Raw genomic sequence first — 136,041 nt, forward strand, 5'->3', positions numbered from 1 at the left:
TATAATGTCCGCTATATCATGTAACTTGAAAAATATTCTCTCAATGAATAATGAATGGAAGTTAGGAGATACTTTACATTCTTTTTCTCTTAGTAAGATTTTGAAATGTGGTGTGTACTTTTACTTAGAGCAGCATGTCTCAGTTCTGACTGGGCGCCTTTCATGTGCTCAGTAGCCACATGTCCAGTGGTTTCATATTGGACAGCACAGCTACATCATGGGTTTTGTTAAAAGACAATGCTTTAGTCAAATTCACATCTAGTTCAGAACACCTTTAAAGACCCAACAGAAGAGACCGTGTTGGATGTCTAATATATTATGTTTAAGTATATCTCAAACAGCTTATTTTGCTTCCTGTTTGGTTTTATGTCAAATAACTCAATTAGCCAATGTTCAGGGGCCATATATGTGTATTTACCTGTAGAATAAAAATATGTGATGTGTAGGTTCATACCTTTCATCTTATCTCAGGTGACATATGCTGGGTAGAATTTTACTTTTGGGTAGATTTCTTTTTTCCTTATCCTCCTGAAACAAGGATGGTTTAATTTGGTAATCTGTTTGAAAAGTACATTTGTAAGAGATTTCTTCTGTTTCAGTAAGATACAGGAGACATGTTCTACTTTGATATCTTTTTTTTTTTTTTAAGATTTATTTATTGATTTGAAAGGCAGAGGTGCAGAGAGAGAGAGAGAGGGAGGGAGAGAGGTCTTCGATCCGCTGGTTCACTCCCTAATTGGTTGCAACAGCCAGAGCTACACTAATTCGAAGCCAGGGGCCAGGAGCTTCTTCTGGGTGTCCCATGCGGGTGCAGGGGCCCAAGGACTTGGGCCATTTCTACTGCTTTCCCAGGCCACAGCAGAGAGCTGGATTGGAAGTGGAGCAGCCGGGTCTCGAACTAGCGCCCATATGGGATGTTGGCACTTCAGGCTAGGGCGTTAATCCACTGTGCCACAGCACTGGCTCCACTACTTTGATATCTTAAAATTAGTGTGGATCAGGTAGACCTTGAAAAAGCTTTTAGGAAGTAATTTTCCTGTTTCATGTTATATAGTTGCCTTTCATTTTATGCAGGTAGTCTCTAATTGTAGTTTTTGAAAGTTGTATTTTTAGGTTACCTACAGTAACTTTTCAGAATTGTGGAAAAAATATAATCAAAACATGTATATGCTGCTGCTCCAGAATACAGTCAAAGTGATGTTATAAATGTTTACTCCCTTATAGAACAGATAACTTTATGGGATAGTTTAAGAAGGTCTACTCAGAAAGTTTGTTTGCAAATTTTTGTTTTATACTGTACCTGTAGTGAGCACATGACATTGAACACGTGACAGCAGACTCTCCTACATGTGGCTATCATGGTAATCATTTTCATGAAAACAAGAAGATGTAGAAATTTTAGTTTCTTTATTTATCTTTCTACTGCATCTTCCAAATTCAGGCTTTAGTGCTAATTGTTGGTTACTACAATGACTTTCTAACTGGTCTGTTGCCTTTTAGTATTTATTACCTAGTATTTTCCACACAGTATAGTAAAAACAAAACTTTCTGATGAAAGTATCATTATCCTGAAAAATGCCTTTGCTCACAAGGTAAAGGGCAAGTCCTAATTTTGTCTGGTTCATGCTTACCATAGTATCCAATATTTGATTTGCTCCATTTAAAAAATATGTTAATTGCCCATTTCTTACAATGCCACATTATTTTTGCTTTCTTCACCTCAGATGTCTTTTTATTTCCCCACTAGTTTCTTTTACCTAGATGCTACCTATCCTGTGATTTGTGCAATTACTCTGCCCAAAGGGAACATGAGCCACCTTCTACTCCATAGTAATTTATGGCTACAATTCATACTGCATTTATTTTTCATAGCTTTTTATTCATCTCTTCAGTAAGAATGTAAACTTCTAAAGGGAAAGGATCATATATTTTATGATTTTGTGATTTGTAAAGCACTTCACTGTAAGCCTCACAAGGTGATGAAGTATTATTGAAATAAAACTCCAGGTTATATCCCAATACCATTTTATTTATTTATTGTAATAATAAATTTAGAAAGATGTTTATTTTCATCTACTTGAAAAGCAGAGCAATGAGGTGGGGGAGGAGAGAGATTGAGAGATTGATTCCATCTACTGGTTTACTCCCCAAATATCTGAAACTGCCAGGATTGGGCCAGGCCAAAGTGAGGAGTGTAAAACTCCATTTATGTCTCCTACGTGGGTGGCAGGGACCCAAGCAATTGGAAAAATCATCTGTTTCCTCCTGGGATGCAGGAGCAGGAAGCTGGATTGGAAGTAGAGTGGCCAGAACTTGGAGATAACAGTCGGATAGGGGATGCAGCATCCCAAGCAGTGAATTAACACTTTGTGCCTCAATGCCCACCTTATGATACCATTTTAAAGATTCAGAGACAGTTTTTAAAAAGGAGAATTCATCCTTTCTTATTTTATGCAATTTACTTATGCTTGTGTAGCATTTTTTTCATAGGGTTTTCTTGAAGATGAAGTGATAATGTGTATTGGAAATTTGTATGAGTATTTGTGATAGTACATGTATCTATTGTGTTGAATGTATAAATTTCTTAGACTAATGTGATATACATAATACGTTTTAAATGTTCTTTGACTGAACAATAAACAAGATTGATTTAGTGTTAACTGAATGTTTACCTTAGTAAGTCTCTTTGCTATTCACCAAGAAAGAAAATATAGTTGTCAGTCATAAAAGTAATAAATTACCCTTGTGGAATGTGGCAGTTTTAAATATGAATAAGTTTAAAAGTTTGATTGACTTTCCAGAGTGATCCTTAGTTTTTCTTATTTAATTCACGTTAGTTGACAGAAAGAGGTTCTGGGAGGAATGATTTTTTAGAATCAGAGGCTTAAACCATGTGGTATAGTCCCTGTTAGTTTGCACTGATTATGGTATGTGTTTAAAAGCTCCAATGTTGGTTACACAAACCAGTAATAGATACTGAATTTGGGAGAGAAGACAGTGGTTGTGATTTCTGAATCTTTGTTATGCATAATAAAATACTATGTTTAATTTAGATAATGCTCTTTGAACAACTAATACATTTATGAGGCTAACTTCCTGTGCTGCCCTGTATACTTCTTTAGGAAGTATAGGTACCTTTTACTGTATACATAGGCCATAAAATTTAGAAAAACTTCAGCCTTTTCTTTAATCTTAATTAAAAAATTGATTCTTTAGTTTTATTTTTACTTTATAGACAAAATTCTGAAAGCCTGTTTATTCTCATAGAAATGGGTAGAGCCCATGGTAGACAATGATTGTTATGCTGTATTAAAAATACAGCTTATTAATAGTGATGCTTTAGTGGATTAATACTAATTTGCCATTTTCACAGTAACTTCAGGATATGAAAAGTTGATAACATTTTAATTTTATTTAAATACTCCCAGGAGTGTCTGTTAGAGGAGTAGCATTTGTTGGAAAGTCATATAATTTAAACAGTCTGTTGATCACAATACTTTTGTTAGCTTTAATACCTTTTAATAGAGTAACTTCTCTTCATCTTTAGTGGAAAATGGGGATTATTTTTCTAACTTTCTTTTTAAAGCAAAAGTATATGAAATTATTTAGTAGTGTCTCTTACCCACAGGAGGTATGTTCTAAGATACCCAGTGTATGCCTGGGTATACACAGATAGTACTCAGACAAATATATATGTTGTGTTTTCTTTTCCTGTATTTACACAATATTTAATGCCTTTTCCATCTTCACTAAGTACTTATCACACACTATGGCCCTAACTTTGGCAGTTTGGGGTGTAACAGCAAAACCAGCATGGATTTTTTTTTCCTTTTTCAAAGTTACATGGATAAGTGATTTAATCTTACAATACATATGTCTTAGAAACTTCAGCATACAATTTTTTCTCTTCCCTTAAGTTGAAAACTGTTACCTTTTCACCTAAGAAACACTGTGCAGCCTCTTTGGGCCTATCTAAATTGCCAGCATCATTCCCTTGCACTTTGGGGCCACTATTAGTAAAAATAGGGTTACTGGAACACAGTATTTGCTACGTAGTGGCATTTGATTGGATAAACTAGAAGACTAGTAAGTGTCTCACAGGTGAGTAGCATATCTAGTGTGACTACAGTAGACAGAGTAATGTGTCATTACCAGCAAGGTGGAGTAGGCTGGTGTGAGATTTCATAATGCCACTTAGAATGGAACACAGTGTAAAAGTTATGAACTGCTTATATCTGTAATTGTCCATTTAATATTTTTGGACCTCAGTTAATGTAATTGAAACTGGAAAGTGAAACCATGGAAAAGGGGAACTGCAAAGTTGTTCCTGGATATATGTGGGGGATTGGTTCTAGGATTAGATGCGGAAGTTCTTCTGTAAAACAGTATAATATTTGTATGTAACTTACACAATCCTTCTCTATACATTGAATCACCTTTGGGTTACTTAGGACATCTAATATAATGTAAATTCTGGGTAAATAGAGATATTGTTTTGTTTGAGAAATAATGACATGGGGAAGAAAAGTCTGTATATGTCCAGTATAGATGTAATGCATTCCCCACGCTCCTCAAACCCCAATATACAGTTAGTTGAATTCACAGATGTCAAACCTGTGGATGTGGAGGGTGACTGATATTTTTCTTTTACCTCTTTATGTAGACATTAAGAGCAGGCACCATCATGGCCACAGTGTAACGTGGTAGAGTGGCGAATGGTGGTCTTACAATTCAAAGATTTATATTTAAGCCCTGGGTCTCCCCATAGACTGTGGCACTTATTTTACCTGATTTTCAGTTTCCTGATTTGTAGGATGAGGATACAACCTTCATCCAGGAATATTATACAGAATAAATGAGGAAATATATACTGTATTTCATCAGTGTGATCTTATAGCAAGATCACATGCTGTTGACATTAATCTTGATATATTTTTCGGAAGAAATAAATGGGTCTTAAGAGAATGACTGTTTTACTCAGAAGCACCTCCTAAATTAGAACACTTTCCTCCTTATGTTTTCTGTTTTTCTTTTTTCGCTTTTACTTTTAAGAGTTTTCACAAACCCTGGTCCATGCTTTTGAATTCCTATGAAGTCTGAACTAGTTAGCATCTGCCACCTCCTGATATAGTTACCACTTCCTCCAATTCTCCTTTCCCAGTACACACTTGCTTACTGTGTTTCTTTGGTGATTATCTGGCCTTCATTCCATTTTTGTAGAGTTCTAGATCAGTTCTGGCTTAGGAATAGCAATGTCTGAATTTCTTTGAACTTAAAGCAGGGTGGTACATTAGAGTCAGTAATAGTGTTTATTTTTTCCCCAGGGAAGACAGACAGTTTTCAGATAAAAAAAAAAAATTGATAAAACCTCACCTGGACTTGCTTTGTGTTTCATCATGTGGCAGTTACAGGCTTTAAAAGTGACTGCTGCCTGCATACCCAGGTTAAAAATAAGTTTTCAGTATAAAGTCTGAGTTTGGAAGTGACTCACCATAAATGGAACTACTTCAAAATGCATGGCCTTAAGTACTATTTGAATTTTTATAGGTTTAAAGTTTTGCTGACTGGAAGAAAAATAAAAGGCTAGGTGCCAGTTTTTACTGGGTCAAGACTTATTTTTAAAGTATCAACAGTTCCTCAGTTTTTTGATACTTAAAAAGTCCTAAAGATACTGCTGCACAAAGTTTTAGTAGGCTTTATTCTGGCAGGGAAATTTCAGGGTCTTTATGCTGTGTTTGGGTAGGGGGGCAGAGTATTTGGTGAATTTGCCAATAGAAACTGTCAGAAGCTAGACTACCCTATGAACACCCACACATACACACCCATACATACTCTAGGAGTATATATGATTTATTTATTTACTTATTTATTTCTTGAAAGGCAGGATGACAGAGAAACTTAGCTCTGCTAATTTCCTCCCCAAATGCCCTCAACAGCCAGGACTTGGCCAGGCTGAAGCCAGTAGGCAGGAACTCCATTTGGGTCTTCTTCATGGATGGCAGGGACTCAGCTACGTGAGCCATCATCTGCAGCTTCATAGGCTCATTAGTAGGGAGCTGAATTGGAAGCAGAGTAGCTAGGACTCAAACTAACACTTTGCCACAGCATGTTTTTAGTGAAGGAGTCTAGCAGGGTCGGCAAAGTCTTACAATTGTATTTGTGTCTGTGGCCAGCACTGTGGCATAGCCAACAAAGCAGCCGCCTGCAATGCCAGCATCCCATGTGGGCACTGATTTGAGCTCTGATCCAGCTCTCTGCTATGGCCTGGGAAAGCAGTGGAAGATGGCCCAAGTCCTTGGGCCCTTGCACCAGTGTGGGAGACCTGGAAGAAGCTCCTGGCTCCTGGCCTTGGATTGGCACAACCCTGGCAGTTGTGGCCATCTAGGGAGTGAACCAGCCGATGGAAGACTTCCCTCTCTCCCTCCCTCCCTCCCTCCCTCCCTCCCTCCCTCCCTCTCTCTCTCTCTGCTTCTGCCTCTCTGTAACTCTGCCTTTCAAATAAATAAATAAATCTTAAAAAATTTACTTTTGTGTTTTAGCATAGTTCTAGGCACACAAGACATGAACAGTGATTTATAAACAGACTATTAATCTTGTGTGGAAAGGTCAGGAGGCTGACTAACCAAAGCAATTGGTCTGACAATATGGAGGCTTTATGGATAGTGCTTGTGGAGTGCAGAAACATGACCTGGATTTGAATTGCAGATCTGCCTCTCACCTCAGTTCAACTTTTCTGAGCTTGTCTGTAAAACTGGATAATATCTACTTTATAGGTAGTGATTAAGGGAGATAACATACGATTTAGCATGGTTGTCAATAACTGCTATTTACTTGCTTCTAGTTAATAAAAATTAATAAGTGGGAATAACTCCTAAAGGGTTGTTTTAAAACTTACAGAAGTCTATTTGACACTACTTAAAATCCTAAAGATTTTACTCACATTGGAGTTAAGACAGTGTTTACAGGTGAATGGATTGAAGTTAGCAAGGGCTGAGGCACTGTGGTGTGGTAGATGATCCAGGAGGGAATACCTAACTCTGCCGTCACTTCTGATTATTGACTTTTTTAAAAAGATCTATTTATTTATTTGAAAGAGTGACAGAGAGAGAGAAGGAGAGGCAGAGAGGGAGAAGAGAGATCTTCCATCCGCTGGTTCACTCCCCAGTTGGCCACAATGGCCGGAGTTGTGCCGATCAGGAGCCAGGAGCTCCCTCCTGGTCTCCCACGCAGGTGCAGGGGTCCAAGGACTCGGGCCATCTACTGCTTTCCCAGGCCATAGCAGAGAGCTGGATTGGAAGTGGAGCAGCCGGGTCTTGAACTGGTGCCCATATGGGATGCCAGCATTTCAGGCCAAGGCATTAACTCTCTGTGCCATAGCGCTGGCCCCCAAAATGACCATTTTATTCCTATACATATTTTGGTATTCTGTATCAACTGCCAAAAATCAGAGAAAACATATGGTATTTGTCTTTCTAAAACGGGCCTTTTTTAAAAAAAAACTTTCATTTAATAAATATAAATTTCCAAAGTTTAGCTTTTGGATTACAGTGGCTTCCCCTCCCCCCCAATAACTTCCCTCCCACCCACAACCCTCCCATCTCCCGCTCCCTCTCCCATCCCATTCACATCAAGATGCATTTTCAATTCTCTTTATATACAGAAGATCAGTTTAGCATATATTAAATAAAGATTTCAACAGTTTGCACCCACACAGAAACACAAAGTGTAAAGTACTGTTTGAGTACTAGTTATAGCATTAATTGACATTGGACAACACATTAAGGACAGAGATCCTACATAGGGAGTAAGTGCACATTGACTCCTGTTGTTGATTTAACAATTGACATTCTTGGTTATGGTGTCAGTATTCACCCTAGGCTCTAGTCATGAGTTGCCAAGGCTATGGAAGCCTTTTGAGTTCGCCAACTCCGATCTTATTTAGACAAGGTCATAGCCAAAGTGGAAGTTCTCTCCTCCCTTCAGAGAAAGGTACCTTTGATTTCCCTTTCTTTCCACTGGGATCTCACAGAGATCTTTCATTTATTTATTTTTTTATTTTATTTTATTTTATTTTTTTGCCAGAGTGTCTTGGCTTTCCATGCCTAAAATACTCTCATGGGCTTTTTAGCCAGATCCGAATGCCTTAAGGGTTGATTCTGAGGCCAGAGTGCTGTATAGGACATCTGCCATTCTGTGAGTCTGCTGTGTATCCTGCTTCCCATGTTGTATCGTTCTCTCCTTTTTAATTCTATCAGTTAAAGACTGGCTTTTAATTCCTTCGTCTGCTGTCCCTCCTGCTTCATTTCCTATGTAGAGACTGACCCAAAGAAGAAACAAGGAAGAGCAGGAGGCAATGAGACTTGAACTTGAAATCAGCCTATAGTTAGCCTTGGATGATCCCCCATCATTTCTGAACAAAAGTCCTTTGTTAAATCGATCCAATGATTGCTTTATGAAGTTTTACCAACAAATAATATTTTTAACAACAAAATAATTTTACTGCTTTGTTTGCTATTAGAGAATATGGTGGGAAGAGTTTGCATAAAATCTCTACTTTTCTCAGTGACTTTAAACAAATTATTTTCTAGAACTGTACTTCATCAGAACAATTTTCCAAAAATGACAGTGAATGGAGCTATGGGTAATTAAATAGTTAATATATATTATAGGTATTGTATTAAATACAAAATTAAGTTTATTGTATAGTAAGGTTATTACCTTTTCCTTCTGGTCTCATTCTGTCTACAGGAAGTAATTTGGTTGACAAAGGACTTAATAAATTTATAAGAATTTTCAAAGTTTCTAAGACTTCTCTGCGGAGGCACTTTGGTTTGTTAGGGTGTCATACTGAGAACTTGAAGAGCTTTAGTTTTGGGTCATTATAGTTATGGCTTTGGCACTAATTAACATGTTGGCTTTGAGTTAAAAATCAAAACCCCTTGACTCAAAACCAGCACTTGGACTCCTCACGTTAGTCATCGACTTCCTCCTTTCTCCTCCGATCTGGGATTACTTCAGGGATGAAAGGAACATCTCCAGTGAATGGATCACGTCCCCCAGCTGCTTTCCAGAGTATGTGCACATACAGAGGGAACATAATTATCTTATTTAATTTTGCTTTCTTAATTCCCTGTTTATTTTCTCTTGGGACCTCTTTTCCTCTCTCTACCTCCCATTGTCCTCTTGACTTCATTTTTCTTTTTTCCTTCCTGTGGATGAGCACTTAATGTCCTGCAGAACATTTTTAGGCATATAATGGTTTGGAGCTGATTTTGCAATTTTAGTTATTTTAAAGCTCTGTATTTGAACTGCCTTTGCTTTGGTCATATTCTTTTTAAATTCCCAATTAATTGCATCCACAGTGTTTGTAACATTCCTGTGAGAAGCATGACTTACATTGAAATATCTTGAAGTTCTGTTGTATGACAGTCCTGGAGGCTTACAGCCTGAAAAAGGGATAGACAGCCAAGTTCTGTTCACCTTCATTGTAGTTTGCAGGAAACAATGTGAACACTTGAAAAAAAATTCTGTGTATTAAAATTAAAATGGAAGACTACTAAAACGATAAAGGGTTTATTTCACTCATCAGGAGGTTTGGAGTGTGGGTGACTAATTGCCATAACAAAGTTCCCAAGGACCCACTTAGGTTTTCTGTCTTTCAACTATATCATCTTGAATGTCTGTGTGATGTCACTCTTCATGGCTGCAAACTAGCCGTTTTCCCATGTTGTTTTCTTTTGTTTTTTAAAATGAGGAAAATAGTTCCTAGTCACCTGCTCTGACAATAATTGTACTCGCGTACTCAAGTCTAAGCCTGTTATTCCCGGAGGAAACATTGCTTGTCATAAATGGCTTTTCCTGTTCAGTGTTCACCACCTGAGCCTGCCATGAAGCAAGAAAGGGGACAGTGTGTTTTTGGGGAGGCACCATAGCAAGTGAGGAACGCAGTTTTGTTAGCTTCTGTAATGTCTCTTGTGAGATCACAGAATCTGGTCATGTTGAATGCCTGTTGTGTTCTGTTAATTCTTCTAGGCCCTGGGAACAGATACTGAACAAGAGAAAAAATGAAAAGCATTGTTGCCCCTATTTTATAAACAATTGAGATAAGCATTTCGGTTTCATGGTGTCTTTCTAATAAGTGCTAAATAAAAGTTGAAGCTAAGAAGGGCGTGTGGAAGTTCAGAGGTGGAGTGCGTGAAATTCTAGATTATGTCCAGAACAGACTGCACCTAGAGGATGATTTGGTTGAAAGACTGAATCAGCATGGCAACAGGTGATAACAGCTGTCTTGGGAAAAGTGTTCCAGTCAGAGGCATTATGGCTAGATGGAATGGATGAGGAAGAGTCACTGGAGATGAGATCAGAGGGGGAAACCACTAGGAGACTAGACGTGATAGAATATACCATTTCCCCAGAACTGCTTTGCCCTGTTAAAATGACCAAAGGGGCTTTTGAAGCAGAAATCAGGCTATAAAGTAGAAACTAGGAGGCTGTTTTAATAATCTAGAAGAGAAGAGGATAACTTGAATAGGGTAAGAAGTAGGTGGACACTGGGTAGCTTGTAGTTGACACTGCAGCACATCATTAAATGGAAATCTCAGCCAAGAGAAGGAAATGATCAATGCATCTTTTTTTTTTAAGATTTTATTTATTGGGACCAGCGCCGTGGCTCACTTAGTTAATTCTTTGCCTGCAGCACCGACATCCCATATGGGCGCCAAGTTCTAGTCCCGGTTGCTCCTCTTCCAGTCCAGCTCTCTGCTGTGGCCCAGGAGGGCAGTGGAGGATGGCCCAAGTGCTTGGGCCTTGCACCCGCATGGGAGACCAGGAGGAAGCACCTGGCTCCTGGCTTCGGATCGGCGTAACACTGGCCGTAGCAGCCATTTGGGGGATGAACCAATGGAAGGAAGACTTTTCTCTCTGTCTCTCTCTCTCTCACTGTCTATGATTGTACCTGTCAAGTAAAAAAAAAAAAAAAAAAAAAAAAAAAAAAAATTATTTATTTGAGAGGTAGAGTTACAAACAGTGAGGGAAAGACAGAGAGAAAGGTCTTCCGTCCATTGGTTCACTCCCCAAATGGCCGCAATGGCTGGAGCTGCGCTGATTTGAAGCCAGGAGCCAGGAGCTTCTTCCAGGTCTCCCACGTGGGTTCAGTGCCCCAAGGTCTTGGGCCATCTTCTTTCCCAGTCCATAGCAGAGAGTTGGATTGGAAGAGGAGCAGCCAGGACTAGAACCGGTGCCCGTATGGGATGCTGGCGCCAAAGGAGAGGATTAACCTACTGCACCATGGTGCCAGCCCCGGTACAGTGCATCTTAGGTGAGTTTCTCTGGATGAGAGACTGAATTTGCTGACAAATTGGATGTAGGATGAGAAGAGAAACATCTCAGATGGCAGCCAGATGTTTAGTCTGTGCAATTGGAAGAACAGGGTTCAGCTTTTAACATAGAGTATTCCAAGAAACATCTAAACACTGAACAAATACTTAGTGCTCACTTTGCTTAAAAAATGAATACTAAATATATTTATTCTTCAAATCAATGCATTATTGAAGCCCCAAACTTCATAAAAATATACATTAGAAAGAAGAAATACACCATAAGGACCAGTGGTGTGGATTTAGTTCTCAGTCTGTTACCTCTATGTGTGGTGAATGATCCTTCTAAAGGAGGTGTGTTATGAACAAATAGGTCATCTTTCCCGACCTGGCTTCCTCCATATTGTACAACTTATAACTGATACTCAAGCAGATCATTAAACAGAAACCTCAGCCAAGAGAAAGAATTGGTACAGTGTATCTGTGTCAGGGACCACGCAGCATGTGGCCTCTTAGTGGAAAACTACTGAGGCAGGGATAGACAGCCCAGGCCGGAGAGTACTGATAACGCAACCTTGTGTGACCTTGTGCCTTAAGACCTTGTAACCTTTCCCCCACTTGCACAAGCATTGCAGCTACAAGATAAGTCCCCCTCTTTCCCCCGCCCGAAGTCCTGCCCTCCTAAACGCCCCTCCTTCACCCGCCTGACACCCTGCCTTTATGATATGTAAGTGTGTGGTTGAAAAATAAAATGTGCAGCTTGATCAGGACCCTTTTCTTGCTGCCATCTTTGTGTCTCCTGTCCCTTCATTTCTCCCTCTAGGTGCTTGGCCCTAGTTGACGTCCCGTCATATTTGAGGTGAGTTTATCTTCATGAGGGACTTCTTATTTTCTGTTGAGGAGGAATTAGCCCAAGATGTACTTGTTTGTATTTAACCTAGGATGCAGCACATAACTAAGATTTTCAGTCTATGGGTATTACATAAAATGATGACAGTCACTTTTCCAAGTACTTTCTATGTGCTAGGTACTCGGGGAATATTTATAGAAAATGTGATTTAGAACATCATTAACATTTCTAACTTACTTGAAAACTTCAAAAATAATAAACTCTATACAGTGGTTATTGCTTAGTAATATATGCCCTACCTATAATGCAAAGTTTTTGAGAATATTTAAGTGTAATTATTTTTTCAGATAGAAGTAGTATGCAGTAAATATAAAGAAATATTTAATTGGCAGAGAAACGTTGCCGTTGGAGGTAGAGCAGGCATTTCTCATCATACTTTTGGCTGTTGATGGTGAATATGACTTACCAACTAGGGAGAAAAGACTGTTTAGATTTGCAGGGGAAAATGCACTTTGTTTAGAACCTAAAATGTATTGAAGTGCTCCAATTCCCCTATCTCCTACACTAAGTAATTTCTTCAAAATGACCATCTCCCATGAGACAGTTCGGAAATTTCTGTAAGTAAGTAAGCAAGCAAGTATTTTGTTGGCTTTGAGACCAGATAATAGATATCAGTTAGACTCATTCTTTGACTGACTAAAATATATTTTTCTGCCTTCTTTCTTCTTTCCTTCCTTGCTTCCCTTTCTTTCTCTTAATTTTTGTTTCTTAGACACACACACACACACACAGAGCGCGCACTCTTACCCGCTGGATCACTGCTCAGATGCCTGCAACATCCAGGACCTGGCTGAACTACCGCCAGGAGCTAGGAATTCAGTTCAGGTCTCCCACATCCATAATAGGAATCTGGTTACTTGAGCTATCACTGCTGCCTCCAGGGTCTGCCTTATCTTGAAGCTGAAGTCTGGAGCTGGAGCCATATATGAACCCAGGTGCTCCAGTATGGGGCATGGCATCTTTCTCAGTGTTCAACCACTACCCCAATGCCCACCTTGGGATTTAATTTCTTCCTGTCCTCCTCAACCTTTGATTTTTAAAAAGTTCTTTTAAAAAAATTATAGCTATTTTAATGAATGTGTAGTGGTATTTGGTTATTTTATTTGCACTTCTATAATGGTTAGTGATGATAGGCCTCCTTTTGTGAGTTTATTAAACATTTGTCGCCTTTGGTGCAGCACCTTTAAATCTTTAGCCTATTTGTAAAATATGTATTAGTTTATCTTTTTAATTTTTTAAAAAAGGTTGTTTATTTCAAGAGTCACAGTTAGAGAGAGAAAGATCTTCCATTCATTGGTTACTCTGCAGATGGCCACAACGTTCAGCACAGGGCCAACCTGAAGCCAGGAGCCAGGAGCTTCTTTCAGGTCTCCCATGTGGTTAGCCGGGGCCCATGTACTTAGGCCATATTCTGCTGCTTTCCCAGGCCATTAGCAGGGAGCTGGATCAGAGAGTGGAGCAGCTGAGACTTGAACTGGTGCTGGTGCCCATATGGGATGACAGTGTTGCAGGTAGCGATTTTATCTGCTATGCTACAATGCCAGCCCACCCCTTTGTAAAAATTTTTTGTTGATTTGAGAGAGAGAAATCATGTGCATTCTCTACTTCCTTGTTTACTCCATAAATGCCCACAGTAGCTGAGACTGGGCTGGGCCAGAGCCAGGACCCAAGATCACAATCCAGTTCTCCCAAGTGCTGGCAGCATCCCAGTTACTTAAGCCAGCATTACCTCCTAAGGCCTCAATTGGTAGAAAGCTTGGATAAAAGGGCTTCAGGCAGGAATGGAACTTTGGCACTCCGAAGTGGCCTACAGGCATCCTAACAACTAGGCTAAATGTCTTCTGTTATCTGTTGTTGAGCTTAATGTTATACCGTTTCTTCATGATACATATGATTTATAAGTAATTTCTGCCATTTTGGGTCTTTTATCTAACTGATGTGATTTCAGGAATTTGTTTAGGTTTTTCAGTGTTTTCTCTTATGAATTGTGCTTTTGTTGTCATATTTAAGGAATCTTTTCATACCTTAAGTTCACAGTATTCTTCTTTTTCTGGAACTTTTGTTGTTTTAGTTCTTATAATTCAGACTATGATCCGTCTTGAGTTTTTTTTGTTTTGTTTTTGTTTTTGTTTTTGCATTGTATATCTTATTGCGACAGCACCATTTATTAAAAAGTGTTCTTTTTCTGTCAAATTGCTGTGGATTGTTAGTTGAAAATCAAATCAACATGAAAGTCAAAGTTATGGCTGGTGCCGCGGCTCACTAGGCTAATCCTCCGCCTTGTGGCGCCAGCACACCGGGTTCTAGTCCCTGTCGGGGTGCCAGATTCTGTCCCGGTTGCCCCTCTTCCAGGCCAGCTCTCTGCTGTGGCCAGGCAGTGCAGTGGAGGATGGCCCAAATGCTTGGGCCCTGCACCCCATGGGAGACCAGGAGAAGTACCTGGCTCCTGCCATCGGATCAGCGCGGTGCGCCGGCCACAGCACGCCGGCTGCGGCGGCCATTGGAGGGTGAACCAACGGCAAAGCAAGACCTTTCTCTCTCACTGTCCACTCTGCCTGTCAAAAAAAAAAAAAAGTCAAAGTTATTCTGTACTCTAGTCTGCCATTATCTATATGTCGTGTCTGTACACCAGTACCCGACGCTGTTTTGGTTACTATGCAGCTTTATAGTAAGTTTTTTTTTTTTTTTTTTAAATTTTTTTTTTAAATTTTTTTTTTTTTTTTTTTTTTTTTTTTGACAGGCAGAGTGGACAGTGAGAGAGAGAGACAGAGAGAAAGGTCTTCCTTTTTGCCGTTGGTTCACCCTCCAATGGCCGCCGCGGCCGGCGCGCTGCGGCCGGCGCACCGCGCTGATCCGATGGCAGGAGCCAGGAGCCAGGTGCTTTTCCTGGTCTCCCATGGGGTGCAGGGCCCAAGCACCTGGGCCATCCTCCACTGCACTCCCTGGCCACAGCAGAGGGCTGGCCTGGAAGAGGGGCAACCGGGACAGAATCCGGAGCCCCGACGGGGACTAGAACCCGGTGTGCCGGCGCCGCTAGGCGGAGGATTAGCCTAGTGAGCCGCGGCGCCGGCCTATAGTAAGTTTTGAAATTAGGTAGTTTAAGTCCTGTAACTTCAATTGTCTTTTTCAAAATTTTCCCGGATAGTGTCAATCACTTATACTTTCATATATATTTTAAAACCAGTTTTATTAAAACTCATGATAGAGTTGGGTAGATCATCATGGGTACAAATTGACATCTTAATGACATTGAATCTTCCTATCAATTGAATCTTTGTTCCAGTAAATAAAGAACTAGGAGTATATTTAGATCTTCCTTAATTTTTCTCAACAATGTTTTGTGGTTTTGAGTTTTACACTTTCGTTAAATTTACTAAGGTTTTTTTTTAAAATTCTTTTTACTAGTGAATGGAATCCTTTTTTAAAAAAATTGTTCACTACTAATGTGTTTGAAATGCAATTGATTTTGGTGTTTGGATCTTCTTATACCTTTCTAAACTGTCTTATTTTAGGTTTTTTTTTTTTTCTTTTTTTGTGGATCCCTAAGGGTTATCAGTACACAAGTTCATGTTACCTGTATATAAGGACAATTTTATCTTTTCCATTCCATATATGTTTATATTTCTCTTGTTAAACTGAGTAGACCTCAGATAACATTGGCTTTTTCCCTATCTTAGAGAGCTGAGTTGTCTTTCACTATTTTAGTTGTACACATTTATTTCAGAAGGCGAGAGTTATTTCAACATGGAATGTCAAAAATGTAATGTTGAATGTATACATAATATATAATGTTTTAAATGCAATATGCAGTTAATAGAATAAAAAGCAGAACCCACATGGTTATTTCAGTAGATGCAGAAAACAAAAGCCTACAAATTGATGATTAGAACAAATACATAAACTAAAAACTAGGCATATAGAGAGAATAAAAATTTATAACAAATATAATAATTAATAGTGAAAGACTGAAAGAGTTCACTCTTGGTGTGCATGTACTCTGAGGACAATGCATGAGTGTCTGCTGTCATGAATTCTATTTAATACTGAGCCACAAAGTACCATATTTTTTTCTATTCATTGTGATATATATACAACTTATTTTGGAGCATGTGGAAAATAGTAGGGAGAAAAATCCAAACTCCTTTCACAATCTAGAATTGTCACTATCATGATTGTAGTAGCCTCACTTTTAGTATTTTGTGTGTAGTAACATTTGTATTACAAAAACTAACTGGAGATCACATTTTATGCTCGTTATTCTGACCTCATATTTTTTAACATGTTCTTCCTTGTGCTTTTACTACCCACTGCAGTTATTTCTCTATTCCTGGACCAGGCAAATGCTTTTGCTTCATGGCCCTTGCATATGCTACTCCTTATATTGGAAATTCTCTTTATTTTCTTCCTGTGGCCAGGGCTTTCAGGTTGTTTAGCTTAAATGTCATTTCCTCAAAGCAGCTTATCCTCATCACGTTATGTGAAGTAACTTCCTCCCTACTTCCTGCTTTGTTTGAACTCACAAATAATTGTATTGATTTTGTTTTCTTGTTTTTGTCTTTTTTTTTCCATGAAGGCTATGTGTGTCTTGTTCACATTTGAATTCCAACACCTAACTTAGTGCTTAGACTTCTAATTTGCTGACAGTTTGTTCAATTAGAATAGGATATCATTCTCATGGCATCCTATTCTGATGATTTTACCCTATCATTACTCTTTGGGCATATATACTTTGATAATTTTTAAATTTCCACAATATAATTATTATAGTTGTTTAAATATACTCATATTCATATCTCTTCAGTCATGAATCAAAGCACATCTGGCACATTTAATTTCTTTGAGTTGGCATTTATTACCCATTTATTAATACAAGAAAATGTGTAACTACCAATCTGTAAGAATAGGTTTTTTTACATTTGCTTTAGTTAATTTTTATTATTTAAATACTGTTTCTACTTATCTTTCATGAGATCATATACTTAGCTTGAAAGAAGTGTAATCAATAGGGGACTAACTATTAAAATAAAGCATTCTAGAATGTGGCAAAATATTAAGACAAAAATTGTGGTGTGGAATATTTTTAACTTATTACATGGAAAACATAGACTCAAGAACCTCACAATACTGGTTCCAGATGTTTTTCACTACCTGAATTGAGAACACTGTGGATGAAAAGTCAATATTTATGTTCTGGGAAACTTTCAAGGCCCCTTCTTTTTTTAAGTGGAAAATATCTGAATTTGAATTCCAGTTCCACATAGCTTTGTGATTTGGGGTAATGTGAACTTAGTTCCTGGATCTGTAAAATGGACACAATAGTAGTCATCTCATAAGGTTCGCCGAGTATTATGTTTGATATGTAGTTACTCAGTCAACCAAGTTGTAATAATCTGTTCCATCTCTGTCCTATGAGTGTTGATGAGAGTAGTAGCGAGAATCCCTTGTGCCTCAAGGCCTTCTCAACAGAAAATGACCAGCTCATCAATAAGATACTAGTAAGACTAGCTCATCTAAAAGATGTTCACTTTTTCTCTTGCCAGGAGTTTGTTTTTTGTTCATAGAATATATCTGTTTGGGGACTGTTTCTTGTCTGTGTCCTTGTTCCAAAATGATTTTACTTGAAAGGTAGTATTTTAAACCTCCATTAAGTTAGATCCTTTGACATCAATTTATAGGTCACTATTTATGATATTCACCATTCAAAAATACAGTTACTTTCTTGTTTCAACTTTAAAGAAAGAAATATAACTGAAAATTAAAACAGTTCAGTTATATGCAAAAATTTCATTGGTTTAGTCAAAAATGACAAGGGGCAATATGGGCTTAACAGTTATAGTTTCTGAGGTTGGAAAATGGGATTTAGAAAATTACCAAGTTCCTCGGCAAATTCTAATAGGAGTACTAATACAATTGCAAATCTGGTTGTTTTAAAGCAGATATTAATCATTTCCTTCTAGTATAGGTAATCAGAAAAGTTATTCCCTTGCCCCACATGTCCCTCTTATATTGCTGATAGAATTTATAGGCAAAGCTTGATTTGAGTCCAAGGTCTGTAATTTGAGGCCTGTCACTTAGCCAGCCCTGCTTAGTGTCTGTTTCTCCTCTGTAAAATGGGAGAATGCCTTCTGCTCATTTCACTGAGTAATGAAGATCAAATAAGGTCATGTCCGTGAAAGTGCTTTATAAACTGGTAAAGCATGTAGCTTACATAATGCTTGTTCCCATTCATCTGTCAGATCTGCCTCTTTCTGTTTGTTAGGTCGCTGGTGAGGGTAGCATGACAGCCAGAACTACCTCTGTAATGTGTACTGCCTCTTAGGATTAAGTATTTGTTTTATACTTGCTCTAGGGAGTGGATAGTTTTACATTTTGCTGTTTTCATCCTCTAATTTATTTTGTCTGTTAGTAAAGTAGTAATATATTCATTGTAGAGAGACTAAAAAATAGAAATCAACAACAAACTTAGCTGTCTAAATGCAAAAAATGTGTTTTTGTATAATTTTAAAACAAAAATTTAATTATGTTGAACATGTCTCTTGTTTTTATTTGACATTTAATACATCATTCCATATAGCTTAATTTTGTTAGATAATATTTTAATGGCCATAATATATCATAATTTATTTAATTAGTTTTAATTATTTTATTTTGACATTGAATGATATTTATAAATTTTTCTGTTAGCAATAATATGAATATCCTTATGGTCAAATATTTGTATAAATCCTTCATAGGTTATTTATTTATTTATTTTTGAGTAGGAGAAATCTTGGGCAACTATGACATCAAATAACATTGATGGGCATTTGACTTTTTTTTTTACAACTTCATTGAATTTCAGTTGATAAGTAATAAACTGCACATATTTAAGATGTATACTTTGATATATTTTGACATATATGTACATCTGTGAAACTATTACTGCATTTAAGCCAACATCCAGGGCTAGCTGTTAAACCTAGCAGTTAAGATGCCCACATTGTGTATCAGGGTACCTGGGTTCAAACCCTGCTCCGATTCCGGACTCCAGCTTCCTGCTGCTGCAGATACTGGGAAGCAGTGGTAATGGCTGAAGTAATTGAGGTCCTGTCATCCATGCAGAAGACTTGAATTGAGTTTCCAGCTTGAGGCTTTAGCCCAGCTCAGTCCTTACCATTGCAGGCGTTTGGGTAGTGGGCCAAGAGATGAGATCTCTCTGTCTCTCTCTCCATCTCTTTTTCAGCCTCTCAGACAATTAACTAAAAGATAACATCTATATATAGTCCTTCCCTTTTAAATTCTCCATCCCCAGCTACCCCACTGATTTGTTTTCTTTCACTATTGATTAATTTTCATTTTCTAGAATTTTATGCAGATGGAATCTACAACTGAGAATGTTTGTAAGAGAGAAATTATAGCTTTTATTTTTCCTTCCTTTTTTTGTTTATTGGAAATATACCTTCAGGAAAATTTAGACTTTGGTTGTAAATTGATTGAATTAATCTGACAGAACACTATTAAGATGAAAAAATTTACAAAGGTTATTAAGTACATCCTAGCAACCCTAAGCCTTTTTTGTAGTTTACTTTGTTGAAGCATCTACTTTTTATCAGTTAAGTAATTGTATTATCTGGAACACAAAAATCTGTTGCTTTCCTTTAACAAAACAGTATTCATAAAAGCTTTGTATTTCCCTGTCAAATGACTTAACTTTTGCATTAAACTTGAACAAGAAAAGATTCTTGAATACATTTACCGAACTTAGAAAAGGTATTCTAGAATCTGGCTTGGAATAGTTGCCAAACTATCTTTTTCCTTTTCTTAAGATGCATACTTGACTAACGCAGGACTGGGGAATCTGAAGACTCCAGATGACATCAGAGCTACTTTTCAACAGCCTTCTCAGTTTCCTTTCACAGAAAGCAGAGGCTTAAACCTTGGAGTGACGGTGAGAATATTTTTTTTATTTCTTCAGGCTTAATCATTGTGATTTTGATATATTTCTGAAAGTTCTATGTTATAGAATTATAAATTCTTATATAATTATAAATTATAATCATCAAATGTGTATTATGTGCTTTTATCAATGCAGATTATTTCATTGGACTATTGGTTAAAAAATAAGATACAGTCCTACTTTAAGGAACTTACAGGGAAAGGATAAATGTAGATAAATAAATGTAGTCAAACAGTAAAAGATTAAAATTTCCTTAAGAAAAACACAGCAGATATTCTTAAGAGTTAAATGTGTAGATTACTTCTGGTTGAAGAGATTGGGAAGCTTAAAAGAAGAGATTATATTTGTGTTGGTGGTACTTACTTTTACCAGAAATCAGAGAAATTGGATAGTTAATACAAAATGTGAAGTAGCAATCATTTCAGATAAAAATTAATTATATAGTATCTTGAGGAAATGTGGAAGGATGTTTGGTTGTTATGAGTTTGTTATGGTATAGGTCAGTGATTACTTCTGGAATTATGTGAAATGGTTACTCTTCCAAGGCAAAGACTATATTAGCATTTCTGAGAAGTGATACAATAATTGGTTCAAATCAACACCACTAGGTGCGCAGTGCAAGGAGAGAGCAGAGTGAGTGGTTAATTCTACTTGGATTAACACTCCTGTTTTCTAGTCTTTCTGCAACCTAAGTGAATTTGTCACGTCATGTTTGTCATGCTTGTTTCTGAGCAGAAGCAATCCAGGTGAACTAGGTAAAGGCACAGGTAACTGCAAAAAGGCACAGTGAATGGTTATTCTTCTCATAATTAACTGTGATTAATACCTCTTTCAGGTATTTACCTGAAAACTCTGATCAGAAGAGAGAGCAGGTGGAGCATCCTGAAATTCTGGGTGTTCTAATTCACTAGGATGTTTCAAAACGGGCTTGGGAACTCAGCCAAATTTGCACTTTACCTGCAGGCATAATATGGTTGTCACAGTGATAATACCTAATCCTTTTTCTGCACTATTTTGGTTATGTTAAGAAAACTTAGCGATGGGGTTATTTTAATCATTCCACTTAACTGCTTTGGCTTTTCTTGTAATTTCACCAAGAAAAATCTCTAAAACATTACTTGTCAAAAACAATTGTATAAAATTGTTGTTAATTCTTTGGTTGCTCTGCATTTTTTTTTTTACAACTATTCACATATTTTTACCTCTAAGTTAGAATTGTAAATACACTAGACTTTTATTTAGAAATACTAAAATTTCTTTTATTCAGCTGTAATTATGTGTTAAGAAATGATTGATAATCTTATATTTGCTTTCATGGGGTCGGTGTTTGGGACCCAGCAGATTAAGTTACTTCTTGCGATGCCACATTGCATAGTGTAGTGCCGGTTCAAGTCCCTGCACCTATGTTTCTGTTTCTGATCTGGCTTCCTGCTAATGCTTCTTTGGAAGCTGCAGATAATGGGCCCATATTACCCACTTGGAAGACCTGGATGGAATTCTTTTTCCAGCTCTGACAGGGGTGTTTAGGAAGTAAAGAAGTGGATGGAAGATTATTCTCCGTGTGTGTGTTTCTCTTTGTTTCTTTTTTCTCTCTCTCTTGCTCTTATTCTCTGGTCCTCTTTCAAATGATGAAAATAAATAAACTTTTTTTTTAAGTTCATGGAAAATTTAAGCAATAAGTTGATTTTTTAAAATCTTTTATATTTGGAAAAATATAGTTGATATTGAACCCTGTTTATCAACTTTTAATTTTTTTTAAAGATTCATTCATTTATCTGAAAGGCAGAGCTACAGAGAGGCAGAGGCAGAGAAAGAGAGGTCTTCCATCTGCTGGCTTACTCCCCAGATGGCTGCAACAGCCAAAGCTATGCCAATCTGAAGCCAGGAGCCAAGAGCCTCCTCTGGATCCCCAACATGGGTGCAGGGGCTCAAGAATTTGGACCATTCTCCACTGCTTTCCCAGGCCACAGCAGAGAGCTGGGTGGGAAGTGGAGCAGCTGGGACTCGAACCTGCACCCATATGGGATGCCGGCACTGCAGTGGAGATGTGCACTGGCCCCCTAAAGTTTTATAAAAAAGAACATTATAACCAGGCATACTCCTGTTAACACTTCTGCCCCTCGCCCCGTGATATAGTTTGTTGTTCTTAATTTTTCAGCATCCTTGTTCTACTGAGTAATCAGAATGGTAAGCAACAATCACTCATGGCATATGAGTAAATATGTAAATGAGTTATTCTTAGACATGATCAAAGATTTTTCTTTCAGATTAACAAAAGTTATTTAGAAGGTACAGTGAAAAACTTTGAAAACATAACACTGTATTATTAGTGGAGATTTTCTAAATTCTTTACATATATTCAAAAACGATTTAAGATTTTAAAAGGGATTATGCCAAGTTTCTGTTGTCTAAGGTCGTTCTTCCTTTGAAATGAGGAGCTCGTGATCAGTTAGTTGGAATATGTTGGGTCAAAGTATATGAATTTTTTTTCAGTACCCTTCCATTAGCCAGTGGATTATGTCTCCAAGAGGGAGATCTCTGGTATGTATCTCAGGAGACTACTAGTTGACAGTTGGAGATTCTCGACTAACATGCTTTACTGTAGTTTGTTACACATCCATATTCTAAAAAGTCTTGTTATACTTTTAAGTACAGTAATGTCCTTTTGAATGAAAGTCCAAAGAAAGTATTGGAAAAATGAATTTGATTAATTATACTTTGAAACCACATAAAACATGAAGTGTTTATTTATAAAGCTTTTTAGTGTTTCAGACCAGATTTCCCTTGCTTACTTGTTAGCTTCCCCTTTTGAAAGAAATGGAAGTCATTGTAGGTATTAACTAACAAATTCATATTTTATTTTATTTTATTTTATTTGACTCCATATACTCTGCATGTTTGCTCATATCAGTGTGTAACATTTATTAGCTAATTTTGACGAAACTGATGATACAAAAGCAATGAATAACTTGGATAGAATTAGGTAAATTAACTGTAAACCAATTTAGCTTAAGCCTCCGAATATATCAACTTTTTCACTAAATGGAATTTTTATTGTTGTATGTCATAACTTTTGTCTGTGGAATGTTCTTTACTGTACTGTTTTTTTTATCCCAGTTTGATTGAATTGTTATGATTTCAACAGATGTCTTGAAATTCACTGGAAAATTTTGTTAAAATTTTTGTGTTCAACAAACAAATATCTATAAAGATACGAAAATGGACAATAAAGAAGGCTAATTTTTGTAAAGTAGGCATTAGTAATGCCTTCCCCAAACTTTATAAAACTCTCCTGAAAAGTACATTGGTCCCCTGTTAAAGCACAGATAGTATTAAACCGTATATAGTACTGTTTTGTTAAGTACATGCATTCTATGAAAAAGTTTAATTTAGACATATCTAAGTAATTGACAATAATAATAAAACCGGACAGTTATCATAGTATGTTATAATAAAAGGTATGTGAATATGGTGTTTCTCTCTGCAATCTTACTGTATAATTGTGCTAACATGGGTTAACCACAGATGATTAAAACCGTGGAAAGTGAAACCATGGTTAAGAAAAACTACTGTAATGTATGTTGTGTTTAAAATAAAAACACTTTGTAAACAGTGCTTAAAATTATAAGTTTTTAGTGGAACAGTGGTACTACTAGTGAAACCAAGGTCATCTTAGTTGGAATTAGTTGCCATATATCAACTTGGCTTTGTGATGGGGATATCCCTGACTGGGAAACTTGGCTATGAAAATCTGGATGCTTGGGTCAAAATTGTTAGTTTTCAACATCGCTTCCATTCTATCCATTTTTTTAAATTTTTAAAAATTTTACTTAAGTTATACAAGTTTCATGTATTTCATACGTAGAGATTTAAGAACATAGTGACACTTCCACTCCTACCCTCCCTCCTGCACATGCTCCAACCTTTCCTCCTCTTCCCTCTCACATTCCCACTCCTAATTTTTACAAAGATCTATTTTCAGTTTCCTTTATGATTGTATAGTTAACCCTGCGCTAAGTAAAAGAGTTCAACAAGTGGTATGAAGAAAAAAAAAAACACTGTTCCTCAACAGACGAGACAGGGCTTTAAACAATCATTGAATCTCAAAATGTCTATTTCATTCCAATTCATTACATTTTAGATACTCTATTACTTAAATCAGGGAAAACATACAGTATCTGTCTTTTTGTGACTGGTTTATTTCACTAAGTATAATGGTTTCCAGTTGTGTCCATCTTGTTGCACAGAGCAGGATTTTTTTTTTAACAGCTGAGTAGTACTTTGTAGTGTATATATACCTTAATTTCTTTTCCAGTAAACAGTTGGTGGACAGCTGGGTTGATTCCATATCTTAGCTGTTGTGAATTGTGCTGCATTGAACAAGAGGGTATAGATAAATCTTTTATATGCTAATTTCTTTTGGTTTGGGTAAATTCCCAGGAGTTGGATGGCTAGATCATATGGTAGGTATATATTCAGATTTCTGAAGTATCTCCATACTGTCTTCCACATTGGCTGCTCCAGTTTACATTTCCACCAATAGTGGTCCAGAGTACCTTTTCCCCCACATCCTCTCTAGCATTTGTTGTTTGTTGATTTCTGTATGAGAGCCATTCTAACTGGAGTGAGGTGAAACCTCATTGTGGTTTTCATTTGCATTTACCTGATAGCTAGTGATCCTGAGCATTTTTTTGTGTCTCTTGGTCATTTGAATTTCCTCTCTTGAAAAATGCCTGTTCAAGTTCTTTACCCATTTCTTAACTGTATTGATTGTTTTGTTGTTGTTGAATTTCTTGACCTCTTTATAGATTGTGGATGTTAACCCTCTGTCAGTTGTGTAGTTTGTAGATATATCTCCCGTTCTGTCAGTTGCCTCTTCACTTTGCTGAGTGTTTATTTTGCAGTGAAGAAGCTTCTCAGCTTGATGTAATTCCATTTGTCAATTTTGGCTTTGATTACCTCTGCTTCTGGGTCTTTTCCAAGAAGTTTTTGCCTGTGCTGATGTCTTTCAGAGTTTCCTGAATGTTCTCTAGTAAATTAATTATATCCAGTTATAGATTTAGGTCTTTGATCCATTTTGAATGGATTTTTCTATAAGGTTTAAGGTATGAGTCTAGATTCATACTTCTGCATGTGGAGATCTGTTTTTCCCAGCACCATTTGTTAAAGACACTGTCCTTGCTCCAGGGATTGATTTAGCGCCTTTGTCAAAGATAAGTTGGTTGTAGGTGCATGGATTTATTTCTGGAGTTTCTATTCTGTTCCATTGGTCTACAAGTATGTTTTTGTGCCAGTTCCATGCTATCCACTCTTTTTTTTTTTTTTTTTTTTGACAGGCAGAGTGGATAGTGAGAGAGAGAGAGACAGAGAGAAAGGTCTTCCTTTGCCGTTGGTTCACCCTCCAATGGCCGCCGCAGCCAGCGCACTGCACCACGCTGATCCGATGGCAGGAGCCAGGAGCCAGATGCTTTTCCTGGTCTCCCATGGGGTGCAGGGCCCAAGTACTTGGTCCATCCTCCACTGCCTTCCCGGGCCACAGCAGAGAGCTGGCCTGGAAGAGGGGCAACTGGCACAGAATCCGGTGCCCTGACCGGGACTAGAACCCGGTGTGCCGGCGCCGCAAGGGGGAGGATTAGCCTGGTGAGCCGCGGCGCCGGCCGCTATCCACTCTTAATTCCTGTTCTCACAGCCAGTCATGGCAGCCCTGTCATTTCTTATCTAGAGCTCTTGTACTGTTGAGCCTGTTCTAGTGATGTCCTTATTCCATTCTATCACAGCTGGTAGGTTTTCCTACAGCTCTAATTTATTTGTGTTACTTCTCTGATCAAAAGTAATTTAGTGTTTCTAATAGCATAATGACACTACGAAACCAATGGCCTTCCTTAATTAACCCTAACGTAGAATGCTAAACATTAATATAAATAACATTTCTTCTGAATTTGATCTCTTTTAAAGTGTTGACTCGCCTTAAGTCTCTTACTTAATACATTAATTGATATAACTAACATAATTTAGGGAGGAAAATCCCTACTAAGTCTCCAAATCAACTCAGGTTTTTTTCCTATTCCATGGAAGGTTTCAAATTAAGTGATTAAAATAATTTTAAAATGTGTTGATCCAACCGTCAACTCACTTTCTCTTCTTACATAGACCTAGGTCTTTTTCATTGGAAGTAACTGGTGAACTCGATATTCTCCTTGAATGCCTGCTACATTTGCCCTTCAACCATGTGGCTTGCAGTTTGTAAATTTGAAATTGGTGGGATTTTAACAGTAGAGTTTACTATGCATTTTATTTAGATAACTAAAATTTCCCCATTCTGGCTTAGAGATACACAAATTTATTTTCAAACCCCATTTATTTCCTTTTTTGTATTTTACTTATAAAAAGGTTGTTACAATCTGTGCAGGCTTCTAGCTTGAAGCTTTATCTCCTGCTGTTGCCACCTCTCTTCCTCCTCCTCCTGCCATATTGCAACTTGTCCTCCAAGCTAATGCTTCTCAAACTATCTGCAATGAAGGACCAATTTTTGTTTGCATGTTTTCATATCACTTTCTTTTTGTAATTTTTATTGTTTTTAAAAAGCTTCTTTGTACAACAGATTGGAAATTAGGAAAAAAACCCACACAGAATAGTAAGTTCAAACTTTCATCATTAAATTCAGTGGACATCAGATGAGTCTGTCACATTCTATGAAAGTTTCTAATTACTGTCGGTAAAGTTTCTAGAAGTGTGGCTGCTGTATTTTCTTGCTTGGGCTAATACACCACCCTGTAGCTTTTTTTCCAACTGGCAAAGCCTTGTTTATTCCTAGACTTGATTCTCATGCCTCCTCTGTAGGATTGCCTTTATTAAGAACAGTGCCCAGTGTAACTGGGCTCACAGGCAAAACATGCAGATTAGAAAGCCCCTTTTTCTTAATCTCATAAGAACTTTCCCTATTTTGACCAAAGATTTTGAAAACTTTCCTTAGAAGGGAAAAGTTGTAGTCTGGCATTCAGAAAAATTGCCAAGTTCAAAATGAGACCAAATTAGAGTAAATTCAAAAGTAGGAAATAATGCAGAATTTCAAAGTTGGTATTTTAAATAAACCACCAGTTTGGTGTATCAATATATTAACTTCATGTCCTCTTAAACACAGCTTTGGATCTTATTTTGAAAGTGACCAATATATAAAAATGGCCAATAAAGTTATACACAGGTCTTGTCTTTAGTAATGAAATTTAGTTTTCTCTGAAATGGTTTAGTTTGTCAAGGAACAGTTGGATTGACCACCAACATTTGGTGGCAAGGAGGAGAGAGACCACCTGTGTACTTTTGGCCAAATTTAATTGTGGATTATGAGTGGAGAACATTGTGAATCACTTTCTGCCTCAGGTGACCTGCATTCTCTGTCTTGTGGGGGATAGTGGAACCCCACGGTGGTTGTTTTCAATCATGATCATGGACCGTGGTATCAATTGCTGCATGGTTCTGAGAAAAATAAATTTATGAAGTAAAAATGAGAAAGGAAGGAAGGAAAAAAGGAACAGTCCTCTGACTTGTCATCTAGTCTTTTCCCCCAAAATCTTTCTTTCAATACTTTTTCCACCTAGTTCGTGCCTTTTTGCTAGGATCTATAATGTTGATTCTGTGATTTCCTTACAGCCTTGTGAACCTGGTAAGGGCTATTTTATCACTTAGTTATACTGATAGTTCAGTTTTTACCATAAAACAACTTAAAACGAACATTTGTGAATTTGCTACTTCTTGAATGGTAAATTCAGAATAATAGTGACTATGCAAAGATGGGACATAGTTCATATCCTCCTCACTCTAATAAAATAATTCTCCTCATTCCCCACCTGTGTCTTGGATGTATTTCTACACAAAGAACACTGTTTATCTGGCATAGTTGTAGTGGAAATCCTTGAAATTATGAAGTAGACATTTTAGTTGGCGACAACTAGAATAGCACTTCATGACTATTTAGTGGATCAGCAGCAGTTCTCAATTTTCTTGTTCTCAGGACCCTTTATATTCTGAAATTACTGAGAACCCAAGAAAGTTTTTATTTAAAAGAATCATATCAACCATATTATAAATTTAAACTGAGGAAAGAATTTTAAGCATAAGAATGCACAGGGATGTATTCCATTCTCATCAAAACAGTGACAGATACAGAGGATACATCACAAAGTTTAGAGGGAGTGGATAAGTATTTTGTTGTAAAACACTTTGAAATCCATTAGTTTTTTTTGTTTTTCATAATATACATTTCCATGAACTTTCTGAAGACCCCTTATATTTGTAGATTTCAAATTGTTTTTCCACCAAAATAAACTTTACCTTTTTACATTCCATTTCCCATGAACTTTTTGAAGTGCCCCCCACACAGCCTCTAGACAACCTCCCCTGATTAGCCATGAAAGAAAGATAACAAAAAAGCGGATGATAATTCAGTATTCTGAGAGAAGTCTCAACCTCATGGACCTCCTAACTAGGTCATAGGAACCCGCTGGCTCTCTGGACCACACTGTGAAAACTGCTGCTTAAAGGAATTAACTTGTTTAAAGACCACAAAATATTCTGTACTTCTATTTCAACAATGTTGTAATCTAGATTTTGTTTGTAGATTATGTTTTTAAAAAAAATTTATGAAGCTTATCATGTTACCCACCCTTCTATTAATGTCTAGACATAGAATGTGCTGGAACTTTACCATTGTTGTCTTGGCAGCTGTGAGACAGAGAGATGCTTACTCGAGGAGAAGTCATTTTATTTGTGGATACGCAGTAAGGTCGTTCTTAGTTGTGCCCTGTCAGTAACCCTGGCTTTCAAGTCATAGCCCTTTTTACAATGTGTGAACCTCCAAATGTTGCTCCAGTGATGATTCTCCCTGCTCTGGGTTTTAGAGGTTTAGTCATTTTCTCAGAATAAAGTGGGCATCTTCCTTGAGGGGAGTGAATTAGCTTCCCTTTGAGTTTTCCTTCTTCTCTCCTTTGTGTGACCTTCCCCTCTACTTGCCTCAACCTGATCCCTGATGCTGGCGCTCCTTTTCTGAGAGTACAGTCTGCTCTCTGGCAGATATTTTCTTGGCCCTAGTGACTTCTGTTCTTTTTCACTCCCTACCCTCATACTTTGGCTGATACTCTGTTAAATTCTTTCTGAGGTCTTAGCAGGACAGTCAGTCTCCAGGGTATTTGACGACTCTTCAAATTACACAGCACTAGGTCTTCCCTGAGAGTTCTGGGAATGTATAGTGTACCTTTCAGCTGGATGGGAATACCAAGATGGATGCTAGTTCAGTCTCTTGATTCACTAACAGCTGAATATTCTTTTACCTCGTTTTATTGTGTGATGATGTCATGGGGTTAGCTGGAATTAGTATCATCATGAGTGATAATCTAGAAGCACAAAGCCAGTAGAATGCTGAGGAGTTTTTATTTTTTAATTCTGTGTCCTAAACACCGTAGGCACTCAATAAATGTTTACTGAGTTAATTTTTTTCTCATTAGTGTTAGATGAAACTCTTAGCTCCAGCAACCACTCCATGATTTAAACCAGAAGTCTCTCCCTTATAGCCAGGAGAAATAAGCCATCACACTGCTCTGCAAGAGTGTATGCTATTGTCTTGAGAAGTACAAGCTTTACCTAATAACTTAATGAAGATTGATATTCAAAATGTATAAAATTCAGATTTCAAACAGGCTCCCATTCTGTCTCTCTTCCATACCTTTATAGGAGTTACTGATATTCTTGAAACTTTGTATATTTCAACAGTGTTTTACAAACCTAGGCTGGAGACACAAGAATTGTTCTGATTTAATGGTTACTATTCAATAACACACACCTTTATAGAACTTTAAGTATTTATGCTTCACAAATTGCTTTCTGAATATTCAAACCAACCTTCTTGGGTTCAGCGATGTCTTTTTCTTCAATTTTTCTTGCCCCCACCCTCTCTTGACCATGATTTTTTGTGTGTGTGTAACTGGACTACACGGTCTTGTCTTTTCTAAGCCATCAACAACTCCACAGCTTCTGTTTTTGTTTTCTAGTATGCTTCTAATCATACTATTGCCTACAAACCTTCCACTTCCACTGCCCACCAGATAAAGGCCATCTCCTTGGCATGACCTTGATTCCAAGTCCTTGGTCCCACTTGCATTTCCAGCCTAATCTCTGTCACTTTGGGACTATCTCCCTTCCTGTATCACAGTCAGTTCTTCCCTGCCTTGGAGTGCTATTTTGGTAGCCCAGATTGGCTGCCACTCCCTTGTGCCTGGAGAATCCGTACTGATTCCTTTAACTACTGCTGACCACCACCTACACATACACACGTGAAGTAGAAACAATAGTTACAGCCAACTCTGTGTTCCTAGAGCACTTCCTGCATATTTCAGTCATAGCACTTAATGCAATATGTACTTTTACTCCTTTCCCCCTGGTGACTAAAGAAGAAATTCACATCTGCTGTATACACTCTTGTTTTTATCCATTCACTAGGCATTTAACTTTTTTCTTGTCTTTTTCAAGAAAGCAGATCCTGAATTCAGGTGCGTAAAAGTGTGGCTGTTGTTGCTCAGTATTTATCTTGAATTTATTTGATCTTTTTATAAAAGACTAATTTGCAGCCTATTGTACCTTAATTATCTCCATACTTCACATTAATACTCAAATTTAGAATCAGTCATTACATACCTGATATCTGATAATGACAAACCATCATTTAGATGCAGACATTGATTTTAGGACATTGCATTTTAAGTATTATAGCTGTTCATTGTTTGCTGAGAACTAGGACTGTTTTGTCTTTTTGTTGTTGTTCTAGAATAGTGATTTTAAAACTTGTCTACAGTAGCTACTAAATTAATTTTGAGGCCATTGCTAGGAAAGTATCTTAACCTATTTTTCTTGCTGTAACAAAATACTTAAGATCTACTAACTAATAAAGAAGGGAAATTCATTTATCTTATGGTTCTGGAGTCTGGGAGGTTCCAGAGCGTGGTGCCAGCATCTGCTAGACGTCTGATGAGGACCTTCTTGCTGCATCATAGCATGGCAGACAGAAGAAGTACGCCAGCTCAGACTGTCTTCCTTTTTTATAAGCCCCACCTTCATGACTTCAGCTAATCTTAGTTACCTCCAAAGGGCCTCATCTGCAAACACCACTGTCATATGAATTTGGGGATTAAGTTTCCAGTTGCATGAATTTCAAAACCATAGCAACTCTCCACAAGCATTAATACTTTCTCATAGTCCTTGTATTGGAAATGTTAAAACCCAATCATAAAATGTCATGCTAATTTCTTAAAACATTACTTTATCTTATTTTGGTTATGTTTATTTTCCACTTGTCTAATGATTTTCCCCCTTCTCTTAACAGCCTGTTCCCTCATGTTAGGAAGGAGGAATGTAGTAAACACGTGGTATAACTTACCTATGTCAGTTTCAGTAGGCTATATGCAATGTCCATGAAGTGACTTAATCAGCTCATAGCTTATTTTTTTTTAAATAAGATTTTTTGAGATTAATGTTACGGAAATATATCCCTAGTGTAGCATGTCACTACTACAAGTCTAAAAGATACAAGTAGAGGTTAAAATTTGCATTTACTACACTAAAATATGGTCGTGAAATAATAATTCTTTAATAAGCACATGGAAGGGTTGTTTACTTTTGAGAACTAATAGCTGCCCCATCCTTTGTGATCACTTGTTTACATAATTTGTTATGAAAGAATGCTTCGAGGTGAACCATCTCTCCAGAATGCTTGTGATTTGTGCTGTTTCGCTTGGGAAGGGTTAATAGAAGAAAACATCCTGTCAAAGACCTTGTTTTTAATTTTGCTTCTCACACTGGCACAGATCCTGCTAAGAGCAGCCCAGATTAGTTCAGAAAACCTTTGAAGAGATTTAAGATGTCCTTCAGCCAGTTTGAAGGTTTTTGTCTTGCAAATCCAGTACAAGGGCGCCTGCAGGCATCTCGACCCTTGCTGTGCTGCTGATGCAGCTCAAGGTCACACTAACCCGCCCTGTGACATTCAACAACAAAAAAAAATTATGCGGTGAAACTGCTTCAGCATTCAGCCAACCAACAACTTCCTTCGTGAGGAACTCAGGAAGAAGTCTTTTTCCCCCCTCTTTTTCTTTTTTTGGGGGCTCTGTGAATTTTTGCTGTAGGAAATAATCCCGGATTTCTGGTGTGTGTGATGACAAGGTCATTTCTTAATTAGAACACATGTAAAGAACAAAGCTAAATGGCTTCAAAACAGCTTTGTAGTTGATGGAGAGGATTTAAATTATTTAAAGAGATAGTCACCCATGTATGATGGAAGCTGAATTTTAAAGGCATTAACTCTTTCATTCCTGTCTGCTTCTGCTTCTTTGGAATTCCTTGTCTGACTTTAGAGAGTCGATTGACTTATTATTTGCTTATTATTTGCTTATTTTTGCAAAAGGGTAAAAAACATAATTTATAAATAAAATTTTGGCTAAACTTTTAAGGAAGTTTTCGTCCATGTCATTTATTTCTTGGAAATTTTATCAAATAGCTTAAGTTAGGAACCAGAGATTCCCTGTACACTTTTCCTTCTGGCAACTATGATTTATTTATAATGTGTGGGAGAGGGGTGAGTATAGTGCTTTTTTATGGCCTTGCCTTCTCTTTCTCATTCTTACCCATTTATGCTGTAGAGGTCTGGTGAAGTGATTTACCCCTGCATCTTTAGAAACTACAGCACATACTCAGGTTTCTCAACTTGCAAAATATTAGTATAGAAGACGTGTTTTTTTTCTAAGGAAAAAATTATTTTGAAATAGTCTTTTAAGAGAGTTGTTTCTGAACTTACATGACATCCTAAGGCACGGTGAAACCATGTCCTTAAACACATGATGGCCATCCTGGATTTGCTCTCCTTTGAGGGACTTGTTTCCCAGTGTAATTCCTCCCTCGTTGCCTGGAGCGACAAGTACCAGGTACATCAGTTGGATGGAGACCAAGTGAGTTGGCTTGCTCTCTATTCTGGAGCCTTAATGCACATCACCTTTGCAGGATTGAAGCAGAATAATCTAAAAGAGTGATTTTGTGGTTGACGTTTACATATTTATGTTATATATCGCAGTTATTTCTTTATACACAAAAATCACATCATGTGACTTCAGTATTATGATATTAGCAAAAGAGTTTTCTTAGATTTCGCAAGCAGTTGCTTTTTCAAATAGAGTTTTCCTTGTAAAAGGTGACTGAGATAGAATTAGGGCAGGTACTTTACAAAATGGATAGTATTTTAAATGTGATTATCAAAAGTGAGATTTTGGATTTTGCTTGTCACACTTAAAACATTGAAGTTTGAGGGTATAATATGTATAATATACAGATTTTGTAAGAAGAATTTAGAATTAACTAGATTTACTGTTCTGAAGGATTTTCTTCCTGTCAAAAAGCAATTTCTTTGGGTCCATGAAAGAAAGAGTATGTATACATTAAGATAGATATCTTTAGGAATGAGTATTTTAAAACATTTCAGCTTTGCAGAAAGAAAGTGTTGGAGGGGAAATCTCTATGCAAGGAAGTAGTTGGTGTGATTCAGTGCATCCTGCCCTTGCCTGGAGTCTAGTATGCCCTCAATGTTATGTATGACCCCAGCTCACCTGCTAGTAATTTCTAATTTACTGTCCTAATTCATCGATTTGTTATCACTAATTGTTCTTCATTTACTTCTGTGTAGTTTCCAGTACCTAAAGGGTTGAAAGGTTGCTGTAATTGGCACCCGCAGCTGCTCTTTCTTTTGACAGGGGATAATTTTGCAGCCTATGCTTTGTGTGACAGCTGCCTAATTGGGCATTCTCCCCTTGTAGCAAGCCTGCCTCCTCCAGCCTCCCTGCTGACAAATGGTGGTGGATTATAGATGAGGACACGCTGACCCATTCGACCTTGCTGAGACAGCGGGGAGGGGCCTCCTGCTACTTGAGGGAAGCTTTAGGTCATTTAGAGGACAAGGTCATGAGCCAGGTGGAGAAATGACATGATATCACATGACAGTAGCCTGATGACATGGTCAGTGTGTCAAGGACAAATGCATCAGTATTGATTAAACATTATTGCAATACTTCATTGAATCGCTAGTATTTCTTAATTATTCCTACTGATTTTTTAAAGAAGAGAGTACATAATAAAACCTGTATTTTCACTGTGCTAAGGCAATGATTTACATGAAAGCAGAGCTGATTTAGAAAGTCTCCTAAGAAGTTTCTTGAATTATTTAGATTATTTTGTTATAATTATTATGTAGTTTGCACTCCTTTGACTATTAACACGTACCAAGAGTTGTTTGAAAATTAAGGCACGTGACTTAAGATGAGGTAATGTGTGATATTAAAAATATTTAACAACTTCTGGTATCACCCTACTCGTTGATTGGCATACTTTTTCATATTTTGAGTAAAGGAAAAATAAACCAACTGAAAATACCTGAATGAAAGGAACCTCAGAATTCTAGATTTATGAGATCAAAAGTATAACATTGCACTGCTGTAATTATAAAGTGTTAAAGTGCTTTTTAAAACATTTTTGAGACCTGCGACTGTTTTTAAGTAGATGGGATTATACTTAATGTAAACACTTAAAGGTAAATGGAAATCTCATGAACAAATTTTCATATTATTTCTGCATGCTTTTCTTGAAGAACAAGACTTGAGCTATTCTGATAGATTTTTAAGTGTGAAATCTTAAGAATCTGTTGAGTTTATTAACCCTATGTGATTACTAAAAAGTGAGTTCATGTAAACTACACTGGATAGTACAATTTAGAAAAAAGATCTTGCTTTAAAAGCGTTGAACAGTTCAGTGCAGAGAATACTGATCATAATTCTCGTTTCTGGAAAAACAATTGTTATTGGATGCTATTGGATTTAAGACCTCGGTTCAACAGGAGGTAATTTTATACCGCTGAGATAAAGAAAAAAATCCACAAGGAGTGGTAAACTGTGATGAATTATTTCACTGGAGTAGACATGTCTGTATTTTCATGGCACCTGCGTGTGTGTGAGTATGTTTAATTTTGACTGAGCTGTGCATGTGTTTAGCTGCTCTCAAACCCTGACTCAGGCTTGGTGGAGGTTTAATCCTGTGCCCTTGTACACGTATACTTGATTAGTAGTTGTGGTTATCTCAGCAGAAGATATACCGCCCTCCTCCTTGTATTGGTCGGGACCTGGGCATTGGGGAGTCAAAGCAAAGGAGAAAGAAAAGAGATTTTTACATTAGTATTCTATGAAAGCCTTACTGTCTGCAGAACAAATTGATTGCTCCGGTGTACCTGTGCTTGGCACCACTGCTGTGAAAGAAAGGTAGGGCTGTAATCTGTTTTATTGTATTACATATTGTGACACTCCAGGAATATTTAACATGTACTCTTTCTATGGTTCATGCTGTAAGTCCTAACTAAAGAAAGGGGAAATAAATGAATGAAAAGTATGCAAGAGCAATGGGCTACAGCTTTGTTTACTTCAGTCCAGGAGAGTTCATTCAAATAAGACAATTTTGCTGAAAGCGTCACTGGGAACATAACCTGATTGATAACGAAACCCTACAAAGTGCTCTGAGGCACTAATCGGCTTCACTGCTTGAAGTGTTTCGGACAGAGATGAAATTCAAGCTAATATTTTACAATTTTAACCACAGAATGAGAGACGCATGCGGTGTTATGGACATAATTAGTTTGGGAAATTACATTATTTTTCATTACATCATATTATTAAAGGTCTTATGTGGCATGGAGGATAGGAAGAAGATTTTCATTCAAAAAAGATACGAACTGTATCATCTTAAACTATGTTAAGGAAATTAAGAAATGTGTTATTTACTTTAGTCTTTCACTAGTTTGATTTGTATAAACCTTGTACTGTTTGATTTCTCTTGTAGGAAAAGAAATTGCAGTGTTTATTGTCAATATTTTTTTTCTTAAATTCTGTGAATGTTTTGCAGATAGATACTTGAAGTATACGGTTTGGGAATTGCTTAGTATGGACTGAGTGTTTTCATATTTTACAAAATGTGAAATCTCTGTGATTAGAGTTTGAACCTTGCCATTTTCAAGCATTCTTGAAATGTGGGTGTAGCTGCACTTTTAAAGTTGTATGTAAATCTGTACTGTAAGGGGAAAGAAGAGTCCCTCTTGTCCAAGCTTATTGCCACATGTGACCTGGCAGGTGCCCTTTGCCACCGCTGTTCCCATCCTGATCCCTCAATTATAATCACAGCACTTGATTAAAAAAAAAATAGGAAGCAGAACAGCTCATTCAAATACAGTGATGGAATTAAAGTTCTGTTCCATTGTTTGCTTCCATATTCTTGAAATATATTACTTTACAAAATTTTTTAGGTTACATTTCACTTCCATTAAAGTATGTGTGTATAATTTGTTGTATATACTGATTATGTATTATAAAGACGTCTTGATGCAGATTCTTGTAAGCTATGACATTGGTCTAGACTTGCTCACAGATACTTACATGGAAAATGGGCACGTGGAGAAGCATTTTTAAGCATATGTTAATTACAAATATATCAGATCCTGACATAAAACAGTGATTGAAATTATTTATTTTAGATCATGTTATCAGTAAAGGAAATGAGATGTTTGAAAGAACTTTTGAACTACATGACAAAATTAAGATTATTAAATGTTTTTGATATAATGTAGTTATCATATTTATTAGTATTGCATTTATACACATAGTTGTGTGGGAGATTTTTCTTACTGAAAAAAAAAAGGATCAGAAAACATACAGGAAAAATAAACCTTAGAACTAAGAATCAGAATGTTTTAATTTTCCAAAATGAAGAATCTTACAACTTTTTTTAGTTTTATTTTAGTTTTTAATTTTATGATTACCTTACAGTTTTTGAAAAATTTGAAATCTTTTATTCATTCAGAAGAAATACTTTGGCACACTTTTTTTTTTTTTTTAAAGATTATTTATTTGAAAGGCAGAGTTACACAGAGAGAGAAGGAGAGACAGAGAGAGAGAGAGGTCTTCCATCCGCTGGTGCATTCCCCAATTGGCCGCGATGGCCGGAGCTGTGTCGATCCAAAGCCAGGGGCCAGGAGCTTCTTCTGGGTCTCCCACGTGGGTGCAGGGGCCCAAGGACTTAGGCCATCTTCCACTGCTTTCCCAGGACATAGCAGAGAGCTAGATCGGAAATGGAATAGCCAGGACTTGAACTGGTGCCCATATAGGATGCTGGCACTGCAAGCAGTGGCTTTACTTGCTGCGCCACGGCGCTGGCCCCAGCCATAGATTTAATAGTTAACCAAATAATACAGACAAAATAACAGTGTGGGGTGAAATACCAAATAGAGAACATTGATATTTATATTTTATTTTCTTGTTCTTTTAGTTCTTTTTGGTCAAATAGCTTGTTTTTAAAAGACAGGACTGTGTTTTGTTTACCAAAGTTTCTACAGTGTAGCATTGTACCTGAGGTGTAATAGCTGCTCAATCAATATTTGTTGACTATTTAGGCAAATTATCTAGAAAATCCAAGAAAATTGTATGCTTACTTTAGTCAGATCTAGATACTTTAAATTATGGAGAAAACCAAATTTGACACGTTGTAGTGACGGGTAATTTATGCCATGAAATAGGTGACACTTCTTTAATCTCAGTTAATGAGCAGACCTTCTTCATTGTTTTGTATACTACTTTAGCTAGGCTCAGACTGGAGTTCTACAGTAATAGGAACCATAGAAATTAGTTAATATGAAAGGTTCATTTCCCTGAAAAGAATACTGGGTTTTAGACAAGTTGTTACTTAGCCACTATTGTAAAACTGTTTAGTTCCTGAGCAGGACTAAAACATAAATTGGCTCGCTTTTTAATTTTTTTTTCTTACAGGAACAACTCTGTTTAATTAATGCTTCTAAAATAATAGTTTTTATGTCAATATTAGCCAAATTTGATATTTGTAATCATAGTAAAATCTAATTTATAAGCAGTAGAGTGTAAATCACAGCAAACTGATATTGTGCATGTGTGTATTGCCTATGTGTACCTTTCTTGGATTCCTTTCTGTGAGTGTAGGCCCAGTATATGTGTTTTTTTTTTCTATCAAGGATGGGTGACTAAGTATTGGGTATCACCAAGAAAGATATAAAAAATTCAGAAAACTTTATCTATTAAATTATAGGGTCTGTATTGGGATAAATTTGTGAATAGTATCATTTTGTTGATATTTAATCCTATGGTAGTGTTTTCTGTAATAATACAGTCATTGCTAGGCCAAGAAAGTAGACAACCAATTGAAACAATGGAGACTACCAAGGGAGAATCCTAGGTAGGCCTCACCTCATTCATGGATAATTGAATGCTGAAGTGTGAAATTTGAGTAATGTTTTTAATTCATATTGCTCATGGAGAGATTAGACTTCCGGAAGTGAAGTTGGAGTTTACATGTATGTCTCAGCAGTACATGTCAGGTGGGTATCCATCTTAAAGACTGAGGAAGTCCATTCAAAAACCCAATGCCTAGTTCAACGGGCTAACACAACTAGCCCTGAGCAGAGATCTGTGACTAAATTTTATTTCCAAGGTAGAAATAAACAAGGAACAAGACACACTGTCAGAAAGCCGAATTGATCAAACATAAAAGCAGTGGGGATATGACTTGGAGACTTGGCTGTCTAACACTCCCGAGTAAGTGTGTAAGTTGTAGTGGTGGCAGGTAAGCTACTTCTAACCCTTTCCCTCTTATAAGACCAAAAAGAATTCCCTGATCTGGCTCTTTAGTTCAGCAGTTGGGTGAAGTTCACAAACAAATTACTGAACTTTGTTGTGGTATAGCGTGTGAAACTGCTGCCTTCAATGTCACTGTCTCAGACAGAGGCCTATTTGAATCCCTGCTGCTCCACTTCCAATTCAGTTCCCTGCTAAAGGCCTGGGAAGAGCAGCAGGTGGCCCAAGTGTTTGGACCACTGCCACCCATGTGGGAGACCCTGATGAAGCTCCTGGCTCTAACTGCAGCCTGGCCCAGCCTTAGCCATTGCAGCCATTTGGAGAATGAATCAGCAGATGGAAGACTCTTTTCTGTTTTTTCCACTCTCTCTATAACTCCAACTTTCAAGTAAATAAGTAAATACATTTTTTAAAAAATTACCAATCCCCTCTAAACCACACTTTCTGCATCTGCAAAATCAGGATTGTAATATCCATCAGGTTATCCATATATCCATAGGTTATCATGGGGATGAAATGAGAAGACACATGCATAGTGCCTGGAACATTTTATATATATGGTCATTATTCTTTTGAGGAGTTTGTAGGAAGCCTATTAGACTTGTTTAGGTAACCATAATGTGATATAGTAAAGCTCTTTGGTTATTTCAAGTCAGAGCTACGACTTTTCCATCTTTTATATGTAGTATGGTACTCTAAATCTTCATTCCTATTTTTTACCTATTAATTTATTCTCAGATTATAATCTGAGAAATGATCAATGACTTTAATCTGATTCTCCCAAAGTATATATTCTTTTTTTTTTTTTTTTTTTTTTTTTTTTTGACAGGCAGAGTGGACAGTGAGAGAGACAGAAAGGTCCTCCTTTTGCCGTTCACCCTCCAATGGCTGCCACGGCCAGTGTGCCGCGGCCGGCGCACCACGCTGATCTGAAGCCAGGAGCCAGGTGCTTCTCCTGGTCTCCCATGCGGGTGCAAGGCCCAAGCACTTGGGCTATCCTCCACTGCACTCCCGGGCCATAACAGAGGGCTGGCCTGGAAGAGGGGCAACCGGGACAGAATCCGGCACCCCAACTGGGACTAGAACCCGCTGTGCTGGCACCGCAAGGTGGAGGATGGAGGATTAGCCTATTGAGCCGCGGCGCTGGCCCCAAAGTATATATTCTTGATCTGTTATGTTATTGGCTTTCTTAATATATGTTTCAAAAGCTGTGCTTAATTTTCAATGACTGCCTTTCCACCTAGAAGTGTAAAATGTCTTTTTGAAGATTTGTTTATATATCTATGTATTATTTATTTAATTTGACAGGCTATGTGACATGGATAGCAGTGGAGAGAGAGAGAGACAGAAATTGGTTCACCCCTTGATTGGCTGCAAGATCAAGAGCTGGTCTAAGCTGAAACCAGGAGCCTGGAACTCCATCTATGTCTCCCACGTGGGTGGCAGGGGCCCAAGTAGTTGGACCACATCTGCTGCTTTCCCAGACACATTAACAGGGAGCTGAATGGGAAGTGGAGCAGCCAGGACTCACACCAACGCTCTGAAATGGGATGCTGGTGTTCCAAGTGGCAGCTCAACCCACTGTGCCACAACATCAGTCTCTGTAAAATGTCTTAAGTAAATCATGATTCTCACTTTAGAAATATAGTAAAAAACAGATAAGGTAAACCTTTCTCAAGATGCCACTCAGTTTCATTATTTTTTTTCTCTTTTTAATTAAAAAGTTTCTGGGCAATTGCAGATTTTTTTTTCTTTCTGAGGATCTTTATTTGGGAGACTGCGGTGATCTGTGTAAGTGTGAATGCCAGATGAATTGCAGTTGCTCCATTGTTTTCTCTGGAAGGCTGGAGAGGGAGGAATATTCAGGATGCCTTATGATTTGGTCTGAATTGAAATAAAAGTTTACTTTTTAATAGAGAGCATTTGTAATTTTAGATGAAGTAAGCTTGTTACTTGAAAATAAGGATTTTCAGTTATATTATAAACATGTTATTTAGTGTACATGGTAATTGTGTTTGTATTTTCTATTTTTTTTTCTGCATGTGAAGGTATACTGTCAGTTGTTTCCTAGTATTGTGTGTGTGTATAAGTATATAGGAGGGTATTTTAGAAACTTCATGCAAAAATGGAATTAAAAGATAAGTTCATTTTGTTGCAGAAATTTGATGTGTGTAAAGTTCTTTTTATAATATGCATTTTCCATGAGCTTTCTGAAGACCCTCTCTTAAATCATTATTCAGACAGAAGCTAGGAATATGTATGAACATGTATTTGTTCAGCAAGAATTCGCTATCTCAGATGTACCCATGGTAAGCAACATAGAAACAGTCCTTGTCCATGGACCAGTGATTACAGGGTATTGCTAGAGGACAGGTTATAAGCAAGTGTAAAAAAGCAGTGAAGCATCAGCGCTCTGGCGTCACGTGTAAAGCTGTCGCCTGCAGTGCCAGCATCACATATGGGCACTGGTTCAAGTTCTAGCTGCTCCACTTTCAATCCAGCTCTCTGATACAGCCTGGGAAAGCAGTAGAAGATGGCCCAAGTCCTTGGGCCCCTGCACCCACATGGGAGACCCAGAAGAAGCACCTGGCTCCTGGCCTCGGTTCGGAGCAGCTCTGGCCTTAGTGGCCATTTCGGGGGTGAACCAATGGAAGGAAGACCTTTCTCTCTGTCTCTCTCTCTCTCACTGTCTAACTCTGCCTGTCAAGAAAAAAAAAAAAAAAAAAAAAAAACACTAGGAGAAATTTATTTTAGAAGGTGACATATAAGCTGAGTTGAAGAGGTTGGCTATTTAGCTGGCCATGAGTTGAACCAAAGGAGCTTTTCAGAAAGAGGAGAAAACATAGAGGCCTGAGGGCAGGAAAGCACTACCTGAGTTCTAGGACTGAAGGAATTTCTTTGTAGCTAGTGCTGTGCTGTCCATTACAGTAGCCATGAGCCATCTGTATAAAATAGACGCGAACTTGGAGGTGTAAACCATCTCAAGGAATTTCATATTGAGTTCATGTTAATAGCTTGGTATTTTGATAAATTGGTTTAAATATACTGAATTATTTTTACTTTAAACTATTAAAACCATGACTACTAGAGAATTTAAAAATTATATTCATGGCTCTCTCCAGTTCTGTTGGACATCACCTGATGAGCAAGGGACTACATGACATGAGATAAGATTGGTGAGAGTCACTGGAACCAGTTAATGCTGGGGCTTCTAGACTGTAGAGAGGAAGTAAGACTTTCTTCTAAGTGCAACAAAAACTATTATGCATTTTTAGCCATGGGATTTGTCTTGTACAAAGAGCATTGGCTACAGTTTTGAGACTGTTGGATAGGGGCGAATTAGGAAACTAGTACAATAATGTACACATAGAGCTAAATCAATTAACAAAACAGTTGTCAAATAGTTATGTAAAAATATTGTCTCTGTAATTATCAGTGAGTTTCTTGAACTTATTTGATAGAAATTCTTAAGTTACAGATATAGGCTTTGGTCAAGGTTTATATGTATCACTGCTTCATCCATATTCATGGAATATTACAATTCTTACAAAATTAAATCTCTGCCATCCTCCCAGAACACTGTAATTTGTAGAACTAGTAATATTTTAAAATAATAAAATAGCTTTGAAGATTTGAAAGACTTTTTACAAAGCTGCAAGATTTCTTAATACTTCGGGGTTCCAGTAATGATTTGATGATTTGTTGGAAGCTGTTGACATGGATCTCACAGGACTATACATATATTTCTTAGGAGACTTCCATCTCAGATTTAAGAAACTTTATCATCCATTCCAACCTCTGATCCTCTGAACTGTTCTCTGCAGTAGGATTTGTTCTCTGTTTTGTAAGTGAAGAAACTGGGATTGAATAAATTAAGCAAGCTGTCCAAGTTAATACTGGTAGTCAGTGACATACTGTAGGCTAAAATTCAGATCTTTCAGGTACATATTGGAATTTCTGCTTATCTAATTGCTCCTTTTATGTACTGTCCCTCTTTTTTTCCTTTTATGTATGTATTTATATGCATATAAAATAAACTTTCCATTTGTTTTTGTTTGGTTGACACTTTACTTGTAGAACCACCCTTTAATTTGCATGAAATTAGAGTAATTACTTGGCTTTTTATTATTACTTACACAACTCTGAAATGGTACAAAGTTTTCTGGGCCAGCTGTGTTCCGAAACTATCACATGAAAAGTACAAGAAATAAACAATCCATCAGTTTAAATTACACCCATTCTAAATTGTGTGATACCTTTTGCCATGCTGTTCTGTCCCACCCACAACGTGAGTTACTCTTTTATCCATTGTATTCAGGCTGTGTATGCTACCTGCTTGATAGGTACTTTGTAGCCATCTTAGTTGTCAGATCACTGTCACAGTGTAGAGCTTGTGTTCAAGTAAACTTTATTTTACTTAATTATGTCCCCCAAAAACAAAAGTAGTGATGTTGGGAATCCCAATTTGCCAAGGAAGTTATAAAGTTCTCCCTTTAAGTGGAAAATCTGTACTTAATAATAAAAAAACATAATGTGATGAGATTGCTAAAACCTGTTATATCATTAATCTCTTACTGGTGCCTGATTTATAAGTTAAACTTCATCATAAGTATGTATGTATAGGAGAGATTATATGTAGGATTCAGTACTACCCATGCTTTCAGGCATCCACTGGGGGTCTTGAGACATACCTCCGATGGATGAGGAGGGACTACTATATTTTGTATAGTACTGAAAAAACTCAAGACATGTCAGTATGGTTTAAGTTGTTTTGCTTTGTTTTCACTTTAGAGGGAAAAATAAGACTTACCTGCTATAAAATTTGTTTTTACTTATGAGTATTTAAAGCATACTAGTCATACGCTAAATGCTTTGAATACTTTATTTCATTAAATCTTTTTTATAGCCCTGTTAAGAATGTGTTATTATCCCCAGAGTGTCAGAAAAGTTGTAAGGATCTGAACTAAGATTCAGAGGCCTGACTACCTGACTCCAGAGCTGGACCTGTTAGTTTCAGTATCTCTGTTGTGCAGTAGTCACACTTGTCAACAATATTTTTCACTGTAAAAAGCAAAGATCATTTGGAATTCTAATCAAAAGTTACAGTTTTTAAAAAATCATGTCCTTAGTGCAATTAACATTGATTCATGTCTAATCACTAACAAGGTTGATCGTTTTTTGGTAAACTTAGCAATTTTATTTGTTCTAGTTAGTTGGAAAATAAGAAAAAATATCAGGTAGTACTCAAGGATTAAAGTCTGGGAGTTTGTTTTTAATTCTTATTTTCATAAGCCAAAGGAGAAAGAAATCAATAGAATATATGACTATAGGCCGGCGCCGCAGCTCACTAGGCTAATCCTCTGCCTTCAGTGCCGGCACCCTAGGTTCTAGTCCCGGTTGCTCCTCTTCCAGTCCAGCTCTCTGCTGTGGCCCGGGAGTGCAGGGGAGGATGGCCCAAGTGCTTGGGCCCTGCACCTGCATGGGAGACCAGGAGGAAGCATCTGGCTCCTGGCTTCGGATCGGCGCAGTGCGCCGGTCATAGTGGCCATTTGAGGGGGTGAATCAACAGAAGGAAGACCTTTCTCTGTCTCTCTTTCTCACTGTCTAACTCTGCATGTCAAAAAAAAAAAATATATATATGACTATAATATGTGGTTCTACTTTAGATTTTAGATTCTATTAGGAGTCAGAAATACCAGATACTTCGTATGTGATACTACTAAATAGGAAATTAAAACATTCACGGTAAGTAATGCAGCTTACTTCAGTTCCCACATACGGTTTGTTTTAGGATAGGAAAGATGCTATGCTAGGTAGTATAAGATTTTTTTTTAATAATTTTTTTTATTTGACGGGCACTGGCCCTGGTAGTATAAAATTATACTAAACCATGGGGCCCGCACTATGTTGTAGCAGGTAAAGCTGCCATCTACAGTGCTGGCATCCCATACAGGCGCCAATTTGAGTCCCAGCTGTTCCACTTCCAATCCAGCTCTCTGCTATGGTCTGGGAAAGCAGTAGAAGATGGCCCAAGTCCTTGGGCCCCTGCATGTATGTGAGAGACCTGAAGGAAGCTCCTGATTCCAGGCTTTGGATAGGTGCAGCTGCAGATGTGGCCATCTGAGGAGTGAACCAGCGGGTGGAAGATCTCTCTCTCTCTGTCTCTCTGACTCTGCCTCTCTGTAACTCTGCCTTTCAAATAAATAATCTTTAAAAAAAAAAAGTCATGCTAAGACAATTATATGAATCATGATATATACCTAGTATAGGTATGAGTAACACAAAGGGGTAAAGTGAATCAACATTTCCTGAGGACCTCCTTTGTTACATATTGCATCTACTGTCATCTTTAATCTTTTCAACTTACCAATTAGGTAAGTTGGTTTTCTATAAATTAAATTGAGGTTTAAGCAGATTTTCCCAACACTTCATAACAAGTGAATGAGCCCCAGTGTTAACATTCTTCATGGTATCTTTTAGAAATTAAAATGGAAGGAGTTTTTGATCATAGAAATTGTTGGAAGGTATAAAAGAAGCTCTTTCAGAAATGGACTATGGAAAACCCAACTTTTATGTTTTCTTTATTTTGAATTGTTGAAATTGACATCTGGTTGCTTGGAGGGGTGTCTAGTCCTGTAAGTACCAACATAGTAAAACACTTCATGACTCCAGTATAGGAGGTTTTTTCTCAACTCCCAATTTTTTAAACTACTTGTCTCAGTTATAGTTTGTTTCTTCCAGTCATCTTTTGTCTGCAGGTTCATCACTGACAGCACAAAGGTAGTAAATACAATACAGAATACTAGGATTTCTCTTTGCAGTAGTAGAAGTAACTTGTAACTAAAAACGGATGATTTAACAGATTTTTAAGAAGATATAAACATTCGTATCTCTTCTCAGTCATAATTTTGCTGAAATTTGACTAGTATTGGCTGATGACCATTCTTTTCAAATTATGTAGTAAAAAGTAGAAATTCAAGACGAAGTCTTATTGTGCTCCAATATGTAGATTTTGATGTGTGCATATATAATAATAATGTGTGTTTTAATATAATTTTGTTCTCCACTTTGCTGGTTATACAGAACTCCACTGAACCTTTGTGATTTTGAACATGTATTCCAACTGATTCTACTTCATAATGGTTATGCTGTTAAATAATATATTCGAAAGAAAACTGTTTAGAAATTTAAGGGCTCTTTAGTATCCTGCATACTTTCTTAGCATATTGAAGGAGTGATTTTTTTTCTCCCCTTTGTGTCAGTCTTCCTGAAAATATCCCTGCAGTATATGTGCTTTGCAGAGTGGAGGGGAGACATCTTGTAGCAAACACATGTTCGCATTCGGACTTACTTAGAGAAAAATTGTAATTTTTTTGTTTTGAAAGTTTGAATCATTTTCTCTTATAAATAGATTGCAGAAGTTTATCATTTATCAACTATTTCCATCAGTGTGTTATAAAGCATACTCACTGATTGTGTTTAAATTATTTAAGTGATATCCTTGCCTTTGTGGTTTATTTCAAAAGTAAACCAATTTTCTGTAGGCTCTGTAAGATACAGAGAATAGAGAAGACAGTGTTGGTTTTCAGACAAGAGAGAAAAAGGGAGAAATTCTTTAAGGAAGAGTGACTGTTTAATCCTGGATGAGGTTTCTTGCCATCTCAGATGTAGATGAACAATTTAGTCACATCTCCATTTTGGTACATCTTTGTCACACATCCAGGCTCTAAGAATTTTGTGGGGAGAGTAAATGAAACAGTGACAACTTTGTTTCCTTACATTTCTTCTTTTCTATAGGTGAGTATATTAATTTCTTTATTCCATTCACTCTTTGAAAACCTGATATTGCTTATGCAAACACTTTTTCTTTTGATCCATGATAATAATCTCTGAAACTCAACTACAGAAAAATCTGGAGTGACACTTTTAAAGGTTTTCCTCTTTTATGGGTAAAAAGACAGATGAAATAAAACACTTTATTCCATCTGGAGAGGGAATGAGTGTACCCTTAATGCCTGAAAGAATCATTATCCTAAAAGATGGAGCAGAGAAAGAAAAGTAATTAGATCTAGGTGTACTAAGAACATTCTCAAGAAAGCCTTTAAAATAAAGGGGTATAATAACTAAACCCCGGGGAAATGCAGTATAATCTTGAAGAGGAGCTGAGCCTTCTGCTTTTAAGTGAGGCACCAAGAAACACAAAACATACCCACTTTTTGTTTCCTTAGTAACTCTCAAGGCCCCAAAGTTCTGAGAGTTGGTCCACCCTGCCGGATTTAGTCTTTTTTCTTGAACCTATCCAGGTTCTTTTAATAAGAGATGTGTTTTGTGATACACAGTCAAGAATTGAGTAAGAAGTAGTTGGAGAGCTACAGCAATGGAAACTTCTGCCTCTTCTTCTAGATTATTCCATCATGGCATCATTATTGATACTTTCTTTTTTGACAGTTGTAGGAGTATTTTGTGCTAGGTCAGTAATCTAGGACCAGGACCAATCAAAGCTTGCAAAGAATTGAAGACATGTGGAAACCCAGTAGTGTAGAGTAGTAAAAGAAAGAGGAGAAACTCATAGAATGTCTTAGTACAGCTAACTTTGTCTGATCCAGTGTATCCCTTTTTCTTTAACTGATGCAAGATAATCACTCACCTTCACTAATGAACTCTGATTGAAGGCACTGTTTGATCACTTGCCCATTTTCTGTTAAAAATGGACATAGTGCGGGCGCTCCCCAGCCTTTAATAAAAAAATTTTAAAAATAAAAAAAAATGGGCATAGTTTGCTGGGGAAGGTAGATGTTAGTTGAATCAAGATCCCTTTATCAAATATTTTGCTATCTAGCCCTCTCAGAAACAATAATCTGCTCCTAGTTTGCTAGCCAACTTCAATATAACCAGTCAACCACACTTTCTGCTACTTTTCACACTAATAATTCATTTTCTGTATCTACTTACACATACAGCTTGAATATCAGTTTCTTCTTTAAGATTTTGTCACCTCTCATCTGATTCTTGCCATTGCTCTGTGGTTTGGGCCCTTAACTTATAATTAAAATACATACCGTGTAGATCATATGTTGGGTAAAGATATTTCCTCTAAGTTTGCCTCATTCATTCTTTATAAGGGTTCTCTTGACCTTGCTCAAGGTGAGTCATCTAGGGTTTGGACAACCATAGTGCAATTGGGTATTAATTCTTACTCTTACATTGCATAAAGGTAACCCTTACTCCTTCCCACCCCTATCCTCTATTCTTAACATATGGAGTGTAGCCTTCACGTCAGTATTAGGAGCCTTATAGTTCTGAATGTCAAGAGTGTTCATGAATAGGACATGTAGAATACTTTAACATTTAAGAATTAAAAGATGAAAAAAAAAAAAAAAAGAACAAACTATCCAACAAGAAGGAAGGGAGAAGGCAAGAAGAGAGAACAGAGGACTGGAAGGAAAAAAATGTGTACATCTGACCTGGAGCAGCTCTAAGGCTAGTTCCACTAGCATTGTGATGGGAACTCACTGGATGATTGTGTATCCAATTCTGAGATATTATAAAGTATTAATAGTAAACATTTGTTGTCATCTTAGCACAATTACAATGAAAGCAAGGAAGTAGGTTGAGTGTACTCTTTCATAGTTCTTTTTCTTTATTAATAGGAAGACCAATATTTTGTTTTAGTTTCTACATGAAAACAATAATGAGTCATCTTTTATCCTAATGGTCGTAGTCTGAATTGCCCTCTTTGAATATGAGAAACTGTTCTTAATACCAGAAAATTTTAAGCTCCACCCCTACCTACACATACACACAGAATATTTATGTTCATATATATTCAGTAAATTCAGAGTGAAACTGGCTGACTAGTATATTAAAAGTAGACTTTTAATATAGAGGGAAAGTGATAAAAGACGGTTTGAACTGTAAAGTTCTTCAACATCAGTAAGTTTCACACAGCTGCGGGGATAACTTGACGAAAGGACATGTTCAGCCAGATGGCCTGTGCTGGCCTCCTTCCCATTCCTGCAAAAGATATGTTATTCACTCCCAGGGTAGCTCAGGGAAAGAGCTGATTATGGAATTAGAACAACCAATGTCCAATTAACCCCTGTTTTGGTCAGTGTTTCCTACACAGTTTGGATAATTGGCATACTTTAGTTTTGTCAAGGGAGGTAGCTGGTTAGTGCAGGCCCCTGGAAATAAGAAATCTGAAATTCTGTTATCAGCTCTGCCCCTGCAGACTCTTCAGTATGACCTTGGACATCTTATTTACCTCTTTGTGGCATTAGTTTTCCCATTGGAAAACTGGAGATACATGTTGCTCTTTGACCACACATGAAGTAAACAAAGGTTCTGTAGGAAAAGAGAAAATGATGTTGATGTTTACATAGTTTGTTAAAATCATGCATCAAAAAGTGCAGTTTGTCTTACATGCTGTCATTGAAGTGTCTTAGGAATGATATGATTCCACAGAACAGAAGCTCCCTTGGTGAAGTGCAAGTACAGGGAGACTTAAAAAAAAAAAGCAAAAAACAAAAAACAAAAAACATTTATTTGAAAGGCAGAGTTACAGAGATCTTCTGTCCTCTGGTTCACTTCCCAGATGGCCAGGACGGCCAGAGTTGGGCCAGTCTGAAGACAGGAACTACAAGCTTCTTCCAGGTCTCCCCCATGGGTGCAGGGGCCCAAGCACTTGGGCCAGCTCTCGCTGTTTTTCCCAAGCTGTTAGCAGGGAGCTGGATCAGAAGTGGAGCAGCCAGGACTCGGGGCACTGCAGGTGGCAGCTTTACCCGCTACACCACAGCTGCAGCCCGTGGGAGACTTAATAGAAGTGGCCAGCGGGCTCTTGAGGAACACAGCAAGAGGAGTGTTCTGTACCTTTGTGAGACAGGAAAGCTGTTAGAGAGCTCCTTGCCATCTCTTGTCTTTCTCATTTGGCCCTCTTCATCTCCGCTTCTCTTTAGGTACCTACTGCATTCTTTCCTCTCAGCATACTAACTTTTATATACTGATCTGTGAAATGTAAGCTTACCACAAGATGAAGTGTTTTTGGTCTGTGTCTGAATCCCAGATCCAAAGAGAGGAAATAACTGGTCCAGTTTGGTCAGATTCCAGATATTGGCCTATTCACTTGTGGTAAAGAACAGATTCTTTAGAAAAAGATCTAGGGAAAAAAGAAATGATGGACATCTTTTGTATATGAAATTACTGCTTTTAATAAACTTATTCTGCCGGCGCCGCGGCTCACTAGGCTAATCTTTCGCCTTGCGGCGCCAGCACACCAGGTTCTAGTCCCAGTCGGGGCGCCGGATCCTGTCCCAGTTGCCCCTCTTTCAGGCCAGCTCTCTGCTGTGGCCAGGGAGTGCAGTGGAGGATGGCCCAGGTCCTCGGGCCCTGTACCCCATGGGAGACCAGGAGTAGCACCTGGCTCCTGCCATCAGATCAGTGCGGCGGCCATTGGAGGGTGAACCAATGGCAAAGGAAGACCTTTCTTTCTGTCTCTCTCTCTCACTGTCCACTCTGCCTGTCAAAAAAAAAAAAAAAAAAAAAAGAATAATAGAATAGTTAACATCAAGTGCTTTGAAAATGCTAGGGATTATATTAAAGTTTTACATATATTTTTCATTTCATAGAATGGTGTTATTAAGTAGATATTATTAGTATTCCCCTATTACAGCTAAGGAAGCTGAATGGGTAAGGAAATTGACCTGCTGAATTGCAAAATTGGAAATCCAGAGGTTATGCTCTAAACCACTGTGCTTTGTGATCTTTCCAATAAAAACAAAAGATTTACAATTGCAGATTCAAGATTTTAGAGTAGAAAAAGAAATCCCAAATTCTGAAAGTGCTGTGAAAGTATTTGCTGTGCCAAATGTTTTTGAATCTATTTTTGTTACAGTCAATTTAATATAACAGGAAAGGCTGGAATTCAGGCGAACTTGATTTAATTTTGGATCAGCTACTTATTAGACAGTTAACCAATCACTCAGTGGTTCTGAGGTTTTGTGCCCTTGTTTGGTAAAAGGTGAATGAGGATAAATTATATATTAACCAACTCCATGAAGAGAATCAAAGAAAATGTGTCCTGGTATTTTTGCTTGAGGACAAGGTATGACTTAAAGCACCTATGAAAAAATGGGGCTTTTTAATGACTCCTATACTTGGTAGGAGTCAACAGTCTGGCAAAGAGCTCCCAGGATTTTAATTTTTTTTTCAGTTGGAGGGTAGTCACTGTTTATTATCATACCAGATTACAAAAATATGGTAAATACCATCATTGATCCTTTTAAGAAACCTGTTGATCTGATCCTCCCTGTTGTCAACGTTGCTGCCTTCTGAAAGATGGGTGGTCTTTTTCTTCATCCCACCTCAGGGAGAAGTTAGTATGAAAGATTGCATGAAGTTATTTGCTTCCTTGAAGGAAGTGTTTTCCAACAGTCTAGGTCTTATGAATCATATCCTGCATGCAAATGATGCCATAGTTATCAAGAGTTTGAGCAGTCGTGGTGTTATCTATTCACCTCTTTCTGATTTTGTTATAGCCACACATACAAATTAATTCATTTACTACAGATTCAGGTACATCCATACAGTGTATGGTTCTACAGTCCTCAGCCTGTTCACTAAAGCCTTACTGAGCTGAGCAAAAGTACTATTGGAAATCTGGCAAAGGCAGAAAAGCTGCCACACTTTCAGACCCTGGGACTCACGTCGTAGATGAAGAAGTTAGGAGCTTTTCTTGCCATCCTTTCCATTCGAGTTTCGCTTTGGTATATCTGCCTGTGTTCCTTATGATAGTGATTAGCTTTTTCATGACACAAGCTTCCTCCTTGCCTTTTCAAATCATCATTTTGGGAAACTGCTTTCTCAGGCACTTGGTCTTTGGCTCTGCAAAATCCCTGTGCCCTTTTTTTTTTTTTTAAGGGTTTCTTTCCCAGCAGGAACCTTCTCTTACTTTTCAGCAACTTTCATGGATCCAGCTGGAAAAGAGGCTTTTAAAAAAATTATTTGGGGAGACAGAAAGTGGAAGACAGTATGGAGATACCTCAGAAATCTAAACGTAGACCTACCAGCCATCCCACTCCTGGAAATTTATTCAAACCAAAAGAAATCAGCATATGAAAAGACTTATCTGTACCCCCATGTTCATTGCAGCACAATTCACAATAGCTAAGAGATGGAATCAACGTTGATGTCCATCAACTGATGATTGGATAAAGAAATTATGGTGTATATATACACTATGGAGTACTACTCAGCTGTAAAAAGAAAAATGAAATCCTCTCTTTTGCAACAAGATGGATGCAACTGGAAACCATTATACTTAATGAAACAAGCCAGTCCCAAAAAGACAGTTACCCTATATTTACCCTGATCCAAGATAACTAATAGAGTACCTACAATGTAATGTACGGGAGTGAAATGGACATTTTGAGATTCGATGATTATTTACAGCTCCTGTCTCTTCTGTTGGGGAACAGTTTTTTTCTTCATACTGTTTGTTGAACTCTTACTTAATGTAGGGTTAACTTTATGATCATTAAGTAAACTGAAAGTAGATCTTTGTAAAAATTAAGAGTGAGAATGGGAAAGGGAGAAGGAAGAAAGATTGGAGCATGGGCGGAGGGAAGGTAGGGTGGGAAGTGTCAATATGTACCTAAATCTGTATATATGAAATACATGAAATACATAACTTAAATAAAATTTAAAAAGAGAGTATTTGGTGCAGAGATTGACACCTCTTGGAATGCTTGAATTTCATATTAGAGTGCCTAGGTTTGAGTTGCCACCCGACTTAGATTCCAACTTCCTGTTAATGTGCATTCTAGGAGGTAGCAGGAGGTGGCTGAAATAGTTGGATCCCTGACTCCCCCTCGAGGACTCAGACCTGAGTTCTAGGCTTCAGTTTGGCCCAGCCCCAGCTGTTGTAGGCTTTTGGAGAATGAATCCTCTGTTCAAAAAATCACTCTCCACTAAAAACTTAAACACATTTACATTTTTTCAAAAAAAGGAAAACATGTGCTGTGTGCTTTTTTTTGTTAAGGTTAATTTATTCATTTGAAAGAGTTACAGAGAGGAAGGAGCTTCTTCCTAGTCTCTCAAGTGGGTGCAGGGGCCCAAGGACTTGGGCCATCCTCCACTGCTTTCCCAGGCCATAGCAGAGAGCTGGATCAGAAGTGGAGCAGCTGGCACTCAAATGGGTGCTCATATGGGAAGTTGGCACTTTAGAAGGCAGCTTTACCTGCGACGCCACAGCACTGGCCCCATGAGAACATGTGGTCTTACCTGCTGGCTTATTCCCAAAATTCTCAAAACAGCCTAGGCTAGGCCAGGCCGAAGCCAGGAGCTGAGAACTCAATCCAGGTATCCCACATGGGTGTTAAGAAGTCAACTACTTGAGCCATTCCCACTGCCTCTTGGGTCTGGTGCTAGAGCAGATGAACCTAAGTATTCCAGCGTGGGATATGGGTGTCCTAAATGGCATCTTATCAACTAGGCCAAATGCCCACCCCCAAGAAGATGTTATATTCTATTTTGGGCAGTGAAGAATTTGTAAAGAATCAAGTCTTTGCAGTACCTACCACAGACTTAAGCCCAGAACTGTCTGTCTTTGTTAGAATCTTCACAGAGCCACATTATGAATGATATAACATTTAGCTTTTACACATTTATGAATGAAAAACCTTGCCCAAAGTTCAGTAGTTGATAAATGAAAGAGCCAGAAATTGAACCCAGACCAGTTTTGTGTGATTTGATAGAATCTATCACCCAAGTGCTTTGGCATATAGTGATTATCTACTTGGATGATAACTTTTTTAAATGGGCATGAAGAAACAGTTTCACAAGTGTTGTTGACAGTTCAGGGGGAAAAAAACCCATTTATTTCTTAAAGACTTAGTTTCCGAGCCAGCACTGTGGTGTAGCAGGTAAAGCCACCGCCTGCAGTGCTGGCATCCCATATGGGCACCCATTCAAGTTCCGGCTGCTCCACTTCTGATCCAGCTCTCTGCTATGGCCTGAGAAAGCAGTTGAAGGTGGCCCAAGTCCTTGGGCCCCTGCAGCTGCATGGGAGAAGCTCCTGGCTCCTGGCTTCAAATTAGAGCCACTCCAGCTGTTATGGCTAACTGGCAGTTCACCAGCGGATAGAAGACCTCTCTTTGTGTAACTCTGACTTTCAAATAAATAAATAAATCTTAAAAAAAAGAAAGACTTAGGTTCCCATGATTAGTTATTTCTTAGAATGAGTTTGATTTGTCTGATTTTGGGGAATAAATCTTTCATCATGATATTTCCTTTTTTAAAATATTTATTTATTTGAAAGTCAGTTACACACAGAGAGAAGGAGAAGCAGAAAGAGAGAGAGGTCTTCCATCCGCTGATTCACTCTTCAGTTGGCCACAAGGGTCAAAGTTGCACCAATCCGAAGACAGGAGCCAGGAATGTCTTCTGGTTCTCCCATGCAGGATGTCTGCACTGCAGGCGGCGGCTTTACCCACTACACCACAGTGCCGCCCCCACTTCTTTCATAATACATCTCCAACCAAAAAGATGTTTTGAGTAATTTTATTTTTTAGTTTTTAATTTTTTTAAGATTTATTTATTTATTTGAAAGAGTTACATAGAGGAGAGAAAGCGATATCTTCCAAATGCTGGTTCACTCCCCAGTTGGCCACAATGGCTGGAGCTGCACCGATCCGATCCAAAGCCAGGAGCCAGGCACTTCTTCCAGGTCTCCCACGCAGGTGCAGGGGCGCAAGGACTTGGGCCATCTTCCACTGCTTTCCCAGGCCATAGCAGAGAGCTGGTTCGGAAGTGTAGCAGCTGGGTCTCGATCTGGCACCCATATGTGATGCCGGCACCCCAGACCAGGGCTTTAACCCTCTGCGCCACAGCACTAGCCCCTTGAGTAACGTTTTAATATTAAATGGGTTTTAAGTATTATCCTCTGGGGGGGGGAGATAATTTGAAAAGAAAGTGTGATAAAAATGCCTGATACTACCAGTATTTTGAAATACATGCTCATTTTTTAAAAATCATTTTGTTTGCTTGAAAGGCAGAGTTGCAGAGAGGGAGAGATAGGAGGAAAGAGAGAAAGAGAAATCTTCCATCTGCTAGTTTACCCCCCAAACTACTGCAATGGCCAGGGGTGGGCCAGGCAAAACTAGGAGCCAGAAACTCCATCTGGGTCTTCCATGTGGTTGATAGGTGCCTAATCACTCCAACCGTCTTCTGCTGCCCTCCCAGTCCCGGTGGCAGGGAACTGATTGAAAGAGGAGCAGCCAGGACTTGAACTGGCACTCACAGTGGATGACAACATTGCGGGCAGCTTAACTTGCTGTGTGCCACAATGCTGGCCTCCACATACTTGTTCTTGTTAGGTTTGCAAACCAGAATTTACTAACCTTGACTGGGGAGAGAATAATTGAAGGAAACTAAATCAATCTGATTAGTTCTTTATAAACAGATGTTAAAGATCATCTCATATAAACTTTAAAATCTTCTAAAAATATGAATGTATTTAAATGTTTAAATCTTGTGTTTTCCTACCAGAAAACTAGTTGTACATATTTTTCAAACTCATATAACTTCCTGTGTAGGATAGAGTATTATTTAATCTGTAATTTTGTATTACCTTATATTGAGGGTGGAAAGATGTCTCTAATTGGTTAGTAAGCATCATAAATAACATTATTGTTATCACTTGAAATTGTAAGGTGCCTTAAAATTATGACAGCCTGACCTCATTTTACAGACTCTGCCTCCAAGAAGTTGACTTGCTGTATGTTTTTACTGGAATGCTACACTCTGCCAGGTGCTGGGGTTAGGGTGTAAGGATAAAAAAGAAATCATTCTCACCCCTAAGAAATTTGCACTCTAGTTGGGAGCCAGGAATTAATAAACCAAAGTACAGCTTTATTCATGAGGTGATTCAAAGATCTTAGTGTTGTAGAATCACAGAAATGAAAAGCTGTCCCCACCGTGGATTTCAGGGAAGGCTGCCTCTGAGTTCCTGGTGCTTTGGCAAGGACCATGTGTGGTCGATCTATGCCTGCTGTGGACCTAGCATGCCTTAGACCTGGACAGCAGCAAAGCTGGATCTTGGAAAGCAGTTACTGAGACTGTTACGTCAAACACTTGGTTTTGTGCACAGATGGACACAAGAGAGGTCAGGGGAATGTACGCATAGCATTGCTGGAATAGAAATGAAACCATTTAAGGTTAGCAGCCTACTGATGATATGCTAGTGCGTTTATCTGCCTAATTGAAGGACATTTGAAAGTTACCTAAAGACATATTGTGCATATACTGATCTTTTTGTCCATTAATCTTCTGGAAAGGGACCCTTTCAGGCTTGTTGACACCTTCCCTTTACAGATGTCATCACCATTATGTGGGTGCATGGATTATGCTTGTGGTAGCATTTTTCTTCTGCAGACTGACTAGAACTAGAGCTTTCAATCTAGAAATCTTTGTGTTCTGGGCCAGTTCTGGGAAGTGTATATCATATAATGCTTAGTATTTCTAGAAAAATCAAATCAAAATTCTTGATTCATTCATAGCCAGTATAGCCATAGCATTTTTTCTTAAGGAGCCAATAAAGCAGAACATATTTATTAATTTATAAAGGATTTATCTAAAAAAGGTTTTACTAGTACCTTTTGTATCTAGTTATCTATTTGTTTTTTTTTCTTTTTCCTTTTTTTTTTTTTTTTTTTTTCTGACAGGCAGAGTTAGTGAGAGAGAGACAAAGAGAAAGGTCTTCCTTCCATTGGTTCACCCTCCAAATCGCCACTACTGCCGGTGATGCACCGATCCGAAGCCAGGAGCCAGGTACATCCTGCCTGGTCTCTCATGCCGGTGCAGGGCCAAGCACTATCCATTTGTTTTCAAAGAGAATGTACTAATAGATTTTGTGATCAAAGTTTAATGTATTAATGAATTAGCATCTATAATAATTTTGGTAAACCTATGATCCACTGCATAGTAAAGAACTCGCTATGATAATTTGATACATTTTTTTCTTTTTACTTTGTTATTGAAAAACTAGAAGTCTTTCTAAGGTAGTACAGCTCTGGTATTTTCATTCAAACCTGTTGATCAAAAATAATTTTACAAAACAAAGAACTAATAGAGCATTTACATGGCATACATTAAATAATTTACTAAATATATAAAGGTTAGCAAGTGATACTTGATTTAACACGGTAAACTTTTATAGTGTAAATTTGCCTCAACAGCAATATACATCCTTAAAAATGCATTGTGGATCAGAATTCTTCAGTTCAAACACTCATCATATAACTGTTTCATAAATGTAATTTAAGATAAATTCAACATCTTATTGGACAAGCTGAAACAAAAGGTGTTGGGTTTGTTATATAACTGCGTTCTTTAACAGTATTTTCCATTAAGAATCACTTTTGTTGCTATTGTTGATAACCAAAGTTTCTTCTATATGTATGATTTGGAAATTGTTATGGAAGACTGTGTACACATTATAGAACTTCTGTGATTGAGCCAGTAATTAGCAGTTAAATCTGTGTATTTTGGGAATAAGTGACCTGAGAATGTCGCAGAATATACCATAATTTCAACTTCAAGTGGAGCAAAGGCTTGGCAGTGTTTGGGAGCACGGTCCACTCATGGGCTGTAAATTACTTTCTAAGTTTTCGCATGGCAGAAAGCAGCTTTAACAAACAAAAATAAACACATGTGCAAGCATGCATACATACACATAAAAACTCACAATTCCAAAACATATGTATTCTTACTCTGTGATCCAATACAATATTTTAGCAGAACATTCTATATAATAAAAAGTATATAAAGCTTTTGTCTTCAAAGATGAAAAACATTTTCTAAAACAGAGTGTACTCTGAGTAAATGCAGAGTGTCTGCTAAGTATACTAAAAACCTTAGGAGCTTTGATCAGATGCCAGCTGTTACATCAGTTCTGTTGGTAATCTTTCTTACTGATCTGTGACCTTGACCTTGTGCTAGTGTCTGTATGTCAAATCTATTTTAGGGATGGGGAAACCATAGTTGAGTGTAATAGGATTTATGCTCCAATCTCAAAGGATGTTTATATACTATAAACACTTAATTCTAGGAGAAAATGATCCATTTTCCATTATATTTCTTATTTTGATAGAAATTGGGAAATATTATGTGTCTGAAAACTGATAGCACCAGTTACTTTGCAATTGGGAAAGGTTAGTAGAAGCTATACCCTTTGTTACTTCTAAACTTTGTTTTATGTGTACATGCTATCAAAGTAAGTTAATGATTATTTTATATTTCTTCAGAGAAACTTGTAGAAGACAATGACTAGACATTAATGCTGATGATATTGCATGTATTCCCTGTCATATAATTATTCTGGATTTTTAGAAATTGTAGCTAGAGTCAATTTTATTTAACAATATTCTAGTTTTGATATTTTCAAGGCAGTGCAGCACAGCAGCCAGGAATGTATTGCATTTTATAAAACAGAAATTGGCAATTTAGCTTTTTCTGTAGCTCCTTTGATTCTTTAGCCATTTGATTTTTAACTTAAATTCTCTAACTTCTGATTTTGATTGTGAAGTTAGTATTTTATTTTAGATACAGAGGCAGAGTAAAATGAATAATGGATTTATTGTGTCTGATCCACATATGTAAGACTTCTAAGCATAATTTAGAACAAAGAAGTCCTTTATTTTGATTTATCAACTATAGTTGTGTTTGTGTCTCTAAGACTATTATTTTAGCTTACTTTTACATTTGTGTATGTTGCTGATGATCTTAAATCTTTACTGTTATCTTCCATTTTATTCAGTATATAGCCATTTTAAGATAAGCAGAAGTTCCAGTTTGAATGTAAGTTCATATTTAGCTTTTAAATAAACATCTGTTTGAAATTCTGTGACCCTAATGAAAAAATAGCAAAGATAAATAACTTTGGGGGGATTGGGTGGATAGGGTATACAGCTATTTCAAAACCATTTCCTTCCCCTAGAATTCACTAAAAAGACTATAAAACATATTAGTCAGTGCTGTTTCCTCGACTTTATGACAGAGTACCATCTTTCTGGTTAAAATGCTTGTCATTTTTATCAACTAAAATTTGACAAATTACTTGGAATCATAGAAATAAAATTTTAGAGTTGAAGAGGCCCGCAGACACTTATGTCCTTGTGCTGAACACTTAAGTTCGACAAGCAGTAGTGTCTCCTGATGAGCCTTTTTAATAGAGAATGTGAGTGACACTGTTTTACTCCTAGGGAAGCAGCTGACAAGCAAGTTAAAGCTGATGGGCCTCGAAGTGAGGAGCAAATCTGGCCTTGGGCAAAAATATGTTAAGTCCCTCAGGTTGCAGTGGAGGACCGCCCGGGCATCTGCCTCACTCTGCAGTGTCAGTCAGCGGCCTGCCTGTCTCCCACCTCTGAAGCTTGTTTGCACCTAGAAGGAGGCCCCTTGGGACAGGGCCCAAAAACTCTCACAGTGAGGATCACAAATGTTGCGTTCAGTTGAGCAGAATGTTTTAAAATAAGTTCACTTTAGGGGGCAGGGCATACCCATTAAATTGTACAACCAATAAACATAATACTGCAAAAAATTGTTTTGTAATTCAGATCAGAGTATATATTAATTATGATTCATTTTTGCAAGAAGTTAGAAATATGGAATTTTCTAATGAGATTTTAAGCTTACTCTTTTACTATTCCCTTTCTGTTCTCTGCTGGGAAATGCCAACCCTTGAATGTTTCTTTAATTATTTTTCTTAATTTTTTTCATTAACTTTCTCTTAGTTTATGCTAGAGAACTCACTGTCTTTACATTTTGATGAATTTTCAAGGCTCTGATCTAAAACGTTGCCTGTTCTTTCTAGTTCTATGAAATTAAGCATTGAGGTTTATGTATTCTAATTTTTATTTGACTCTTGATTTGGAAAGTTCATCCATTTAGAGAAAATGTTTGGTTTTATATCCTGTTGATAAATGGTACTTGGGTTTTTGTTTCTTACTCAACTTTTTTTTTTTTTTTAAGATTCATTTATTTGAGAGGCAGAGTTATAGAGAGGCAGAGGCAGAGAGAGAAAGAGAGAGAGATCTTCCACCCACTGATTCAGTCCCAAATGGCCTCAATATCTGGGGCTTGGCCTGGCTGAAGCCAGGAGCTTCTTCCAAAGTCTCCCACATAGGTGCACGGGGACCAAGGATTTGGATCTTCTGCTGCTTTCCCAGGTGCTTAGCAGGGAGCTGAATCTGAAGTGGAGCAGCCAGCACCTGAATCAGCAGTGATACAGGATGCCAGCACTGCGGGCAGCAGGCTTTACCTGCTACGCCACAGCGCAGGCCCCATTGCTCAACTTTTGAACTTGCTTTCACAGTCTTGTCTTAGAGGGAAGCCAAGAGGCCTCTGAACTATTTACTTGGATTTTCAGGAACTGGGCCTATCAATCTAAATGCTCATGCCTTTAAATGCAAGACTCAAATTGATATTACTGGATTATACAGAAGAAATTGAGCAAGATTTCATGGAAACATTTGAAAGTCAAGAAGTATTTCTTAAACATAATTGAAATAGCATACCACATGATTTCATAGATATTTAATTACTTAAATGTGTTTTCATTGGAGAATCTGGTTGCAAGTAAGGTATGGAATTGTTCTCTTAAAAACAAATGGAAAAAGACCTTTGTTAATATTTGTTTATTCTCAGCGAGAAGGAGTCTCACATTTAAGAATTATATTAGATGTGTCTCTTTTTATCTAAGTAAAATCTTAGTACTTGGGTTTTACTATTTTGAAGTGTATAAAAAGTTAAGCAAAGTTTCCTTGTGCTTAATAAACCATTTTCAAATAGAAACGTATTGCAATGGAGACAATTTGCTTTGCAGAATCAGTGTAACATGCCTTTGTGAGTTACATTATGTAAATTATTTACAATTGTCTTTTATTTAAGTCCATGAAAATATTAACACTTCAACTCAGTATCAAATATTTTTAAAAATTAATTGCAGGCCTTTTAAAAACTGTAATTTGAAAAGCATTTTTCTAGATATTTTAAAAAATTATCTATGTGTTGACACTTCAGATCTTTCCCCAAATCTATCCATGCATATATAGTTAGGGTTTCATAAACTTCCTTCATGATTTTGTTCAATTTTCTTATTTTTGGATAATTTATCTCACTATAACAATTTTTTTCTGCTGCATGCTAGTGGAACCAGTAAACCTTTAGTTTTGTAAATTTTAAAAGATTTTCATGCTGATAAACAATTTTAAATGAATAAAAGGAAGATTAAGTTACAATTTTAACATTGTTACATAACTAGACGTGAGTTTTACTGGGGCCGGCACTGTGACGTAGTGGGTAAAGCCACCGTCTGCAGTGCCAGAATCCACTAAGGGCGCTGGTTTGAGTCCCAGCTGCTCTACTTCCAATCATACTCTCTGCTGTGGCCTGGGAAAGTGGTAGAGGATGGCCCAAGTCCTTGGGCCCCTGCACATCTGTGGGAGACCCAGAGGAAGCTCCTGGCTCCTGGCTTCTGATTGGCACAGCTGTGGCCATTGCGTCCAGTTGGGGAGTGAACCAGAGGATGGATGACCTTTCTCTCTCTATGTAACTCTGACTTTCAAATAAATAAATAAATGTTTAAAAAAAAAGTTTTGTTAAATTGTCTTGAAATACATTAACTCTTGGTATAATATCAGAGTTCTTTGGACTTACTTTTTGAGAGTTGTTTTATAGGTATATTTCTAACTAGTAGGAAGTGTAATAAATATGTTTTTATAATAAAACATTTTGATAGAATAAAACATTCCGTCTTGCTAATTCTCTGTGTGCCAGTTGGAACCTTTTATTACTTGAACCTTTTATAAATTGTCCCCTGGAGCCCTTTGTGTATTATTGTATCTTCATGATCTTATTTTTCCTTGTGTTATTAAGCATGTTGCCATTTTATTATCTTGGGAAAGAATTCATTTATTTGAAGATGTGGGTTTTTTTTAAGACTCAAATAATAAGACAAAAGGAAAATAATGAAAGTGCCTAGAAGGATGATACAGTAGAGAAATGTCTGCAGACCCCATTAAACTAGACCATCTTTGAAGAACATTAAAAAAAAAAAAAAACCTGGGGACTCTACAGTCTTTGAACTTAAACACAATTGAGAATTCAGTAGTTTTTCACTTTTTGTCCAGAATATCAGTAAGAAGAAAGTTGACTTGGAAAGATAATCCAGTTAGACAAATCAGAACATGAAAACAAACAGGAGTCCGTTAGCATTCTAGACATGAGCAATGGTGGTGCCATTGTGTAGAAACAGATCTCTGTGGTCTTCAGATGACAACATCCTAGATGGATTTTGTCATCTCAGAAATCAGTGTGCAAGCAAAACTGTTGAACAGTATACTTCTAAAGACTAAAGGAATATAGTGTTTTCATCCAGTTGTCATTCAGTATTTTGTAATAAGAATCTCTAACCCTGTTGTATTCAGAGGGTCTATGTGACATATTATTTCATCTTTTATGATGCTAGACCACTCAGATTTATTTGAAACTGTTTATTAAATGGAAAAAAAAACAGTAATGCAGTTATGTGATAAAGGAGATTGGAAGCAAAGAGATGATATAGAAATGAAATATTTCATTGAATGGACAAAGATCACTACCTTTTTTTTTTTTTTTTTTTTTTGGTGGGGGTTAGATTTGTTTATTTGAAAGTCTCAGAGTTACACAGAGAGAAAAAGAGAGGCAGAGAGAGAGAGAGAGGGCTTCCATCCGCTGTCTCACTCCCCAGATGGCAACAGCTGGAGCTGTGCCGATTGACGGGAAGCCAGGAGCCTCCTTCGGGTCTCCCACACGTGTGCAGGGGCCCAAGGACTTGGGCCATCTTTCACTGCTTTCCAAGGCCATAGCAGAGAGCTGGATCAAAAGTGGAGCAGCCAGGACTCGAGCTGGCACCCATATGGATGCCAGCACTGGAGGCAGCACCTTTATCTGCTGTGCTACAGCGTCGACCCCAGGCACTACCTCTTTTCAACCTTATTAAGAGCTGTTCAAGTTTTCAAAAGTAACATGTTTTAAATTAAATAAGTACAAACGACCCAGAAGTCATGGAATCTTTTAGGCCTGTACAAGGATACTTTTGAAAGTTTCTGAAAAAAATGAGAGGCTGTGAGTGTGGGCACCCTTTGGGAGGCCCACATCCCATACTGGAGTGCCCAGGTTTGATTCCTGCCTCTGGCTCTTGGCTCCTGCATCCTACTGATGGAGATCTTGGAAGGCACCAGAGATGGCTTAAGTATCTAGGCTCCTGCCACCCGCGCGGCAGACTTGGATTGTGTGCCAAGCTCTTGGCTTTGGCCTAAGCTGTTGCTGGCATTTAGGGAGCTCTTCCCCACTCAAAGAAATTTTAGAGTAAATGTTAAGTCTTCAGTAATACATTTAAAAAGTCCAATAAAGTTGTTTCACTATCCCTGTATTTCTAGTCTGTAAATTAGTCATAAATTAAACATTAATAAAATGTCTTTTAGATCCAGATGTATATGATGATAACTTTTTATTGCTATGCTGAGGGTTAAAAATCTCTAAAATTATAAAGAGCAGATTTTTATTTAGTCATTTCTTGGTATTAAAGCTTACACTAATGTTTTTGTTAAAGTCATTTTTTTCTAAAATTTTATAGAACCACTCAAAATATCTACTGGGTAGATATTTTTTTACCTTCATATATATAAATTTTTTAGTGTTAAGAAATCTTTATTCACTTGTCGCATCTATAAACCCAATACTTCATGCAGGCTAAATAGTATCACCTATTTTAGTTTCTATACTGAATTTTTCCTTCTAAACTTAATGAGATTGGCAGAAGTTGTGTGGTCTTCATTTGTTCTTAGTAATTTATTTTTTCTTCTCTCTTTGGTTGCTTTTCTCTTTCATAATTCAACTTCAGGAAGAAATCTGCTCTTTTGACTTAGAATCATTTAGCAAGTACGTGCCATAGAGGTAAAATTTCTCTTATATTGTGTCTGTGAGGAAAATGTTGAGTACCTTCAAATAGACAGATACAGAATCTCCCATAAAATCATTGTTGAAGTTAGTGGATTGATAAGCTAGTGGATCACAGCATTTTATAAACTGTTCCAGTTTAAATATATTACTTACAAATCCCTAAAGAAGCCTAATGCTTAAACATGTGTTGATACTTAGGTACTTGTGATTGAATGTACTCAAATATAAGCTTGGCAACACTCTTCAGAAATATTTAAGATCAGGCAAATGAACTATGTATTGGTGCTTCATGAATAATATGGTTATCTTTTTGCTGAAAAAAATTTTAGGCTAATGCAGAATGATTTTAACATTTTTAACCTTCAGATATCTCTGTCAGGTGCTTTTCATAATTTACACTACACCCTAGTATTTATAGGTCGCAGTGAGCTGTACTATATCCAAGTATCATGCCTCTTTTCCTTTTTTGCTGAAATTCCTCTAATTTTGTACTACAGAAGTCAGAAGGCAAGACTTAATGAATGTGGGTAGGCTTTTTAACCATGTTTCCCCTCTTTAGTTGTTTAAGACATAGAAAAGAAGGTTATTTGAAGAAAGTTGGCTCTCTCTACTCCTCTAAAGAGTTTTCAATTAAAGAAGGTAATTGAATTAAGGCCTCAAGAAAGAGTTTTGGAATGCCTGTTTTCTAAGCGTTTCATTTTCTGCTGGGATGGTGGTGGCTAGTTGTTGCAGCAGAGTGTGGAGTGTCGCCTGAAGCAGCCTCTCCCAGTAAACACCGTCTTTGACTTGGAGATGCCTGCCCACCCTAAAAGCAGGTTTCCAGGAGCAAGCTCTCCTTCCTGCTGCTGCTTCCTGGAATGGGTACTTGAAGACGACTTCTTGAAGGAATTAATGAAAATAATCCCCTTCCTTATAAGTGTGTCTTAGTCTTCCCTCCAACTCTTCTCTAGATGCATACCTGCTTTCCTGGGGAAGAGTGTGATAGCTTAGTGTATGCATGTAATTATATTTATACAAAGTATACGAGCCATATTTTCTAAGCTAAAAAATTTGTTTTGTAATTTTCATGTAGAAATCTTAAAATAATCCTAAAGGATTTTTCAAAACACATTTAATTTTTTAAATACTTACACTTAGTGATTTACGAAAATCATGTAAAAAAGCCTAGGTAGAAAGAATGAAGTTTTAGTTTGTTACATTTATTTAAATGAAAAGAACAAATTAAATATTTAGAACGACCTTTGCCTTTGTCATTCTTTTGATTTACAGTGAGAAAATTAGAGAGTATGGCTTCAAATTTGTTATTTCATTATTGTAGCTTTTCATCTATCTGTGCTTGAAGAGAATAGAAAGTCTGTGTTTGAATAAAAATGTCCTTCTTCCTATTTCCCATTTGTTCATTCAATAACTTCATGTATTATAGCATTATATATAGATTATATATTATATATATATTATTATATAGCATATTCTGCACTGTATTAATTCTAATAAGCAGAGATCTCAGACCCAAGAACTGCTTAAATTAGCTGTATATTTCATTATGTTCTTGAAGTTAGGTTAAAAATGTAATGTTCTTGAAGTAAATAGGTTAAAATAGAAATGATTATTCTTAATCTCTGTCATTAAATATTTCTGTTAAAATAGGAAGTAAATGGTCAGGTGAATAAATGGTTAAATGCAGCATTGAAGCCCTTTTGCAAAGAAAATATGACAGATCCTTTTTAAATAAACTTGCAGATTATGCTTTGTAAATTCAGAAATATATAAACTCAGTCTTTTTGATGCAGTGAATACCACTTTGCAGCATATACTATGAATAGTAAAAAGTTGAATAGAAATAACACAAGTAGTATGAACACAAAGATGCTCCAGTAATCTTATTTTATTCTTCTGTTTCAATGAAATTTCTTAAGGCTACTTATAAATCAAATATCAAATGACTAATGTGATTTGATTTTCTCCAGTCCAGTCAAGTATCAAAAGGTAGCCAATAGTAGGGAGAGAAATACTCATACAATAGATTTACATATTTCATTAAATGTCTTAATTAACTGTAAATCAATATAATTATTAAACCATATTTATGTAACTCTGTTACTGTCAGCTGTAAAAATGCACTCTGATTTTATTTTTAATTTTGTTTTTTAAATTTTTATTTATTTGAAAGGCTAAGAGAGAATGATAGAGACATATAGACAGAGAAACATCTTCCACTGGCTGGTTCGAGCCTTAAATGCCTCCAACAGCCAGATCCACACTGATGCCAGGAGCTAGGAACTCAATCCAGTCTCCATGAGAGGGACCCAACTTAATGAGCTGCTGCCCTCAGGTTACCCATTAGAGGAAGCTAGAACTGAGAGTATATCAAGTATTCAAACACACGTACTATGATGTAAGATGTAGGTATCCCAAGCAGCATCTGATCGGTACACCAACATTCACCCAGAGATCCCATTAAGTTAATTAGGGTTGAAATCTCACGGAAAACCCTTCTCTACCTATTTCTTATACATGTTATTTATCTTAATTGTCACTGTCTCTTTTCCCTATTTTTTTTTCTTGACTACAATTATTTAGCCTTTTAATTAAGAAATCTAGTAATTTGATAAAAATAATTGTGTAATAACTCTTTCCTAAAGTTTGACTTTCTATTAATTATTTTATCCAGAAAGCTACAGAGAAGTCTTTAAATTAAGATGAACTTTTTTTTAAATACCAATGGGGACCAAGGTAGTTTTAATAGAACTGAGGAGGTCTCATAACTTGAGCAGTATGCCATCTTCACTAACAAACTTCATGGAAATCATTCCAGCTTCTCTTCTAATGGTGTAATGGCTTCCTGGTTTGGGGTCAAATTGAAAAAAAAAAAAAATACATCTGGCAAGTTTTTAGAAATGCAGTGAGTTCTTCAATTGCCTATGTGTTCATGATGGAAAATCGTTTTGTTTCATCTTTGATAATAATTATCAGTGGAGTGTTGCAAATTCTAATAAAAGATAATTCTCATCATACTTCACAGCCTACTTTTTTTTAATTTACAAAGGAATGAATTTCAAATTAAAAGTTCTGCATGGAACACATGAGTAAGGATTTTTAAAAACAGACATATTAAACCTTTGATAGCCCTAAGTGAGCTTCTGAAGAGCTACTCCCTTCTGTCTTTAATAAGTCGTGGTAAACATTATGGATAGATAAGCTTGTGATTATACATATTTTAATGTTTATAAATACGACTAAAATTATCATGGTTTGCAGAGGCCCACTGAATAATCTTAAACTTATTAGTGCTTCCATTTCTTTGAAAACAGGAATTCTAAAAATTACTTAGGGAATCTTGGGGCTTGGGAGATGTCGTCACAAGTAAATCTTTTCTGTTCACCTCAACCCCACATTATCAGATGAGCCCATGTCATAGATACTTCTCTGTCTTTTTCTGTATATTACTTTGGTTCTTCTTAAATGCCCAGAAGTATAAGGAGGCCAATTCTAGCTCCCTCATAGACCTATAACACTGTAAAGGAGACTTCACATTCATATTCTAGGAAGATGCTTAAGAAATTAAAAAACTTGATAGGCTTTGGAAGATAGTTATATAACATTATTTTCTCTAAATGACTTGATGATTGTGAACCATATGGGTTAGCCCATAGGATTTCTAGTAGAGATTTCCGATGTGATAGAAATAACAATGACATAAAGTACTAAAGAAGTGACTCTTAATGCATATATATATGCATGTATTAAATATTTTTATGTGTGATATGTATGTATAAACTTACAAATGCCATGTCCTTTTGTTTTAGGTATCATAGTGTGGTCCTAGTTCTACACCTCCTTAACTATTTTTATTTATTTTTTTAGAGTACTGATATTTGCATTTAATGGGAAACAAAAGATGAAGACGGCAAAACAGTATATTCACTAAGGAGTATATCTGCTTGATGCTACAGACCCATGTGTTAAGGAATTCTACTTCTTCCGTAAAAGTTGATCAGCCCTGTGGTCCGACTGCATTGGAGTTTGCCTGCCTTTTGCATTGTTATTGCTAGAAGAAGTCTAAGTCAGAATGTAACAGGACACCTCTGATTGCTATGGAAGGTGATAAACTGACATTCACTAATTAAAGTTACATCTCAATCACCCACAGAAAACCAACCTTTAAAGTGAATAGAAACCAAGCCCTTGTGAATACTTCTATTGAACATGACTCATGGAGAAGAGCTTGGCTCTGATGTGCACCAGGATTCTATTGTTCTAACTTACCTAGAAGGATTACTAATGCATCAGGCAGCAGGGGGATCAGGTACTGCCGTCGACAAAAAGTCTGCTGACCGCAATGAAGAAGATCAGAACTTTACCATTTCTGGCAGTGCATTTCCCACCTGTCAAAGTAATGGTCCCGTTCTCAATACACATACATACCAGGGATCTGGCATGCTGCATCTCAAAAAGGCCAGGCTGCTGCAGTCTTCTGAGGACTGGAATGCAGCTAAGCGGAAGAGGTTGTCTGATTCCATCGTAAATTTAAACGTAAAGAAGGAAGCTTTGCTGGCTGGCATGGTTGACAATGTGCCTAAAGGCAAACAAGATAGCACATTACTGGCCTCTTTGCTCCAGTCATTCAGCTCTAGGCTGCAGACTGTTGCCCTGTCACAACAAATTAGGCAGAGCCTCAAGGAGCAAGGATATGCCCTCAATCATGATTCTTTAAAAGTAGAAAAGGATTTAAGGTGCTATGGTGTTGCATCAAGTCACCTAAAGACTTTGTTGAAGAAAAGTAAAGCTAAAGATCAAAAGCCTGATACCAATCTTCCTGACGTAACTAAAAACCTCATCAGAGATAGGTTTGTGGAATCACCTCATCACGTTGGACAAAGCGGAACAAAGGTCATGAGTGAACCCTTGTCATGTGCCGCCAGATTACAGGCTGTTGCAAGCATGGTGGAAAAAAGGGCTAGTCCTGCCACCTCGCCTAAACCTAGCGTCGCTTGTAGCCAGTTAGCATTACTCCTTTCAAGTGAAGCTCACTTGCAGCAGTATTCTCGAGAACATGCTTTAAAAACACAAAATGCAAATCAAGTGGCAAGTGAAAGACTCGCTGCGATGGCCAGATTGCAAGAAAATGGCCAGAAGGATGTTGGTGGTTTCCAGCTCTCGAAAGGAATGCCAACCCATCTTAACGGTCAGGCAAGAACATCGTCAAGCAAACTAATGACTAGCAAAAGTAATGCTACAGCATTTCAAAATCCAATGGGTATTGTTCCTTCTTCCCCCAAAAATGCAGGCTATAAGAACTCACTGGAAAGAAACAGTCTAAAACAAGCTGCCAATAATAGTTTGCTTTTACACCTTCTTAAAAGCCAGACCATACCTAAGCCTATGAATGGACATAGTCATAGTGAGAGAGGAAGCATTTTTGAGGATAGCAGTACACCTACAACTATTGATGAATATTCAGACAACAATCCTAGTTTTACAGATGACAGTAGCGGTGATGAAAGTTCTTATTCTAACTGTGTTCCCATAGATTTGTCTTGCAAACACCGAATCGAAAAAGTGGAATCTGACCAACCTGTTTCTCTAGATAACTTAACTCAGTCCTTGCTCAACACCTGGGATCCAAAAGTCCCAGAGGTGGATATCAAAGAAGATCAAGATACCTCAAAGAATTCCAAGCTAAATTCACACCAGAAAGTAACCCTTCTTCAGTTGCTACTTGGCCATAAGAATGAAGAAAATGTAGAAAAGACCACCAGCACTCAGGGAGTACACAGTGATGTGACAAAGTTCAGTCCACAAAATTATACAAGGACTTCTGTAATAGAAAGCCCCAGTACAAATAGGACTACTCCAGTGAGCACTCCACCATTACTTGCATCCACCAAAGCAGATTCTCCCATCAATCTTTCTCAGAACTCCCTGGTCATCAAATGGAATTCCACACCATATGCCTGCAGTACTCAGTCTGAAAAGCTAATGAATGCTGCATCTAACCACTTGATGGACCTGACAAAAAGCAAAGAATCACAAGGAGAGAAACCAGCCCAAAATGAAGGTGCACCAAACTCTGCCACTTTCAGTGCCAGTAAGCTGTTACAGAATCTAGCGCAGTGTGGGATGCAGTCTTCCGTGTCAGCGGACGAGCAGCGCCCCAGCAAACAGCTGCTAAGTGTAAACCCAGACAAACCGCTAGGTATGATGGAGAGATTAAATAGCCCTCTGCTCGCAAATAAAACAAATGCAGCTGAAGACAGTAAGGCATTCAGTAGTCAGTCAGCAGCTCCTGAGCCAGGACTTTCTAGTTCTGAAATAGAAAATCTGCTTGAAAGACGCACTGTCCTCCAGTTGCTCCTGGGAAATACCAACAAAGGTAAGAGTGAAAAAAAAGAGAAGATTCCTATAAGAGATGAAAGTACTCAGGAACACAGCGAGAGAGCTTTAAGTGAACAAATACTGATGGTGAAAATAAAATCTGAGCCTTGTGATGACTTACATATTCACAACACAAATCTGCACTTGAACCATGATACTAAGAGTGCCCCACTACTGGGTACGGCTCCTACCATGCAGAGAAACGCAGCTGCCTTACCAGCATCCGAGGACTTGAAATCGGAGCCAGTTTCACCTCAGGATTTTTCTTTCTCGAAGAATGGTTTGTTAAGTCGGTTGCTGAGACAAAACCATGAGAGTTACCTGGCAGATGACCCGGACAAGAGCTACAGAAGCAGCGAACTAACGCTTCTGGAATCAAAGAATCTTTGTATGGTCCCTAAGAAAAGGAAGCTTTATTCTGAGCCATTAGAAAATCCATTTAAAAAGATGAAAAATAACATTGTTGATGCTGCAAACAATCACAGCGCTCCAGAAGTACTGTATGGGTCTTTGATTAACCAGGAAGAGCTGAAATTTAGCAGAAATGACCTTGAATTTAAATATCCTGCTGGTTCTGGTTCAGCCAATGAAAATGAACATAGGAGTTGGGCCCGAGAGAGCAAAAGTTTCAATGTTCTGAAACAGCTCCTTCTCTCAGAAAACTGTGTGCGGGATTTGTCCCCACACAGGAGTAACTCTGTCGTTGACAGTAAAAGAAAAGGACACAAAAATAATGTGACCAGTAGCAAACCTGAATTCAGCATTTCTTCTTTAAATGGACTGATGTACAGTTCCAGTCAGCCCAGTAGTTGCGTGGATAACAGGACATTTTCATACCCAGGAGTGGTAAAAACTCCTGTGACTCCACCTTTCTCTGAGCACATGAGCTGTGCGGGTTCTCGGCCAGAAACTGGGCCTTTGAGTGGCTGTCCCGGGCCCAGTGAGAAGGGACCCATTAAGTGGGTTATCACAGATGTAGATAAGAGTGAGTATGAAAAAGACTCTCCAAGACTGACCAAAACTAACCCAATCTTGTATTACATGCTCCAGAAAGGAGGCACTTCTGTTACCAGTCGAGAAACGCAGGATAAGGACATTTGGAGGGAACCTTCTTCTGAAAGTGTCTCACAGGTTCCAGTCAAAGAAGAGTTACTCCCTGCTGCAGAACCTAAGGCTGCTTTTATCAACTTACGAAGCCCTTACAACAGCCATATGGGAAATAATGCTTCTCGCCCACACAGTGCAAATGGAGATGTTTACGGACTTCTGGGAAACATGCTAACAATAAAAAAAGAATCCGAATGAAATGTACCTACCAGTCAGCTTTGGATCACTTTAAAACTAATTAGTATGAACTTGAGATCTGTATAAATAAGAGCATGATTTGAGAAAAGCATGGTATAATTGAAACTTTTTTTTATTTTGAGAAGTATTGGTTACTGGTGATGTTTAAATATGCATACTAATTTTTGCTTAACATTAGATGTCATGAGGAAACTACTGAACTTAGCAATTGGTTGTTTCACACTTCTGTATGCATCAGATAACAACTGTGAGTAGCCTATGAATGAAATTATTTTATAATCATAAATAAGAGGCATAAGTTAAAATGTAAAACTCCATCCATAGTGGATTACTGCATTTTGATGCCTTGAATAGGGTGTTTCATTTTGCTTTTCAGAAGTCAGCCTACACGTTTTTTTAAAAATCCAAACTCTTAAATAACTCTTAGGGAATAATATCAAATTAAAATTTTAGTTCTGATTCACATCTCATTATCCAGTAATAAATTATCCAATAAATCAGAAAAACTATATACTTAACATTTTTCACTTTTGCTAAAAGACATATTTGTTTTTAACTCTTGGAAGGGGTTTTTTGATTCCCAGTATGTCTGCCTGCCCCAGTCCTTTTCAATACATATTTCTTTAAACCTTGTACTACTTAGTAAAAATTGATTACAATTGAGGGAAGTTTGATAGATCCTTATAAAAAAGGACAGATTTCCATTTTTGTATTTTAACTACTTTACTAAATTATTACTCCTCCTTTTACAGAATTAGGGAAGTTAACATTTGCGTTCAGGTGGTTTCCTGAATAGTTGAATATTTAAGAAATTGTTTATAACAGAAGTAAAATGGCTTTTCTTTGAACAGCTTTCACCATCTCTTGTAAAAGTTAATTCTCACCATTCCTGTGGTACCTGTAAGTCTTATGACCAGGATTTCTTAAAGCTGGACTCAGACCACCTGCATAAGAACCATCTGGAGCACTTGTTTTAAAATGCAGAATTACAGGCAGCAAATCAGATCTGCAAAGCAAGTATCTGCTAAGTGGACCTGGGAATCTTCCATCTGCACCTAACCTGCTCCCTAGGTGTTTCTTCTGCACGCTGAAGTTTGAGGACCATTGCTTATGACTTTTCTCAGAATATGGACTGTAAAAAGAAAAAAAAAAAAAACCTATTTGATGCCTATATTTTCCCCAGTACAGTCACATATCAACTCAAAATTTGCAATATTAGCATTCCTATATTACCGTTATGTCTTTGGAAATCGGGTTCAAAATACTTTTTATGACAAAAAAAAATTGGGTGGAGGGGGACAATTTTCTTATCTGGCTCAACATCTCAGGAAAATCTGTGATTATTTATGTATTCTAATGAGTAACATCTACTTAATTAGCCTTAGGGATGGAATAACAGGGCCACTTATTAAACTCAGGTGATTCCAGGAAGATTTGGAAACTTCTCCTGACTACATCCTTGACTTATTAAAACCATTGTCCGGACTAAGAACAATGCTGACAAAGATTAAAACATTTAGTTCAAACCCAAGAAAGGCACTAATCTCAGATTGACTAAACAAATGTGTACAGAGATCACTTATCTGACAGAATTGTATACAGCCACTCCATTGAGTCTAGTATTTTAAAATAGTGATTAAAAGTAAACATTGATACTGTCTTGGAAGAACTTAGTGTATTTCTGAACCACCTGGTTTTCAGTCTTGAAGCAAGTCCGTTTTTAAGTTCAGTGTTTACAATCCACAATTCATGTACCAGATAATATTTTGGCTTTTAATTGTTAAACGGGTTAAAAAATAACCTATCAAAAATTATCAGCTGTTAATTAGAAGGAAGTTAATTTGAAGTTGTTGTACTTGAACTTGTTTCTAAGAATTTTATATTAAAACAGGCGTTATTTCCTAATATCTAAAATTCAAAATGGTTATTTTTTTCTCAAAATGCTTTGTACACAGAGTTATTGGATATATTATATAATAGTCAAGAGTGAATATTGGTGAAGGCATATACTTATTCTGACATGAAAATCCCTCGGGCCAGTGAATATATTCTACTCCATGTCCATACTGTGACAATCTTATTGTCTACACTGTGTAAGTAAGCTTTTAAACAAACCATTGTTCTCATCATTGTGAAAAGCCTTTCAGGTACGTCAGAAAAAAATACCAGTATTCTCCCTTGGTTAGAAGGAAGTGAGTAAGACATGGGTCAGGGAGAAGAACATCAAGGGCCAGCACTGCTGGTTTTTTGTTGGTTGATTGTTGTTAACAATGAAAGGCTTGAGAATATGTAATACATAAATAAATGTGACCACAAAGAATGCTGTTCTGATTTACTAGAGAATGTCCCCAATGTGAGTTGCCTTTGATTTTGTAAGGAGAGGGGTGAGAAAGGGCATACATCCACAGTCACTTTGTTTATGCACATGTATTTACAAGGATGCACACATACTACACGTTTTCAAGGACTATTTTAGATATCTACACAAATTCTTCCTAATAAAGTCATTTGTGAAGGGGTACTACAGCTCTCATTGACATCAGTAAAGTAGCATTACCTGTTTATTCTGTGCTGCGTCTTACAGAAGAGTAAACTGGTGAGATATATATTTTATATATATATATATAAAATGTATATATATATTGACTTGTTACATGAAGATGTTAAAATCAGTTTTTAAAGGTGATGTAAATAGTGATTTCCTTAATGAAAATTACATATTTTGTATTGTTCTGATGCAACAGAAAAGCCTTTTAATCTCTTTGGTTCCTGTATATTCCATGTATAAGTGTAAATATAATCAGACAGGTTTAAAAATTGTGCATGTATGTATACAGTTGCAAGTCTGGACAAATGTATAGAATAAACCTTTTATTTAAGTTGTGATTATCTGCTGCATGAAAAGTGCATGGGGGACCCTGTGCATCTGTGCATTTGGCAAAATGTCTTAACAAGTCCGATCCGATGTTCATCCCAATATGGCAGTATTCCATTTCTGGACATGACTTCCGTGGTTAAAGCTTTGTGAAAGGATGTTCTTTGAATCCAATGGTCTTAAAATTTTTTTAAAAACCAATTCAACTACTTTTCGACATAATGAATTCACACAACTACTTTCATGAATTTTTAAATCCCATTGGAAGCATATTATACCAGGAGTATTCCAATATTAGTAAATACTGGGATACAGGCACATTACCATTCATGGTAAGAATTCTGGGGTTTACACAAGCAGTTTTGATGCGCTCTGCTCAGTAATATAATTTGTCATTTTTATTAGAAGTTTAATTTCTTCATGTGATGTCATGAAACTGTACATACTGCAGTGTGAATTTTTTGTTTTGTTTTTTAATCTTTTAGTGTTTACTTCCTGCAGTGAATTTGAATAAATGAGAAAAAAATGCATTGTCTCTGTTTTAACTCACTTGTTTTGTGGGCTTTTTCTGCCTTTTAAGCTTTCTATAAACAAATGTCCCAGGTTATAAAAATAGCAACAGGTCTCTTCTCAGAAAAAATGGAAGGAGGAAAAACAGAAGGGAACCAGCATACTAATGCATCTAGAAATGGCAATTGAAACATAATTCAAAAATAAAAACAGTTATAGCCTCTCTTCCATTGCTCAGTGTGTAAATGGTCATTGTAGACTTTTTACGTGGATCTGAATTAGTGCAGTGTTTGAAAATAGTTGAATATTTGTGTATATGTATGTGTAGACACACACACAAACCCTTTTAAAAAGATGTGTTTCAAAGAAAGGGACAGATCTGTCTGCTGGTTCATTCCCCAGTGGACGCAGTGGTGGAGCCTGGCCATGCCAAAGCTAGGAGTCAGGAACTCCCTCCTGAGCTACTTGTGCAGAGAGATCCCAGGTAACTGGGCCATTGTGCACTGCTTTCCAGTTGCCGTGCAAGGAGCTGGATTGGATTGCCAGGACTCAATCTTAGATATAGGATGCCAGTGGCATGGGCAGCAGCGTAACCCACTGAACCACAACCACAATGCTGTTCCCTGTACTTTTGTGTTTACCACTTTTATTTTCATGGTAATTGTTTTATAAACTATTTGCAAAATATTTTCTTCCCATTGTAACAAAACACTGAGCCACAACACCAGCCCCATAGATACTTGAAAATGTTTCCTTGGGGTCGGCACTGTGGTGTAGCGGGTAAAGGCTGCTGCCTGCAGTGCTAGCATCCCATGTGAGCGCCAGCTGCTCCACTTCCAATCCACTCTCTGCTATGGCCTGGGGAAGCAGTACAAAATGCCCCAAGTCCTTGGGCCCCTGCATTCACATGGGAGACCCAGAAGTACCTGGCTTCGGATCAGCACAGCTCTGGGCGTTGCGGCCATTTGAGTAGTGAACTAGCAGATGGAAAACCTCTCTCTGCCTCTGCCTCTCTGTAACTCTGCTTTTCAAATAAATAAATCTTTAAAAAATGTTTTCTTGGCGGACTTTTTTCCAGATTTCAGCAGATTATTTTAAAAGAAAAAGAGCTGCCATCGTTTCCCCAAGTGTGGCGCGTGTGTGCACACAAATGTACATACATAAATATATTTGATATGTAGGTAATGATTATTTGAGAATGATGGGCAATATATGAATGTAATCAGTATTAGAGACCAGTTTATTTAGGGGAACAGATCCCAGTATACTCTATTTTGTAAACTGAGGGCCAAGGAACTTACATTTTTACAGTTATATTAACCATCATTAAAGAGGAAGACATTTTCCCAAATAATCCATTTCTGTGAATAAAATAGATCTATTGTAATCCATACAACTTCTCAACAGATTATGAACATTGTCTAGAAACATCCAATTACTAAAAATATATCCTGCTTCCATTATTAAAATGTTGAAAAATGACACCTTACTAAACAATGGATAGATGCAGCCATCAGAAGCTTCACAGCTATGTTTTATTATTCGGTGAAAATGCATGGTAAATGCATCAAAGAAATGATCTAAAAGGGATTTAAGAGAACCAGTAGGTAGCATTCCTGATTACAATATAGTGAGTACTTTTAATAGCGGAGTATTGAACATCAGACTGTAATTGCAGACATTATGCAGTTTTTTTTTTTTTTAAGATTTATTTATTTGAAAGAATTACAGAGAGAGGAGAGAGAGAAAGAGAGGTCTTCCATCCGATGGTTCACTCCCCAATTAACTGCAACAGCCAGAGCTGCACCTATCCGAAGCCAGGAGCCAGGAGCTTCTGGGTCTCCCACATAGGTACAGGGGCCCAAGCACTTGGGCCATCTTCTACTGCTATCCCAGGCCATAGCAGAGAGCTGGATTGGAAGAGGAGCAGCCAGGACTAGAACTGGCACCTATATGGGATGCCGGTGCTTCAGGCCAGGGCATTAACCCACTGTGACACAGCACCAGCCCCATATGCAGGGTTCTAGTTCATGCTAACCAATGTGGAAATACCAACAAATAATTTTGAAGTTTGTTTTCTACCACCTGAATCTCTAAACTGAGACCTGTTTGGCTTTTGAAAGTAGGATTTAAATATTCACCACTAAAGTACCCAATCTTGTAAAGGTTGGTAAATGAATCTTACTGTTGGCATCATTTAATGTTAATTTAATACCCCAGTTCTTCAAATGCTTGGTACAGTAATAGTTACGGCAGTTGTAAGATGCTGTCTTACTAGGTAATTTAATGATCTGTGCTCTGAAAGACCAAATTAATGTTTTTGAGTTGCTAAGAGAATAATCTCAAATTCCAGGCCTAGGGAAGTGCTATACACTTTTGATGCCCTTTATGAGTGATTAAAAGTAAAGGTGTTTATATCAAATTTAAAAATAATCTTGAACCATTCCAACTAATCTTACAACCTTTTTATTGACCGATCTAAATGAACTTCTATTTTCCCACTGTATCTTTTACCGAATTTCATGGGAATGTGCTCCAGGCCTTGAGAAATGTCTGTGATCCTTTAGGACAATCCATTTTAAATCATTTTTCCTGATAAAGTTCATCTCTGAGGTCACATCTAGAAAAGGAAATTGGCTAACATTGTACAGGTGTCATAGGCTGTGCTTTTGAAAAGCTACATGACTGGTAAGAGAGTAGAACTGCAATGCAGGTGCATTGTCTGATCTGTTTTCCTGTGGCTAATTGATACAATGATCCAAGAAGTAGAGGGGTGTTTTCCTACATTTTTTTCCCCAAAGGCAGATGGGTTGATTATGGTAGCTGTGGCAACTCTTTGCATCAGGAGCTGAAGTCTCTTTGAAAATCAAAGTTAACAGAGAGGAGAAACAAACCTTTCATCTGCTGGCTCACCTCCCCTGTGGTCTCGGTACATCTTAAAATGTGCCCTGGTCTTTTGCCTCTCTACTCTGATCTTGTAAGCTTTTTTCTGTTCTTGTTTTAGTCACAGCAGCACCTTTGAATATACTGAGTCATTTAAATAAATCTTAAGTGGGAGAGATCTCTTCTCCTCTTTTATAGTTTATAGAGAAAACAAAGATTCCAAGTAGACAATGAAGAGAGAGTCCCTGTGTACATCTTTTATTTTCTTTCCTGATAATTCATTATGAGTTACCTTTTTTTAGATAAGCTTAAAGAGGTAGAGGTCTACTATCATTTGTATACAATTCCTGTTACCTTGAAAAAATGCAAATGTAAGCAGAAAAAAAAAAAAAGAGAAAACCAAAGTTGTAATGCTAACTTTAGTCACTTCCCCAAGTTCTAAACCATCGTTTTCCTTTGCCATTAATTACCCATCAATTAAAAAGAGCATTTTGAGTGCTGCGATGATCAAAATGTGGATTAAAAAAAAAAAAAGGATTCAATCCAGTCAGTAGGAGAGACTAAAGTAAGGGTTGACACCAGTGCTGTCCCGCAGCTGATCAGTGCGCCATCCTCTGAGGTCCTTCCCTTATCCCTAACTGCTGTCCTATTACTAATAAACATTTTCCCTCACCATGCCATTCCTTGGGGTTTCACTACCTACTTTCATGACACCACCCACTCCACTTAGCAGGGATCTTTCCATGTGTTCCTACAAATCAGCTTTTACCTGTACGGCATTTGCCCTTGTTTTTTGTTTGTTTTGTACTGTTGTACAGGCAACTGGCATGTAGGAAAGAAACTCCTGATCTTTCCTACAGTCAACCACATACACTGACGGGAGTTCAAATGCTAACCTTTAGGGGTAATTTGACCAGAAGCTGCAGTAATTTAAGGCTTAATGGGGCCATGCATTATCACCTACTCCTATATCACTTTAAAATGTACTATTGTCTCAATTCTGTACTAATAAACTTAATTGTGATAATCTTTCCAAAATGAGCATGAAAAGCCTTTTAGATTCCTCTAGAATTACTTGCAACCCTGGGAATTATATTCTCTTTATTTCCAGGTCAGGTCTACCTGCCAAGGAACAGACAACTCTCAAGGAAAGTTTCTGCTCTATTCCACTCTAGAAATACCTGTGTTGGAAAGACAGAGGCCAAAGGATAGAATTTCTGACCTATTTTGCATAGTATTATGCTGGAAGGTATATATAACAAAAATACAACAATGTCTGCAAATTATAGATTACCTGCCCTGAAAAGTCAGGCTTTGCTGTTACTTTTCCGGTGCCGGCCTGGGCAAGCCATTGACACATGATCTCTTTGGTTTTCACAACTCTTTGTCTTCCTAATACTAATTTTATCTACTCATTATAGGGTCTTTAACCATAACTGTTCATGTTCTTTTCCTATTTATCTTTGGCAACACCCCCCAACCCTATATCTTTAAACAGCCCATACTTTATTCCAAGATCCTTCTAATTATCTAATGTCCTAATTTTCTTCTGATTGCTGCCACTTAAGTCAACCTATTAATATCTGAATTTCAACTTGCCTCAAGCTTGAATTCAGTTATACCTTCCGTCTTCCCAATTTCTTTCCCCTTTCCTCTGTTGGAAATTCATTCATTTCAAAAAAAAACTTGGTCAGTAGACCATTTTTCCTTAAGGACTTTCTTAATCTGTAGCCTGGTCCATCCCCGTTACTGTAACCCAGAGCTGTCGTGTCTCCCCTCTTCCCTCCATTGTTGCTGTAACATCCACATGGGCTGCCTTCCAGAGAGCTCTCCCCTTCTCAATCATCCATTCTCACTGTTTCCAGAATAAACATTCTAAAATACAAACTTAAATCTGCCTGAAATTCCCCGGGGGCCTCCTTGGCCTCAATATGGGATTGCACACTCTAATGTCTTAAGGGGCCCGTGGAATAATGAAGTATGTAAGGCTCTGGATGGGGAACGTAGGAAGTGGTGATTCTACATTAAATGGAGGAGCTAAAGATACTCTAATTCAAAACAAACCAGAAAATCCACTGCATTGACCAAATAAAACTGACATGATTCCTGATGGCCCTTAGGAGTTCAGGCAGCCTTGTCATGTTTGCCAGGGTCTTTAACTTGTGGTCTTACCTGCATTTTTATGTTTTCCACTCGTTCTCCTATCTTCTAACTTCCTTCTGCCAGTCATCAACCATTCTGCGTTCAAACCTTTGCAAATAACTCAGTTCAGTTTCCTGAGTGCACCTTTCGCTTTGGCTCATTGCTTTTTGCCATGCAATTTCTTGTTCCCAAAACACTTCCTTCCTTTGCACTCCATTCCCTCTGTTAGCCTTGTAAACTTCCATTCATCTTCAAAACAGCACATACTGCCCAGCCCGAGAATCCCTTACTCCATGACCCACTGCTGCAGGACAGAGTATGTTGGGCAGCCCCTCTGTCATAATGCTGTGTGTAAACCTCCATTCCTGCACTCATTAGAAAGCCTGCCAGTGTAGTTTTATTTCTTCTAAAGGCAAGAAGTTTATCTTCTTACTCTCTGTGCATTCAATATGGACATATATCTTGATAGTGCAATTTCTCAATACTCTCAATAATGAAGAAAGAAAGGCTGCCTCAGAGAGAGAATTGTGTATAAGGTAGGGATGCATTCATTTCCTTGAGTCAAAGCCCTGGCTCCCTGGCCATCTCTCACCTACATTTCACGAACTGCGTCAGCTGAGGTCTTTTCCCTTCTGTCTTCTCAAATCTGCATAACTGTGGCCCGCACTGGGAAATTTCCAATAATAGCAATAGCGTCTTAGAAACTTGGCCTTTTGCAGGGAAGCTATCAACCCTTCCAAAACCACTGCTCAGAAAGGCCTGAAATCAGAATTCATGTTCTTTCTCTTGACAGCTGGTTCATGAATATGTGAGATTCCAAGGGCTGCATTTTCTTAAACTATCCAGAATGAGGCTTAGGCAGAATACACTCTCCTGGTGAGTAGGATACTACTAATTCCTTGGTGATAAGACCCTCACATACGAGAGCTGGGATAAACATCAGACTAGCTCAGATCGCCAAGGAAATCTGTGGGTGTGGAGATGCAGAAGAACATACCACATAAAAACTAGTCAGCTAGCAGCAGTGTTCATTCTTCAGAGGGTGTTGCAGGTGACAGCTTACCTGTTGTGACCCAAACTGCCAGGTTTCCGGTGACACAACAGGTAACATAACGTTAGTGTAATATTTTGCTTATTTATTTATCTATTTGAAAAGGAGAGAGAGAGAATTTTCCACTTTTGGTTCACCCCCCAATGGCAGCAACTGCCAGGACTGATCAAGGCCAAAGCCATAGGTGTCAGGGGCCTGAGTACTTGGACGATCTGCTGCTCCTTCCCCAGGCACATTAACAGGGAACCTGCCCTCCAATATGGCAATTCTGGCATTGCAGGTGGTAGCTTATCTCACCAGACCACAATGCTGGCCCCAACATTTTGCTTTTTGACGATTGTGTTTTACTTACCCAGAGAAACCTCATTTCCTATCTCTAATCCAAAAGAGAGAAAATAGGATTTTGATGAAAACCACCCTTATTATACTCCAGATCTTTCGAGATGACACTGAACATGTTAATTAGCATTTTCAGAATGAGGAGGTACCTTTATAGTGGATTGGAACAGCTCCCTTAACCTAGCCAAGAAATATTGATAAATGGGACTTACTATAATGTCAAGGGGAAGGAAAAGATGGGAGCCCCTAACTTTAAAGTTGTTTATGTCAAATAAATTTATGAAACTGCAGCAACTTCAGGAATAGCTAGCTGTATTTAGAAGAAGGGCAGAAAAATTTCAGTACAGTGTCCCAAGCTTTGCCCAGAAAGAAGGGATTGGTCTTTTCCAATCAACTCCTTTCCAGCATGTGCAAATCAAAAAGGCATCTAATCTTAAGTGTATAGAGAGTAACTGTAGAGGGGCCTTGCTACTCTCAGAGTGACACCCTTGCTTTACGAGCAGGGGGCTGGATGGAGGCTGGAGTAGTCTCTGGTCTTCCTGGCTTCGTTCTCCCAGAGGGAACATCTAGGCTATGAGTGATCTGGGGTTAAAGCAGTATGACTCCAGTATTCTATCCAGGATGGACTATCCTCTGAGCGGAGGCTGAGGAGAGGAAGAGGGCTCCTTTCACCGGAAATCTCCTGAAATTGAGTGTCTGTAACACAGAAGTTGATGGAATAAGAGATACGAGAGGCCCGCCAATCCAAGAGATCCCTCGGCACTTACCTGGGGGCGGGGGAGAGAGTCTCATCTTCTAGGCCACACCCAACTTGAGTGGTGCTTCCACCACTCGACTGTGGACGGGCAGGGACAGGCCATGGTTCAAATGCCACAGACTCTCAAGTATTGCATCATTGGATGTATGGCCTTAGGACAATTTTCTAAAATTTTTTAAATAAAATTTTCACCAGTTATGGTTTTGTTCAGAGTGGATTATAAAGCTCCTCACATGGACACCCCAAAGTAGATCTCCCCTACTTATGTTTTTTCAAATCATCTAACAAATGTAACTCAAAGCCACATTCCTCTGGGGTCACTAGCTTCAATAGCCTTGTGATGCAGGGTTATTTCTGTCCATAGGATGGTATATTTCTGGCATTGAGGATTAAATCACATGCTACTTTGAAACATTATACTTCTTCCCTTGCATAGTCGTAATTTACCTATATCTTAAAGCTCCTCTGTGTGAGAATTCTATTTATTTTTTAAATTCCTCCTCTGAATAATATTCATAAATCCATGATCCTATCAAATATTCCATAATTAAACCCACCAGGCTAAGCCTCAATGCCACATCCTGCCTTACTTATACATTCACACTATAATAATTTAGATTATATTTAGTTCTTCATTAGTTAGCTCAGTAAAAATATTCTACCTTTTTTGTACTTAAATTTTTAGAAATTTACGGTTTACAGAACTGAACAGAAAGAATAAATATTTCCCATATACATCTTCTCCCAGTTTCCTTTAGATTAACATTTTGATGAATTAGTTTATTTTTCACAATTGATAAACAGATATTGATACATTATTATTATCTGAAGTTCATAGTTTACTTTGAGATCACCTGATATTGTCCGTTCCATGGGTTTGGGCAAATGTGTAATGACATATACATACCATTATAGTATCATATAGAATTGTGTCATTGTCCTAATGCTGCCCTGTGCTTCCCCAACCTTGCCCTCATCTGCATTCCAAACCTCAGGCAGTCACCCGTCACTTGACTGTGGCCAGACTTTTTGCCTTTTCCAGAATGTCATACAGTATGTATGCAGTTATCGAGCAGTTAGCTTTTTTGGAATATGCATTTAAGTTTCTCTTTGTCTTTTGTGGCTTTATAGCTCACTTCTGTCTATTGGTGAATAGTATGGAACTGTATGGTATGCACCACAGTTTGTTTTTTCACCTGTTGAAGGACGTCTTGTTTGGGTGAAGTTTTTTTTTTTTTTTTTTTTTTTTTTTTTTTTTTTTTTTTTTTTTTGACAGGCAGAGTGGACAGTGAGAGAGAGAGACAGAGAGAAAGGTCTTCCTTTTGCTGTTGGTTCACCCTCCAATGGCCGCCGCGGCCGGCGCACTGCGGCCGGCGCACCGCGCTGATCCGATGGCAGGAGCCAGGAGCCAGGTGCTTTTTCCTGGTCTCTCATGGGGTGCAGGGCCCAAGCACCTGGGCCATCCTCCACTGCACTCCCTGGCCACAGCAGAGAGCTGGCCTGGAAGAGGGGCCACGGGGACAGAATCCGGCGCCCCGACCGGGACTAGAACCCGGTGTGCCGGCGCCGCAAGGTGGAGGATTAGCCTAGTGAGCCGCGGCGCCGGCCTTGTTTGGGTGAAGTTTTCACAGTTGTGAACATTAGTGTGCAGCCTTTGTATGGATCTATCTCCTTTCATTTGTTTTTGATGTATATCTTCAGAGAATAAACACTTACATACTAGTAACTTAAAATTCGCATCGCTTGTGTGCTCCGGAAATGCTTGACCATCAAGTCCAAGCACACAGGTTTCACTGGGTGCATCAGTCAACATTTGCAATATCACACAACACTAACACTTCAGGGCTATTGCCTGGTTGTTGAATGTTCCCCAAGGCCAGTGTGTTAAAGACTGGATCCCCTGGGAGGTGTTTCGGAGAGAAGTGGAAGCTTTAGGAGGTGGGGTCTAGTGGGAGGTCCTCAGGTCATTGCAGAAGTGCCTCAGAATGTAGTTCTCATGAGAGGGTTATCGTAAAAGCCTGAGGGGAGTCCTGTCCTCTCTGCTCTGTGGCTCACCATGTGATCCTTCCACTGTAGGCATACCAAGGTCAAACACCAGGAGGCCCTCTCCAGGGTCAAAGCCTCCCATGCCATTTGGACTTTGAATCTCCAAAACTGTGAACTCTCTGAAACTTTTTCTTTGCAGGTTAGCTGCCTGAGGTATTTCCTTCTAGTAACCAAAGCCAACTCACACCATCAATGACTGAGAAACGCAAAGCTTTGCTTTATATACTTGACACATGTCCATCTTGGATTGTCAGGGGCTTTGTTCCACATCTTCAGTCTGGGACTCAGAGTAGTGGAGCTTCCGCTATCTGGAAATGTCGTTGGTTACAAAGATACAAGGAGAAAGAACACAGTGAACTGAGCACTGACTTTCCTGGGACATAACACTTCTGGCCTTACCATAGGCGGCGACGTTCTGATTTGCTTAAAGTCATGAGAGAAAAAAAAAAAAAAAACAAGTAGTGTACCTGGAAAAAGAATCTGAAATACTACCGAGAATGCCCATGGCCTGTGGGTGGTCTGAGTGTGTCCCCCCAACACTGGTTCCAATATTGAAGACTTGGTCTCCAATGTGATGTGAGAGGTGATTTGAGAGGTGATAGGACCTTGAAGACATAGGGCCTAATGGCAGGTCCTTGAGTCACTGCGGGAGCTGTCCTTGGAGATCTCAGAGAACAACTCATTCCAAAAACCCAAGTCTAACGGCGGAATCTTGCTCGGGCTTGCTGTCTGGTGGTGTGATCTTTTGCTCCCACACTTGCTCCTGCCGCGTGTCATTTTCTGTTAAGCTCTCACCAGAGGCACAACCAATGCAGCCACCTGATCTTGGACTTTCAGCCTCCAAAATTGCCAGCTAAATAAAATTTTTTTTTCCTGTAAATTTATCCTGCTTTTGATATTTCATTATCTTTAAATATCTGATTTTTCTGGAGCATACAGCCATGATCTTTTGATCACTCAATTAAATTTGAGGAGCCCAGGTTGCAGCGTAGAGGGTTAAGCTTCTGCCTGTGATGCTGGCATCCCACATGCGTGCTGGTGTCAGTCTCGGCTGCTCTTCTTCTGGTCCAGCTCCCTGATAATGAGCCTGGAAAAGCAGTGGAAGATGGCCCAAGTGGTTGGGCCCTTGCACCAAAATGGGAGACCTGGATAAAGCTCCTGACTCTTGACTTTGGTCTTGCCCAGCCCTGGCTGTTGTGGCCATTTGGGTAGTGAACCAGCAGAGTTTCTGTAACCCTAGCTTTCAAAAACATGAATAAATTTGATTATAATTTTGATGCTTGTTTTCTCTTTTCAGCCTATATGCAAGATGCTGAAATTAACTAGCCTCACAGGCTCTAGCAATATTTACTGAAGTCTTAGTTTGTGAGATAAGCTCTGTAGGCTCACTGGAAGGAAGACAAGCATGTGGTCAAATGAGTAACTGATTGTAGGACTTGAAATGAATGTGGATGAGCTCTTTTTTCTAGTCTTGGTACAGCAGAGGGCTGTGCACTCGTGGTGTCATATAACCATGTGCCCATATACATTTATTGATTTCCTTTTGTTTAGATGATGAAGATTGTGTTTTTCTTTCCACAAAGGGATATTACATTTGAACCTAAATACATCCTCATGCAAATTTCATCTCAGAAGACAATTTTGGTTCAGGTTATTTCAGTTCCTTTAATTACCCTTGAACTCTTAAGGTGCATAGATACTTTTTTCCTCCAAGGTTTATAAGCAATTTCTGATTCACCAGCACCTATGTTATGCAAATCCTTTCTGTATGAACAGCGACTGGAGCAGATACTCGCTCCTTGACTCGTGCATCTAGAGGATTTCTCCTCTTCCTTAGGGAAACCTTCGGCCACGGGAATCTGCCCTGCCTCCTTTGTTCTCATCTGCTTTGTTTCAGCATGGCTGTGGTCGGGGAGCGAGCCCTGCCACTGTCCCTCCCTAGACTGTTCGAGCTGATGGTCTGCAGGAGCCAAAATCGCCTCTGGACCCATGCTTCTGTCTTCCGCTGCAAGAGCACGTCCCAGGTGCCCAGCTCAGACTTCCGTATTACGCATTCTCTTTGGAACGTTTCAGGAGCTTCTCCAGGCCTTTTCATTTCCATTCCTAACATACCTCTAGGGCAAAAGAGGGTGACAGAAGAGAGGAGGAGAAATCAGCTGTCCGTGGCTGTGGGCAAGGAGCCGGAGGGTAGCAGAAAGAACTCCCCTGTAGGTTGTCACTAATTAGCTGCAACTTTTGACCTGTTTTAAGGAGAATCCAGAGGAAGCATAATACAGCAGCATACAAGACTTTGGGATCAGAAGTCTGGAATTTGAGGTCCAGATCTGCTTGAAAATGATGTAGTACCCTTGCCCACAGAAATGATTGCTAGGGTCACGTGATGTGTCACACATGAGAACATTGTATAAAGTGCTGTTCACATGCTCTCTTTTCTAAAGAGCCTGTTCCAGGCCAGTGTTGTGGCTTAGCAGGTTAAGCCACCACCTGCAATGCTGACATCCATATGGGCTCCTGTTTGAGTCCCAGCTGCTCCACTTCTGATCCAGTTCCTTGCTAATGTGCTTGGGAAAGCAGCAGAAGATGGCCCTAGTGCTTGGGCCCCTGCACCCACTTGGGAGACTTGGAAGAATTTTCTGGCTCCTGGCTCTAGCCCTGTCCAACCACAGCTCTTCTGGGCATTTGGGAAGTGATCCAGCAGATGGAAGATTCTCTCTCTCTCTCTCTCCCTCTCTCTCTTTCTCTTTCTCTCCCCCTCCTTCTCCCTCTTCCTCTCCCTTCCCTTCTTCTCCCTCTCTCTCTCTCTGTAACTTTACCATTCAAATAAATAAATAAATCTTTTTAAAAAAATGTGTATCTATATTTTCAGTCATAGAAATTACATTTGTCTGTAAAACTTATGAGGAATTCAAGAAACTACAAGAAGATGCAAATAAAAATAATTCTACCTCTAATTCTGCCACTAAGGTGTAAATACCTATCTTAATATAAAATGCTATTACTACTTTCTTCTGGCTGCTAGGAATGATGTGTTTCTGTTTCACATGGTCAGGATTGTGTTTGTAGATAGCTTGTGGCCTTTTGTGACAGATTCCATTTTCTAAAAATGGCCATACGATATTTCTAGTTCCAGAACGTGGCCTCTCCATAACTAGAGTCTTTTATAAAATTATTTATTTTTTTAAACATTTATTTATTTGAGAGGTAGAGCTATAGACAGTGAGAGGGAGAAACGAGAGAAAGGCATTCTGTCCATTGGTTCACTCCCCAAATGGCTGCACGGCTGGAACTGCGCCGATGCAAAGCCAGGAGCCAGGTGCCTCCTCCTGGTCTCTAACATGGGTGCAGGGGCCCAAGCACTGCCTTCCCAGGCCACAGCAGAGAGCTGGATTGGAAGAGGAGCAGCCGGGACTAGAACCGGCGCCCGTACGGGATGCCGGTGCCGCAGGAGGAGGATTAACCTACTGCGCCACGGCACCGGCCCCAAAATTATTTATTTATTTAAGAGAGACTATACAGAGAGACAGACACACACACACACACACAGAGATAGACAGACAGAGAGAGAGAGAGAGACAGAAACATATCTTCCATCTAATGGTTCACTCCCCAGATGGCTGCAACAGCCAAGGCAGAGCCAGGCTGAAGTGAGGAGCCAAGAGCTTCTTCAGGGTCCCTCAGGTGGGTGGCAGGGGCCCAAACATTGGGGTCATCTTTTGCTGCTTTTCCCAGGCAATTTTCAGGGAGCCAGATCAGAAGTGGAGCAGCCAAGACACGAACCCTTGCCTTAAAGGACGCCACTGTCACAAGTAGTGGCTTAACCCACTGCACCACAGCGCCGGTCCCTAGAGTTTTTTTTTGCTTTCCATGTATGACTGCCCAGGTTTTGTGACTACCTTGATGAGAACAATGTGGCAAAAGTGATATTGCATGGCTTCTAAAGCCAGGTCATGAAAGGCAAAAGGCATCAATCTGGCTCTCGTTTTTGTGACCTAACACTCTGTGAGGATGGACTGGTCACACCGTGAATGCAGGTGTAGATTTTCTGACAAGCTGGACAGAAGCGTGAGCAAGTCTTCAGCCACTGACCTGTTCTAGATGATGCCAAGTGGAATGAAAAAATATCCCTACTGAGCACTGACCAGATTACTGATTCACAAGCAGAACAACTATTGTCATTATTTCATTTTAAATGACATAAGCACATTTTTTCATATCTTCAACAATTATATAATTGCATATCGTTTCATTAGATATTCATTATCATTAGACAGATATTCCACAAGTTATGTCAATTTTTCCATGTTATTGCTTATTTAAGTTTTGCCTCTCATCATTTTCTTGTTCTGTGGTACATAATATTACTAAAAGCACTTGCTTGCACTTTGGGGGTTTTTCATTTCTGACTATTTCTGGAGAATAATTCTTTTTTTTTTTTTTGACAGGCAGAGTGGACAGTAGAGAGAGAGAGACAGAGAGAGAGAGGTCTTCCTTTGCCGTTGGTTCAACCTCCAATGGCCGCCGCGGCCAGCACGCTGCAGCCGGCGCACCGCGCTGATTCGATGGCAGGAGCCAGGTACTTCTCCTGGTCTCCCATGGGGTGCAGGGCCCAAGCACTTGGGCCATCCTCCACTGCACTCCCGGGCCACAGCAGAGAGCTGGCCTGGAAGAGGCGCAACCGGGACAGAATCCGGCGCCCCGACCAGGACTAGAACCTGGTGTGCCGGTGCCGCAAGGCGGAGGATTAGCCTAGTGAGCTGCGGCGCCGGCTTCTGGAGAATAATTCTTAGAAGCCAAAGCAAACCATTTCTATTCCTCATTTATATTTCACTAGTTCTATGTAGCTCACTAGAATCGAAATCATCTGCAGTGTTGTGGCTTAGAAAACTGACCTAAGATCCAAACCTCAAACAGTTGACTCACAACATTTGAAACGTCTTCTGGGGCCAACAATCCCCTTTGCATTGGTTTCTGAACCACAGGACAGGCATGAGATTTTTGTTCATTGTAGTTCTTTCTGTCATGGCTGAGTCCTGTTAGCTTCAATTTCTTTTGGATTGCTTGCACCCTAGAAGAGTGTATAGATTTTGAAAAATTATTTATTTATCTTATTTTATTTCAAAGGTAGAGCAATACACAGAGAGAGACACAAACAGAGAGAGACAGAGCTCTCCAGATTGCTGGTTCACTGCCCCAGTGCCCACAGCGGTTGAGGTTGAACCAGGTGGAAGCCACATCCTGGAGCTCAATCTGATTTCCCACATGAGTGGCAATGACCTAAGAACTGTGTCTATCTGCTGTTGTCCCCTAGGGTACACATAAGCTAGAAGCTGGAATTGAGAAAAGAGCCAGGGCTCAAACCCAGAAACTCTGATATAGAATGTGGGTGTCCCAAGTGGTGGTTTACCCATCATGCTAAAGCCATCCTCAGAAGTGTGTCTTTAGTAATATGACACTTTCATCACCTGTGGTGGGCTGAACATGGTCCTCAGATGTGCTACTTTCTCTTCCTAGCCTCGGGAACTGTGTCACCTTAGTTGGTAAAGTATAATTTGCAGCATGATTAAGTTTGTGCTTTTTGCTAGGGAAGCCCAAGAAATCTAATGTTTCACTTGCCACAGCATAGGGAGTAAAGGAAATATTAGAGATACATTTTAACTCTCCAAATTCTGTTCCTCAAGTATCTTCCAAGGGTAGGTACCAGCTCCAGTAAACCCATACAACATTCATTGGAGATCTTAGTCTTATTTATATGTGTGTGAAAATTTAAGAACCAGGTGTTTATTGTCCTGTGGATGATAATAAAGCAAAGGGACGATTCACATGCTTGAAGTACTTATATTCCAAGTTGGGACACTCACACTCACATATATATAAACAGCTGGAGCGAAGTATGGAGCCCTGTGTTTCCTCAAAGTCCACCTTGAAATATATTCTTTGAAATATGTAGCGATTCAGAGCACATAAACATGATAGTGTGGTTTGGATCTTCTCCCTTTGGAGATATAATTGCTGTTGTGGAATGGAAAATAACAAGGAGTCACAGATAATAGGGCCCCAAAGACCTCAAAGAAATAGGTTAATCTCACTGTGGATCCTAGTATGTCATAAAATATCAGTGTGCACTAGCTTTTCTTTCCCTTTCTTGCTTAAAACTGTCCCTTTATTGTCAAGGTCTAAAAAAGGCAAGACATAACGAGTGAATCTGCAGTGATGTTTGAAAAATGTGCTTTGACACATTTGGAACATACCCACTGTTCAAAACCTGCCAGCTAAGAGAAGTTGATTAGAACCCCTGATGGCCCGTGGGGCACCCCATCCAGGTGCCTGGTACCTGCTGCTGTCAGCTCTGCCCTGGGCCAGCGTGGAGCCAGAGCATCCAGCTGCCTTTCATCTTTGTGTAGGCATCAGACCAGGAGTTGGCCGCTACTGCTGCTTTAAAAGGAAAGGGAAAGCTGTGTTGGCTGGACAGTCTGAGGAAGCCCCTCTCTTTCGTGTCCTCAACATTGGACTTGAGTTGTGGTTCTTCAAAAATGAAAAGTATCATCCTTTGCTTCCTGAAGAGCCTTGATACTGGTAGTTCCGGTGCATCTCTCCATTTGGAATCAGAAAGTAACCACTCCACATTCGCTTCCCTGAAGCTCAGCCCCAGGAGGGATTTAAAATGAACACTTCTGTTGGTATGTGGATTTACAATTAATTGGGCATTTCTAAGGTTGATCCAGACGCTGAATTCTGTCGCCCCATGGCGGATTATAAATGTGTTTATGGCCCATTTTCTTGAGAATGGGAGGAAATCTTGCTAGATTTTGCTTATCATGTTTCATTTTCTGATACTACAGTATCTTCTGAAATAAATCATTAAAGGGAGTATAAATAATAAAGTATACATACAGTCTTCTAGGAATGAAATAAGTTAAAATGGAATGATTAATATTGTAAACCAAAGAAAAAGAATCCATGATCCATAGTGTAGAGAAATTTTTAGAGGAAAAGCAATTCAGACATATATTCATTCATTTAACAAAATATCTGTGGACACTTGTTCTGTAACAGCATTGTGCAAGCTCCTAGAATTTCTACAAAGAATAAAATAGATTTGTTATCTGCTCCCAGAATTTATTAAAATTATTGTTTACGTACTTAATTTTGAAGGGCAGACAGACAGCGATAGACAGACAGAGAAAGAGAAAGATCTTTCATGTATCTGCTGGTTCATCCCCCAATACTTGCAAGTGGCAGAGCTAGGCCAGGTCAAAGCCAGCAGTCTGGAATTCAGTCTGGGTCTCCTGCAGAGATAACAGGAAACCAAATACGTGTGCCATTACCTGTTGCCTCCCGGGGTGCACATTAACAGGAAGCTGGAATTAGGAGTAGAACCAGGACTTGAACTCATGCAAACCGACATGGAATGTGGGTGCTCCAAGTGGCAGCTTAACAATTGCCACACATGGATGGAAATAGCACAAGTAATAGTTTGGAGGCACCTGGCAATCTGAAACATGCTAAAATAGCTAACTTAGTTTTGCAGTGCCTGAGTGAGTAGGATGCAGAGGTAAAAAGAGACCTCTTTATCTAGGTCTTTTAGAAGAAAGACTATGGGAGTTATTAACTGGTGTTAATCAGGTTAGTGATGTGATCCAATTTATTCCTTAGAGTTCCCTGTCTATGATGTAGAAGGCAGCTCTGGGAGTTATTGAGGCAAACAACATTGGTGATCTAGGTAATGGCCAGGAAATTGTAGAAGGTAGGAGGATGATTTATCTAGGAGAGATATTTGTCAGCTTTGGTGATTGAGTGGGTGTAAGAGGTGCAAAAGGACACGGATACATCATTTGGATCATAGTTTTCCAGACTGATAAAGTACCAGGTGAAGTTAATGAGCTCAGTAGAACTGGAGGTGTCTAAGTTACATTCCAGGGAAGATGTTTAGTAGAGAGTTGGATACTTCAGTTCTTTTTTTATTTTTTATTTATTTATTTTTATTTTTTGACAGGCAGAGTGGACAGTGAGAGAGAGAGACAGAGAGAAAGGTCTTCCTTTGCCGTTGGTTCACCCTCCAATGGCCGCCGCAGCCGGCGCACTGCGGCCAGCGCACCATGCTGATCCGATGGCAGGAGCCAGGTGCTTCTCCTGGTCTCCCATGGCGTGCAGGGCCCAAGCACTTGGGCCATCCTCCACTGCACTCCCTGGCCACAGCAGAGAGCTGGCCTGGAAGAGGGGCAACCGGGACAGAATCTGGGGCCCCGACCGGGACTAGAAGCTGGTGTGCCGGCGCTGCAAGGCGGAGGATTAGCCTACTGAGCCACAGCGCCGGCCGGATACTTCAGTTCTTATAAAGAGAACTTTCAACCAAAGGTATAGATTTGAGAGTTGTCAGCCTGCAGTTAATCACTAAGCAATGGAGCCAAAGAGCTTGCTCAGGAATCTTTTAAGAAGAGATGACTTCCTGGGATAGGTCCCTAAGAAATATTGTGTTTTAAAGAGATGACTAGGTAGGATTAAAAACTGGGAGAGCATTTCTTGTGGAAGTTAAAAACAGTTTTCAGAAAAGGATGGAGTGGTCCCAAGTGCTGAATGCCACTTTGATCAGTAATATTCCAGTTCTTTCTACCACCTGGAGAAATTATTTTCAGTTACCGTCATGTGAGACTTAATGAGCATCTTTATTTTCTTGACTTGTTCTCTAAGATGAACACAGCCCTTCTTTTAAAAGTTAATTTTAAAGATACTATTCAAATTCAGTAAACCATTCCACATATGAATTGAGATTCTTACTTGACAACTAAGTCAATAAATAACATCTCACAGTTTGCTCTCTTTCACTGTTTTCAATTTTAATACAAATAAAAACTTCTAGTGGTAACATAAAATCACAGAATTAAAATAACTCAATTTCTGCTTCTTTGTTTTTACAATCTCTGTGCTGTCATTGTTTATTTTGAATTTACTGATTAAACATAGGGTGTTGACTGGAGGGTTGTGTACTGCAGGGCTGGAGACAAACTGCACCCAAAGCAAACTTGAAGGACTACGAATTGTTATTAATTTACTTTTGAAATGAACACATGGAGTTGAATCCATGTCTGATTAGATTGTGTGAGTGTGAATTCCTGAAATTAGCTTTCGAGTGTATGTGATGTGTATTAAAGGGTAAGAAATAAAAGTGTTCTTGTTTGAAGTTTTCCTATATATACACACATACAGATGTATAATACATGATAATACATGTAAGTAATAATATATTATTATTAAAATGAACCAGTAACCATTGCAATTATTTTGTAATTTAGATTAATTTAGATTAATGAAAGAGTTGTGAGGAAGATCTGGAAACATACACACACACACGTATTCGCACCACCTTATTGGCTGCACACCAGCTGGACTACTCTCACTGCCCAACCTTTGGTACAATACTGGTCTAAATGATAAGTAAAAGGAGGCCTGGAAGTTACCCATGTATTCATCATGAAGTCTGTAGTAACCTTGACAAAAGTGGGTTCAGAGGAGTGAACCTATATCATTCTGGGCTGAGAAACTAGGAGGTGAAAAAGCAGTTCCAATTCCTCCAGCTCCATGATGACTCCTTATCCCTTCCCTGCTGTCCCCGTCTACACATCCTACTTTCCTGGCATATTAGAATTTTCCACTCTTCACTGAGCATACTAAGAATTTATGCTTATTTGCCTTTATTTCTATTGTTCACTTTGCTTGAAGTTCCTCTTCCCCCTGATTAATTCTTTCCTTGGCCCTAGCACTTCTCGAGGCCAATGATCCAGTAGAGCCTTCCCAACTCTTCTGGACCAATTTACAAGTAGTTGGGTCCGCCCCACCATCTCCATTTTGGTATCTGGCAAGGCGAGTACTACCCCGTTATGCACATCTCCATCACTTAGCATCATGCCTTCTTGTTCTACTCAAGAAGGTTTGCTGGGGACACAAATGGGGGGCGGAAGAGTAAGAGATTAAATGAGGAAGTAAATAAGTGAATATAACCCAGGGAAATGTGAGACCTTCTCTTCCACGTGTATAGGCACAGGAAGACCAAGTGAGTGGGTGGTACTACGATAATGAGCCACAGTAACAGATGATGTTGCTTATGGGCAGATAATTAATTCATTTTGATAAGCATCATAATTTCACAAATAAAATCCATCATTACGTGATACTAACTCAGACCTTTTTAGCTCTGGATGCCTCACTTTTATTAGGATTGCTCCGGCCCCCTCCCAGCCCCTCGCCCTCTCCCGCTAGGTTTCTCTAGCACCAAAGGGAGAGGAACATTTTAATTTTGTAGGTGAAAGGAGGTAAGACAGACTTCTGCAAAAGAGGTTTTGTTGGCTCAGTGTACAAATCATTTGAGTTATTGTTGCTTTAATCTGCCCTACTTACCCAGGAAAGGCTTTGCTGGGTTTCCAAAATGAATGACTCAGATGCGTCTACGTGTTGACATTTGTTTGGGAAAAGATTGAGATTTCGACATGTAATTTGATGCACACCTTTCCCCCAATACCTCAGCCTCTCTTTCCTGTGCTTCGAGGTGTGTTCAATGACGTGTAACCAGGTGGCACTTAACACTCTGGACAACTCTAAGCAGGTCATGGTCAGCTCCAGTGTCAATCATTTGCCTTAGGTCCTGAAGGAAAGCTGGGTTGGGACTTCATTCCCTAGTGCTTCGGACTTAGTTTTCTCCCCACTCCCCTTACCACATTTGTTGTTTGTTAACTGCCTTTATTTGTCAGCTTTAAAATGGAACATCTATGTGTCTCAAGTATAGACCATGTGAACCAGGCAAGTCTGATCGAATAACGGAACTATTTGAGGCTGGTGTCCTGAATGTAAAATTGGGCTCCTTATTTTGAATATTTGTTTTCAGATTGTGCCAACGGAGCTCCCTAGCCTGCTTATTGCTGATTCACTGTCGCCAACAAGAGCCATTTAAATATTGACAGTGCAGTTCTCTTCAGTGAATTCAATTGAATGAATAGTTGAATAAATAGTGGAAGATCAATTTCTGTGAAGGAACAGTAACAGTCAATAATATCTTTTAAGTACAGAAACCTTTATGACTTTTAAATATTAGAAAATCTTAACAGTGTACAGCTGAATGAATATGCTCTTTTGATAATTGAATATTTTTTCTGGGATACAAAGCTCTACATTTAGCAGCTGTCCAGTCAACAATGAAGGCTATACTCACTTGTATAAACACTGACATTCACTTATCCAATCCACACCCCCTCCCTCAAAGAGTTTGTTGATACAAGTCTAAGCACTTGGCTATGACTTATCTGAATCTCAAACAGGTTGGGAATAATAGGATCTTGTTGTTTGGTGATACATGTTTGGCAAAGAAGAACATTCATATTAACATGAAACTTGGGATTTGAGTGATGTAATAGAAAGGTCCTGAATCCAGTCCTGTCTCAGTCATTACAATTTCTATGTGCCCTTACAGAAACCAGTGAACATTTCTGGGACTCAGTTTCCTCTGATCATATTGAAATTATTGGTTTTGATCAATGATGTTCAACTGTGCCACAGGAGATATTAGGTACCATAAGACGTTTCTTCTCTGATTTTTCAGTAGCATGTTTCCTTAAAGATTGGCAAAAGATATTTCCATAATTTTATTTTACTATGTAACTTATCAATTTGAATTTTATCATTATTTATGAGGCAGTTGATGTTATTATTATTATTTATGAGGGAGTTCATGTTATACCCCTACCATCTCCACTCTCAACCTCATACCTTTCTGATTTAGCTCCTTCTACACAAGGACAAATTCAAGAGCCATCCCTTTTATGATAATTTCATTGACTATCCAACTCATGCAAATTGCTTCTTTTCTCTGAGCATCAATGAAAAAATTACTTTGTATCCTCTTTTTCATTGTATTTTTCCTGTGTGTGTTACTCCTTGCTCAACAAATAGACTGGTGGTTTCATGAGAGGATGATTATAGCAGCCTCTTTTTTTTAAGATTTTATTTAATTATTTGAAAGACAGTTAGAGAGAGACAGAAGGAGAGAGAGAGATCTCCCATCCACTGGATTACTCCTGAAATGGCCAGTCTGGGCCAGGCCAAAGCCAGGAGCCTAGAACTTCTGGATCTCCCCACAGGGGTGCAGGGGCCAAAGGACTTGGGACATCCTCCCATGCTTTCCCAAGCACACTAGCAGAGAGATGGATGAGAAATGGAGCAGCCAGGACCCAAACCGGTGGATCCTGGGGTTGCAGGCAGCAGCTTAACCAACTGGGCTGCAGTGCTGGCCCCTATAGCAGCCCCTTAATTGCCTCCCAAATATCTTTTTCCCCTTGGAATAACTTAATGATGTCATGTTTTTAATCTAAATGATGATCTGTGAATGGTCTAAGCTAGTTATGGAAATCTGTTGCCCTTTCTTGGGCTCCAGGCAGTTGAAGTTGACCTCATGATCCAGTTCTACTCAGTGAAATTCAAGTCAGTTGAAGTCTGCAGGGGAGGTAAGGCAGAGAAAGCTTTATTCTATTTCTCATTTTGCCTGCCATGACCATATAGATAAGATGCCTGGAATAGCCACAGCCATATTGCAACTACAAGGTGACAAAGATAACGAAAATGTCAAGGAAATCTTGGAGACCAAAGGCTCTGACCCTGTTAAATCACAACACCAATGGCATCAACTTACCACTGGAGTTTTGTTTTTTGAGAAAATTTTATTTAAGTATTAATTATAATTTCAAGTAAGTAGCTATTAATTCACGGATGCATTCTTTCAACAAATATTTATGATGTATCTATAATATCCCAGACATAGCAAACAAAAATACAATAGTAAACAAAAACATAAAAAATTTTTATCCTCATGGAACTTGCATTCTGTAATGTACATGGTATGGAAAAATAGCAATAGCTACTAACTGAATTATCATCTATATTAGAAAGCACCAAGTGCTATAAGAAAAGACTATGCAGGATATAGGGACCAGGAAGTCCAGGTTTTGGGGTTAAGAACAGGTTCAAATAGGGTGGTAGAACCTGAGAAAGTGATTCTGAGCCAAGTTTTGAAGGAGGTGAGAGTCAGTCAATTGGCTATCTTGGAGAAGAGCAACTCAGATATTGGGTGGGACCAATGCAAAGATCCTAAGGAAGAGTAAGCCCAGTCTTCCTGAAGGAGACTGGTGTTTCTGGAGTGAAATGAGCTAAGTGGGAGAGGTAAATATGTGTGTGTGTGTGTGTGTGTGTGTGTGAACATGGCACATTGTGTGGAACCCTGTCGTCATTCTAAGGACTTCATTTTTTGATAGGCTAACTGAATAGACATTCAAGGTTTTTAGTAGAATTATAATATGGTCTGACTTACTGTAACAAGATTACCTGCCCTACTCTTGTCAAACGCAGACACAGGAGAAAGCAAGGGTAAAGAAGCAGGAAGAAGTGTAGGCGGGCATTATGTAATCTTGCTTAGATTAGGAGGGTAGCAATCTAAGTGCCAGAGAGAAAAGTTTTCATCTTCTGGATTTATTTCAAAGGCAGACACAAGATTTCATAAAAATTTGGGTAAAAGTTGTCAAACCCTATCATTTTAGAGTAGCAAATACATGTTGAGGACAAAATAAACATCACTAAATATAAAAATTTAGTTTTTAAGTCAACTGCATGAAACTTTAATATTGTTATGGAGAATCATTCATCAAATATGGAAATGTAACACAGTAGGCAATGCCTTATATCTAAACAAATGTTTATGGGACCTGCGCTGTGGCACAGTAGGTTAACACCCTGACCTGAAGCACCGGCATCCCATGTGGGCGCTGGTTTGAGACCCGGCTTCTCCACTTCCAATCCAGCTCTCTGCAACGGCCTAGGAAAGCAGTGGAAGATGGCCCAAGTCCTTGGGCCCTTGCACACATGGGAGACCCAGAGGAAGCTCCTGTCTCCTGGCTTCGGATCAACGCAGCTCTGGCCGTTGTGGCCAATTGGGGAGTGAGCCAGGGGATGGAAGAGCTCTCTCTCTCTGCGCCTCTCCTCTCTCTGTGTAACTCTGACTTTCAAATAAATAAATAAATCTTTTAAAAAATAAATAAATGTTTATTGATTTTTGTGTAGTTATCCCATTATTCATTTAAAGTCTATTGGAATGGCCTCAAGAGTAGGCTAAGAAACGTTAGAAAAACAAAACTTCATTTCTTAAGGACCAATACTTAAATATTCAAAGCACAACGAAATGAACGCACCATTTTCTCTTGCTATTTTCCTAAAACTAGTTGAACTGAATCTAAAATAGCTATTTAGTATCAGTAGGATCTGGGGAGGGAAGGGGGAGGAGGCAAAATGTAAAGGAATAGGGAGAACTCAAGTTAATAATTTCATGTTCAAAATTTCTGTCAAAAATAGCTGGTAGTTATTTGGATTTGACCTAGAAATTGTGCCGAACAACTTTGAAGGTTCCATAGCATTCCAAAATTGGTTATTTGGGGTTCCAAATAACGATACTGTTATATGTATGTATGTGTCTATGCCCAAGTTTAATGTTGACAAATCAAATTGGGTGAGATGCTGCTAAGTGTTAAGTACAGAAGAAACAAGGGTGCTGGTGGATGAGACAATGCCTCAGTCCAGATAAAATTTTAGTTTTCCACTGTATTTTGTGAGGTTGGATTATAAGAGTATAGACAATGATGTAATAATAACGCAGTTCTTATGTGTGTACGATACATTCATTGGCAACTTCCAGCCTCTAATGAATTTAATAGAAACTGCAAAAGAAGCAATGTTTTCAAGCTTTTAAAAGTTAAATCTATGAGAAGAAGTGCACATTATTAGATCTCTCACTCTGATTTGTAAGTTAATTACTTCTAGTTATTCCTCATTTACTGGTCCAAATATAGAGTTCTTTCTGAGCACATAGTTTTAATTTTTATTTTTGTTTGCATTTATGGAATATTCTGACAATTCTGAATGTTTAAAGAATATGTAAAGACTACCTACTAAGTGCTAAGTTCTGTTTATGCAGTGGTGCCTATGATGAATCTGGTGCCTATTCTCATGAAGTTTTCTTTATTCTACCAGAATGGTTTGGAATTTATGAAAATATCCATACAAAACGCAGTGAGCTAGAAAATCAGAGTTTAGATCTGGAAAAATCCTTACAATTTACAGATGCTGCATCTCAGTCATAGGGTGGGTAAATAACTTGGCGAGGCCATGTACTCTTAGAAACAGAGAGAGAATCCAGGTTTCGTTTAGCTTCTGTGCTTCACACTCAACCAAAGGGTTAAAATTGATTGAGAAGAAAAGACTGAGTGGGAGGAGGGACCTTGTAAGTCAATTAACTAATTTTCCAGCAGGGCAGACACTGTGTTAAAGTTAAAACCAAATGAATATATTCGAGAATTTAAACAGATCTTAGAGCTGACCCATTTATTTTGAGAACCTGTTTTAGAGGCACAACCTATCATACATAATGTGGACCTTGTACAGACATGTTCTATTATGTAGAACTGCCCTCAACTTCTCAAGAAAGACGGTAAAAATCTACCATTTAACCACTACTGTGGCAATGAAATGGTTCCCATTAAGGGATAAGCCCAACCTTAATTCTTGTCCACTTCCATAAAGGACTAAGCAAATCGAATCCAAAACCACATCAGAAAGATCATACATGATGATAAAGTGGGAATTATCCCAGAGATGGAAGGGTGGTTCGATATTCACAAATCAATAATCATCTTGAATCACATCAACGGAATAAACAACAAAAACTACGTGGTCATCTTAATATATGCAGAGAAAGCATTTGATAAGTTTCAATATCCTTTCATGATACATAAAAAAACCTTCCACAAATTAGGTATGGAAGAAACATACCTAAAAATTATAATGGCTATACATGACAAACGAATAGCTAATAATATCATAGTGAAACGGAAAGAGTTGAAAGCATTGCCTCTCAGATCTGGGACAAGATAAGGATATCCTTTTCCCCCACTCCTATTCAATATGTTACTGGAAATTAGCAAGAGCCATTAGAAAGGAGAAAGAAAGAGAGGGCATCAAAACAGGGAAGGAAGACATAAAAATATCTGTGTTTGCAGATGATGTGATGTTGTACATGGAAAAACCTAAACACACCACCAAAAAGCTATTAGAACTGATAAATGAGTTCAGAATTCTATAAAGTTGCAGGTTGCAAAATGAGTATATAAAAGGAGAAGCATTTTTATACACTACTAATGAAGTCATTGAAAGAGAAATCAAGAAAGAAATCTCATTTTCAGTAGCCACAAAAATCAAATCTTTAGGAATAAATTTAACCAAAGAAGTGAAAACTCTCTCTACATTGATGGAAGAAATCAAGGACACATGAAAATGGAAAGATACCCTTGTTCATGGATTGGATCAATATCTTTAAAATGTCTATACTACATATAGAAATCTACAGATTCAATGCAAGTCCTATCAAAGTACCAATGACATTCTTTACAGAATTAAAAAATCCTAAAATTTGTATGATATCACAAAAGACCTAGAATAGCCTAAACAATTCAAAACAACAACAAAAAAATCAAACTGAAAGTATCATAATGCCTGACTTTAAATCATTCTATAAAAACATAATGATTAAAGCACCATGATACTAGAATTAAAATTAGCACATAGATAAAAGAAATAAAATAGAGAGCCCAGAAATTAATCCATGGCCATATAGCTAACTGATTTTTGAGAAAAGTGCCCAGACCATATATTAGAGAAAGAATGATCTATTCAATAAATGTTACTGGAAAAACTGGTTGTACATATGTAGAAGAATAAAATTAGATTCGTACCTCTTACTATACAAAAATAAGCTTAAGATAGAAGACCTAAATTTAAGACCAGAGACTATGAAATTGCTGGAAGAAATTGTAGTAGAAGCACTTCAAGACATTGGTAGAAGTGACAACTTCTTGGATAAGACTCCCAAAGCACAGGCAACAAAACCAAAATAGGACAAATGGAATTATATAAAACTCAGAAGCTTCTGCACAGCAAAGGAAACAGTCAATAAACTGAAGAGATATCAAACAGAATGTGAAAAAATATTTACAAGCTACCTACCCAAGGAAAGATTAATATCCAGAGTATATCAGCAACCTAAAAAATGCAACAGCAAAAAAAAAAAAAAAAAACACCCTACCAATCCAGTTAAGAAATGGGCAAAGGAATACAATAGATAATTTTAAAAAGAAAAAATACAAAAAAATACAAATGGCCAACAAATGCATGAAAAAAATGCTCAGCACCACTAGTCATCAGGGAGATGCAAATTAAAACCATAATGAGGAGGCTGGGGCTGTGGCATAGTAGGCTAAGCCTCTGCCTACAGAGCCAGCATCCCATATGGATGCAGGTTCTTGTCCTGGCTGTTCCTCTTCTGCTGCAGCTCTTTGCTATGGCCTGGGTTAGTAGTAGAAGATGGCCCAAGTGCTTTGGTCCCTGCACCTGGATGGGAGACCTGGAAGAAGCTCCTGGCTTCAGATTGTCTCAGCTCTGGCCGTTGCTTCAATTTGGGGATTGAACCAGCACATGGAAGACCTTTCTCTCTGTAACTCTACCTCTCAAATGAATAAATAAAAATCTTTAAAAACAAACAAATAAACAAAAAACCAAGAACCACCTCTGTCAGAATGATTATTATCCAAAAGACAGAGAGTAACAAATGCTGGCAAGGGTATGGAGAAAGGGGAACTCTTATACAATGTTGGGGGGAATGTAAATTAGTGCAGCCACTGTTGAAAACAGTATGGAGAGTTCTTAAAAAACTAAAAACAGGCTTGCCACATGACCCAGCAATCCCACTGCTGGATATATACCCAAAAGACATGAACACACTGTATCAAAGAGATATGTACAGGAGCGTTGTTTATACCAGCACTGTTCACAGTAGCCAAAGGTGTCCATGAACCAAGGTTGAATGGGTAAAGAAAATGTGGATAAAGAAAAGGAAATATTATTCAGCTACAAAAAAGAATGCAATTCTACTATTTGTATCAAAATGCATGCAACTGTATGATATCACATTGAGTGAAGTAAGTTGGACACAGAAAGAAATATGCCTCATGTTCTCCATTATATATGAGAGCTAAAATTCAAAAAGAAAGAAAAAAGAAAAGACAAAAAAGAAAGGAATGCCTATATGTATCAGTTTGCTGCAAATATAATTTTACCAAACTGTTTTTTATTTTTGTTAAACGAGTAGTTAAGAATGACATACCACTACATTTTTAATGATCTGTGATTATTTTTAACTTTATTGTATATGAAAGAAATGGTCATCTTTTTGTTTGATTATTCTTTGAAGCCATTTCCTATATTCCCACTGAACTAGGGTCTTTTTTACTTTTGGCTTGTTGAACTGTTTATGTAGTGAAGCATTAAGCCTTTGAACATAATGTAAATTAAAAATGTTATTTCAAAAGCTGAAAAAAGAAAGGAAAGTAAACAAACCCTAAGGATATAGAACCAAGAACTGAATCTTTAATGTTTATTTGAAAATTTGATTAGAGTAAAAATGACTCATTCTTGGGACCACAAAAAATAAATTATGGAATATGTGTTTTTATTATTTCACAATCTTGCTGAGAGCAGTTTAGCATAGACAGAGATAGGAGAGAACAAAGGATGTGAGTTTAATGCTATAGAGGTTACCTTGCTAGTTCAAATACTAGCTTTCTACTAACTTAGCTAGGTGCACCTGAATCAAGTGAGCCAACCTCTCTGAGCCTTAATTTTATTGCATAAAAGTGGATTATGGTAGGGTTGTTGTAAAGATATTTTTAAGATACCAAAATAACTTAACATAGTGTCTGGAATATAGTCAAATCTAAATAGTTGCTTAGGGCAATCACCAGGATTATGTAACATAGTTTTGAACTGCAAAATTGATGAGGTCTCATTGAGTTGTATGTGTGTGAGTATGCACATATCTATGTGTATACGTGCCACTGACAGATACACTGTTGGAGACAAAACCAAACACTCACCCGAAAAAGATATCCAAATGTGCAGCTGTTTATTTTTCTTCCATGAAACCTTATTTTTCCATCAAGGAGCTCTTATAAAGCAACATTTATTTATGGACTGTTGATCTACTTCCACAAATTAATGGAACTCTAAATTTTGCGCTTTCCTTCTCTGCACAACAAGAGGTCTCAAAGTCTGGCATCGTCTGAAATACAATGCTGGATCTCTCAGACCCTGGGGTTCTCAAAGAAAGTCCCCAAGTCCCCACATCACCCACTTATTTAGACACCGCCACAACCAACAGGCTCTTTTTATTTAATGAAACTATTTGCTATTGTTAGTGAATGTTTGGGTACATGCTGAGGATTTGTTGGAAGTGTGAATAGCTACATTGCTAATCTCATCCCTTTTTTCTCAAGGACTAAATTCCATACATGAAGAATTTTCTATACAAGGAGTTTCTGTGTTCTTGTTGAACACAACTAGCTATTTGCTCATTCATGCAAACAGCATATTCTTCATATTATTGAAGTAATGTCAACATTTCTAGGAGAAGAATAGTTGCAACTATTAGTTTGTTTTGCTCAATACATTCCTACCAAGACACCATTGATTTCTTATATCTATTCGATTCAACCACTAGGGAGATTTTATTTATTTTTTTTACTTCACATGAATTTAATGAAAAAATATGCAGATTATAGAGAAATTGGAAGAATAATTTCACCATTCAATTTGTATGTATGAATGACATCTGTGAATTCTCAGTTGACAGTTAAATTTACTAAAAGACACATAATGGCCTGAAATTAACTTCAAAAACACATATCTATGAAAAGACAATCATATCTCAAAACTTTTCTTTTTAAGATTTATTTATTTACTGAAAGGCAGTTAGAGAGAGAGAGAGAAAGAGAGAGATCTTCTACCTGCTGGTTCACTCCCCAAATGGCCACAACAGCTGAGGCTGAGCCAAGCTAAGAGCCAGGAACTCCATCCGAGTCTCCTACATGGGTAGCAGGGGCCCAAGCACATGAACCATTTTCTGCTGCTTTCTCAGGTGCGTTAGCAGGGAGCTGAAGCAGAAAATGAGCAGCTGGAACTCAAACTGGTGCTCTTATGGGATGCTGGCACCGCAGGTGGTGGATTAATCCACTGCACCACAGCACCACTGGGCCCTGATCTCAAAACTTTTAAAAAATTTCTTTAAATTACATCATTGTGAAAAAAAGAAACAACCAAACAAAACAAACTAACTAACAAAATCTCCTCCAGGTACAGTGTACTTAAATGAATATCTCTGGGAACCCCTGGCGTCTGACTTTTCTTTCACGTCTACCCTTATCCCTGGGCACCTCATAAGACAAACTGAATAAGAGAAAAGCTACTTTTTACAATGGCTGTGTTTTATGCTGTGATATTATGAAATTAATCATTATTTTCCTTTTCTGAATTTCTTTTTCTTGGTGTTTAAATGGACACAAGTAAAACCTAGTTTTTGTAGCTTGGGATACATGCCTCGTCCAGTGGAATGTTTTTCAGTCTGGGGTTTATACCAGAATGCATGAACTGGGCATTTGTTAAATCCAGACCACTGTGCTGGGGCTTAACACTCCAGTAATGGCTGGAGTGGGAGCGTTTTAGAGTCTTTTCAAGTGCACTGTAGCGGAGCCCCTGATTAAACTTAGTCAGCTTGAAGAAAGTTGAAGATACCAGAAGACTAGCTCTAATCATCTCCTTGAGCCCAGAGAATTGTACATTGTCAGGGAATTCTTGGCATTATGACAGGATGTAGCATATATTGGAAAATAATATACTAATAGACAAATAGCTAGAAAACACTTCAGCAAAGACAGTGCATTCTTGGCAGAAATTGACCGCATTTGGCAACAACTTCAAAGGCACAAGAGAAAGACTGGAAGTGTGAGGCTTTCAAAGTAGTATATTTTTATAAGACTTATTTTAAACATGTGGTTTAGAAGCCATAGAGCCTGTTCTTCTAACAGCTGTTCCTAAATTTTTAACACATTATAATAATTTTAAAGTTTTCTTTGATATTTAGGATGAATCAATATTTGTATATGCTTCCCAAAAAAGGGTAAAACTCTTTTTTTGACAGGCAGAGTTAGACAGTGAGAGAGACAGAGAGAAAGGTCTTCCTTCCGTTGGTTCACCCGCGCAAATGACTGCTACGGCCGGCGTGCTGTGCTGATCCGAAGCCAGGAGCCGGATGCTTCCTCCTGGTCTCCCACGAGGGTGCAGGGCCCAAGCACTTGGGCCATCCTCCACTGCACTCCCTGGCCACAGCAGAGAGCTGGCCTGGAAGAGGGGCAACCGGGACAGAATCCGGCGCCCCCACCGGGACTAGAACCTGGGGTGCCGGCGCCACAGGCGGAGAATTAACCTAGTGAGCCACGGCGCCGGCCAAAAGGGTAAAACTCTTATCTCATAATTTATTTTTTATTTTTAAAGATTTTTTAAAATTTATTTGAGAGGTAAAATTATAGACACAGAGAGAGAGAAAGAGACAGAGAGAAAGGTCTTCCATCCACTGGCTCTCTCCCCAAATAGCTGGAATGGCTGGAGCCAAGCCAAACCAACGCTAGGAGCCAGGAGCTTATTCAGGGTCTCCCATGCTGGTTCAGGGGCCCAAGCACTTGGTCATCTTCTACTGCTTTCCCAGGCCATAGCAGAGAGCTGAATAGGAAGAGGAGCAGCTGGAACAAGATCCGGTGCACATATGGGATGCTGGCACCACAGGTAGAGGTTTAACCCACTATGTCACAGCATAGACCCCTCTCATTTTTTTTTTTTTTCCTGACAGGCAGAGTGGACAGTGAGAGAGAGAGAGACAGAGAGAGAGAGGTCTTCCTTTGCCGTTGGTTCACCCTCCAATGGCTGCTGCGGCCAGCGCACCGCGCTGATCCGATGGCAGGAGCCAGGTGCTTCTCCTAGTCTCCCATGGGCTGCAGGGCCCAAGCACTTGGGCCATCCTCCCCTGCACTCCCTGGCCACAGCAGAGAGCTGGCCTGGAAGAGGAGCAACTGGGACAGAATCCAGTGCCCCGACAGGGACTAGAACCCAGAGTGCTGGCGCCGCTAGGCGGAGGATTAGCCTGTTGAGCCATGGCGCCGGCCCCCTCTCATTTTTTTACTTTTTTCTTTTTTAACTCTGTCATCTCTCTTACAAAATTTAACTGGAATTTTTATTCCAAGTGTTTACTTATTTAGTTATTTCGAGATTTGTTTATTTATTTGAAAAACAGAGTTACAGAGTGATAGAGAGACATTAGAAATAGAGTGTCAATTGTTAAATCAACAACAGGAATCACTGTGCACTTACTCCCCATGTAGGATCTCTGTCCTTAATGTGTTGTACTATGTGAATTAAAATTATAACTAATACTCAAACAGTACTTTACACTTTATGCTTCTGTGTGGGTGCAAACTGTTGAAATCTTTACTTAGTATATACTAAATTAATCTTCTGTGTACAAAGATAATTTAAAACGAATCATGATGAAGAATGGGATGGGAGAGGGAGTGGGAGATGGGATGGTTATAGGTGGGAGAGAGCTTATAGGGGGGAAAAGCTGCTATAATCCAAAAGTTATACTTTGGAAATTTGTATTTATTAAATAAAGTTAAAAAAAATAAAAGACACAATTATGTATCACATCACCCCGAATATAAAAAAAAAGAAATAGAGGTCTTCATCCATTGGTTTACTCCCCAAGTGACCACAGTGGCCAAACTGAGCAAGGATGAAGCCAGGAGCCAGGAGCTTCATCCTGGTCTCTCACATGGGTGATAAAGCCCAAGCACTTGGGCCCTCCCTTCTGCTTTTACTGGACCATTAGCAGGGAGCTGGATCAGAAGATGAGCAGCTGGGACATGAGCTGGCACCCATATGGGATGCCAGCATTGCAGGCAGTAGCTTTACATGCTATACCACAATCCTCTTCTCCCACCAGATGTTTACTATGTTTCAGGTTTTCATTGAGCATAAATAACTACTTATGTGTTATTATCAATTTGCTTATTACTTTTTGGATGTTTAGTACTACCTGAAGCCTTTTTGGGGATTCATTGCTTATTTTTAGTCGTGTATCCTCTAGCAATTCTTTCAGAGATTGCTTAGCTTGTAAAACATCATGAAACTTTGCTTGTCTAAATGCGCATTGGTACTATCATTCATTTAAAAGCCAGTTGGGCTGGGTATAGGATTCCATGGTTGAAATCATCCTTCCTCCCTCCTTTAATGTGGATGATGCTAATCATTGATGTTCGTGAGACACTGTGCTGTTGGCAGGCTGCTTTTTTCATGGTGTGTGTTTAGTCTGTTTGCTTGTTTTTCTCTGGAACCTGTTAGTATTTTCTTTATTCTTGAAATTCTGAAACTTCAGAATGGTATTTTAAAGCTGGCTTAGCTCTTTTAATGTGAAGATCCATGCTTTCTTCGGATCTGAGCATGTTTTCTGTGGGTATATGGTAAGTACTTGATTATGCACTTCCCTTCATTTTCTCTTTCTCTCAGTCGGGAATTCCTGTGATGTGGATTTTGGCATTTCTGGATTATATTTCATGTCACTTCATACTTGTCTCCCTCCCACTCCCTGCCCACACCTTTTGGGGTACACATGGCCTGCTCCGTGCAAAAATACTTCAGCTCAATTTTTCCACTCACTAATTCACTACAGAACATGTATTGCTGCCATGATTGCCACTTATTAAAATTTTCATTTCTTTTTTTTTAATTCTAGGAGTTCTAGGAAACACTTTTAGATTGACAAAGTGTTCTTTCAAGTCTTTCTAACTACGCTTGTTCTATAGTTAGCTTTATTAGCTCCTGGGAAAAGGCTCATTCTTCTTTATTTAGCATCTAACTTTTTTTTTTTTTTAACTGACTTAGAATGTTTAGAGGCCTCTTGGTTGCCTACAGCTTTGCATTTGAGATGCACTATTCATTTGTCCTTTGTATATTAAGACTACCTGATTACCAGAATCTATTTGAAGATGTGTGGGGGACATATTTGAAATAGAAGCTGTCTTGCAAAAGTGAAAACTGTCATTGTTGCTGAAAGTGAGAGGCTACCTGGGCATCACAAGTCTTCTCCAGCCCCAGTGCTCTGCTCTAGCCACCTGTTAGTGTCCAAAGACTACAAAAGATGAAGAAGGGGGGAAACAGAAATACACTGCTGCTCCAGAAGGAACTTTCCAATTAATTCCCCTTCAGTATCTCCAGGGCTGCTCTTAAGTATTGAAATTATTGGCATTAAGCTTAGAGATTTTAAAAACTTCAACAATAGGTTTTGCATGTATTCTAGCCTATAGATTTATCCAGTTTTATTTTGTTGAAGACCTAGTTGTATGCTAATTCTACAAAATTCCACAAAATTTGTGGTACACTGATGCTTTTTTTATAGGCATAAAATAGTTTGATTATTTTGCATCATCTGAAGTGATATAGTAAATATAATAGTATGCTCAATTTATCCTATGTCAAATATCATTCTTAAGGAGAACTTTAAAAAGAGGAACTTATTTCCCCCAAGTTCAAGGGAAACACTTCAGTTCAAGAGCTTATTTAGCCTTCAGGCCAAAGCTTTACAAATAAGGACATGGAAAATTCTATAACAAGCAATTTTTGACCAGAAATATTTTCTCAGGTAAAGAGAAAGTACTCTCAATTCTTTTTTTGACCTTCTACCCTGCTATTTTGGGAGATTTTTTCCTAGCAATGTTCTCATTATAATAAAGTTTCACCACAATAAAAGTGAAATCTCCTTCCAGTTTATTGTAATTGGTGGAGATATTAATTTTTAATGGAGTTCTCATGAGGACAAGGATACATCCTTTGGGATCATGTGGTGGTTTTATCCTTAGAAGAGATGAAGTCATTTTGAATATAGAGCATCCCTTTACATGCTTAATGGGATCATTGACCAATAACTTTCTATCAGTGACCTGACTTGACTTCAGTGCTGAGTTGTTTGAAATATATGCAAGACTGTGACATTTAATTACCACACAGTTTTCAGAAATAGCATCATTACATGTTAGCCACTGGATCATGTACTTTAGGCAGAAGATATGGGCTAATTTCAACAAGAAAACTTATTTTTAAAACTACAGTTATGGAGAATACAGAAAGTGTCAGTGTTGCTCTATAAGGCAACATGACTGAAGCCATTGCAGATGGTTTATAAAGTAACATTGAATGTTAACAACAAAGTATTTCCCCTTCCTTCTCTCATTCTCTTTCTTGCAAGTTACACACAGAAGTTTCAAATGTTTATGCTATCTATATTTGAGCATTAAAATATCATATTCCATAAAGTTCAGTAGAAATTTGTAAATAAAATAATTTCAGAAATCCAATTAGTTTTTAATTTAATTGGATGCTCCCACTATTCTTTCAAATAATTCTAACATTACTTTCTTATTGGTAAGAGGATGTCTTATATAGTAGAAAAATTAAATATTTATTGACTTAGCAGTGGATTAAGTGTTTTTTGTATTATATTCAAAAACACTAATGATTGGGAGGTCATCTAAAAAGACTATTTGATTTCTACAGCAAATTTGAATTTAATTTTCATATTCAGTTCAATTAGAACACATGCACTTCTACACTCAGGTTAGCTCTTTAATGTTAAGTCACTCATTCATATGCCTGAATGAAAGCAATGATTCCTATTCTACTTTAGTAATGAGTTGAAGTTCAATGAGTTCATTCAAGTAACATAATCATCATTACTAGGTCCAAGGCTAAATTTCAGGAAACTTGGCAGGAATACAGAGAACTCCCCAATGATTCAAAAATCTAGTAAAAAAAAAAAACCTTTTTCTTTTAAAATTTTTTTGACAGAGTGGACAGTGAGAGAGAGACAGAGAGAAAGGTCTTCCTTTTCCATTGGTTCACCCTCCAATGGCCGCCGTGGCCAGCGCACCGTGCTGATCCGAAACCAGGAGCCAGGTGCTTCTCCTTGTCTCCCATGCGGGTGCAGGGCCCAAGCACTTGGGCCATCCTCCACTGCACTCCCAGGCCACAGCAGAGAGCTGGCCTGGAAGAGGAGCAAACAGGACAGAATCTGGCGCCCCGACCGGGACTGGAACAAAAAAAAACTTATAAATTAAAAAAGTGAGATACTCCATGTTTCAGAAAGCTGGGGAGGCTGGGTGAAAATGACAAACAAATCTCCAGTGTATCACTGCTACTAAGATCCCCAAGCAGCACTGAAGAGGACTTCCCCATCACATTCTCCCAGAATTTGAAGCCATTGGTGAACTGTTACTAATTAAACCTGCAGAAAATGTACAAATGGAACTTATAGATTATTATAGATTAGATTGACTCAGTTTACCAAACATGGAGTCAAGCAGAAGAAAGGGTAAGATTGCCCTGTGGGAAAATAAGAGCATTGTTTTACTTTAGTCATTAATGATCCTTTACACTACCCAAAGTTATGAGGCAGGAGATAAGATAATAAAATGCACTCCACAATAAAAAGAGAGGACACAGTCAGTAGAAGCAAGTGCAGAGATGTTCCAGGTATTGGAATTACCAGACAAGGATATTAAATTAACTATAGTCTATATATGGAAAGGACAGATAATATATGCAAATAGATGTGAAATTTTGTTATATGAACATTTTTAAAAAGTCAAACGGAAATCCTAGAATTGAAATACATTATATGGAAAAAGAAGAATTCATTCTTTGGGTTATTGACAACTAGACTGAACAAAGAAAGGAAATCAATGAATTTACAGATTAGTCAGTAAAAATTATCCAAAGTGATAGAGAGAGAGAGAGAGAGAGAGAGAGAATAATGGAGCAGAGTACCTAAAGACCCATGGTCTAATCTATGTGCAATTGGATTCGTAGCAGAGGAGTGAAGGGATGAACTGTGAGAAATATTTGAAGAGCTAATGAATGAGTATTTTCTAATTCAAGTGAAGTATACAAAAATAAATCTCCACTTAGAGACATAATAGTCAAGGTACTGTAAACCAAAAAAAAAAAAAAAAGACTATCTAAAAATAGGCAAAAAAAAGTGGGTATTTAGCTTAGTGATTAAGACACCCACATTTCAGGCAGACACATGGGCTTGATTCTTGGCACTGACTCCTGACTCCAGCTTTCTGCTCTCATAGACCCTGAAAGGCAACAGTGATAGCAGAAGTAACTGTACTCCTATCTCCTATATGGGAGATCTGTCTTGAGTTCCGGACTCCTGGATTGGTCCTGCTGCACCTGCCCCTGTTGTAGACACTTGGAGAGTGAACCAATAAATGGGATCTCTGTCTCTCTCTGCCTTTCAAATAAATAAATTTTTAAAATTAGGCAAATAAAATATAACTGCCCACAGAGTAACAATGATAAAAAAAAAACCTGCCATCTTATCAGAAAAAACAAAGACTAGAAAAGAATAAAATAAGATTTTTAAGGTATTAAATAATGAAATTGTTAGCTTACAATTTTCATTCGATAATGACAGAAAGTTATGCCATATAGAAACCAGAATCTACAGGAAAGGAAGAGCACAAGAAAAGGAAAATATATGTTTTATGACTGTCATTGCTTGCATTCAGCCATGAATTGGAAGTTCTAGGGGCTGGCATTGTGGCGTAGCGGGTAAAACCGCTGCCTGCAGTGACGGCAACCCATATGGGCACCGGTTCATGTCCCGGCTGCTCCACTTTCTATCCAGCTCTCTGCTATGGCCTGGGAAAGCAGTAGAAGATGGCCTAAGTCCTTAGGCCCCTGCACCCACGTGGGAGACTTGGAAGAAGCTCCTGGCTCCTGGCTTCGGATTGGCGCAGCTCCAGCTGTTGCGGCCAGTTGGGGAGTGAACCAGCCGATGGAAGATCCCTCTCTGCCTCTCCTCTCTGTAACTCTTACTTTCAAATAAATAAATAAACCTTAAAAAAAAGGAAGTTCTAGTTGGTGCAATAGGGCTAGAAAAAACAAAGACCTAAAGATTAAAAAGAATGATTATTGATCATAGACAACACAGTTGTGTGTATAGAAAACTCCATTTATTGCACACTCTGAAACCATAACTAGTAGATTGAATAAGTGAATTTAGCGAATTCTTTGGATACAGTTTCAATATTTAAAAATCAATTGAGTATATCTAATTACTAACAGTGAATAATTATGTAATGTAATTTTAAAAATAAATATTTATAACAGTGTCAAACTTTTGATACACAGAATAAAGTGAGCAACTAAAATATCACTGGGAGAAATTTTAAATTATCTATACAAATACCTTATTGGAAAACTCAATGGTGTTAAGATGTTCATCTTCTCCAAAATTATTTATAGACTTGAAACAATCCGAGACAAAATATTAACAGGCTTTTCTGAAGTGAGTCACACAATGCAAAATCTCCAGAATAGTTAAAACAAAATTGATAAAGAAAACACTGATGTATTTGTACTACTTGATTCTGGACTTAATACAATGTCACAGGAATGAAATCTATGTGGTGTTGGCATAGTAACAGAATGATTGATGGAACAAGTACAAAATCCATAAATAGGCTACATGTATATATATATGATATATACTCATGTTTACTCATCTATGGCATACATGAGTAGTCATATATACCACTATGTGATATACCCACAGAAAGATATATTGATGTATGACCAAAGTGACAAATTAAGTTTGTGGGGAGAGAAATTTACTTCAAATAAGTGATGTAGGAACAACTGGATATTCATTAGGAAAAAATATTAAATTCTGGCCCTACCTCACCCAATATACAAAAAATGCTTGGAGATAGAGAATGAACTTAAATATAAAAACTATAAACTTCCAAGAGAAAACAAATTAGACTATGTTTGCAACTGTGAGGGTAATGCAAAGACTTACTAGGGAGAATTAAAACTTTATTATCTGTAACAGACTCTTCTGTTTATCAAAAGAAGTAAATAGGCAGGCACAGAATGTGAAAATATTTTTAATAAATAACTGGTATCTAGAATATATTAACTATTTTTACAAGTCAGTGATAAAAAGGTAAATAGTCCAATGAAAAAAACGGGCCAGGAGTGGGCATTTGGCATAAGGGTTAAGACACCATTTAGAATGCTTGCCTTCCGTGTCAGAGTGCCTGGGTTTGCATCTAGGCTCTGTTTTCAATTCCAGCTTCCTGCTAGTGCACACCCTAGGAGGCAGCGATGATGGATCAAGTATTTGTTCCTTGCCACCCATGTGGGAACCCAAATTGAGTTGCAGACTCCTAGTTTTGATTGGGCCCAGCTCTAGCTGCAGCAATCATTTGAGAGAGTAATTAGCAGATGGAGGCTCTCTCTGTGTCTCTCTCTTTCTCTGTCTCAAAAATCAAATGAAAATAAATGAATAAAACATTTTTAAAATTGGTCCAAAGTCGGCCGGCGCCATGGCCGCCGTGGCAAACTTGGCTAATCCTCCGCCTGCGGCGCCGGCACACCGGGTTCTAGTCCCAGTCGAGGCGCCGGATTCTTTCCCGGTTGCCCCTCTTCCAGGCCAGCTCTCTGCCGTGGCCCGGGAGGGCAGTGGAGGATGGCCCAAGTGCTTGGGCCCTGCACCCCATGGGAGACCAGGAGGAAGCACCTGGCTCCTGCCTTCGGATTGGCGCAGCGCCGGCTATGGTGGCCATTTGGGAGGTGAACCAACGGAATGAAGACTTTTCTCTCTCTCTCTCTCACTGTCTAACTCTGCCTGTCAAAAAAAAAAAAGAAAAAAAATTGGTCCAAAGTCTTGAATAGACACTTAGCAAAACAAAATTTGGAAATGAGACATCCTACACAGGATGAGGCCAGTAAGCAATGAAAAGTTACTCAATATCCTAGCTCATCAGGGAGATATAATTTAAAACCATTAAGAGATAAGAGTTCATGCCCACTAAAAGGGCTAAAGGACTTACAACAACAAATATTGACAAGGAAGCTGGAGTGATATAAATAATCACAAATACATAATAAATAAATAAATCTTTTTAAAAATGCCTGATTATTGATAGTGTAAGCAGTTAACAACTGTTTTTGGAAAATTATTTGCCTGTTTTTTGGAAATTCAATGTTATCACTGTGGCGTAGTGGCTAAAGCTATCACCTGCAGTGCCCACATCCCACATAGGCACAGGTTCATGTCCCAGCTGCTCCACTTCGGGTCCAACTCCATGCTAATGGCCTGGGAAAAGCAGTGAGGATGGCCCAAGTTCTTGGGCTCCTGCCACCCCTGTGTGAGATCCAGATGAAGCTCCTGGCTCCTGGCTTCAGCCTGGCCCAGCCCTGGCCATTGCAGCTTTCTGGGGAGTGAACAGTGGATGGAAGATGGGTTTCACTCTCTTCCTGTCCCTCTGTACCTCTGAATTTCAAGTAAGTAAATAATTTAAAAAAGGAATTAAACATATTACATCCCTGGAATTCCAGTCCCAGGTATTTATCCAAGTTATACTAAAACATTTCTCTACACAAAGGCTTGTAGAAGAATATTCAAAAAAATTATGGAAACAACCTACATATCTATATTCAGGAAGCGGGATAAGCAAATATTTGTGTGTTCATACAATTTAGTAGTACTCTGCACTGGAAAGGAAAGAGCCAATGATATATCCAACAAAGTGAATGACTCTCAAACATATGTTGAACAAGAGAAGCTGAACGGAAAAGAATAGGTATGGTACATTATGTTCAAGAATAGAAAAAAATCTATGGCAATGGGAATCTGTACAGTAGGGTTTGGCAAGAAAGGAGCATGAAATATGTGTGTGTGTGTGTGTGTGTGTTTATTACTTATTTTATTTATAGTCATGCATATGACTTATTTTATTTATTTCAAGGCAGAGTTATGGGGGGCAGGAGACAGAGAGAGATCTTCCATCTGCTGGTTCACTCCTCAAATGGCTGCAATGGCTAAGGTTGGGCCAGGCTGAAGCCAGGAGCCAGGAGCTTCACTCAGGTCTCCCATGTGGGTGCAGGGCCTCAGGGACTTGGGCCATCTTCTGCTGCTGTCCCAGGCTCATTCGTAGTGAGCTGGGTCAGACATGGAGCAGCTGGGACTCGAACCGGTGCCCATTCAGGGTGTTGGTGTTGCAGACATCAGCTTAACCCCACAATGCTGGTGCCTATATTTTGTTTTGAGTAGTTTGTCATCTTTGTATGTAAATATCAAATCACACGGAGAACATTTTAAAATGTGTCTTTGTAATGCAGTTTTTAAATTACACAACTTTTGAAAGCATAAGAAAAGAAACAAAGCAAAAGCAAAAACAAAACTTTCAGGTAACACAACTCCTTGTGATGGTTATTAACTTGGTATTCACAGAAGCATGTTTTTAAGCAACACAATGCTGAGTAGTATAGGGTTTGTGGAGAGCCTGTGGCAGAAGGAAAGGGTTAGGTGTGCGCCACCTGTTTCTAACACTCTTTGGACTAGACAGCAGATTGCCTACCACATTCTTCCAGCTTTTCTGAGAGGGGAGAGTGGCAACACCACCCAGGAGCCTTATGTGTACTTGAGGGACACCATATGTTTTAGCTATCGTCTCATTGCTGTTCTCATCCATCGTCCCTGTCCTTTTAGCAACTGAAGTCTAGTAACCCCAAGAAATTTAATATTAGGAGATACCATGAATGGAATAGTAACATTTTAAAATATCAAACATAAATCAACTATAGGAATCATTGTGCACTTGTTCCCCATGCTGGACCTCTGTCCTTAATGCGTTGTACTCTGAGAATTAATAGGAAAACTAGTCTTCAGGCAGTGCTTTACACATTGTGTGTCTGTGTGGGTACAAATAGTTGAAATCTCTCCTTAGTAAAGAATAGGTCTTCTGCATATAAAGTCAATGAAAAACGAATCTTAATGAAAAATGGAACAGCAGAGGGAGTGGGAGGTGGGATGGGAGTGTGGGTGAGAGGGCGGGAATAGCGGGAAGAAACACTATAGCCCTAAAAGCTGTACATATAAAAATTTGTATTCATTAAATAAAAACCTTCAAAAAATCAACGTGAAGGAAAAACTTACATGTAAGTGTTCATTTTCTTGAGTGGTCCATTAGCTGGTTGTTATCAAATTATCACCAAAAACTCTCAAATTCCTAAAAATGAAAATCTATACTTTATGAGGATAGTTGTGAGAACCTATTAAGATCTGCACATATCATTTACAAATGAGGAATTATAAATGAAAGACAGTCATATAGAAGTACTTTATGGAAGTACGCTCTGAGAAACAAATCCACTACTTACACATACTCAGTTTGTGAGTGGCTATAATCTTCTAGGATAAGCATAATAATCTGAAGAAATCATCATTATAAATGCTCTGTTGCTGACCATAACATCATTTATTATCTAGCACCTGAAGAACATTAAATGCCAAAAAGTAGCAACATGTGACAGAATTTTCAGAAAAACATAAATTCGTACTTGCAGAAGACATTCAAATTAGGAAGTTATATTCTTAAAGTGGTGTTGTAGAGAATTATTGAACTGGGTCTTGGATTTTTTAGATTGATCAGACTAAGATTTAATCACAAAATAACTTCTGCATAACTTGAGATTTCAAGGTCTTTTGCTGCTGAACATAAAATGTGCACTTCTGCCTGCTTTTTGTTCCTTTTGTGTGATTTCAGAAAAATTTTATCAGCACAACTTGGTGCCTCAGGCCATTGGCTTCTGTTTGCCGTTTCATATCTTGGAGATACTTGAAGTGGCTGGAGATGGTGGTGGGGAGATTTATGTGTGAAGGCTGATGTTAAGAAGATGGACAGAGGAGTGCAAAATTTGGGGACTGGTTGTGCAGGTTTGAGGATGTCTTGGAACTTAATCCTAAATGCGGTCCAGGGCAAAATTTTCCTGTTGATTACATCTGGATTTATTTGCAAATTGCTCTTGCTTGTGGAAAGTAATTTCTTTTCAGACACTAAAGATGCTTGCTTGGCTTTTGAGCCACACATTGTAGGAATGAATCAGTCATTTACTTCTGAGGAATGGAATGTGTGTGTGGTTTTAACACTGCATTTCATGCCTACACTTTCCCAATCTCCTTTGGGGAGTGAAGAACAAGCTGTATGGTTGTTCAATCTACCTCCCCCAAAGCCTTAGGAAATAGCTTCACTCTCCTACCTGAAACACAAAAATTACTTCTTTTCCTTCATTATTTTATCATTTTATCCAATCTCATACTCTCTTGTTCTAACTCCTACTTTTTTTTCAGCCCACTCTTTACTTTCAACTTTTTGATGTGTGTGATTATAACTATTTATAATGTTAAGCTTTGGATCAGGCTGTTCTTAGCTGGTTGCAAAATATGCTGCACCCAAGAACAATTAGTTAAAATAAGAGAGAGAGAGAAAGAGTAATGCCCCATGAAAATAAGTACAGGTATTACTGGATTTGAAAAAGAAGGGTCAGGCTATTGAGAAAACCTTTTCATGACTCCCTTGTTATTTGTGGTATGATCGTGAGGTGAAACAGAACAAACAACTTGAGCAAGTCAGGGTTTGACTGTCAACACATCTGGAGTGGGGACCAGCCTCTATTTTACTTAGCTGTGGAAGCAGCTCATGGGTAAAAGCCAATATGTGTCACATAGGTTACACTCACATCTGCTATATTCCTGTATGTCTATTGGTCAGGTGACACTCTCCCCTTGCTGTCACCCCAATAGCATGGTTTGTGCAGGGGTCACAAAGACAGATGCCTCTGGATCCTTTAGGCCGGTTTCTCCCTGCCCAGACCCGGCCAGCTTTCACCCAGTGCATTGTGGCCTTTATTTAGTGTATGTGGAAAGCTGCACTTGTTAAAATGTCAAGAGCGGAATAACTGGTTTTGTACTTGCAAAGCAGGAGTGAATTTTTTGTACTCTGTAATTCAGCGTGATTCTCATCTTATTATTCAGGTATTTCTGAGCATCAAGTGGGTGTGCACAGTGAGGCTTTATGCTCATGGATTGCTTATCTCGTTGCCAAGGAAATTGGAAGGCAACTCTGGGTTTCTTTATTCATTTTCTCTCAGGGTTGGTCTGTTATTCAACATTTTCCTTGTCCCTGAGTTAGTTTTCTATTGCAGAAAGTCTGCTACTTCTCAGAGTGAAATTTGAAGTATATCTTTTTGTTGTTGTTGTTGCTTGCCTACTAAAATCTCAGGCCTGAGCAAGCACGGATCTGAAACTTTTTGCTTGCTAGCAAAATAGTCATGCTTGTTTTTGGTGTATTGGAAGTCTTATTAAATGCTCACTTGGTTAACTTAGGCCTGTATTTCTTGCAAATGCTATTTGACTGGCGACAGTTTAGCTGCCTGGAAGAGTGCCTCCCAAATCTAATTCAGTTTTGCTGGCTTTGGCCTGACTTATATTAACCCATAGGTATTTGGGTACTACTCTGCTGATGGAAATTCTGACCCACTTATTCTGTGGCAACTTTTTGTTGCTGTGAGATACTACTAATACTTGAGATATAATATTAACATATGCTATATTTGACCTAATTTTTAAAATATTCATTTTTTGTTTTATTTGGAAGAGAGAGAGAGAGAGGGAGGGAGAGAACTTTCATCCACTGGTTTAGTCTCTGACATCCAGGACAGGGCCAAGCCAAAGCCTGGAGCCTGGAACTCCATCCAGGCCTCTCATATGCATGACAGGGACTAAAGTGCTGCCGTACTCACCTGCTCCCTTCCAGGATGTGTATGATCAGGAACCGGAATTGGGAGTGGAGCCAGGACTTGGACCTAGGCACTCAGACGTGAATGCACATATCCCAAGTGTCATCTTAACCACCGAACCCAATTGCCCACCACTTTGAGACTAAAATTGTTTTGTGTGTGGAAAGTATATAGACAAACACAGAGAGAGAAATATACACAAACACATTGATAGAAAGAGGGAGAGAGAGAGAAAGAGAGAGAGGGATTCCCATCTGCAGTACAACAGCTAGGGCTGGGTCAAGACACAGCTAGGAGCTGGGACTTGAATGCCAGCCTCCCATGCGGGTGGCAGGAATGCAAGTACTTGAGCTATCGAATACTGCCTCCCAGGGTCCACATTGACAGGAAGCTGGGATGCAGAACAGAGCTGGGACTTAAACCCAGCACTCTAATGTGGAATGTGGGTGCCCCAAATTACACCTTAACCACTGCACCAAATGCCCAGCCCTTACATTTTTTATTGTTCATAGTCAATACATTTTCCTTCCACTTGTGAATATTGTGGGCCACTATAAGGACACAAATTCACAGTTTCCCATATATGTAAGAACATAGGAACATAGTTGACAAGAATTTAAATTCTAGGGATGAAGATATTCATGGGTACTTTAAAAAAAATCCATGGCAAATGTAATTAATAAATGTAATAAGTAGTTTTGTTGCAAAGTAAGCTTTTAACATTCTTTATGCTTTTTTTAAAATAATACTCGTTTTCTGTGAGACTCCCCTTATTGCCTTGAACCTAAGCAATCTATAGCGAAACACTACACTCACATGAATAATGAGAGATAATGATGTAAATCTTCTTTTGTTCCACAGCTGTCAGAAATGTGTTCTAAATGTTGGCATGGTTGTTCTAGAGCAGTGGCTTCCAAATAAGTTAGGGAATGGGATGAAAGAGAGAGAGGACGCTGTCCCGCAGGCAACCGTTAGGCATGTCTGGACACATTTCTGATCATCACAACAGGGAGGAGAGATGTTAATGGCAGATGGTGGGCGAAGACCACAGACGAGATGCTATGCAACAGCTTATAATGCACAACAAGGCAGCTCCACGTATCCAGCCTCAGTTGCCAAGAATGCTGGAGTAGAGAAACCCCGCTCAAAAGACTACAGGTGAAAAGAATGACTTCCTTTTATGTCTTTTGGTGAGATAACTACATTAAATACAAGTATGAAAGAAAGAAAATTTAGCCCATAAGACCACCACCTTCTAACAGCCACATCTAAATTCATCCTAGCTTTTAACTCCTTATTGAACATTTTCACCATATTACAGTTCTCAGCACTTTGGGGCATAGTATGAATTTCAAAACATATTTTAGAAAACAAGTTCATTAGTTAGGAAAGACATAAGATGCAAGTGTGAGTATGATAAAAATGAGGGACGTTGGAGTGGACCTCCTAGCACGTCTCTGGACATCAGGAATTTGTGACTGCATTTGACAGCCTAATATGAACAATTATTTCAGAGGCCACTAAACAGCTGAGTCAGCATTCCTTCTCAAAGAACACAGCGGTAGACAGAACACATTTCGTGTAAATAAGCGTGGCTGAGTCGATAGCCTAGTAGGATGATTTTTATATCAAGTTCAAGTTCTAAAATTTAAAGCAAAACCTTTTAATGTATTTAGTATCAAGTATTTCTCATATAGTTCACTGAAAAAAGTGTACAAATAGTAGTTACAACTGAATATCATAAAAGAAGTTCTAAAACAGAATTTTCAGAATAATGTTTAATACAATAATATACTATACAAATCATTAAAATTCTTGTCAAAGTTATCTTGCAGAATGGACTTTGACATAAAAGCAGAACTAGCTAAAAGAAATCTCATGTTTTGATGTGATGCCTTTTAAGAAATTTATGTGTGTTAGTTGGAAATATTTAATTATTTAATGGTATATTAAACTATAAGTGGAGCAGCATTTTTTTCTTTTAAATATGAATGGCTGAATTCCCTAGAATCTGTGTTGTGACTCTGTAATGAAATATAAACACAGACAAACACTCTCACATACCCATAGATATAAAAATACAATCTATTCTCCTTGTCAGGAGTAGAATTCAGAAAGTTACTAATTTTGAAAGTGATGACAACAGATCATCTCAAAAAAGACTTGAAAGTAGGAGGTGTAACAAAATGAACAGCTCACAAAAGTAAACGCATCTGAAAGAACACATCCAGGTGAAGCTATCACAGTGTCTGCCTTACCTCTTCCTTAGTGCCTGATTTGTCTTTCTTGTCCTTAAGATTTACAAATGAATTACTTTTACTTATTTCTAAATGAAAATTACATTTAAATGGTGAAGATGGTTTACCCAAGGATAGTAAACACAACAAAAACAACAACAACAACAAAAACCCCAAAGTGTCACAGGAAATGAAGACTGTCTTCAAAAAGGAATGCTAAACCGTGATTGGAGAAACACTAGCCTCATTTGAATAAGTGCCCAGCCTCCCAAGTAGATATTTTAACAGCAAGGACACTCGGTTAAGTGTGTGAATTGTGATTTTTTTTTTTTAAATGCCACTTCATGCCTTTTGATGTGGTTAGTAGCGCATTTCTTTCTTGTGATATTCATAGACCAAAGGCCCACTGGTACGTGTGCCTACCTGCACACACACACGTGGAACATAGAAGCTATGCTTCTTTTGTAACTAGGTCAGCATAATATTGTGATGCCTTGGAAACCTCCTTAGGTATAGAATCTGGGAAAGCAAATGACACTGATTCAGACCACGTGGAATTTAATAATGGAGCCAGATGATCCAGTTTGTGTTTAAGATATCAACATATTTGTGTTCAAGGAAGCAGAACTATGCATCTGAAAGTAATGGACTCAGACAATTTTGGATTTAGCATAAATATTTGTCTTTATTTTGAAAGTAAAAATATACACATTTTCTAATTACCTAGCTTAAAAATATTTTCTCTTCGCTGTCACAGTTGAGGATTTATTGATTAGGCAAACTGTGTTCTAAATTAATTTTTTCTTTCTGGCAAGGGAGACACCACTTTTCAATACATATTCATGTTTTTATCCCCTTTAAGCAGTTGTGATCTTGCTTGGTTCAAGCATCTAATTCTCTGTCTTAGCTCCCAATTAAAGTCTTCATTTGGATCACTTGAATTGGGCCATTTGTTTGGTAGTATACCTGGAATCAATGGACCAATTTAACACTTCTATTAAAAAAATCGTTTCCACTTCCCAGAGTCTATGCACTGTAAATACTATACATTAATACCAGATGACATAAAATCACGTTGATAAAAGGGATTACATCTTCCTGGGGTTATAAGCCGCTTCAACCCACCTCTTTTGTTTATAATACCTACTAATTCTCTTAGTGGAATTCACAACTGGTGTTTATTCCACAATTTTTCTCTCTTCTTTTTTATCCAAGTATATCCCATCTGTTTGACAAGATGGAAAATCTTTCTGTTTGACATTATTTCCTGTGAACAGTATCACATGTCATGTTACCTAGCCAGCCCCAAGTTTTACCACTAGTTCAGTGCATTTTCATTCAAATTTTTTGGCAGGCTAGAAAGAACTGTGAAGTTCATTTTACCGGAAATATGTACAAAAGACTAAGATATTACGTTGGCTGTGTCTCATCTTTATTAACTATCATACTCCGGTGTTTGAAGGGAGTAAACGTAGATGTAGACTGTGATCTTTGCTTAGCTTAAACTGAGAACAGCTTTTTAGATTCTGCAATCCTCCCAGGCATATATTTGCATTCCTGCTCTGCATTTGAAGAAAGAATGAGGGAGAAAGGAAGATGGTTTTGTTTCTGAAGAGGCCCTCTGAGAGGGCTCTGGGAGATGAGAATGTAGGAAATGCAGAACATCACCTGGTATCTCCTTCCTGGCGCGTGAGAGCAATGTACATTCTGAACCCTGTGGATTTGGGAATTTGACGCATTTTGCCCATTTCTTGGTGGAATCCAACATGTGTCTCGCAGGGAAGGCTCAAAGACAGTGCTGTGACATTGCCGCAGTGCCAGCGTGGTGAAGTAATATTCTTCTTAAAGATCAGCAGCCTATGACAGGCAGACACCTGATGCCCCACAGACCGTGGCACAAGTCCAGGAGAGTCTGAGCACAACCATCTGGCTCCTCAACACTAAAGGAACTCTTCTTTGTACCAGAATTTCCTCGGTGGTGGGAGAAAGTCTTCAGGTCCTAACAGTCTTTATAACCAGGTAGCAGAGAGAAGCCAACAACTTTGTGTATATAAATGAGCACTGATATGCAGACTGAGCCCTGAGAACACTGGGGTTTTCTAGATAAGTCTAAGAGAAGATAGCTTTGAGTTCATTACATGGGACATTCACATCAGCCTGTAAAATTTAAGATAGGGAAGATACTTTTCAGAATTTCTTTTCTTTGTTTTCAGTGACATGATTTTAAGCCAGAAGCACTTTAGGCATTGATTAGTCTCAGTATGGAATTGAGTATGAATTTTATGATGCACTATTTTTTTTTAGTAGTTCTGAAGTTTTTCAATTTTACTGTTGTTCCTTATACAGGTTGACTTTTTTTTACAGGAAATATTTTTTAATTAAAAGTTACTTTTTATTGTGGTAAAGTCCATGTAGCAACATTTACCATTCTAATCATTTTAAAGTGTATAATTCAGACATTTAGTACCTTCCCAATATTGTGCCACCATCACCTATACATGGTTCCAAAACCACTTGATGGGTCAATGAAAATGTTATAGGACAAAGTGGATATGTTGTATAAAAAGTTATAGTTGTGATTTGTGATTACAGATGTATCACTTGTGCCTGTAATTATTAAGCAAGGAATGATCACCCCTTATTAAAGTGGCATAAATACCTCAACACATCAGATCTTTGGGAAATTTGTTTGCAGTTTTACAACTTGGGTTCTAGCAGGAAATCTTACAACTTATTGGTCAAATAGAGTGAGTATTCCAAGAACCGAAACCATCCAACTTATTTTCTATAGTTGACGAGGTCACCGAAAGATCATTTAAAATCTCACTTCCTCTTACCAAGTGTCTCCTGTAAGCCCGACTTGTTGATCACTCTCAGAGGTCTTTGGGTCTTACCCAGATACTCAGGGATTAACTCAGGACTTTAGGCTGTCTCTCTCCATCAAGCATGTAACCTGGCATCTTTTCTTAACGAGGCCTTCCAGGAGCAAAGTACAGTAAACTACTGGCAACAAGGTTAGTGTGGCTTCTTCCACAAGTGACTCATCCTGTTCCATCCTGTTCTAAGTGCTCCTGGGGTGAGGGTTTGGGTGTCCTACAGGAAACCATGACTTCAGAATAATACCTAGACCCTTCACATGACTTACATATGCAAAGGAGACTCTATACCCACCGGCAAGCAAAACCAAAACGCCCAACAGCCCTACACAAATAGGGCTTAAATTCCAAACAGTAGAGCTCTCGAACTGTTTCTACAAAGGGGGGGGGGGGGAAATCACTGGAATATTTTACCAACTCTGTGAAGAAAATTGCTGTTCACCTTTGTCCTCACGTTGTGAACATGGAACCAGTGGATAACTTGGGCTTTTTAGAACTTCGGCAAGGGCAGGCATTGTGGTGCAGTGATTAAGCTGCACCCTGGGAAATTTGCTTCCCATATCAGATTCTAGGTTCAAATTCTGCCTCTGCTTCTGATCCACCTTCCTACTAATGTGCACCTGGGGAGGTAGCAGATGATAACTCTAGTACTTGGGTCCTGGTCGCCCATGTGAGAGACCTGGATGGAGTTCCAGGCTCCTGGCCCACTCCAGCTGGTTATAGACATTTGGGGAGTGAATGAGTAAATGCATCTCTCTCTCTCTCTGTCTCTCTCTTTCTCTCTGTCAGTCTGTCTTTCAAAGAAAGAATCCTTTTTAAAAAAAGAACTTCCCCAGTGGTACTTATTACTTGCATACATGTTAAGTTTGCTGAATTCACATGAAAGCTCTATAATATGGATGAGCTAGTTCTTTACAATAAATGTTTTAGTTGCCAGCTCATAAAAGGTGCAAATAACATTATATTCTTAGTTTGGTTGATAATAATTTAAAGATGTAAAAGTTTAAAATTTGCATTGAATAGAAAAAAATCACAGGAAAAATAAATTAATCTCCTAGAAATGCTTTGGAATTCTTTGTGAGTAAAAATCTCTCTTGGAGTAATGAAATAGTTAAAATAACAAAAAATAACTTCCAAGCCAATGTTTGCATTATCCAAAGCTGGGGAAAGGCAATATTAACAAATTACAATGGAAAAAATAATAAATTACAGAAAGATAAATGTTTGAATTGGGTTGTTTTAGTCAAAAAGAACAGGAATCTGACCCTACATATTTTCATTTAAATGAGAGGAAGCGATCTCACGGAAATTTAGATCAAAGAGAACACAGGGGAGAATCAGCCTTCCTCTCAAAACTATTCTTCTTCTTTCAAGATGTCCCTTTCAGGACTACAGTTTTCTGGGCTAGGCTTCTTTTTTAGAATTTTTTTTAAGATGTATTTATTTATTTCAAACTCAGAATTACAGAGACAGGGAGAAAGAGCGAGCCTACATTTCCTGGTTCACTCTCCAGGTGGCTGCAACAGCCATGACAGAGCCAGGACAGAGCCAGGCCAATTCCAAAAGCTTCTTCTGGGTCTCCCACGTGAGCGGCAGAGGCTAAAACACGTGGGCCATCTTCCAATCCTTTTCCCAGGCCGTCAGCAGAGAGCGGGATTGGAAGTGGAGCAGCTGGGGCTCCCAATGGCTCCCTTGTTCAGTCAGTGGCTTTACCCACTGTACCACAGTGCAGGTCCCTTGGTTTTGACTTCTTATTTTACTCTTATTCTGGTCCTCTCTGTCCCAGCTAGCTGTTTCTGCTTCTTCATTCATTCTTCACCAGTCCCAGATGGCTGTCCTTGCTGTGATGTTGCATAGCCCCAGGCTTCAATGCAAACAGTTCATTGGCCACAACTCTGAGTCTCCTAGAATTGATTCCTGAGAGGGAAATTCTGATTGGCCAGGTCACAGAAGTCAGGTCTGTCCTGTCTGTGGCTGAGCCATTTTGGAGATGATGCGTTTCTCCCACATCCAATCAGCTGTGGCCAGGAGGTGGGATGGGTCACATTTCACAGAACTTGCTTGTGTAGACAGAAGTGGCTGTGGGTACATAAGCCTTAATTAACATTTGTAACGTTTTCAGCATCTAGCCATTTCTAACAAATGTTAGATTCTCATTCATTTCTTCATTCATTAATCAAACATTTATTGGAAAAACTATGTTTCCCACTATGGCTAGGTGCTTCTGAATCAGTAATCTATTGTGATATTTTAGAATTAGTCTTAATTTTCTTTTTCCTCTAGGCTCTGCATATATTGTCATTGCCTCTAGCTTTTATGAAAACCCACATCCATCTACATTGTTATACCATGTCCAAGAATATTGTAGAAATATTTTTCTGTATTTTGAGAAAAAAATGAGGCACATCTCACTGTTCAAGTGCTAGGAACAACCTGGGTAACAATAAATACTGAGGGACAATGTGAGAGGGTTCCTACCCTGCTGAAAAATGCTATGAAGTTAACCCTACATATTTCCCTTTTAAAACTCAAAAAGCCATTTCTGTCTTCCCAGGATGCTCCCCTCTTTTCTGCTGTTGTTTGCATGTTTGCTCTCATCACTGAAGTCCTCAAACTCTTGCAGCAGGTGTTACTGGCACAGAGGCCCTGGTTAGGAGAGGACCCCCAGGCATTTGTCAGATTTCACAGTCTACTTGTGACTGTGGTATTAGGAAGGTATGCACAGAGTGGGTGAGCATCTTAGAAATCACTAATAGTTCTAATAAAATGCTGACGGGAACCGGTAGCCAAGGCTATGTTTTGTAGCTCAGACCTTCCTTTTGCTTGGTCCTAACAAGTTGCATTTTGAGGCTAGTCCCAAGAGACAGATATTCAGAGACTCAATTCTGTTTCTCCTTTACTTTCTGAAGTGTGAGAACTACTTGCTATTTTTGGGGGGTAAAATTTCCATGTTAGCTTTTAGTTTTAGGCTACTGTAGACTTTAGAAATAAGAGGAAAACTGTTGGGAGATTCAAAACCATGGAAGAGAAATGGGCTTTGAAGCTTGGAATAGTTCCCAAAGAACCAGAAGTGAAGAAGAGTATATCAAGGAGGACTTGGGCAGCGATAACTTTAATTGGCACTGAGAGTCGCCCAGCTGTAAAAGAATTGAACAACTGTTGAAGGAATCCTCAACCTCCAATGATAAGATTTCATTTTCCAGTCCTTACTGAAAACAGAACAGTTATCGATACATACTTCCACCCGCTAGTGTTGAGATGTGCTAAGGTGTCATAAGCCATGATTAGTGTTTTATATGCAGTGTTTCATTTAATCTTCATAACTTTCTTATGGGATATATACTATTATCACTTTCTCTTTATACATGAGGGAAATGGTTCAGAGAGATATTAGGTAATATGTTCAAGGCAAGAACTAAAGGAGAGTTCAGAATTTGAGCAGTCTAGTTCTATCTGATTCTCTCTCCCTCTCTCTCTCATTTTTTAATAGAGAGAGGAAGAGACAGAAACAGAGAGAGAGAGAGAGAATCTTCCATTTGCTGGTTCGCTTTCCAGATGGCCACAACAACCAGGCTGGGCCAGCCCCTGGCACCCATATGCAATGCCAGCATGGTAGTTGGTGGCTTTACTCGCTACGCCACAATGCCAGCCCCAGATTCTAACTAGTTTTAGTACTTAACTATGGAGTCTGACACTGACTCCCACCCCCAGTTAAAATGAAGAAAGGTCTAGGGATTATCTTCTCCAGTACCCCACTCTGATAAATGAGAAAGAGGCCTGGAAAACTGAAAGTGCTCTGTTGAAGATTAACTAGTTAGCTAGGAGTAGAGGCAAATCCAGGTTTTATGACTCCCACTTTTATGACTCCACATTCCCTGATACACCAAGGACCCTCACTAGATAGAATTTTCTAGAAACAATGAACTGCTCTTATCTCAGTCTATTTCATGAGCTTTTATAGCCTCTGGAATAATTCAAAAGAACTGTAGATACATGAGTTTCAAGGGAGAAATCATTGATAAATGGGCTGATATTTATGAGGTTTCTTTGGCATTGATTTTAAGTTAATGTTCTAAATTTGTTTTAGTCACTTTTCTTCCACGCTGTTCTTGTAGCTTTTCTTGAAAACTTCTAAGAGCAGCACATCTTATACTTATGAAATTAGTATAAAATGTGTCTCCCAAGATGAGAACTTTATGGCCATATATAAAGAAAAGAAATCTACTGTGTAATTGTGAATAATTGAAACTAGAGATTTTAAATGGGAATTCTGCAAGTATTTAATTCCGATGGGATTGCAACTGGTTATATTATGATACAATAGTCCTAGTATGCATTTCTTTTTTTTTTTTTAAAGATTTATCTATTTATTTGAAAGTCAGAGTTACACAGAGAGAGGAGAGGCAGAGAGAGAGAGAGAAAGAGAGAGACAGCAAGGTCTTCATCTGATGGTTCACTCCCCAGATGGCTGCGACGGCCGGAGCTGCGCCGATCTGAAGCCAGGAGCCAGGAGCCTCTTCCAGGTCTCCCACGTGGGTGCAGGGGTCCAAAGACTTGGGCCATCCTCTACTGCTTTCCCAGGCCACAGCAGAGAGCTGGATCAGAAGAGGAGCAGCCGGGACTAGAACCGGCGCCCATATGGGATGCTGGCGCTTCAGGCCAGGGCGTTAACCTACTGTACCACAGCACCGGCACCCCCAGTATGCGTTTCATGATAAACCCTATACCTTTGGACAATTCATCTTCATCAAATAGTATTTGTGGGTCGAGTGCCTGAGACTGCTAATATTAGTAAGAAGACAATTGGGTTGTCACCTTTTCCATCTTTTCTGCACTAGCTTGATAAAGTTTCTATTGAGTTCTTGAGGATGCAGAGGTAGGAACCATTGAAATGTTCTTTCTGAAAGACACCAACCCAATGCTGGGCATCATCCTCCAGGATACCAAAGAGGACTGATCTCTTCTAAATCCATTTGTTTATTCATTCTCACTCCAATTTTCTGTTCCTTAACAGTATTTATGGCATGTCTGATATGTGCTGAACACTGTTCTAGGTGCTGTAGTTATCACCCATCTCCTGGCTGTTTAACACATAGGATTTGCTCTATACAATTTAGAACTTAGAATGTAAGGCAGTATATAGTTATGTTGCCTGTTTGCTAGTCCTGTATCTCTACCTGGATGGTTTTCAAAGGCAGGAGATTTAAGAATCTGTATTCCATTTCAAACTTGGCATCTAGCTAATAGATAATGTTCTAGTTCCTTTTTAAATTTCTTTTCTCTCCCTCTGTCCAGATTAAAACCTTGAGGAAAGATATAGCTTAAGAGCCGGCGCCATGGCTCACTAGGCTAATCCTCCACCTTGCGGCGCTGGCACACCAGGTTCTAGTCCCATTCGGGGCGCCGGATTCTGTCCTGGTTGCCCCTCTTCCAGGCCAGCTCTCTGCTGTGGCCAGGGAGTGCAGTGGAGGATGGCCCAAGTGCTTGGGCCCTGCACCCCATGGGGGACCAGGAAAAGCACCTGGCTCCTGCCATCGGATCAGTGTGGTGTGCCAGCCATGGCGGCCATTGGAGGGTGAACCAACGGCAAAAGGAAGACCTTTCTCTCTGTCTCTGTTTCTCACTGTCCACTCTGCCTGTCAAAAAAAAAAAAAAAAATACAGCTTAAGGATTGTGAAAACAAAGTCTGATTCCTTAGAGTGGTAAAGCTCTAATTTCCCTTCTTTTTTTTTTTTCCTGCCAGTTTATTCTTTCTAGAAAAAAATTTTCTTTTTCTCTTGTCTTGAAGTCTAAAATGAAATATGTTATTTAAGTAAAAGCAGTATAGTATTACATTTGCCATCTGACTCTGAAAATAATGTCAAATTTTGTCTTCAGAATCTATTCTATTCTTGGAAAGAATATTTTTTTTTCACCAAAATGTAGAGAATGATACTTGGGAAGAGCTTTGCACATGATACTCATGTAAAACTCTGCCATCCATAGCTATTTTCTTTCTCTTTGCTGTGAGGAGTTTTACCTTTGAAAGCCACACTGAGCCAAGGGGAAGTGTAAAGTGACACAGATAAGGGACCATCTGCAGAGTATCAATTCCTGGGGCCAAAAGGATTCATTCAAATTATAGCATATATTTCTACGTTATGGTTTCATCCACTGCTGAAGTTACTGATTAAACAAATACACCCAGGACAGCTATGATGTCCTAAGCACTGTCGTGGGGATGCAGTAGTGGTTGGTACAGGAAATAAATCTTTCCTCACGGAACTTATCTTCTAGAAGATGAAATTTCTGAAGCTTTTCAGAGTAGCATGTGATCGTTTTTGACTGCTATTCCAAAATAAGGTTTATTCTTTATAAAACTGTATAGTTATCCTTATGTGGATGCTTAATGTCCGATGTGGTTTTAAAAATTATGTGTTTGATTTCTATACACATCTCATGTTGCTAAACATATGACATTTTATTTAATATGTATTCTTTACTCCTTTCAGAAATGCTACTTTAGTAGGGCCCAAAGAAAATCCACTATCAACAATGTTAGAATTTTCTTCAAAGCAATTTGTGTTGATTTGTTACTTCTATTCACACACTTGAATAAAACTTGAAAGATGGAGGTAGAAGGACATGATGCCAAGTTTTTTTTTTTTAAACTAGATGCTTTATTTATTTATTCCAGATGTATAGCTTTTATTTTTTTTTTATTTTTATTTTTTTTTAGGCTTTTCGTCTAGGCTTACTTTCATGGATGAAATGAATGGCATTTACTCAGAATCCATAGATGGAAAAAATGTCAGCATTGCTGGTACTGAATGTTCTCTGTAATCTAGGTTCCAGAAAATTTACCTTTGCATCATTGAGTGGTGCTGAGTTTTCTGATCAATTCACTGTACCCAGTGACCTTTTGTGGAATTTGTTCCTGCAAAGCTTTTGAAATGGGAACGCACAGCCTGCTGTGTTCCATGTCATGTCAGTCATTACTCTCTTTGACTTCACTTGTGTTCCCAAGTCAATATGTTCCAGATTAATGAGGCATTTGTCCTTAATCAAGAGACTATTTAAGAATACACTTTTAATTTTAATGACTTGTTTATAATTAATTGTTCGACGTGGCCTTTTCATTCTTGAGGGTGCTCCTAAATTGCTGCCTTTTTCCTGAACAGTTCCCCAACATCTGAGTACTGGTAGTAGCTATGACCCAGTGTTCTCAAGGAACCGAACAAACATGTCTATTGATTTCCTTGAGAAAATCATTCATGCAGTCCAGTCCCTTTAAACTAAAAATCACTTTGAGTAATAATAAAAGCAACTGTTTTGCACATTTTGAATGGTTACATGTTATATATTTTTATTGTTTCCTTTACACATTTTTATCAAATATGATTCTATTGCTTTTGAGGAACAATCTTCGAAATAGCTTGTGAAGCTCATGTTCCCAACCAATCTACACCATACCTTTTACCTAATTAAAATTCACTCTGTTGATTGTTTTTTGTTTAAATAACCAGCAAGTTACTACATATGTGTGAGTGTGTGTATGTGTGTGTGCATGCACATGCTTCACTTGAAGTTACAAAGCTTAGTGGTCCATGACCTTATAATAGTAAAGCTAATAATCGCTGAGTGCATATTGTCTTCCAGGTTATGGGCCGAGTCCTTCAAATCTGTTAACTCATGTACTATTCGTAGCTACCACTTGTTGGGTTTCTGTTTTCATCCCTGTATTACAGATCAATAAACTGAGGCCCGGAGATGCTAAGTAGTTTGCTCAAGGTCATTTAGATGGTAAGTGGCCAATGGGGAATTGGAAACCTAGCAGTCTGGCTCAGGAATCCATGGTCCAAACCTCAATGCTATACTACTAAATGCATAAGAAGTAACTATTGGCAACCTTCTGAGAAAGCTTGGTTTTTGTGTCCCGCCTAGGTATATTTTTAAATCTCATTTATCTGTGGCTGTTGTGTTAGGGGTACGCTGTACTTTAGTGTACTTTACATTGTACTTTAGTCCCTCTCTTATTGGTGTAAAAATGAGGCAAATGATGTAGATCATCTTAATTCATGCATTTGCTTTATGTTTCTTTTACAAAAGCAGATATTGACGTACTAGAGATTACAGAAACTTCAGGCAAAAATGGAAACTAGGGTTGATAAGCCATCCTAGACAGACTATCTTCTGTGCCCCTATAATGGCTATGGGAATCTGAAACAGTACTGGCCTAGTCATGTCAGGCCTGTATAAGTAAGTGATTTTCTTTGAGGTCTCATAATATATTTTCTCCATTTCAAAACATATTAGAAAAAATATTGCTTCATTTAGCTTTTTAAATTTTTTAAAAGTGCTTGGGTTCCTGCCAGCCACATGGGAGACTCAGATGAAGTTCCTGGCTTCTTGGTTTTGCCTTGTGTGTCCCTGGCTGTTGTAGGCATTTGAGGGATTGAACCAGAGGATAGAACTCTGTCTCTTCTCTTCTCTCTTTATCACTCTATATTCAAACAAACAAATAAGTAACTTTAAAAAAGTCTAACTTGGAATGATGGATTGAAATCTTGCTGCCACTGAAGACATTATAAAAATTGAAAATTAACCAGACAGATTCAATGACAAGAAATTAATAAACTTGTTTTGACTTTTCCTTCCTGTTATGTTCTACATGTCCCGAGAAGTGCACTATCTCTTTGAGGGTTAGTCTTTCACTAGGTACACTTAGACGGTGGGAATTTAATTCAGCAGGATTCATTGACTCACATGCGACAGAACCCAACTCAAAACAATGTAAGCTAAGTGGGTAATTTAGGAGAATCAAGGTAGAAATGTAGCTGGAGCTGAGGAACACAATAGGAAACAGAGACCTCAGTGCCAATAGGAATCTTATGTGGCTCTATCTTCTCCTGGGTATATATATTTCTATTGTTTCTTCTCCTTTTCTGTCCTACATAATTGGAGATGTGGTTGCCATTCATTGGTTTCTTGTTTACCATATCATAGTTTAGGCATCCAAAGAATGAACATAAGTTTTTTTTTTCTCTTTCTCTCTTTCTAAAGATTTATTGATTTGAAAGGCAGAGTTACAGAGAGAGAGAGAGAGAGAGAGAGAGAGAGAGAGAAGGAAGGAGAAAGCAGAGAGATTTTCTATCCACTGGTTTACTCCCCAAATGGCTACAATGGCTATGGCTTGGCCAGGTCAAACCCAGGAGCCAAGAGCTTCATCTGGGTCTCCCAAGTAGGTGCAGAGGTCCAAGGACTTGGGCCATCCTCCACTGCTTTCCCAGTTGCTTTAGCAGGGAGCTGGATTGGAAGTGGAGCAATTGGGACTTGAACCGGCTCCATATGGGATGCCAGTGCTGCAGGCAGCTGTATAGTCTGCTAGTGCTCAATGTAATATTCTCAAGGATGGATTTCAATTTTTCCAACTGTATGACATATCCAGCATAGATGCATAAGCCTTAGGTAAGACATGGTGTCTGGGAAGGGATTATATGGAGGTCAGCTACTCTTGAATCAATCAACTGTGCCTGAAAGAGAGCTTTGATGATAACCACATAAATTGAGTGAAGAAAACAAGCAATTCTCAGATGAGGGTACTGAACAGATAACCCCATATGTGTTTGCCATAGTTAACTCCATTCCCAACCATAATTATAAGCCCCTTTCTCTCTATAGTGAGGCAGTGAGAATTCCACCTCTTTATCATCCTAAGAAGATAAAGATTTACAAGGAAAAGAAAGGTGTCCTATTAGACACATCCCCTGGAATACATATTTTATGTGCTTTGAATTGTGGACACAATCTGATATATATATATATATACACAACATTTGTCACTAACCTACTGTAAATATATAGATTATTTATAAAACATCTTTTTATTTTCCCTGTAAGTGGATGTGTGTGCCTTTATTAATTAAAATTGAGATTTTTTTTTGTTCATGGATTATAACAATAGCTTGATAAAAGGGACAGCAATTAAATTATGGGTTATTGCCAATGTAGGCAAATAATAAATAGGAAAGTCTTGGGGCCAGGAAAAATAATAGCATTGGCCAAGATAAAAATTTAGGATTAATTGAATATGGTAGATTAGGAGGTAAAAACTGGAGGCCAACGTGAATTTACAGAAGAGTCTTAAGAGAATCAGGCTGCATATTTTCTATTTGGCTGCTTCTCTACTTTCTCTGCCTTGCCCTGTGACACAGGACACTAATTCCTGCTAAGAGCCAAGCCTCCCAGGCTGCCTTCCTGGATAGCTTCTGTTTGGGTTCCGATGAGGGGCTGACTCACCTGACAGATCAGAGAGCAGAGAAAGAGGTGAGAGTCTTGCTTCCTGTCTCCCTCCACTCTTCAATGCTGCATGTCTGGATGTATCAGCCTGTTCCGTGACAGCAGGTCCTTAGAGGCGTTTCCACCCAAGGTCCCAGCCTTCACTGGGATGTGGCAGTTTTTCCTCCCTTTGCCCCTTGAGCTAGAGGAGTGATAAGAGAGTCCCTCTGTTGTTAGTCTCTGGTGCCTGACCATCCCTTCCTTGTTTCCTTAACCCTCTGCAAACTTCAAGATATGATGTTTTGAGAGCAAATTATTTTTTTAAAAGATTTACTTTATTTATTTGAAAGTTAGAGAGAGGAGAGGCAGAGAGAGAGAGAGAGAGAGAGAGAGAGAGAGAGAGGTCTTCCACCCGCTGGTTCACTCCCCAGCTGGCTGCAATGGCCAGAGTTGCACAGATCTGAAGCCAGGAGCTAGGAGCTTCTTCTGGGTCTCCCACATGGGTGCAGAGGCCCAATGACTTGGGCCATCTTCTACTGCTTTCCCAGGCCAGAACCGAGAGCTGGCTGGGAAGTGGAGCAGCCGGGACTAGAACCGGTGCCCATGTGGTATACTGGCACTGCAGGTCGCAGCTTTACCCACTATGCCACAGCGCTGGCCCCGAAAGCAAATTATTATTTCTACTGGAACACTGGGGATCACAAGTACTGCTATCTATCTATCTATCTGTCTATCATCTATCCATCTATCAGCTTCAGAAAATTAATAAAAAATGCACATTATGAAAAAGTATGCATGATTTAAAGGTTTTTTTTACACCAAAATAAATATCTTTTTAAAAATCCTCATTCTTTTAAAAAAATTTATTTTCATTTTATTGGAAAGATAGAAAGACACTCATAGACACAGAGAAATTGTTCACTTCCCAAATGGCTGCAAAAGTCAAGGGTGGGGCAGGAGCCAGGATCCCCATCTTTGTCTTCCATGTGGGAGGCTAGGACACAGGTACTTGAGCCATTGCATGCTGCTTCCCAGGGTGTATATTATCAGGAAGCCGGATCAGAAGCAGGGGAGCCAAGATTTGAACCAGGCACTCTGACATGGCTTGTGGGCATCCCAAGTGGCAGCTTATCCACTGAGCCCAACACCTGCCCCTAAATTTCTTTTAATTCCACTTTTCATAAATTTTTTGGAAGTGTTACTGAGTGTGTAAGTATGTGTGTGTGTGTGTGTGTGTGTGTGTGTGTGTGAGAGAGAGAGAGAGAGAGAGAGAGATTTATTTCAACTATTGTCCTATTCCAAATCTGTAGGGCAGGGCAGGCTAGCAGGCTGGAAATTCTTAGGTTAGATTATTTATAAAAGTTGATGTTGCAATTGAACTTCTTCCTCGGGGGAAAACTTAACTTTGCCCTTAAGTCTTTCATCTGATTGAATGAGTCACATCCACACTGCTGAATTCAATCTTCTCTGCTTCCAGCTAACTGACTGTAGATCTTGACCACATCTACAAAGTGCCTCCACAGCAACACCTGGATTCATGTGAGAATAACTGGGTGCTACAGTGTGGCAAATCTGACACGTAATTCTAACCATCACACCAGAGATTAAAGACACTTATTGTTTGGAGAAACCAACAGCCAGAGATAGACTTAGACTGGGAAGGTACAAGTGGACTTGGTGATGGGAAAGAGAGTCCTTGTATAGATTAACTGATGATAACTGAGGTAGAGATTGCAGAATGATTCTTTCCCATAGAAGTCTTTGTCCAGGCAAGCTTCATGCTTGCCTCAGTGTGGCTTTGTGGACCTTAGGCTATGGTCAGCACCTTACCAAAGAGGAAATCTAAC

At 38.5% G+C, this 136,041-nt stretch overlaps 1 protein-coding gene and 2 long non-coding RNA genes across 4 annotated transcripts; 1 reads left to right on the forward strand and 2 right to left on the reverse strand.

Annotated features, from left to right (window-relative positions):
* The first annotated feature begins 20,030 nt into the window (after positions 1-20,030).
* Positions 20,031-74,958, forward strand: NRIP1 (nuclear receptor interacting protein 1). Of its 2 annotated transcripts, none has more exons than XM_070071916.2 (2): positions 20,031-20,152; positions 67,738-74,958. In XM_070071916.2, exon 2 carries the CDS (start codon positions 68,080-68,082, stop codon positions 71,551-71,553), a length of 3,474 nt encoding a protein of 1,157 aa, XP_069928017.2. In that variant the 5' UTR covers positions 20,031-20,152; positions 67,738-68,079; the 3' UTR covers positions 71,554-74,958. The 2 variants fall into 2 exon arrangements, with proteins under 2 accessions (XP_069928017.2, XP_069928018.2); XM_070071917.2 differs by lacking the exon at positions 20,031-20,152 and adding an exon at positions 56,597-56,703.
* Positions 28,629-56,558, reverse strand: LOC138849256 (uncharacterized). The gene is made up of 3 exons (XR_016232372.1): positions 49,904-56,558; positions 49,145-49,224; positions 28,629-48,894 (listed from the first exon to the last, which is right to left on the reverse strand). It is a non-coding gene; the product is annotated as an uncharacterized LOC138849256 (long non-coding RNA).
* Positions 74,959-121,726: 46,768 nt separating the features above from the next.
* LOC149126946 (uncharacterized) lies at positions 121,727-134,352 on the reverse strand. Its single transcript, XR_016232074.1, has 2 exons — positions 134,216-134,352; positions 121,727-126,016 (listed from the first exon to the last, which is right to left on the reverse strand). It is a non-coding gene; the product is annotated as an uncharacterized LOC149126946 (long non-coding RNA).
* Positions 134,353-136,041: the final 1,689 nt, after the last annotated feature.

Source organism: Oryctolagus cuniculus, chromosome 4, assembly GCF_051225735.1.
Source record: "Oryctolagus cuniculus isolate XC-2025 breed Fujian yellow rabbit chromosome 4, ASM5122573v1, whole genome shotgun sequence".
Lineage (NCBI taxonomy): Eukaryota > Metazoa > Chordata > Mammalia > Lagomorpha > Leporidae > Oryctolagus > Oryctolagus cuniculus.

What these genes read in the sequence shown, in the direction of transcription:
- NRIP1 (XM_070071916.2), top strand. Translation starts at nt 68,080, where the DNA reads ATGACTCATGGAGAAGAGCTTGGCTCTGATGTGCACCAGGATTCTATT.